Source organism: Canis lupus, chromosome 19, assembly GCF_048164855.1.
Source record: "Canis lupus baileyi chromosome 19, mCanLup2.hap1, whole genome shotgun sequence".
In the NCBI taxonomy this organism is placed as follows: Eukaryota; Metazoa; Chordata; class Mammalia; order Carnivora; family Canidae; genus Canis; species Canis lupus.
Window position 1 is genome coordinate 47,017,337 of NC_132856.1, and position 116,890 is coordinate 47,134,226.

At 56.3% G+C, this 116,890-nt stretch overlaps 12 protein-coding genes and 2 long non-coding RNA genes across 27 annotated transcripts; 7 read left to right on the plus strand and 7 right to left on the minus strand.

Annotated features, from left to right (window-relative positions):
* The first annotated feature begins 307 nt into the window (after positions 1 to 307).
* On the plus strand, positions 308 to 6,057 carry BST2 (bone marrow stromal cell antigen 2). The gene is made up of 5 exons (XM_072786811.1): positions 308 to 760; positions 1,562 to 1,637; positions 1,933 to 1,993; positions 2,292 to 2,434; positions 3,553 to 6,057. Exons 1-4 carry the CDS (start codon positions 455 to 457, stop codon positions 2,413 to 2,415), a joined length of 567 nt encoding a protein of 188 aa, XP_072642912.1. The 5' UTR covers positions 308 to 454; the 3' UTR covers positions 2,416 to 2,434; positions 3,553 to 6,057.
* On the minus strand, positions 2,066 to 10,382 carry LOC140610578 (uncharacterized). The gene is made up of 4 exons (XR_012012175.1): positions 10,171 to 10,382; positions 9,333 to 9,552; positions 3,028 to 6,442; positions 2,066 to 2,467 (listed from the first exon to the last, which is right to left on the minus strand). It is a non-coding gene; the product is annotated as an uncharacterized lncRNA (long non-coding RNA).
* CCDC194 (coiled-coil domain containing 194) lies at positions 7,833 to 14,706 on the plus strand. The gene is made up of 4 exons (XM_072786810.1): positions 7,833 to 8,731; positions 9,850 to 9,946; positions 10,335 to 10,467; positions 10,978 to 14,706. Exons 1-4 carry the CDS (start codon positions 8,051 to 8,053, stop codon positions 11,132 to 11,134), a joined length of 1,068 nt encoding a protein of 355 aa, XP_072642911.1. The 5' UTR covers positions 7,833 to 8,050; the 3' UTR covers positions 11,135 to 14,706.
* Positions 14,707 to 20,968: 6,262 nt separating this feature from the next.
* PLVAP (plasmalemma vesicle associated protein) lies at positions 20,969 to 32,802 on the plus strand. Of its 2 annotated transcripts, XR_012012176.1 has the most exons (7): positions 20,969 to 21,442; positions 25,711 to 25,807; positions 25,907 to 26,619; positions 28,223 to 28,280; positions 28,430 to 28,511; positions 32,067 to 32,132; positions 32,173 to 32,256. XR_012012176.1 is itself a non-coding variant. In XM_072786812.1 (6 exons), exons 1-6 carry the CDS (start codon positions 21,074 to 21,076, stop codon positions 32,071 to 32,073), a joined length of 1,326 nt encoding a protein of 441 aa, XP_072642913.1. In that variant the 5' UTR covers positions 20,969 to 21,073; the 3' UTR covers positions 32,074 to 32,802. The 2 variants fall into 2 exon arrangements, 1 of the variants encoding a protein (XP_072642913.1); XM_072786812.1 differs by having other exon boundaries at positions 32,067 to 32,802.
* Positions 32,803 to 38,361: 5,559 nt separating this feature from the next.
* GTPBP3 (GTP binding protein 3, mitochondrial) lies at positions 38,362 to 43,165 on the minus strand. The gene is made up of 9 exons (XM_072786814.1): positions 42,213 to 43,165; positions 41,562 to 41,815; positions 41,348 to 41,434; positions 41,057 to 41,259; positions 40,821 to 40,893; positions 40,589 to 40,732; positions 40,231 to 40,396; positions 39,480 to 39,758; positions 38,362 to 39,261 (listed from the first exon to the last, which is right to left on the minus strand). Exons 1-9 carry the CDS (start codon positions 42,263 to 42,265, stop codon positions 39,036 to 39,038), a joined length of 1,485 nt encoding a protein of 494 aa, XP_072642915.1. The 5' UTR covers positions 42,266 to 43,165; the 3' UTR covers positions 38,362 to 39,035.
* An 886-nt stretch (positions 43,166 to 44,051) lies between these two features.
* Positions 44,052 to 53,756, plus strand: ANO8 (anoctamin 8). Its single transcript, XM_072786813.1, has 18 exons — positions 44,052 to 44,331; positions 45,069 to 45,179; positions 45,295 to 45,427; positions 45,607 to 45,745; positions 45,826 to 45,922; positions 46,530 to 46,646; positions 46,733 to 46,860; positions 46,958 to 47,119; positions 47,360 to 47,512; positions 47,628 to 47,754; positions 47,875 to 47,930; positions 48,038 to 48,112; positions 48,932 to 49,735; positions 49,954 to 50,145; positions 50,259 to 50,390; positions 50,471 to 50,581; positions 51,557 to 52,223; positions 53,079 to 53,756. The coding sequence occupies exons 1-18, from the start codon at positions 44,226 to 44,228 to the stop codon at positions 53,447 to 53,449; spliced, it is 3,681 nt and encodes a 1,226-aa protein (XP_072642914.1). The 5' UTR covers positions 44,052 to 44,225; the 3' UTR covers positions 53,450 to 53,756.
* A 1,985-nt stretch (positions 53,757 to 55,741) lies between these two features.
* DDA1 (DET1 and DDB1 associated 1) lies at positions 55,742 to 64,213 on the minus strand. Of its 6 annotated transcripts, none has more exons than XM_072786818.1 (5): positions 64,057 to 64,213; positions 59,029 to 59,105; positions 58,740 to 58,791; positions 57,834 to 57,895; positions 55,742 to 56,423 (listed from the first exon to the last, which is right to left on the minus strand). In XM_072786818.1, the coding sequence occupies exons 1-5, from the start codon at positions 64,196 to 64,198 to the stop codon at positions 56,313 to 56,315; spliced, it is 444 nt and encodes a 147-aa protein (XP_072642919.1). In that variant the 5' UTR covers positions 64,199 to 64,213; the 3' UTR covers positions 55,742 to 56,312. The 6 variants fall into 6 exon arrangements, with proteins under 6 accessions (XP_072642919.1, XP_072642924.1, XP_072642923.1 ...); XM_072786823.1 differs by having other exon boundaries at positions 59,029 to 59,109; positions 64,057 to 64,188; XM_072786822.1 differs by lacking the exon at positions 64,057 to 64,213 and adding an exon at positions 63,482 to 63,605 and having other exon boundaries at positions 59,029 to 59,109.
* Positions 64,083 to 75,425, plus strand: ABHD8 (abhydrolase domain containing 8). Of its 3 annotated transcripts, XM_072786815.1 has the most exons (6): positions 68,051 to 68,265; positions 68,934 to 69,042; positions 69,456 to 70,200; positions 72,941 to 73,111; positions 73,246 to 73,462; positions 74,745 to 75,425. In XM_072786815.1, the coding sequence occupies exons 2-6, from the start codon at positions 69,003 to 69,005 to the stop codon at positions 74,913 to 74,915; spliced, it is 1,344 nt and encodes a 447-aa protein (XP_072642916.1). In that variant the 5' UTR covers positions 68,051 to 68,265; positions 68,934 to 69,002; the 3' UTR covers positions 74,916 to 75,425. The 3 variants fall into 3 exon arrangements, with proteins under 3 accessions (XP_072642918.1, XP_072642916.1, XP_072642917.1); XM_072786817.1 differs by lacking the exons at positions 68,051 to 68,265; positions 68,934 to 69,042 and adding an exon at positions 64,083 to 64,262; XM_072786816.1 differs by lacking the exon at positions 68,934 to 69,042 and having other exon boundaries at positions 68,055 to 68,265.
* Positions 65,180 to 66,748, minus strand: MRPL34 (mitochondrial ribosomal protein L34). The gene is made up of 2 exons (XM_072786824.1): positions 66,094 to 66,748; positions 65,180 to 65,875 (listed from the first exon to the last, which is right to left on the minus strand). The coding sequence occupies exons 1-2, from the start codon at positions 66,138 to 66,140 to the stop codon at positions 65,662 to 65,664; spliced, it is 261 nt and encodes an 86-aa protein (XP_072642925.1). The 5' UTR covers positions 66,141 to 66,748; the 3' UTR covers positions 65,180 to 65,661.
* Positions 75,426 to 77,072: 1,647 nt separating the features above from the next.
* Positions 77,073 to 81,271, minus strand: ANKLE1 (ankyrin repeat and LEM domain containing 1). 3 transcript variants are annotated; one of them, XM_072786826.1, is made up of 8 exons: positions 81,006 to 81,251; positions 80,610 to 80,715; positions 80,325 to 80,436; positions 79,276 to 80,088; positions 78,946 to 79,117; positions 78,488 to 78,647; positions 78,253 to 78,382; positions 77,073 to 78,003 (listed from the first exon to the last, which is right to left on the minus strand). In XM_072786826.1, exons 1-8 carry the CDS (start codon positions 81,089 to 81,091, stop codon positions 77,831 to 77,833), a joined length of 1,752 nt encoding a protein of 583 aa, XP_072642927.1. In that variant the 5' UTR covers positions 81,092 to 81,251; the 3' UTR covers positions 77,073 to 77,830. The 3 variants fall into 3 exon arrangements, with proteins under 3 accessions (XP_072642927.1, XP_072642926.1, XP_072642928.1); XM_072786825.1 differs by having other exon boundaries at positions 80,325 to 80,469; positions 81,006 to 81,250; XM_072786827.1 differs by lacking the exon at positions 78,253 to 78,382 and having other exon boundaries at positions 77,850 to 78,003; positions 80,325 to 80,469; positions 81,006 to 81,271.
* Positions 81,272 to 82,694: 1,423 nt separating this feature from the next.
* BABAM1 (BRISC and BRCA1 A complex member 1) lies at positions 82,695 to 90,755 on the minus strand. Of its 2 annotated transcripts, none has more exons than XM_072786828.1 (9): positions 90,661 to 90,755; positions 88,563 to 88,919; positions 87,513 to 87,571; positions 86,742 to 86,862; positions 86,581 to 86,659; positions 85,778 to 85,802; positions 84,029 to 84,158; positions 83,745 to 83,831; positions 82,695 to 83,132 (listed from the first exon to the last, which is right to left on the minus strand). In XM_072786828.1, the coding sequence occupies exons 2-9, from the start codon at positions 88,866 to 88,868 to the stop codon at positions 82,929 to 82,931; spliced, it is 1,011 nt and encodes a 336-aa protein (XP_072642929.1). In that variant the 5' UTR covers positions 88,869 to 88,919; positions 90,661 to 90,755; the 3' UTR covers positions 82,695 to 82,928. The 2 variants fall into 2 exon arrangements, with proteins under 2 accessions (XP_072642929.1, XP_072642930.1); XM_072786829.1 differs by lacking the exon at positions 90,661 to 90,755 and adding an exon at positions 89,307 to 89,341.
* Positions 90,756 to 92,917: 2,162 nt separating this feature from the next.
* Positions 92,918 to 102,197, plus strand: USHBP1 (USH1 protein network component harmonin binding protein 1). 2 transcript variants are annotated; one of them, XM_072786833.1, is made up of 13 exons: positions 92,918 to 93,031; positions 93,371 to 93,498; positions 93,596 to 93,744; positions 93,958 to 94,396; positions 97,238 to 97,363; positions 97,535 to 97,671; positions 97,841 to 97,981; positions 98,479 to 98,652; positions 99,336 to 99,585; positions 100,131 to 100,352; positions 101,266 to 101,372; positions 101,562 to 101,684; positions 101,930 to 102,197. In XM_072786833.1, exons 2-13 carry the CDS (start codon positions 93,445 to 93,447, stop codon positions 102,117 to 102,119), a joined length of 2,112 nt encoding a protein of 703 aa, XP_072642934.1. In that variant the 5' UTR covers positions 92,918 to 93,031; positions 93,371 to 93,444; the 3' UTR covers positions 102,120 to 102,197. The 2 variants fall into 2 exon arrangements, with proteins under 2 accessions (XP_072642934.1, XP_072642933.1); XM_072786832.1 differs by lacking the exon at positions 92,918 to 93,031 and having other exon boundaries at positions 93,302 to 93,498.
* Positions 102,198 to 105,989: 3,792 nt separating this feature from the next.
* Positions 105,990 to 116,165, plus strand: NR2F6 (nuclear receptor subfamily 2 group F member 6). The gene is made up of 4 exons (XM_072786830.1): positions 105,990 to 106,519; positions 110,315 to 110,409; positions 113,613 to 114,200; positions 115,446 to 116,165. Exons 1-4 carry the CDS (start codon positions 106,227 to 106,229, stop codon positions 115,718 to 115,720), a joined length of 1,251 nt encoding a protein of 416 aa, XP_072642931.1. The 5' UTR covers positions 105,990 to 106,226; the 3' UTR covers positions 115,721 to 116,165.
* LOC140610591 (uncharacterized) lies at positions 109,932 to 111,324 on the minus strand. 2 transcript variants are annotated; one of them, XR_012012181.1, is made up of 3 exons: positions 110,878 to 111,324; positions 110,521 to 110,615; positions 109,932 to 110,420 (listed from the first exon to the last, which is right to left on the minus strand). It is a non-coding gene; the product is annotated as an uncharacterized lncRNA (long non-coding RNA). The 2 variants fall into 2 exon arrangements; XR_012012182.1 differs by having other exon boundaries at positions 109,933 to 110,417; positions 110,878 to 111,322.
* Positions 116,166 to 116,890: the final 725 nt, after the last annotated feature.

Consider the following 116,890-nt stretch of genomic DNA (forward strand, 5'->3'; position numbering starts at 1 on the left):
GCCCGGGGCATGGTCCTGGAGTATAAAATTATTTAATTTTATAATAAAACTTTTATTTATTTATTCATGAGAGACACACACAGAGAGAGGCAGAGAGACACAGGCAGAGGGAGAAGCAGGCTTCTCGCGGGGAGCCCCATGCTGGACTCAATCCTGGGACCCCGGATCATGACCTGAGCCAAAGGCAGACCATCAATCACTGACTGAGCCACCCAGACGTCCCAAATCTCAAGGTTTCAATTCAGCACAAGCAACCCACATTTTCCTCTGGGAAATCGAAACTGAAAGCCTAAACTGTTTTCTGCCGGCAGATGCCCCCCTCGAGAGGACTCTCTGGGTCCTTATTATTGGTCAGGATGGCTCCTATGCTAATCAGGGGGTAGCCCCAGCCAAAGGTTTCCAGCGTCCTCCCCTAACTCCCGCCCAAACTCACTACATTAGTGAGCAGATCTACATGGCACCTACGCTTTACCACTACTACTGGCCTGTGCCCATAACTGACGAGTCAGAGTCAATGTCATCAAGTCAGAAGCTGAGCTGGCTGGAGTGGCTGGGCATCTTGGGGATCCCAGTGGTGATGGGTCTGTCTGTGGCTCTGATCATCTTTGTTGTCAAGACCAACAGCAAAGCCTGCGGGGATGGCCTCCTAGTAGAGCAGGAGTGTCACAATGTCACCAGCCTCCTGGAGCGCCAACTAACCCAAACCCGGCAAGCGTTACAGGGGACCATGGACCAGGCTACCACCTGCAACAAGACTGTGGTAAGAGATGGCAACTCTCGGAGAGGGCCCCGTGCCTGCGTGGCCCCCCAGGTCTAGATGGAGACAGAGACGGAGATGGAGATGGAGATAGAAGTTGAAACTGCCCCCAGAGTCCCGCATCGGGAGTTGAGTTTCCCCACTAGGGCTTGGGGGATCTCTAAACTTTCTCAGCAGTGCTGGTGTGGGGCAGGCCCTTCAAACTGCCCAGAGTACCCAAATCCCCGCTAGGATGTGGGAAGAATCTCCAACCTGGTACAGGAGAGCTAGAAACTCCTCTCTGCCCCAGTCTTGGGCAGCAGAAATCCCAGCTAGGGCTTGGGATGGGGACCTCATCACACCGTAAAGAAGGGTGGGACTCTCCATATATCTACTCCCATCTGGGAGAGACTTTGAAACTTTCAAGTGGGTCCTGACCTGGGGGACCTTGAAACTCTCACCAACATCCAACTTGGCCTTGGAAATCCCCCTGTGTTCTGGGTTTGGGTAGGGGGTGTTCTAAATCTTGGGCAATAGCCCACAGGGTCTAGGAGTTTCTCCTAGGGTTTGGGCATGGGGAGGCCTCCAAATTCCCATGTAGGGGAGCCTCCCCTCTTTCGAGGATGGAATCCTGAGGTGCCCTGGGAGAGAGGGAGGTTGTGGTCATTCTTGAAGGTGGGAGACTGGGGTGCAGGGAGGGCTGGAGGGAAACCTGAAAGAGGTTTGGCCCCGGGCCCTTCTGACCCCCTTCTGGGGCCCGGAGCAGCAGCTGCCAGAACCCCAGTCTCTGACACACCCCCACCCCACCCCCACCCCCGCATCCAGGTGACCCTGTCAGCTTCCCTGGTGAAGGAGAAGGCCTGGGGTCAGGAGCAGCTCACCCGAGGAGAGAAACTTCAGGGTGAGAAAGAACAAAGCCAGGGTTCCATGGAGGGGGATTGGGAGGGGTGGGTCAGGCAGTGAAGGGGAGGGGAGAGGGAGGATCCCAGGGTTGGGGTCCCCAGGGAGTGGCTGGAATCCAGTGGAGGAGGGGAAAGGAGTGGCCCAGAATTCCAAGGTGGGATGGCACAATGGTGGGGCTGGAGGGCGTGTCACGTCCCAGGGTAGAGCCAGGTGAAGGATGTGGCCACTTGTCACACCTTGTCCAGGCCACTGCCACTGTGCTGACATGGCCCCCTGATCCTGTCCCACCTTAGGAGAGATCGAGACATTGAAGCAGCAGCTGCAGGCCGCTTTGGAGGAGGTGAAGCAGCTAAGGTCTGAGCCCCGGCCCCTGACCATGCCCCTCTCCTGCGCATTTGTCTTACCCCAAGACCATCCCAACCCCCCCCCCAAGACCCAGGCTTCCCTTTGCTTGGGAAATCCCCATTGCTCAGGACACAAAGTTTGAACCCCAGCCTGGTGCCTCTGGTCGCACGAGCCTTGAGTGACTGCTCCCCACTCTCCTTCCCACTGACTTGGTCGGGGAGGAGGGGGAGACTCTGAGGAGTCACCAGCCCAGACCTGGTAGAACCAGGCCCGGCAGCTGCTTCAGTTCTCCCCACATTTTCTCCAGAGAAGGGAAGGAGGCCTCAAGCAAGGAAAGGGAAACCAGCTCCGTCAGCTCCTTGAAGGCACCCCCCGGCTCCGTGGTGGTCCCCGTGTACCTGCTCCTAGGCCTTAGGGCTCTGCTGGCCTGAGGTCCCAGGAGGCCTGCCGGTAAGAAGGCGGGTGGCCTGGGGTAGAAGAAAGCTGGGGACAGAAGGGGGGAGGGAGTCCGGGATGGGCCAGGGTCTGGGGAGGTGGCCTGCCGACAGGGTAGTGGACAGGACACAGAGAAGACGGGCTCCCGGTGCATGGAGCCTGCTTCTCCCTCTGCCTGTCTCTGCCTCTCTTTCTCTCTCTGTGACTATCATAAATAAATAAAAATTTAAAAAAAAATTAAAAAAAAAAAAAAGGACACAGAGAAGGGTCTCTAGGAGGGGGAGGGCACAGAGTAGGGGGCTGGCCGCCTTCTGTCCCCCTCGCCCTCAGCCCTGAGTCCCTGTAATGGTGTCTCTTAGCCCACAGCTGGGGCTGGTTCCTGTTCTGTTTTCCCCTTCAAGGCTTCCCTGACCAGACCAGTTCTGAGGGGGCCACATGGCAGTACGGTTAGGGGGAGGTGGGCGAGGTAGCAGGGGCAGGGGAGGGGGACGACACGGACAAGGAGCAGGCTGGGGGATGGACAAGCAGGGGGGTTGGCCCAGGGTTGCCTCCCCCCACCGACCCCACCTCCCCCCAGAGCTGGGCAGGGCATGGGGTGGGGGGAGTACCTATTTCTCGATGTCATGGTTTCCAGAAGTTCACTGTCTTCTGAAGTCTTAGAACTCCAAAAAGTAAACACCTCTATTGGGGGGGAAATACCTTACCCTGAAGTTTCTGGAGTGTTTATGTCACCCTCATGCATCTGGGGCCTGTCCTGCAGGTGAGGGTCCACACCCAAGCTTCCCTGCTCCAGAACGTTCCCAGGAACCCTTAGGGTTCCGGCAGGCACCATCCCCCTGCCTCCCTGGAGCTCTTCACTGGGATCAGCTTACAGGACTCTACACCCTCATCAGCACTCCCTGTATGCCGGGCATCCTAGTCATCAACTCTCATCTCCCCTCTTTTCCTCACTGGATCTTCCCTTGATGCCTATTCCAATGGGGAAACCAAGGCTATGGCAGGGGGACATCTTGTCGTAGTGCCCAATCCCATCCCACAGAAAATTCGGGGCCAGGATTCAAGCCTGGATCTGCAGACACACACAGCCCAGGCCTTTGTGACAGGGCCCCTATAAACTCTTATTCCTCCTGCAGTGTCCAGCGCTGGGAACCCCTCCTCCAGAGAGTCTCTCTGCTTCTTCAAAATTGAGAGCTGCTGTCTCCATAGACTCTTCATCTACTTGCATGGATCCTCCCAGGCTCCCTCAGCCCTTCCTCCTCTGTTATCTCCCTTTCTCCAAGTCCTTCTGGAATCCCAACTATTGTCCAGGCGACTTCCTGCCGGTGGCACCGGAGCCAGGCCCTTTGGGTCTGTCAGCACTGCTGGGTTGTGCTCTGTCTGCGGTGGGGGCCGCCCTGGGTGCTGTAGGATCTTGAGCAACATCCCTGGTCTCTACCCACCAGATGCCTGTACCCCTACCTTGTGACAACAACAGAAAATGCCTTCAGACATTGCCAAGCGCCCCCACTGCGGGGGGGGGGGGGGGGTGCAGATTCACTTCCTGTGAGAAACTGCTCTAGAGACGGTTCTCCTCTTCCTCACTTCTGTGTCCCTAGCTTGCTTGAGGTCGCTTTAGGATGACGGAGTCATTTCACCCCCCAGTTAACCGCCCCATCTAACAAACAGGGAAACTGAAATCCAGAAAAATTCCCGGACTTCCTCAGAGCTTCTGAGCTGCTGGGGGGAGTGGGGAAATTGAAACCTCCGATTCCCAGAAGTGAGTCCTTCTCACGTGACCTGCCCCCCCCCCAAACTGTTACAGAAGCCAGAAAGGCAAATATTCCAGAGATGGGTCCTGACTGGAAAGGTACAGGAGCTTTATTCAGGGGGCTGGCCACCTGGGGAGAGGGACTCAGAGCCCAAAAGCCACTCAGAAGTTTCTGCCTGGCCCAGAGATTTTTAAAGGGACTTAGGGGCAGTTAATGGGCTAAGGGAGTGCTGCAGCCTGCGATCTAGATTATGTGCAGTCTTGCCTGTGCCAGCTACAGATGTTACTGTGGTGCTCACAGGTTGGGCAAGGGATTCCGGTTCCTTGGTTCTGGGGGGCCAGGGGTGCAGGAGAGCCTGGTGACAGAGTGTAGAAGTGCTCTGCTCTAAGAAAGAATGCAGGACCTATAAATATACAAAGAAAGGTTTGGTTAATCAGTCACTCGAGCTATGGGTGCTTGCTAAGACTTAGTGACTACTGGACAGGCGGGAGGGGCTGAGTTGGCTTCACATCCACCACCATCCTCCGCCCCCCCCACCCCCATGCCTGGGCTGTTTGTTTCCATGGTGCCCAAGAACAGGTTTGTCCAATATGATGGATTCAAGCCAATCAGTCTCTTCTCCCAAACCCTCCTACATGGCTGAGTATAAACCTCTCCTGGGGACGCCTGGGTGGCTCAGCGGTTGAGCGTCTGCCTTTGGCTCACAGCGTGATCCTGGGTCCGGGGATGGAGTCCCACATGGGGCTCCCTGTGAGTAGCCTGCGTCCCCCTCTGCCTGTGTCTCTGCCTCTCTGTGTCTCTCATAAATAAACAAATCTTTAAAAAAAAAAAAAAAAAAAAAAAAACCTCTCCTTCCTAAAATGCCTTGTAGGGGCCAAGGGCAGACTGCCCAAATGGGCCGCTTTGGCATGAAGAAGACTACTTTGAGTTAAAAAAAGCACGGGATCCCTGGGTGGCGCAGCGGTCTGGCGTCTGCCTTTGGCCCAGGGCGCGATCCTGGAGACCCGGGATCGAATCCCACGTCGGGCTCCCGGTGCATGGAGCCTGCTTCTCCCTCTGCCTGTGTCTCTGCCTCTCTCTCTCTCTCTCTCTCTCTCTCTCTCTCTCTCTGTGTGTGTGTGATGACTATCATAAATAAGTAAAAATTTAAAAAAAAAAAAAAAAGCAATCAAGGGGTGCCCGGCTGGCTCAGTCTGTAGAGCCTGAGACTCTTGATCTCAGGGTTGTGAGTTTGAGCTCCACAAACTTGGGTGTAGAGCCGACTTAAAAAATAAAATAAAATGTTCTGGGGATGCCTGGGTGGTTCAGGGGTTGACCATCTACCATTGACTCAGGGCGAGATCCCAGAATCCCAGGATCCAGTCCCATATTGGGCTTGCTGCATGGAGCCTGCAAGCACTCCCTCTACCTATGCTCTGCCTCTCTGTCTCTCATGAATAAATAAATAAAATCTTAAATAAAATAAATAAAACAAAATAAAATATTCTGATTAAAAAATAAAATAACAAAAAGCAATCAAAACCCAGCATATTCAGCAAAAGCTCATTCCTCCCCCATGATTGCCTAAAAAGGATTTAAACAGAGGAACTGCCCCAGGAAGAGAGTTCTCACCAATAGATAACTACATCATACTGTGAATTGAATATGGTAGACAGGAAGAAACCTCACAAGGCCTATTTGATCAAAATCCTGGGTGTCCCATTCTCTCTGAGTGGCCTAGAATACATTACTAGACATCTTCCTGTGAATTGTATTCCTTCCCTATGAAGTCCCAGACCCTTACTTCCTCCTCTCTGTAGTTTAGAATGATGTATAAACCTGATTTTGCCTGCCTTTGGAAGTTTCCGTGTCTGTTTCCATATGAAATTAAATTTGATTTTTTCTTGTTAACCTGTCTCATGTCAATTTGATTCTTAGTCCAGCTAGAAGGATCTAGAAGGGGACAGGAAATTCTTACTCCCCAACACCCCTTTTCCCTCGCTGGCTGTGACCCAGTGGAGGGTTGACAAGTCAGGTCAGAGGGGTCCTGCAGGTCTGTGGGGGCTCCAGCTCCAGAGGGAATCTGGTAGTGACCAGAGGCTGCTGTGTGACCCTGCCCTGTGACTTGGCCTCTCTGGGCTCTGGTTTCTTCATGTGGAAGAGGGGCACAGGGATGGGGAGGACACGGCTCACATTTACTGCATGACGAATGTGCGGCAGCAGGGAAAGAGGCAGATGCAGGCTTTGCATTCTAGGAGCTCCCCCAGTCTGATGGTGCAGGCAGCTGGGACTCAAACTTGTAAAAGACAAAATTGCAGAAGAGCTCAGAGAGTTAGTCAAAAGGGGCTTGAGTTAGTAGGGAAGGGGAAGGGTTCTAGAGGAGGAGAAACACCAGTCAGGGGTAGGGGTGGGGGGAGCTTGTAAGGAACAGTTAGCTGGGCAAAGAGAGAGGACAGGGTGCTCAGACAGAGCAAAGAGCCAATGCGAAGGCCCTGGGATGCCAAAGTGTTTGCCAGAAGAGGAGGTCTGAAGAGGGTCCACAAGGAGCAAATAAAGACATAGGGGACTTGAAGGTGAAAGGGTACTATCCAAAGCCCCCTCCTTGGGCCACCTGGGTTGCTCAGTGGTTGGGCATCTGTCTTTGGCTCAGGTCATGATCCCAGGGTTCTGGGATTGAGTCCCACGTCGGGCTCCCTGCAGGGAGCCTGCTTCTCTCTCTGTCTGTGTCTCTGCCTCTCTCTGTGTGTCTCTCATAAATAAATCAAAATCTTTAAAAAGAAACAAACAGGGATCCCAGGGTGGCTCAGCGGTTTAGCCCCTGCCTTTGGCCCAGGGTGTGATCCTGGAGTCCCGGGATCGAGTCCCACATTGGGCTCCCTGCGTGGAGCCTGCTTCTCCCTCTGCCTGGGTCTCTGCCTCTCTGTGTATCTCTCATGAATAAATAAATAAAATCTTAAAAAAAGAAAAAGAAACAAACAAAGCCACCTATCAAGCCCACAGATAAAACTCACAGGTGTCTGTACTTGACCCTGACTCTTGGTTTTTCCAGGAAATGGTCCCCTCATTCCCAGAAAATAGACCACAGCTACACAACATAGTCTTCTCTAGCCCAACCACAACCACATCCCAGACAAGCCCGGACAGAGCCCCCACCCTACCCCCGCCCCAAGAAGCATGTCACCTCCTGCTCTACCTGGCCAGGTGTCAACTCCTCCTCACAACTCCCCCCCCCCCCACCGGGTGCAGCTGCCACCTTCTGACACCCTTAAAACCCCTTAAAAGGCCCAGAGTAGCAGAAACTCCCCATCTCTCCTGACGTCTGGCCCCTCTCCTCCCCTGGAGAGTGAATAAATTCTCTGCTGCTTGTTGCTCTACTCTTGGTGCAATTCTTTGCACAGGGCTGGCTGGGAGTCACCCTAGCACAAGGGAAAGAGGAAGAGGAGGGGAAGGGGAGAAGGAAGTGGAGGAGGGGCCAGAGGTGAAAAGAGAAGGAGGGGAAAGGAGGGAAAAGAGGGAGAGGAGGAGGAAGGGAGGAGGGGGAGGAAGGGAGGAGAGAGGAAGAAGAGGAGGAGGGGGAGGAGGAGGAGGAAGGGAGGAGAAAGGAAGAGGAGGGGGGAAGAAGGGAGGACAGGGAGGAAGGGAGGAGAGAGGAAGAAGGGAGGAGGAGGGGCAGGGGAGCTGGGGGAGGAAGGTGAAGCAGAGGAGGAGGGGAAGTTGGGGAGGAGGCTCCTAGACTGGCCTGGATCTGATTCGCGGTGTAAGGTCGCCCCCTGGCGGCCCGATGGGACCGGGCAGGGGGCGGGGGGGGGTGTCCCCCGTGGGTCTACCCCTGACCCTCACAGCCAGCACCGAGGGCGTGGAGCCAGGCGGTAGCCTCCCTCTTGTAGCCTCAGTGTTTCCATGAATGGAATGGGGATCCTTACCGAGTACCCCCAATGCAGATGGGTGCTGGGCACAGGTGCCCTCATGGTACCCACTGGGCCCCGGGGGGCAAGAGCTACGGCCGCTCCCACTTCACGGCGGGGCAGACTCTGAGGCTCAGAGGACAGCACATGGGGTGCAGAGGCGGGACTGGAACCCGGGACCCCCAACCCCGCCCTGGGCTCGGGGAGCCCAGGCTGGCCCCTGGCGGGGGTCCAGCCCCCTCCCTGCGGACTCGGGAAGCCACGGCCGGGAGGGGCGGAACCGTGGGTGTCCCTGGCGCCCCAAGGTGCCAATTAGCTGCTCGAGGCTGTCTGGGGCCAGAGCTGTGGACGGCGGCATGGCCGAGCCGGGGCCGGAGCCGGGCCGCGCCTGGCGGGTGCTGGCCCTGTGCGGGGCCGCGGTGTTCCTGGCGGCCGCGGCGGCCGGGGCGGCCCTGCTGGCCTGGAACCTGGCCTCGGCGGCCTCCCGGGGGCCTCGCTGCCCCGAGCCAGGGGCCAACGCCACGGCGCCCCCCAGGGACCTGGCGCCCGAGGTCGAGGACCTACAGCGGCGGCTGGCCGAGGCTACCCGGCGTGGGGATGCCCTGGCCCGGCGGCTGGACCAGGCCAACCGCGCCCGCGGGGAGCTGGAGGAGGCACTACGGGCCTGCCAGGGCCGCCAGGTAGGTGGGCAGGGTGGTGGGCCAGGGTATCCGGGAAACAGGGGAGAGGGCGCGCACACACAGCCCCGGGGCCGCCCCCCTGTGCAGTAGTTTCCCTAATTCTTCAAATGAGGGAGGCAGACGAGAAGAGCACCGTCGTCCCTTCCAGATCCTACAATACCGGTTCCCCCTGGGGTCTACCTCTGACCAAGGAAGCCCCCAGTTCTCTGCTATCTGCCTAAGAGCTGGTGGTGGCTAGGGAAGCCCCAGACCCTGAGCCCACCTGGGGAGGCCCTGTGCTAACCCTCCCCCTGGGTGCCCACTCAACCTCCCCCAGCCAGTGGCCCAAAAGCCCTATTTCGAGAGAGGGACATTCATGTCACCTGTAATTAGGAGGCTAAAGTTGGCCTCTTGGGGGAGGTACTGGCCAGGTCCTTCCTTTTCCTCTGGCTACCCCTTCCAACTCTTTCTTAACCCTTCTCAGCCCTGGGCCTTGCAAAAGAACCATCCTCAAGGTCCCGATCTTTCATTTACTGACCGCCCTGTGTCTCTGTGTACCAGGCCCAGCAGGAGTTGAGCAGTGTGTGAATTCTAGAAATCAAAACAGACCTCTGTCCTTTACCTGCCTGCCTCAGGGAAGGGCCTGAGGCCACTGAGGTTAAAAGCAGCTGCTCTAGGTTCAAATTCTGACTCTGCCCTCAGTGGGAGATGTGTTGAGGAGGCCGGGCAGGCCAGTTGTTTTGAAGAACGTCTCCCAGAGCTGAAGTAGCATCCTCCAGAAACCCAAACATTGTCAACCACCAAACTGGCTTGTGTTGGGCTGAAACCCCCAGTCAGTGAATCTAGAAGTGGGTAGAATTGAAGAACCCGAGTGTGACCGCAGACCTAAACCGTTTCCACATCTGGTGGTTTGGGGTAGGGGGTTGGTGAACCTGGACAGACCAGCTGTCACACTTCTGGGTTTTACAACCACAGGACTCCCAAAGGACATCCCAAATAAAGCTCAGGGAACACGGTGACCAGTGTCAGTTCAGTCGCCCCCAGAAAGAGGGGAGACTTCACTTCTTCTCTCCGACCACCTCCCGCCCCCCCCTCCCCCCCGGGCCCCCTACTCTCCTCACTTCCCCTCCACTCCTCAGAGCCGGCTTCAGACGCAACTGATGACCCTGAAGACTGAGATTGACGAGGCCAAGGCACAGGGGACCCAGATGGGGGCTGAGAACGGGGCGCTCACAGGTGTGTTGGGGGCACAAGGGGTGGGGTGGGAGGAGCCTAAAGGCTCCTGGTTACGCAAAAGCACGCACAGGTGCAAACGTAATTTAAACGACACGCAAACGCGAATGAAAAGTTAGGAAAGAAATGCACACAACACTCAAAGGCCACGCAAATGTCACAAAAACAACGCAAATGCAACAAAATATGCAAACGCCACGTGCACGACTCCCAAAAGCAATACAAACCATGAAAAGCCCTGCAGGTGACACGCCAAGGTCACGCAAACAGCACACAAATTTAATTCGCACGAGGCAAGGCTGCAAATCGTAGGCAGACCGTAAACTCAAAGGCCGGGGTTGGCCCGGCGGGAGCGAGGGCTCGGACCTAAACCCACTCCCTGCGCCCGCAGAAGCCCTGGCGCGCTGGGAGGCGGCGGCCACGGAGTCTGCGCGGCGGTTGGACGAGGCACAGCAGCGCGCACGCGCGGCCGAGGCCGAAGCCGAAGCTTGCGCGGCCCGGGAGGCGGTGCTGCGCGAACGCGCGTGAGTGAAGGGCGGGGCCCGGGGCGGGATGGGCGCGGTGCGCGGCCAATAGCTGCGCAAGACTTCGTTCTTTCGACCAATCAGCACATGGAGCGTCCCCGGGGATGGAGAAGGGGCGTGGCCGTGCGGGAGGGGCTTCGGGGAGTTGAGTGATGGGAGGGCCCGAGGCGGGTCCTAGAGTCGGAGCCTAGGGGTGGTGAAGGACGTGGGCTCTCTGCGGGCGAGCGTCCCCAGGTTGGGCCGCATTCTGGGGGCGGGAGTCCCTGGGGTCGGGCTTCCCTGGAGGGCCCTGGGGAAGGGCGAGGAGCGGAAGGGAAGGAGGCGAGGGGAGAGGGGACGGGGGATCTGAAGGTGGAGCTCCTGGAAAAGGAGCTGGGAGTCCCTGGGGAGGAGCCCCGGAAACGGCTGGGGGTGGAGAAGGATTAGCGGATCCTGGGGAGTGAGGTTCTCTGGAAGGTCTCGGGGAACGCGGGTCCAGGTGCTGATGGGCCCCTCCCCACTTCCTGTCAGTAAAGCCCTGGAAGCCGAGCTGGGCCCCCAGCGCAGAGTGCCGCGCCCCCGATCCCGCTCCGTGTCCCGACCCCGACCCCGACCCAGCCCCCGCTCGCGCTCTCGCCCGGGACCCTCGGGGGGCTGCCGGCGGCCGGCGCGGCGCGCTCGAGGGTGAGTCGGCCCCCCGCAGGCTGGGGGCTCCAGGCAGGAGGGCACACGCTGCGCGGCCCTGCGGGAACCTGTGTGCAGGTGCCCACGCTGGAGGAGATGGCCGGTCGACAGCCGTCAACGCTCAGCTTTACACCCACTGAATGGACGCTACGGAAAGGAAACTCGACCCTCTCTCCCCAACCATCTTCTGCTTATTTTACAGACAGGGAAACTGAGGCCCGTTTGATAACACAAAGAGATAGTGTTTGGGGGCTTAAGTCCCTTCTAACGACAGTGTTGCTTCATCCCACAGACAAGAAGACTGAGGGTCCAGCCCTGGCTCAGGAGTGACCGGGAAGGGTCACTTCTCCTCTCTGGGCCTCAGTTTACCTTGTCTGTAAATTGAATGTTGGAACCACGTTTAGCGAGCCACCCTACCCTTGACAACAAAAACTAACTGAGATGGCACAATGGGAAAACCACAGACCCCTCTTACTATGCGAAGGGTACGAAACTTCAAAATGGAATATTAGAAAAAAAACTAACGTTTTTAAAATACATCACAACAAAGGGGACTTATCCCTGAGATGCAGGGATGGCTCAATATTCGCAAGTCTGCTAATAAAATTCGCCATACTAATGGATCAAATGAGGAAAGTTCTGAAAAGGCCATCAAAATAAGGGGCAAGGTGAGGATGACCACTGTCAAGTATTTAACATTGTTCTGGAAGTACTAGCAAATGCACTTAGCCAAGGGAAAAAAGGAAGAAGTACGAATATCAGAAAAGCAGTGGGGCGTTTATAGTTTGGATCATATGTAAGCACTGTTTATATAGGGAAAAAAAATAGAAATACCAACAATTTCATGTGGCTCAATTATGTCTTTTACCTTATATTTTACATAACTTCAGATTTACAGAAAAGTTGGAAGATTAGTACAAAGAATTCTTAGATATTCTTCCACCACATTCCACAAATGTTACCACCTTTGTTTTCTTCTTTCTTTCTTTCTTTCTTTCTTTCTTTCTTTCTTTCTTTCTCTCTCTCTCTCTCTCTCTCTCTCTCTCAACTTTTTATGAAAAACTTGCAGAAATGATGTCTCACTACCCATAACACTTCGGTATGCATTTCCTAAAAACAAGGACATTCTCCCACATAATCACAGTACAATTACAAACATCAGGAAGTGGACATTGATAAAACACCATTATCTAATCTACAGACTTTAATCAGACTTTGCCAACTGTTCTCATAATGTCTTTTATAACAAAAGAATATCCTGGCTCACACGTTGTATTTGTGAAGTCTTTCATCTCTTTCAATCTGGAACATTTCTCAATCTGTCTTTGCCTCTCATAAGATTGGCAATTTTTTAAAGACCTGGGTCAGTCACTTTTTGGAGTTCAGTTATTGGAGTCTGTGTTACTTCCGTAAGATTAGTTTCAGGTTGGCATTTTAGGCAGGAAAGCCTCAGAAGCAATTCAACCTAATATTATTATCTGCTGGTGATATGATCTTATATATAGAAAACCCAAAAGAATTAACCAAAACTTTCCTAGATCTATTTCATATACTTATTTATACCCAGGAATAAATTAATTTCCTTATTACATAAAGAACTCTTATAAATTAATTTTTCAAAAAACAGCTCAGTAGAAAAATGGACAAAGAATATAGACAGTCAAAATAATTTTTTAAGATTATATTTATTTATTCATAAGAGACACCGAGAGAAGGCAGAGACATAGGCAGAGGGAGAAGCAGGCTCCATGCAGGGAGCCCCATGTGGGACTCGATCCTGGAACTCTGGGATCATGCCCTGAGCCAAAGACAGATGCTCAATCACTGAGATACCCAGGCGTCCCCATTGCAATAAAAAAATGTTTTTAAAGTACCCAACCTCACTTCTGGAAAAGAAATGCAAAATGAAACAATGTGGTACCACTCTGTACCCATTAGTCTGGCAAAGATAAAAACAAAAACAAATTACAAAATACCTTGGGCTGGCACTGCTGTGGAGAAATAAATAATCCCACATGGTGCTGGTGAGACTGCTTATTGGTACAACCACTTGGAAGGGCAATTTTCTAGAACCTCTCAAAATTAAAAATGCATGAATCTTTTGATCCATCAATTCCCCTTCTAGAAATTTTTTACGACTATATTTACATGTGTACAAAATGATGGACCAGGGACACCTGGCTGCCTTAGTCCAAGGAGTGTGCAACTCTTGATCTCAAGGTTGTGAATTCAAACCCCATGTAGGGCACTGAGGCTACTTAAAAATAAATAAATTTTTATTTATTTATGGGTGGGTGGCTCAGTCCGTTAACCATTCAACTGTTGGTTTCAGCTCAGGTCATGATCTCAGTGTTGTGAGATCTAGCCTCACATGGGGCTCTGCGCTCAGGGCAGAGTCAACTTGTCCCTCTCTCTCTGCTCCCTCTTGTTCTCTCTCTAAAATAAATAAATAAAATCTTGAAAGAAAGAGAGAAAGAAAGAAAGAAAGAAAGAAAGAAAGAAAGAAAGAAAGAAAGAGAAGAGGGATGCCTGGGTGACTCAGTGGTTGGGCGTCTGCCTTTGGCTCAGGGTGTGATCCTGTATTCCCTGGATCAAGTCCCGCATCAGGCTCATTGCATGGAGCCTGCTTCTCCCTCTGCCTGTGTCTGTCTGCCTCTCTTTCTGTGTCTCTCATGAATAAATAAATAAAGTCAGAAAGAAAAAGAAAGAAAGAAAGAAAGAAAGAAAGAAAGAAAGAAAGAAAGAAAGAAAGAAAGAAAGAAAGAAGAAGAAAGAAAGAAAGAAAGAAAGAAAGAAAGAAAGAAAGAAAGAAAGAAAGAAAGAAAGAAAGAAAGAAAGAAAGAAAATAATGGACCAAATACAATGCAGAACCCTGGGTTGGATCCTGCCACAGAAAAACATTTAGTGAGAAGATCCAATAAAATCTAGAATTAGGAAGCCTGAGTGGCTCAGTGGTTTAGCCCCTGCCTTCAACCCAGGGCATGATCCTGAAGTCACCAGATCGAGTCCCACATCGGGCTCCCTGCATGGAGCCTGCTTCTCCTTCTGCCTGTGTCTCTGCCTCTGTGTGTGTGTCTCTCATGAATAAATAAATACAATCTTTTAAAAAATAAAAACTAAAATCTAGAATTAGTTAATTTAATGTCCTACGGTTAGTTTCTTCATTTTGACGAGTGAACCATAGTGTAAAATAGCTTAGCCACGGAAGAAGTTGGGTGTGGGCCATTCAGGGACTCTGTACTATCTTTGTGACTTTTCTGTAAATCTAAAATTATTCCAAAATTAAAAGTTGACTTTCAAAAATGAGACAAAGGTTAAGAGTAGGGAAGAGAATGTGGACATTTATTATCATATCTTGGTAATTACAAAAAATTGGAAACCACCTCAATGTCCTCCAGTTGGTGACTGTTTCCATGAGTGTCCGTCCATCCATGTGGTGGAACACAGATACAATATGTCAAAGGGGCCAAAGCAAATCTCCTCTGACAACATTAATGTAAAAAGCAGTAAAGTGACCATTTGTGTGCATTTGCTAAAATGCAGGGATGGAAGACACCTTTACCCTGGGGCAGGAACTACAGGGGTGAGAGTGGGGTGGGGTGGGTGGGTGCAGTCTCATATTTGTATACCATTTTGTAAAGTTTGCATTTAAAATCATGCACATCTATTACCTTTAAAATAATTAAAATCTGTTTCTAAAAATTCCTAAGAGGCTGGTGTTTGAGGCGGGGTGGAAGCCATTGGAACTCTTTCCCCCCACCTCATCCAGTCTTGCTCATTATCCCTCCCCTACCGGCCTGGGGCTTGGAGGTACCAGATCTGGGTCTTTACCTGGGAGGGGCTCACCTGGAGGGGCAACTGGAAGGTCAACGCTCAAGGAGAAGCGAGGCGGCGGGGTCTAACCGCTTAGTTCTACTAACAGCCACCAGGGGTCGCCCCACCTTGCACACCCCGTTGCTTCCCAAGGGCTCAGAGCTTGAGAGACTAAGGGTGGGACTGAAATCAAACCCCACCACCACCTTCACCCCCACCTCTGGCGTCAATCCTGAAGTGAGCAGGAAGTGGCTTCTTCTGGAGCCAGGCAGAGCTGGAGACCAGGAGAATGACTTTGCTTTGTCTGATTTAACACCCCTTCGCTGTGCAGCTGTGGGATCCCAGGGTCAAAGAGCTGGGCTCAGGGTTGTAAATGGGACCTCACACATTATCATTGTTCTCCACTGACTCGGGTGGCTTCATCTTGGCCATGCCACCGGACCTCTGAAAATCCGTTTCGAGGTTGGAGGGAATAAGGAGCCAAGGCAGGTGTGTGAGCAGGAAGGGGACAGTTAGATCTGGTGTCAGAAAGAACTGGAAAAATAGAGAGGACACAGGCTGAGGGCTTTGAACTCCCAGGGAGGCCATAGGACAGGGAGTGGGTGCAGACTGAGGGTGACTTAGGGAGAAGAAGCCCAGGCGCCCCACCCCCATTTGCTCTGAGGCTCCCTCAGCTGCTCAGGGAAGTAAATAGCGCTCCTTGGTGGGACCTGCCTCCTCACCCCCAGCCTTTGGCAGGCCCTTACTCCATTCTGCCTCCCACTTTAATTACTACTCAAAGTCTCTGTCTCTCTGTCACTGAGTCTCTGTCTCTGTTTATCTGTCTCCACCCCTATCCCCAGCACAACCTCCTAGGCCCCTGCCTTGGTTTCCCCATCCTTGTTACTTTGGACCCCACCCCCCCACCGCGTGGCTGCCCTGACAGTGGGGGGGGGGGGGGGAATAGAAAAGGGAAGCCTGGTGCAGCTGTAGGCAGGGAGCACCCACAGCAGCAGCCTGACCCCACTCACACCCCCAACCCCAAGCAAGAAAGTAGGGAGCTTTTACCAGCCAGTAACATCTCTGACGGGTTCTCTTTGCTTCCTCTGTCACCTCCAAAAGCTCAAAACGTGATTTCATTTGAATTTAACCAAACACATTGATATAAAAATGGATGGTTTTTTGGACTTCGCTGAAATTTTTCTTTCACCGGAAATATCACTTAAGGACTTCCCTAAAGTTCTGTGAGAGTTCTGGTTTGGAGAGGGTTTTTTTTTAAGATTTTATTTATTTGGGGCAACTGGGCCCCAACCCAGTTGGATCACAACCTGGGCCCAAGGCAGACGCTCAACCACTGAGCCACCCAAGTGCCCCTAAATAAAATCTTTAAAAATAAAAAATTTTAAGATTAGGGCAGTCCTGGTAGCTCAGCGGTTTAGCACCGCCTTCAGCCTGGAGTGTGATCCTGAAATCCCAGGATCGAGTCCCACATTGGGCTCCCTGCATGGAGCCTGCTTCTCCCTCTGCCTGTGCCTCTGCCTCTCTCTCTCTCTCTCTCTGTCTCGTGAATAAATAAATAAAATCTTTAAAGAAAAATTTAAGATTGTATTTATTTATTTTAGAGAGAGAGCAAGCATGAGGGAGGGTGGAGGGGAGGGGCCGACTCCCGGCTCAGCAGGGAGCAGAGGTGAGGCTCGATTCCAGGACCCTGAGGTCAGGACCTGAGTCAAAGGCGGACACTTAACTGAAGGTGAACACTCAACCTGCTGAACCACACAGGCACCCCTCTGTGAGAGTTTTTAAAAATCCTGTGTCTCCTTGAGAATTTCAGTGTCAGTTTTAGGTAATGACACGAAGTTGACTTCCTCATAACACTTTTCCCTTCTGTGCCCAAACACATAAAACCAAATTGATTGTTTTTAATTTAGAAAACTAACAGGGACGCCTGGGTGGCTCAGTGGTTGAGTGTCTGCCTTTGGCTCAGATCATGATCCCTGGGTCTTGGGATCTGAGTCCAGCTCCCTGCAGGGAGCCTGCTTCTCCCTCTGCCTGTGACTCTGCCTCTCTCTGTGTCTCTCTCATGAATAAATAAATAAAATCTTAAAAAAATAAATAGATAAAAATAACTTAGAAAACAAACAAACAGAAATTTAAAATCAAAGCCAGATTTTGTGATGACCCTCCAAGGGAATTCAGAGGGGTTCATGCGCAAAATTTCCTGTGAACATGACAAATTGTTTTCAGGAAAAAACCAAATGCTCCCATCAGGACCAATGCATTTAACCTCATAAGAATCCAAAGATCTGTCACTTATTTCCTCCCTCTGGGGTTTTCTGGACAGGGACACAGGCAAATGTGTTCAAAGAGTCTGTTTTTAGAGATTTTAGACACTGCTGGCAGGAATGTCAATGGAAACTACCTCTGGAGGACAAATTGTTGACTAGCTGTCAAAATAGAAGATGTGACTGCTTCGGGACCCAGCAGTTTCATTTGTGGGGATTTGGATATCAAATCTTATTTTGTTCACTGAAACAAAAAACTTAGAAACAATCTAAATTGCCTATTGATAGTTACTATGGTAACGTATGTGATGAAAACCTAAGCCTCAGGCAAAAGCAATCAATAAGTCTTGAAGACATAATGTTGAGCAAAAACAGGAAGTTTCATCATTACTTTTTCCACTTAAAAAGACCTAGCTAATAAAACAAACTATTCTGAAAAGAAACATTGCAAATCAAAGATGTGAGGTCAAATTACCAAAAAAAGATAGAATACTGTTTTTGAGGGGCACCTGGGTGGCTCAGTGGTTGAGCATCTGCCTTGGGCCCAGGTTGTGATCCTGAGTCAAGGGCTTGGCCTCTCTCTGTGTCACTCATGAATAAATAAATAAAATCTTTAAAAAAAAATATTGTCTTTGAGCTTGATACAAATGACATCAGTGCGTATATTTAAAACTCTGTTTCTAGAGCACCTGGATGGCTCAGATGGTTAAACGTCTGACCCTTGATTTTTTTTTTAAGATTTATTTATTTATTCGTGATAGACGGGGGAGAGAGAGAGAGAGAGAGAGAGGCAGAGACACAGGAAGAGGGAGAAGCAGGCTCCATGCTGGGAGCCCAACGCGGCACTCGATCCCGGGACTCCAGGATCGCAACCTGGGCCAAAGGCAGGCACCAAACCGCTGAGCCACCCAGGGATCCCCCTGACTGTTGATTTTGGCTCAGGTCATGATCTCAGGGTCATGAGATTGATCCTCATACATGGAGCCTGCTTAAGATTCTCTCTGTAGGGGATACCTGGGTGGCTCAGTGGTTGAGCATCTGCCTTTGGCTCCATTATGATCCTGGGGTCCTGGGATGGAGTTCCGCATCAGGCTCCCCAAAGTGAGCCTGCTTCTCCCTCTGCTTATGTCTTTGCCCCTCTCACTATATCTCTCATGAATAAATAAATAAAATCTTAAAAAAAAAACAAAAAGAAAAAAGATTCTCTCTGTCTCCCTCTCCCTCTGCCCCTCCACCCCACTCACACAAATAAGCTCACTCTCTCTCTTTCTCAAATTAATTAATTAAGTAATTTAAAAATTAAAAGAACAGGGCCACCTGGGTGGCTTGGTCAGTTGAGCATTTGCCTTTAGCTCAGGCCATGATCTCAGGGTCTTGGAATCAAGCCACATATCATGCTCCCTGCTCTGCAGGGAGTCAGCTTCTCCCTCTATATTCTCTCTCTCTCTCTCTCTCTCTCCCAAATAAATAAGTAAATCTTTTAAGAATAAATAAATAGGGACGCGTGGGTAGCTCAGCAGTTGAGCCTTTGGCTCAGGGCATAATCCCGGAGTCCCAGGATCTAGTCCCACATCGGGCTCCCCTCAGGAAGCCTGCTTCTCCCTCTGCCTATGTCACTGCCTCTCTCTGTGTGTTTCTCATGAATAAATAAAAAAAATCTTTAAATAAATTAATTAATTAATAAAATAATTAAAAAATAAAATTTTCTTACACTGTGACAATTACTCAAAACTGTACCATTGGATCTAGGGTGGCTTTTTAATTTTCTGGGAAATTATGGTTGCCTTTCTTTTTCCTTGACAACAGATATCATGTTCATATACATATATGCAACATTTTCAATATATCACAGAGAATAGATAGGATCTTAATTACACACCAAGACTGTCACACCTACTGGTATTGACCCAGGCACTGCCCCCATGTCTAAGCATCCCCCACAGACCTCAAGGACCACTACTTGGAGGCAGTGTCCCTCCCCTACATATCAATTTCACAACCTGGCATCAGAGGCTGCACATGATCCTGCCTCTCGTGCCTTAAAAATACCCCCATTTATTAAAGTAACCCCATTTATTAAGGGGGTTACTGTCTGTCACAGTGATAGATGCTGTGACAAGTATTTCATGACTGGCCATGTTGCCTCCACTTTAGACGGGAGAAAACTGAGACTTAAGGAAGGAAAATCACTTGTCTGAGGACACATGGTGATAGGTGGCACAGCCAGAACTTAACTCCAGAGCCTAAATTAAAACCACGTAGTCACTCTGCCTACATGGCCCCCATTAGCAAAGATGGAAGATGTCCTCCCCCCTTCCTGCTCAAGGGGACTCTGGGTGGGCCTGGCCAACCCAGAGAAATAGCTGGTTGGGCACCACTTGCAGCCCCCAACCCTCCTCCCCCCTAGCTAGGCTCTGGGAAGGGTCCGGAATCAGGAATCACTGGGTAGCTGCAAAGGCCAAAGGTCAGACTGGGGTTTCCTGCCTACCCCTGGGAACTTCCTCCTTCCCAGCTCAACTCCTGCCTCTTTGATGAACACCATCCTGGAGGACCCCCTCTCTGCTGTCGACTACCCCCCACTCCATTAACCTGGATGATGGGGGGATGGTTCTCCACAAGGCACCCTTCACCCTACTGAGCCCCCCAAAGCAGCGTACAGCAATGGTGTTTTTGTCCAGCATCCTCTCCACACGCTGGCCTCTTTGCCATCAGCCCCCATCCCTCCCTCCTACCAGCCTTGACCCCAAGGAACTAGGGGCTGTGTCCCACTCTGTCTCCCTGAGGGTCCCTTCATCAGGTCTGACGCTGACACCTCAACCAGCATGGAGGGTTTTCCTGGAGTTCCTGGTTCTGGGGGGATAGCCAGGAGGGCACACTCAGAATCCTTTGCTCCTTGGTCCTCAAATCCCCCTCTTGCCCACCCCAAGGGCTGACCCCCAGTGAAGCTCAACCCCCCACCTATCTGGCACTTCCCACTCACTGTCACACAGAGCCCAGAAATAACACTTCCAGGAGGAAATGCTAGTAATAACAAAACAGCAAGCCCTTTCTTAAAACCCCCCTCCCTGGCCCTGTAACCAAGGGATCCCACAGGGATACCCATCTCACAGAAGGGGAAACTGAGAACAGACAGGAGAAGCCCCTCCCTTGAGCTCCCTTGGGCCAAGCCTGCTGTCTCAGCTCCAAGTTCACCGCTGCTTATGCTGCTGTTCGAGGAGTACTTAACACAGCACCTTTTCAAACAGGGCAACGGATGGGCAGACAGCCCAGGGGGCCTCGGCCACTGCCATCCATGCATCCGCCCTCTGTGAAGAGCCCCGCTAATGCACACCTACCGCGTGCCTGGCTCTGGGCCAAGCGCTCCACCTGACTTGGCTCACACGGTGGCCACACATCTGTAGCTAGTCCACCAGGAGGTAAGGCCAGCTCTGCGAACCACCGGTGGGAGACTCACCACAGTCCCTTTGCCTCCCTGTGCCTCAGTTTCCTTCTCCACAAGACAGGGGCCACGACAGGAGATACTATGCAGCCAGTGCCGAGAACTGCACTTGACACAGAGCAAGGGCAGGGGAGAAACTGAGGCTCGGGGTGGCCGAGCAAGCGCTGCCACCCAGCCGGTGCCCCACCCAGTGGCCACCAGAAGGCCAGAAGCACCGCCGCAGCCCTCCCTTCACAGCCAGGGTGGGAGTGTTGTGATAACCCACAGCCCTCATTTCCTCCCGGTCAGGAAGGAGCCAGGCAGAGGAAGTATTAAGAGGAGTAATATAAACACTCCCCCCGTCGGGGCAGGGTGCAGAGGGGCAGCTGCCGCCACCCAGAGCAGGCCGCAGGGCTGAGCAGCGCGGGTGACCAGGCAGCGGTCGGGCGAGATGGGCCTGCCGGTGGAGCACGGAGGAGCCTACGCGCGGGCAGGGGGCAGCCCCCGGGGCTGCTGGTACTACCTGCGCTATTTTTTCCTTTTCGTGTCGCTCATCCAGTTTCTCATCATCCTGGGCCTCGTCCTCTTCATGGTCTACGGCAACGTGCATGTGAGCACAGAATCCAACCTGCAGGCCACCGAGCGCCGGGCCGAGGGCCTGTACAGCCAGGTCGTGGGGCTCACGGCCTCCCAGGCCAACCTGTCCAAGGAGCTCAACCTCACCTCCCGCGCCAAGGAGACCATCATGCAATTGCTGCTGAATGCCCGCCGAGACCTGGACCGGATCAACGCCAGCTTCCGCCAGTGCCAGGCTGACCGGGTAAGGCCTCAGGCCGGACGCTCACCCTGGGAACTCTGGGCTGGTCACATCATCCAACCGAGCTTCGGTTCCCTCGTCCGTGAGCCAGAGACAGTCACAGGCTCTATATTGCATGCGCGGAGCCCATGTGGATAAGCAATGCTTATTGTGATAGTACAAGTATTTCCCACACAATACTGGGGACACATTTACCTTTACTTATTTATTTATTTATTTATTTATTTATTTATTCATGAGCGACACAGAGACTGGCAGAGACGTAGGTAGAGGGAGAAGCAGGCTCCCAGTGGGGAACTTGATGTGGGTCTTGATCCCAGGACCCCGGATCACAACCTGAGCTGAAGGAAGATGCTCAACCACTGAGCCACCCAGGTGCCCTGAGGACGCACTCATCCTAAAATAATTTACTCTTTATTTATCTGGAACTTAAGTTTAACTGACTGTGGATTGGCATCACTGTGGGCCCGTGATTTAATATGCATAACGTGCTCAGAATGTGCCAGCACATACCAGCTATGAATAAGAGCTGGCTAAATAAAAAATCAGTCTTTGGTTCTTACTCAGTAAGAAGGACGAATAGCTCCTATCTGCCTTATGCTGGGTGTGCATTTTAGAAATATCTCATCATTGGGATGCCTGGGTGGCTCAGCGGTTGAGTGCCTGCCTTCAGTTCAGGGTGTGATCCTGGAGTCCGGAGATCGAGTCCCACATCAGGCTCCCTGAATAGAGTCTGCTTCTGTCTCTGCCTGTGTCTCTGTGTCTCTCTCTCTATGTCTCTCATGAATAAATAAATAAAATCTTCCAAAAACAAACAAACAAAAAAGGAGGTCCCAGGCCTCATTCCTTTTTTCACTTCCTCCTACAGGAAGAAAGCCTCTTTCTCATCTCATGTTTGGATCCAACTCATTTTGTTGAAACCTACAGATCTTCCTCTTCTGTGGCTTTTTGAGAACAAAAATCACTAGAACTTCCAGAGCTATTTCTGCCTTCCCCCTAACCCCGGGGTCATGAGCATAGGGCCAGCTTCCAAAGGTATAAGGACAAGGAATGACAGAAAGGCCAACCCACTGCATTCTTCATCGCTTTACTTGCAATATTTCTGCAGAGGATTCTGTTCCACAGTTTGGAAAACACACCTTGTCGAATTGTAAGAACTTCCTTTAGAAATAGCTTTATTGGGACGCCCAGGGAGCTCAGTGGTTTGGCACCCACCTTCAGCCCAGGGCATGATCCTGGAGTCCCGGGATCGAGTCCCACATAGGGCTCCCTGCATGGAGCCTGCTTCTCCCACTGCCTGTCTCTTTGCCTCTATCTCTCTCTCTCTCTCTCTCTCTCGAATATATTTAAAAAATATTTTAAAAATTTAAAAAATTAAAACAGCTTTATTGAGATACAATTCAGATGCTCTACAGCTCATCCATTAAGAGTGTACGGTTCAATCATTTGTAGCACCTTCACAGAGCTGGGTGATCATCACAATTGGTTTTAGAACATTTCATTGCTCTAAAAAAGAAGCCCTGTCTCCATGAGCGGCCATTCCCCATCCTGCGCCCTCCCCCAGCCCCTGGCAACCACTGATTTCTGTCTCTATGAATTTTGTTCTGGATGTTTCATATAAATGGGGTCATAAGGTGTCCTTCTGTGTTCTGGATGTTTTGTATAAATTCCTACAACAGGTGTCCTTTTGGGTCTGGCTTCTATCACTCAGCATGATGTCTGGAAGGCTCACCCATGTTGTAGTGTGTGTCAGGGCTCCCTTCGTTCCTTGTTATGGCTGAGTAATATTCCATTCTGTGGATGGACCACATTTTGTCCGTTCCCCTGTTGATGGATGCTTGGGTTGTTCCCACCTTTGGGTGATTGTGACTAGTGCTGTTATAAACATGCATGTAAAAGTCTTCATGTGGACCTATGCTTCAATTTCTCTTGGGTATATACCCAAGAGTGGAATTGCTGGGTCACATGGTAATTCTTTGTGTGACATTTTGTGGAACTGCCAGACTGTTTTCCAAAATCACTGCCCCATTTTTTAAAAAGATTTATTTATTTAATTATTCATGAGAGAGAGAGAGAGAGAGAGAGAGGCAGAGACACAGGCAGAGGGAGAAGCAGGCTCCATGCAGGGAGCCCGACGTGGGACTCGATCCCGGGACTCCAGGATCACACCCTGGGCCAAAGGCAGGCGCTAAACCGCCGAGCCACCCAGGGATCCCCCACTGCCCCATTTTTATATTCCAACCAGTACTACCTGGAATTTCTCATTTCTCTACAGCCTCACCAATGCGTGTTACTCTCTGTTTTTGTTTTCCATTTCATTTATAACCATCCTCCTGGTTGGAAGACGAATCTCATGGTGGTTTTTGTTTGCATTTCCCTGATGACTAATGATGGTGAATATTCTTTGATGTGCCCGTCAACCACATGTGTATCTTCTTTGAAGGAATATTTCAGATACTTGGCCCATTTTTTCAATTAAGTTATCTTTTTACTATTGATCCATAAGAGTTTACTTTTGTATATTCTAGATACTAATCCTATCATCAGATACATTCTCTGGAAATATTTTCTCCCATCTATGGGTTGTCTTTTCCCTTTCTACCTTTTTTTTAACTGAAGTATAGTTGACACACAACGTTACATCAATTTCAGGTCTACAACACAGTGATTTAACAGTCTTTTCCCTTTCTTGGTAGAATTCTTTAGGTACACCTGGGTGGCTCAGTGGTTGAATGTCTGCCTTTGGCTAGGGTCATGGTCCCAGGGTCCTGGGATTGAGTCCCACATGAGGCTCCCCACTAGGAGCCTGCTTCTCCCTCTGCCTATGTCTCTGCCTTTCTCTGGGTCTCTCATGAATAAATAAATAAAATCTTAAAAAAAAAAGGAAAATTTTAAAGCAAAAAAGTTTTTAATTTTAACAAAGTCCAATTGATTAGTTTTTCTCTTTGTGTTTTTGGTATCACATCTAAGAAACTATTGCCAAATCCAAGGTCATGCAGAGTTAACACCTATGTTTTCTTCTAAAGAGTTCTATGACTTTAGCTCTTACATTTGGGTCGTTGAGCCATTTTGAGTTAATATTTGTATATGGTGTGAGGTAAGGGTCCAAATTCATTGCTTAACATGTGGAGATCCAGCTGTGCCAGCACCATTTGTTGAAAAGACTTTTTCCAAAAAGAAAAAAAAGACTTTTTCCCCCATGGAATGATTTTGCCTAATTTTCTAGGGCTGCCACAAATTGGGTGGTTTGAACAATAGAAATTTGTTTTTGCACACACACGAGGTCAAGATGTGAGTTCCTTTGGAGGGTTAGGAAGGAAGAGTCTGTTCCAGGCCTCCCTCCTTGCCTTGTAGATAGCCACCTTCTCACTGTGTCTTCACATCATCTTCCCTCTGTGCATTTCTGGGTGTCCAAATTCCCTCTTATAAGGACACCAATCATCCTGGATTAGAGCCCCCCTCATGACCTCATGTTAATTTAATCCCATCTTTAAAAGACCCTATCTCTCACATTCTGAGGTCCTGGGGGTCCAGACTTCAACACATGAATGAGGGGGGCACAATTCAGTTCATAACAGCATTGTTGTCAAAAAGTCATTGGCCACAAATGTGAATTAATGTTTTTTGTTTTTGTTTTTTTTTATTTATGATAGTCACAGAGAGAGAGAGAGAGGCAGAGACACAGGCAGAGGGAGAAGCAGGCTCCATGCACCGGGAGCCCGACATGGGATTCGATCCCGGGTCTCCAGGATCACGCCCTGAGCCAAAGGCAGGCGCCAAACCGCTGCGCCACCCAGGGATCCCTGAATTAATGTTTTCAAGGTTCATCCAAGTTGTAGTGTGTATCAGTGCTTTCTTCTTTATCATTGCCAAATAGTATTAACTATAACAACTTTAAAACAATTTTTTTTTTTTAATTTATGAGAGAGAGAGAGAGCATGAGCAGGGAGAGGGGCAGAGGGAGAAGGAGAAGCAGACTCCCCACTGAGCAGGGAGCTCAAGGCAGGACTTGATCCCAGGACCTGGAGATCATGACCTGAGCCAAAGGCAGACACTTAACCAACTGGGCCACCCAGGTGCCCCTAACTGTAACAACTTTTGAAGATCCAGCCAGCATCCCCTATAAAGGAGCATGCCCTTGTGAACTGGGCCAACCCAGGCCACCTGGATGTGGAATCTGAGCCCTCAGCCCAGAGGGTCTGGGCAAACCAGGAGCAAGGGGACCCGCAGGGGGCAGACTGTGAGCTCTGACCTGTGTCCCATCCGGTTAGGTGGTCTACATGAACAACCAGCGGTACATGGTGGCCATCATATTGAGTGAAAAGCAGTGCCAAGAACAACTTAAGGAGACCAACAAGAGCTGTAATGGTGAGTGGTCTGGGTGTTAGGGAGCAAGGGTGGTAGATTCCCCACCCGGTGTCTTGGCTACCCACAACCTTCCTGAGATTTATTATCCTGTACCTGTAGCCCTTTTCCTCATGCTGAACCAGAAGGCCAAGACGCTGGAAATGGAGGTGGCAAAGGAGAAGCAAGTGTGCACTAAAGACAAGGAGGCGCTGGTGCTGAGCAAGCGCGTGGTGGAGGAGCAGCTGGCCGAGTGTGGCAAGGCCCGGGAGCAGCAGCGGCAGGAGCGACAGCTGGCTGAGGATCGCTTGCAAAAGGTGCAGACCCTCTGCCTCCCGCTGGACAAGGACAAGTTTGAGACGGAGCTGCGTAACCTCTGGAGGGACTCCATTATCCCACGCACCCTGGACACCATGAGCTATAATCTGTACCATCCTCTGGGCTCAGAAATAACCTCCATCCGGAGAAGCTGCGACCACATGCCCACCCTCATGAGCACCAAGGTGGAGGAGCTGGCCCGGAGCCTGCGGGCTGGCATAGAGCGTGTGGCCCGCGAGAACGCGGACATCCAGCGCCAGAAGCTGGAGGTTGAGCAGGCCCTGAAGGCAAGTCAGGAGGCCAAGGAGAAGTTGGAGAAGGAGGCCCAGGCCCGGGAGGCCAAGCTCCAGGCTGAATGCGCCCGGCAGACACAGCTAGCGCTGGAGGAGAAGGCAACGCTGCGGAAGGAGAGAGACACCCTGGCGAAGGAGCTGGAGGAGAAGAAGCGGGACGCAGAGCAGCTCAGAATGCAGCTGGCCGTCAGCAACTCCGCCTTGGACACCTGCATCAAGGCCAAGGTGGGCGAGAGGGCCCTGAATTCAGGTTGCATTGGAGTCGGGTCTGGGGGCCATGTTGGTGGTGATGTCTAACTTGGGTTTGAGTTGGGCTTCCCGGTCTAGGTCTGGTGAGTTAACTCACTTGAGAGTTTCACTGACATAGGATTGGGGTGGTTTGGAATGACACTGAGAGAGGATTAAGGATTGAGATTGAGTTTGGGGTGGCTGGTGGGCCTCAAAATTCATTCAGGGTGAGGACTGGTGATTCGTGGAGTATTCGTGTCAGGGTTGGGATGTGTCTGAGTTGAAGGCTTAGGTTGGCAGTTAGACTGAAGATTAAGGCTGGTGTAGAGGAAGGCTTGGTGTGGAGCAGAGTCTGTGTTTGTATCAAGGTGAGTTCTTGGGAATGCTGTGTTCAGAGTCGGTTTGAGTTGGAGTTAGGGCTCCATTGAAGATTACATCAGTCTTAGAACTGGGGTTGTGTTGAGTTTGGATCGTGAGGAAAGCTTGAAAGGTAGATCAGGGGTCACATGCAGGGCGGCCGGTGAGTCTAGCTTTGGGTGTAGGATGTCAGTGGCTCTGCAGTTGGGTTGTGTAGAAGCACCAAAGCTGGAGTCGAAGCTCAGGTGAATGTAGGTGGCTGGTGGGTCTAGAGATGATTAGAAGTTTGGGGCCAAAGGTGAACTTAGAATTTCATGGGCATTAGGATTGGGATTGGTGTTGACCACGGGTCAGCAGTTGAAGTTGGTTTTGGTTTAGGGCAGCTGACTGAGAAATGGATGAAATCGGGCTGACGTCGGGATATATTTGAAATGAAGGATTGGGTGACCCTGAGTTAGGGTAGGGAACCTGGGACAGGGTGAGGGTCAGGGCTGGGTGTTGAGAAGAAACTGTACAGATGCTGATCTTGGAGTGGGGCTGGTTTGGGGTTCCATATGGGGTAGAGGCTAGGGTCTAAGGCTGAGTTGGGATGAGCATGGTGCTGGGAAGGTGTTTATGGGTGGCCATGGTGGAGCCCAGGACTGGGCTGCGGGAAGGAGGATGGGGGTGCACTTTTCATAGCAGCCAGGTCTAAGGAATGCGTTGGGTCAGAGTTAAATATAAAGTTATAGTTAAATCAGGTTTGTCATTAGGATTGGGTTTAGGTCGGAGTTTGATTCTAAGGAAGGTTCTGTTTTCATGTAGGGATTAGATGTCAGGTGATTGAGTTTAGAGCTGGTTTTGGATTTCAGGCACAGGGTTGTGGGAGGGAAGGCAGCTGATTTACAGAGTGGGTCAGCTTCAACCTCGAAGGGGGCTGTGCTGGGTGTTGGGTGGGTGAACTCTGTTAGGGTCAGGAATTGGGACTGGGTTGGAACTAAGACTATAGCGGAGACTGGAGCAGGTCACGGCAGGGTCTCTGGGGGACCTTCCAAGGAAAGCCAGTCCCTGGGGTCCCCAGTCCTTTGTGGGGAGGTGGGTGCAGGTGGTTGTACATCCATTAGTGTGGGTGTCTTTCTCCAGTATCTGCCCTGGAAGGAGCTCAGACTCAGGTATTGAAGGGCATGGAGGAGGGGAGCCTCCCTGGCACTCTGGTACAAGGGTCCCAGCTTCTGCCAACCTCTCTCCATCTTTCCTCCCACAGTCACAGCCGATACCTATACCAAGACCTGCGGGCCCTGCCCCCAACCCCCAGCCCATTGGTGAGTAACAGAAGGCAGGGCCAGGAAGGGGGTCGGGATGGTCCTTTCTACTTCTTACCCCGTCTCAGCCCTGCTATAGGGGCTACCAGCCCATCCCTAGCCCAGGGTTGAGGCAGTTGGTTGGAGCTGACTCGTCCCTCTCGCGGCAGACCCAGCTGGCCTGGAGGAATTCAAGAGAAGGATCCTGGAGTCCCAGAGGCCCCCTGCAGCCAATGCTGTAGCCCCATCCAGGTGAGACACTGGGCAGACTGAGATGGTTCAGTCTCAGGGCTTCAGAGGAGGCTCGGAACAGGACTAAGGGGGGAAGGAGGCTCATCTCCTACTTGCTGCTTCCTTAATTGAGTGCCTGCTGTATACCAGGCCCTATGCTGGGTCCTGGGGACACAGCAGTGACCAAGACCCACACAGATCGGTTCATTAAACTCCCTGAATAGGGGGTGAGAGAAACAATGAAGGAGCCACAAAAAAAGAGAGACCAAGAGCTGCGGCCGAGTGTGGTGCTGAGGTGCTTAACTGTGAGTTCACAGTTGAACTCACTCTGCAAGATTAACTCACCCAATGCTCACAACCCTAATCAGTGGGCGAGCCACTGTTATTGGCGCTTTCCAGACTAAATAAGTGAGGCACGGAGAGGGTGTGCATCGTGGCCCAGATAACCCAGCTGGGGAGTGCAGAGCTGGAGACACAAACCCAGGCTATTGGGGTCCAGGCAGGCAAGAGAGGGCTTTGGTGGGAAGGAGGCCTTTGTGCTGGAGGATGTGGCTGGGGAGGGTGGCTGGAGCAGTGGAAAGGAGGAGGGACAGCGTGCTGAAGACCCTGGGCCTCTCACCCCTCCCCTCTGAGCCTCTCTTTCTACCTCTACAAAAATGGAGGTCTCCGAAATCAAGGGCACAGAAACTCTTTGCTAACTGTAAAGTGCTGTCCACAAATGCCTAAACCAAGGGGCCGGGGGTTGCAGCAGGACGCACCAGGGCACCCGTCGGCGTACACCCAGTTCAGGACTCAGTGCCAGCACCACCAACACCCACCACCACCCCTCCCCCACCACCTCCCAGAGCACGGCATGTGCATCACAGGGAAGGTGACTCAGGCCACCGCCCCAAGAACATCCTGTGCTCCCTCCCAGGTGGTGGCCATGCTCCCGGTTCAGGGGTTCAGGATCACATCGCTGGCCAAGGAGTCTGGGATGAGCACTGCCATTCACAGTTTGGGACTCAGGGCTCAGAGACACCTGGGATTTTAAGTCACATCCCTCCGACCCCAAGCCTGTGCCAAACAGGGCTCTGCCAGCAACGCTATTGTCCCCCTGGTTTATTTTAGCCTTAAATGTAGGCTTCGGGGACAAACAGACTTCCAGAGGTCTGTCTTCAAATCCCAGGGGTCCTCCACCTCCAGCTCCATTTCCCCTCTGCCTCTTCTTACATAGCCCCTCTGACAGGGAAGGGAGCTCACCTCCTTGCGGAACTTGTCCCTTCACTCCGGATGGCTCTTTCTGGGAGAAATCCCTCACCCCCACCCACCCCCCAGCAGCTTGATGAGAGAGAAGCCAGAGGGTGGAGAGAAGACCCTGCTCTAAGCAGTTTTCCTCTCTCTATCTTGGCCCAAAGCCATCATGGCAAGGAAGAAGGTTCTATTCTTATCCCCACTTCTCAGAGGAGGGAACTGAGGCCCCAGGGAAGTGACCAGCCTGGGGTCCTGCGTCACTGAGTCAGGGCCAGAGCCAGGCTCCCAGCCCAGGCCCGTCCCAGCAGAGAAAGGGGAAGCTCTTGAGATTGTTTACCCCAAAAGACATCCCTCTACCGAGAAAACAATGAGTACTTAAGCAGGGCCCCTCCCGCAGCCTCTCTGCAGGGTCTCAGGAAGGGCCTCCTGCTCCCTGGGCTCCAGCCTTGGTTCACCTTCCCGGGAGAAAGGGCCCATCAGCTCTGGCTTGGAGCCCCAGCGAGGCCAGCCACTCGCGGGTTAGCCCACGCCAATCACGTCTCGCTTTTTCGTTGGACATCTTTAAGTCATTTTCTCCTGATGGCAAATGTACTAGTTTTCCTTTTCACCCGGTAAGACTGTGTCCTCTGGCTATGGATTTATTTAAGTTAAACCCAGACACCGACACGGACACACACGGGTGATGTGAAGACACATAGGAAGTACTGGTTTAGGGGCAAAAGGTACAGTGTGGAAGGTTGAGGATGGAGACCAGCCCTGGCTCCCAGCCGAGCCGGGCACACAGCGAGTGTGGCTCAAGTTCATGGCCGTCACTATCCGGTTCCTTTACTCAACCCGTGTGTCTGGAGCAGCTGCTGGGTGAGGAGGACTCGGGAGGAATAGGCACAGAAGCCGCTGCCCTTGTGGGGCTCCCAGTCTAGCTGGGGGGCAATCGGGGGACCAACCAGATGAATGAGCTGCTGTCACAGGGCCCCGTGGCGGCGTGAGGGGCCGGGGAGGCTTCTCTGCACTGCACGAGGGTGAAGTTGGAGCAGAGAACAGGACGAGGTGAGGGAGGAACCACAGGGGTGGGGGGGTCCCCCCGAAGAGTGAACCAGGCAGAGAGAACACAGCCTATGCCAAGGCCCGGAGACAGGACCAGGACCGGCCCGGTGAGGAGGCTGGTGTGGCTGGCGGTGGGGGGGCTGAATAGGAAGGGAGGGGGTGCAGGGGGCTCAGATTGGGCAGGGCCAGTGACAGCAGGGAGAACCTGGGGAGCCCGGGGACAGTGGTGAGCCCAGGAGGACAGGACGGGACCCAGGTGTTCACAGGCACGCTCTGGTCGCTGTTGGGGGGTCGAAGCCCACTGTGCTGTCCAGGCATGTGATGATGGGGCTTAGGAGCCTCAGTCTCTGAGAAATGGCCAGGGCACACCCCCCCCCCCCCCCCCCCCCGCAGGCTGGTGGGCAGGAGCGGGCGAAGAATGTAAGTCAGGGCTGGCCCGGAGCCTGGTGAATCCTGGTCAAGCTGGAGCCAGGGAGGGGGGCCAGAGGCAGCCAAGGAACGTGAGGCGGCTTGGCCCCAGGGAAGAGCCGGGGAAGGAAGGGAGGGGGCCAGCGGAAGCAGCACTTGGCTGAGGCCCCCTCCTCCCAGACCAGGAAACAGCGTCTGAGCCAACCCCTGACCCCTCACGAGAACCTCTGCTAGGCCAAGGAGGGGGAAGGGCATCCCAGACAGCAGGACGGCTCCTGCGAAGGCAGGGGGAGGGGTGAAGTGAAGCCATGCCTCGAGATCTGGGGGGACTTTGGCAGGGTTTGAGTTTCTCATGAAGAGGACTGGTAGGGACAGAGTGGGTGGAGCCTTGAATGCCGGGTAGAAAGGATCTGGCTCGGTCTCCAGGGCACAGGGGAACCAGGGAGAGTGTGTGGAGAGGGGCAGGCCCCTTGGAAAAACCCTCCTGGGAAGGAGTGAGGGGCTGGCCCTGGGGGGTTTCTGCGGAGACAAAGGAGGGAGACCGAGGCCCTGTCTGAGGGGTAGGGGTGTAGACAGGGGCTTTGGGGCAGACTCCCAGGATCCCACCGGCCTTGGGAAGCAAAGGTAAAATGCAGCAGAGGCCGGGCGCCCGGAAGGTGGCCTCTCTGACCCCTGGCTCTTCATCTGTCTAATGAGGAGGCCCACGTCTCAGTCCCGCCCTCCCAGAGAGGTTCAGCAGGTCCGAGTCTCATGGGGAGGCTGAACCCCGAAAGAGCCCAAGAGTCCTTGGTAGCAAGAAGGGGCCTGCGGTGGGAGGAGGTGGGCCCGGGCAAGGTTCGTCCTTCCGTCTGTCTGTCTGACTATTGTGTTACCATCTCCTTCCTGCCCTAGTGGCTGACGAGGCTCTGGCCCCTGAGGACCGAGGTGCGGCCCCGACTGGCCAGTCTGCGGACCCCGCGCAGCGAGACGCCCCGGGCACACGAGCAGCTGGGGCCACCGCACCGACTCCCGCGCACGCCCACGGCCCGGACCCCACACTCGTCCTCCCCTCCACCCCACCGCACCCCCGACACCTTCTCACCGGCCCACACCTGCCCACCTGATCTCTCACCTGAGACAGCGATACCGCAGTGGCGTCACACGAAGATGCAGTGACATCACACAGACCAGGCGATGGCATCACACAAGAACCTGGCAGTGGTGCCACACAGACGCAGGGAGGATGTCACCCACAGATGCAGTGCCGACGTCACACACACGCACATGCACACCTCCGCCCAGCCCTTGCCCGATGTCACACCCTCCCACGCACGCGGGCCCAGGCGACCGCAGCACCATACCCATCTGCCACCTCTGTGCCCTCGCCACACCGCCCTCCAGTTTTCTCCTCTTCTGACTCCTCACCCCCAGGGTGCCAGGCCTAGGGAAGCAGGAACGGGAGACATTAGCCTCCGTCCCCTCAGGGACAGTCTCCTGGCTCCCCTGCCAGGCCGCACTTGAGCCCAGGGCCGATGTCACCCACAGGCCCCATCAGAGCCCCTCCCTCCCTCTCCAGCCACACCTAGCCCGGCCTGTGGCCCGTATAAATGCTAGTGGCACTAAATAAATACTACTGAATCCTTTCAAAGATTCCAGAGTGGTGATTTCTCTTTTTTTTTTTCTTTTTTTAAAGATTTGATTTATTTATTCATGAGAGACACAGAGAGAGGCAGAGACACAGGCAGAGTGAGAGCAGGCTCTATGCAAGGAGCCCAAAGCAGGACTCGATCCCCGGTCTCCAGGATCACACCCTGGGCCAAAGGGGGCACTAAACCACTGAGCCACCCTGGCTACCCTTTGTTTGTTTGTTTGTTTTAAGATTTTATTTATTTATTCATGAGAGACATAGAGAAAGGCAGAGACACAGGCAGAGGGAGAAGCAGGCTCCATGTCGGGAGCCCGATGCAGGACTGGATCCCAGGACCCTGGGGATCATGACCTGAATCAAAGGTAGACATTCAACCACTGACCCTCGTGTCCCCAGAGTGGTGATTTCTGCTTTGAAAAGGTACCACTTAATGATGCTGTGAGAAAAGACTGCAAGCTAGGAGCCCACACCCCACACCCTGACCTCCCAGCCTGTCCCCAGGCCAGAAGAGCCTGCAACCAAGACAATCCTAGGGCGACAGTAGCTTCCCTCAAGGTAGAGGCATCTAGAGGCATCTCTGTACGTGAAGAGAAATGGCAAGAACCCCAGTCAGTGAGGGTTTCACCAAGTGGCTCAAAGTCCCACATTGTGACAACTTTGTTGTCAATCTAGTGTTTCTTCAAAGTAGCGGGCATTTAAAACAAATAAAAATGAAAATAAAATAATAAAATAGCAGATACTTAAAAGCAGTTTCTCAAAAAAAAAAAAAAAAAAAAAAAAACCACAAAAAAACAGGTTATCCATCTGTGGCTTCATCTTCCTAAGATTTGCAAAGATTTCCCCCAGGTACTGACAAGAGTTGCTGAGGCACGACCGTAGGAGGAATTCCTCTCCAAAACGGCTTCAGGAACAGTATCACTACTGGCTCAGGCCATTTGTTTTGTCTTGTTTTGTGGCAAGATGGGATGTCAGAAAGGGCACCAGGGCCCAGTTGGGGAGTGCTTTAACAGATTGACCATTAAATTTGTGGGGAAAACAGGAAAAAGTACATTAGAGGAATACAGGGAAATCCCATGGTACCCACCAGACAGGAGGGAAAAAAAAAAAAAAAAAAAAAAAAAGGTTTAAAAAGCCATAGTACCTACTGCTGGTTAAGATGTAGAGAAAAGGCATTTTCTTACAGGACCCCAAGAAATGTAAATCTCATCACGGCCCTTCTGGAAATTAGTTTGGTGACATTTAATTAAAGTAAAGGTGCACCAACCCTTTGACTCAGCAACCCCATTTCTAGGATTTTATCCCTAAAAAGAAAAACTTCAGGAAACAAAGCAAATGGTCATCAGTAGGAAAGCGGCCTAAAAATTGTGCTCTAGAATCTCAGCTTGTCATTTGCTGCCTCCACCCTCCTGACCTCCCCCCAGCCCCCACCATCCCCACTGCCCCAGCCTTGATTCCCTCCCAGTCCATACCCCCTGGGACCCTAGACAGGGAGGGGGATGAGTCACAAGGAGCCAGGGCTGGCAAAGCCACGCTTAAGGCAGGCTAGTCAGGAGGGACAAAGGAGCGATATTTCCTGGATACGGAAACTCGGGTGAGAGACGCCTGCTGCAGGAAACACTCGGCTGGGGCCCCGCCAAGCCGGGGCAGGGGGGTCAGCCAGGCCAGGCCGCCCAGACGGGCCAGTCTGGAGGCCCCAAGGAAGTGAGGACGTCCCTGACCCTAAGCCTACTGCCTGGGCAGCTGGAGACTGGAGACGATGATGACACCAGCCAGTCACAGCCACCACAGGATGTCTGAGTTTTGGGTTCTGGAGCCAGACATCCCTGGATTTAAATCTTGACTCAGTTGGTCTCAGCCTCCATTTTCTCATCTGAGAAATAATCGTTCTAAACTTTCTGGACACATGGGCACGGGCCTGATTTTTCGTTCTCTCCCATCCAGAGCATCCCAGGATATCGTCCCTCCAGCTGGTCCCCACGCCCAGCCCTGCTGGTCCAGGGGTCCAGGGACACCTTTCCATCATGGGATCTGACCATGTCCCTCTATCCTCTGTGGCTCCCCATTATCCTGGGAACAAAGTCCGGTTCCTCAGCTCTCTTGTGTCCCTGTCCCCAACCCCCACTCCCACTTCCAGGGAAGTTCTTGACTCCAGCAGCCCTGGATCTTTTTTTTTTTTTTAACGATTTTACTTATTTATTCATGAAAGACAGAGAGAGAGAGAGGCAGAGACACAGGCAGAGGGAGAAGCAGGCTCCATGCAGGGAGCCCGACATGGGACTCGATCCCAGGTCTCCAGGATCATGCCTTGGGCTGAAGGTGGTGCTAAATCACTGAGCCACCTGGGCTGCCCCGAGCATCTCCCTTCGGCTCAGGGCATGATTCTGGAGTTCCAGGATCGAGTCCCACATCGGGCTCTCTGCAAGGAGCCTGTTTCTCCCTCTGCCTGTCTCTGCCTTCTCTCTGTGTCTCTCATGAATAAATAAATAAAAATTTTTAAAAAAGATTTTATTTATTTGAGAGAGAGAGAGAGAGAGAGAGAGAGAGAAGGAGCAGAGGGAAGGGCAGACAGAGAAGGAGAAATAGACTCCCTTCTGATCAGGGAGCCAGATGATCTGATGACATGGGGCTCATCCCAGGACTCTAGGATCATGACCTGAGCCAAAGGCAGATGCTTAACCGACTTAGCCACCTAGGCGCCCCTGCCCTGGACCTTTAATTCTAAAGATTATCTCTTAATTTGTGCTCTCAGACTAAAATGCCTTGTTCTTCTTCCTCCAAGGCCCTCCCTCAGAGGTCCCACCTCCAGGCAGCCCTCCTGATTGCCCCAAGTATAGCCCTTCCTCCCCCTGGGGGAATCCCCAGCTCCATCCCTCCCTTCCTACAGACCTACCATGTAACTCTGACTCCCCCAAGTTGGTGGCTCCCCTAGGAGCAGGGCAGCAGGGAATGAATACCTGTCAGGGAGCAATCCACAGACCCCCTCCCTGACCCTGTGGTCCAGCCAGCCGATGAGGTTGTGACTCTTTAGGGATTTCCTGTGACCTCTATAAATAACCCCTATGGCTGCTTCCCACAAACCACCTCACCCTTCTTGGAAAAAAGGGACTGTAGCCAAGGACCTCAGTCCAGCTGTGTGCCAGGGCCTGGGAGAGGGGGGTGGGGCCCAGGCATCCTGCCCCAAGAACTTCTCTCTCCCAACCCAGACCCCACTTACCCCTCCTGGGAGCCCTCTGGTCCCTCCCAGCGTGGAGGACATCTGGACACCCTCCTATGGCATTGTTTCTCTTGTCTGGGTATCGTTTGTAGTCCCGAAAAATAGACATAATAACAATATTCATGGACTCAGCCCACGAGTGATCCTTTCCCTCCTTGAGCCCCCCACACTCCGGCAGCCCTAGGTGCTGAACAAGAAAACAAACCAATAGTGACAGATTGCCATGAAGTCCGTGAAGACACGGGGGGGGGGGGGGGGGGGGAGGATTCCAGATGCTTCCTGAAAACTCTCTTCATATTCTTCATCGGCCCTGGATACCTCCCAGCCTTTGCTCAGGTGTTCCCTAAAACCTGAGAGCTTCTATCTTCCATCACCTGAGATAGGACTCTTTCTGATTCTGGAAGGGATCCTGAATCTATTTAAGACTGTTTCTACCCGTGGCAAGGAAAGTTAAACATTTACCTGCTGCCACGTGGTGTGGAAACCTGTCTCCCAGGGTCCTTAGAAGGCCAGAGCTTTGATGGGTGGGCGCCCCCCCAACCCCTGCCTGGACCTCCTTTTGTTGGAGCAAGGCGCCCTCTGCTGGTGCGCCACCAACATAGCAGGCCCCTGTGAGTCTCAGAATCCAAGACCTCAGCACTAATTCAAAGGGACATATGCACCCCCACATTCGCAGCAGTATTATCTACAATAGCCAAATCATGGAAGCAGCCCAAGTGTCCATTAACAGATGAATGGATAAATAAGATGTTACATATATACAATGGAATGTTATTCAGCCACAAAAAAGAATGAAATCTTGCCATTTGCAAAAACAACACGGTTGGAGCTATAGAGTATAATGCTAAGCGAATTTGTCAGAGAAAGACAAATACCACACGATTTCACTCAAATGTGGAATTTAAGAAACAAAACAAACAGGCAAAGGGAAAAGAGAGAGAGAGAGAGCAAGAAACAGAGAACTCCAGAGAACACATTGCTGGTTACCAGAGGGGAGGTGGGTGGGCAGGTGATGGGTAAAATAGGGATGGGAATTAAGAGGTGCACTTGTCATGATGAGCACTGCATACGGTATAGAAGTGTTGAGTCGGGGCACCCGGGTGGCTCAGTGGTTGAGCATCTGCCTTTGGCTGAGGTCGTGATCCCAGGGTCCTGGGGTCGAGTCCCACATTGGGCTCCCCCCTCTGCCTGTCCCTGTCTCTCTCTCTGTGCGTCTCTCATCAATAAATAAATAAAATCTTTAAAGAAAAAAAAAAAGAAGTGTTGAATCACTACATTGTATACCTGAAACTAATATAACACAGTATGTTAACTATACTGGAATTAAAATTTTAAAAACTTAATAAAAGAAAGGATGAAGGGATCCCTGGGTGGTGCAGCGGTTTAGCGCCTGCCTTTGGCCCAAGGCATGATCCTGGAGACCCGGGATCGAATCCCACGTTGGGCTCCCGGTGCATGGAGCCTGTTTCTCCCTCTGCCTGTGTTTCTGCCTCTCTCTCTCTCTCTCTCTCTCTCTCTCTCTGTGACTATCATAAATAAAAATTAAAAAAAAAAGAAAGGATTAAAAAAAATCAAAGACCTATCAATCAGATGCTCCCTCTCTTCCTCCACTCATCTCCCTCCTCTCTCCCCCTCACTCACTACTTCAGCCATACTGGCCACCTCACTGTTCCTTGAACACACTATGAGGCTCCCACCTCAGGACCTTTGCACATGCTGTGCCCTCTGCCTGGGATACTGTCATCAATGTCCTCCATCTGGTTTCCTTCTCACCATTCGGCTGACAGTACCAATGGCACCTCTGCAAGGCAGCTTGCCCTCATGTACCTGAGCAGGGAGGTCTCCTCATCAGAAGCTCACATGGCAGCCATCAGATCTCACCATAAGGAAACAGGTTTCTAACATGGGCAGGGGCAGCATCTGTGACAATCTGTGTCCCTCTGTGTCCCCAGCATCCTGCACTCAACCTGTTGCACAGAAGGCCTGCAGCAAACTCAAATCGGAAGTCCAAACAAACCTATGTGCAAATCCCAAAGGTGGGGATGTCCAGCAAGTAACTAAGTCTCTGAGCATTAGTTTCCCCATCTGTAAAACTAAAAGAAAATACTCTTTGTGTTGTGCTGTTATGAAAACCCAATAAAATCATGCATGTAATTCTAGCACACAGCAGGTGCTTGATAGTTACGGAGGGAATGAATGCATAAGCTTGGACGGCATTGGGACCCAGGATCTTGCAAGGCTCTTTTAAATATTAAAAGGCAAAGCTTCAAGATTAATACTAAAAAGAATGACAACTTGCAGAGCAAATACACAACTTATGTACAAAATATAAGACAAAACATATATATATTTTAAGATTTTATTTATTTATTCATGAGAGACATCCAGAGAGAGGCAGAGATACAGGCAGAGGGACAAGCAGGCTCCCTGCAGGGAGCCTGATACAGAACTCGATCCCAGGACCCGGGGATCACGACCTGAGCCCAAGGCAGATGCTCAATCACTGAGCCATCCAGGTGCCTGACAAAACATATTTTATAGGTGTGTCCACAAGTATGTAAAAGAGCAGAGAAAATCCTGGAAGTACACAAGTTAAGCCGTGATCCCCAAGGGATGGGAGGGAGATTGCCATGTTTAGGCATTTCTGAATCACCTGAATTTTGTCTGTTCCTTTGGTATTTGCAAAATAAATTAAGAACTACAAAACAAAGACCCCTGAGGCCCTCCCAAAGACCCCACCCCCATCCAACCATCCACTCCTACTCCCTCCAGCATCGGACACCCAAAGGGACCTCCGTTCAGTTCCATCCAAGGCTTGAACCCCTAGCATTTCCCCACAAGGGAATGTGGCTGGCTGTAGCTTACTTACTGCCAGCAACAGGGAGCTCACCATTTCTGAGGCAGCTGGTTTGCTCATTATTCTGGGGACAAGGTCTTTCCCCATGGGATGAAATTCTCACTTGGCCTAAGCTGTGCCCACATGCCTCAGGGCTTCTGGCTGAGAGCTTCAGTGGTCCTCTCACTTGCCCACACAGAAGTCCCGGAAGATGATGTCCAGGATCTCCTCAGTGTCCCCTCCACCGGTGATGCGGGCCAGGTGGCCACGGGCGAGTCTCAGCGCCTCAGCAGCCAGGGCTAGGTCTTTTGTCTGCTTGTAGTGGCTGAGAGCATCCAGGCAGCCCTGGAGATGATGCTGGTGCCTTGCCCGCGTCAGAAGTGGTGGGCCTGTAGACGGGTCCCCACACCTGCAAGGGACAAACCATGCAGTCTTTCTCACCTTTCACAACTACCACTGGAAGGGGGATGCTCACTTGCGCTCTGTAGGTACAGAAAACGAGCCTGGGGGCAGATAGGCATCCAAGGCCAGTGGCTCAGCCCTGACTTGAAGGCAGGCTGAGGCAGGCTGCGGGGCAGGGACAGGCGGAGGGATGGGCGGAGGGGCGCGGGGTGGAGGGTGGCTCACACTTCAGCCAGCTCCTTCCTCAGCGCCTCCAGGAGGCCGTCCAATCCCTCTCCGGTCAAGCAGGACAGCAGCAGATGCGGAGGCAGGTGGGGACTGAGGTCTGGGCCCCCTCGAGGCAGTAAGTCCGATTTGTTCAGCACCAGCAGGAGGCGCTGGCTGTTCTCACTGGGGCTCCCAGCTCCCGCGGGGACGACAACGGTGTCCAGGAAGCTGCGGCTGGACGGAGAGGCCAGGTCCGTAGCATCTAGCACGGCCAGAATGAGATCAGCCTGCTCCAGCCTGGGGGAACAGGGAGAACCAACCGGGCATTGACCCCAGAGTTGAGTAATTAAGGGCATGAAGATTAAGGAGGGCGGAAGGGCCGGGTAGGTGAAGGCGGGGCGGGGTGTAGTATGTGGGGCGGGGCAAGAGGGGAGGGGCAGGAGCAGAGGCTGAATTTCATTTTATTTATTCACGAGAGACACCCAGAGAGAGGCAGAGACACCGGCAGAGGGAGAAGTAGACCCCTGGCCCGATGCGGGACTCCCCGGACTCCTGGATCACGACCTGAGCCAAAGGCAGAGGCTCAACCGCTGAGCCACTCAGGCGTCCCAGAGGCTTAATTTTAACTGTTGTTCTCCCCATATCAGAGTCCCCGCTCGAGGGAGCTTAGCAGCCTTTCGTGATTTGAGAAGGACCCAAAATAAATGCAGCAAGGAGAAACGGGAACGGAAGGGCTCTGTCTCCCCATCCCACCACCCTGCAGGCCTACCTCTGGCGGGCGCGCCGCACGCCCTCCTGCTCCACCGGCCCCGCGCCCTCCCGCAACCCCGCCGTGTCGCTCAGCAGCGCGGGGAACCCAGCCAGGTCCACGGGGGTCTCCAGCACGTCGCGGGTGGTCCCCGGCTCCGGCGACACTATGGACACAGGCTTCCGGCCTAGGATGGAGTGGGGAGTAAGGGTTATCACCAAGGGGGCGGGGCAGAGGCGACGGCGCCCCTCCCCCAGGCTCCACCTCCCGGCTAGACTGCGCGGCCATCCTCGAGGCCCCTCCCTCATACCTGAGCAGCACCCCAGTTCCCTGCCCCGCCCCCGACACTAGGCCCCGCCTCCGCCCGCCTCCCACGCACTGAGTAGGTTCACCAGGCTGCTCTTGCCGGCGTTGGGGGGGCCTGTGACCACTATGTGCGCTCCTGAACGAAGCCTCTGCCCGCGCCTGGCATCTCGAAGATGTGCGCTCAGCGCCAGCTCCAGCTCCCGCACTTGGCTGTTGGCTGTGGATGGAAGAAAGCAGAGGGGAAAGGATGTGGGAGCTTCATAGGGCTAAGATGCCAGGTGTCCCCAACCCTTAGGAGGACTCACCTCGCTCGAGGACACCCTCCTCCAGGTTGTCATCCTCACCAAAATCGATATAGGCCTCCACATGAGCCAGAGCCTGGGGGAGGGGGGGTAGGTAGGGAGGTGGAGGTGTGGTCGTTCAAGAACCCAGGTCCAGCCTGACCTAAGGGACCAGACTGGAGGCTCAGGCACAGGAAGTTCTCACACACAGAATGGCAGGTGGGGTCTCTAAGAGGAGAATGGGTGCAGAGGGGGCTTGCCTTGGTGAGAGTCTTGGCCCAGCCATGGCAGAGGTGGCCCAGTTCCCCATCCAGCTGCCTCAGTGCCTGCCGCCGCTGCGCCTCGGTTTCTGCATGAATTAGATCCGCCAGCCCCTCCACCTCGGTCAGGCTCAGCTTTCCGTGAGCGAATGCCCGCCTGGTGAACTCACCGGCCTCGGCGGGCCGCAGCCCTGGCACACTGCCTGCGGGAAGGTACTGGGTCCTGAGCTCCCTGGCCCCCACGGGGTCCCCTGGCAGAGCCAGACTTCGAGCCCAAGGCTGCAGACTCACCCAGGGCCTGCAGGACGCCACTCACCACCGCCGAGCCTCCATGCACGTGGAATTCCGCGCAGTCCTCACCCGTGAAACTTTGGGGACCTGGTGTGGCGAGATGGGAGTCGAGGAGTGCGGCTAGGCAAACGCCGGGCAGGTGTGTGTGTGTGTGTGTGTGTGTGTAAACTGGGTCAGGAGAGCTACAGCAGGTTCGGGATCTGGAGCCCCTCACCTGGGAACCAGAGCACCAGCGCGCGGTCCAACGGCTCCCTGGAATGGGGATGGCTGAGCAGGCGCAGGCAGGCGCTGCGAGCCGGGGGCAAGTCCCGGGGCGCCGTGAGGCTCCGGAGGGCGTGGCCGCTGGCGGGGCCGCTGGTCCGGATCACCGCGATGCCGCAGCGGCCTTGCCCGGAGCTCAGCGCGAAGATGGTGGCCCCGGCCCCGGGGACCGGGGCGCCGCTGCCCTGGCGCGTGCACGACCTGGGACTGCAGAGGAGGGGATCAGTGCCTCTGGGAGGCTCTTTGGCAGAGAGAAGGTGGACAGGGAGTGGGGAGATGCCCCGGGGGAGGCTCTGCGGCTGGGGGATGGGCAGAGTGGGGCGCCTGAGGCCAGAGGGTGACCCAGATGTGGGCCTCCGACAGGGAGATGGATACATTGTGAGGGGGCGGAGGCTGGTCTTAGAATGTGACCCGAACGGGTACTCTGAGGTCAACAGGTGACCCAGATGTCGGCTCTGCGGCAGGGGGATGAACGGATTGGGGCTTGGAAAAATGCGAAAGGTGATCCTGCCGCAGGGAACTGGGCCCACAGACCCCAGGGAAAGGGTTCGGAGCCCAAGCAGGCACCCCCACGCTGTCACGCCCGTTTCCTGTATCGCCCCACCTGCGAGGCCCACGTGCGCCCCGGGCTACTAGGCTCCACAACCCCCGCCACATGGATTCACAACCAGCGACCCGCCTACCCGCTCTGCCTGGGTGGCTTCTAGTCCTGGCAGGAGGACCCGCCCACTCCGCGGCGTGACTGGTGGAGCGCGGAGACGCTCGATCGTCATTGGGCCCCTCAGGAGGCGTACGGCCCACCCACGGAAGATCTCCGTTCCTATTGGCTGGCGACAGGGAAAGAGGAGGGCGGAGGCCACACGCGGGGGTGTCGCGAAATGGCGTTCCCCCGGCAACATTAGACCGAATTTTTAGGACCCAAGGAAGCGCGGGTATCCCAGACACCGGAAATGGAGGGTGGGAGGAAGGACCGGGCTTGGCCCAGGGCCGTGGGAATCACACGGAGGCGAGGGTGCGAGCCCCGTATTTAACATCCGGCCACTCCGCAGCTTTAGGCGGAGCAAGAACAACTCAGGGGCGGAGAGGGACGAGTTCCGGGGAGCCCACGCCCCGGCCCCGGCCAAACCTTGTCCAAATTCCTGGGAAGATGCCTACCTGTGTGCCCAGAACTCCGTTTCTCCCCTACCCCATCCGTGCCTCCCGCCGTTCCCTCCTCGGAGTCCCTTCATCGGACCAACTCGTCCTCGGGCCCCAGCTCTAGGGCCCCCCCTCCCCCGACAGGACGCCTTTCTGGAACCCCCCCGCACCACGCTCTCTGCCCCGTTGGGCTTTCCTGGCCCGGGCCTGCCCCGCGGAGCCGAGTGTCCGGTCCTCCGGGCCGGGCTCCCCGAAGGCCAGAAAGGGGAGTCTCAAGGATTCCTCTCAGGTTAACCCAGGACAGCGCTGGCGAGCGGGATAAAGCGCTGAGGGTGGAATTCTAGGCGCTGGGCTGGGTCTCCGCCGGCCGCGGTCGCACGGACGGTTCTCTGGTTCTCGGACGGAGCGGGCGGGCGACGCACTTGCATTTGGGGAAGAATCTGTCGGTCCGACCCGCTGGAGTTCGGATCCCTGCCTCGACCCGCTCGACTTTTTCATTTGTCAAAGAGTGACGAACGCGGACACTCGCCTTCCCCGAGTTGTTCCCTCTGTCACAAGTACACATCAGGTGCCTGCTGTGTGCGCTACGAACCTGGAGGGGCCCCTGCCCTCGCTGGGCCCCCGGCCTACCCGAAGTGCCTGCGCAGGACAGTCAGGGGTCTGGGTGCAGATGAACCTATACAGGACGTCCAGTTCAATGTGAATTTCAGATAAACAATGAATAAGGTTTTGGCATAACTACATCCCACTAAACGTGTATTCGTTTGTTGAAATTCATTCACGTTTAACTGGGAGGACTGTACTTTTATTTGCTAAAATTGGCAGCTCTCTCGGGTCCTCTCTGAGGACGTTTCGTCCTGAGAGGTGGACGGAGAAGGTGCGACGAGTGCCCTAAGGAGCTGACCGGCACATGCTAAGGCCCTGAGGGCAGGACTTGCTGTGACTATTAATTCGTATTCTAGCTGCGGTGAAGTTACTGCTGCCTGGAATCTCCTCGGCCCGGGCCCACCCCTTCCCAAGTCCTAACGTTGTCAAAATCAGGCCCAACTCAAGATTCCAAACCGCACCCGTGCAGATGGGGAAACTAAGGCTCCGAGGGGGTGAATCTGGGGCCTGGGGCGGGCGGCGACGAGACCCAGAATTAGACCGCGGGCGGGGACACGGAGGAGAATGCATCTTTGGTGCGGGCGGAGACGGGCACCAGAAAACGAAGTGGGCGGGCGAGAATGAAATCCAGAAAACAACACGGGCGGAGTCGAGAACCCAAGAGCGACGTGCGCGGGGACGCGAAGGAGAATCGAGGTTCCGCGCGGGCGGAGACGACAAGCAGCGCTCGGGCACGCGGGGACGGCGGCCGGCGCGGGCGGGCGCGGCCTTTGTCTCCACCTCCAGCGCGCTCCGCCGGCTGCACCGGCCCGATGAGCCCGCGGCCCCCCGGCGCTCGGGCCGCCCGCAGCCCCTGACCTGACCTGCCCTCGCCATGGCCGAAGCCACCTCCAGCGCCGGGGGCACGTCCCTGGAGGGCGAGCGTGGCAAGAGGCCCCCGCCTGAGGGCGAGCCTGCAGCCCCGGCGTCTGGAGTTCTGGGTATGTGTGCGGCGGCCGGATCTGACAGCGCTGCAGGTGCCTGTGGTGCGCGGCGGCCGGACGGGGAGTGGGATTGGGGTCAGCCGTCCCGGGCCTAGAGTCCTGTCGAGGGGCCGGCTTCTCCCGGCACTGCGGCTGCGGCGAGGCCGGCGCGGCTGGGACGGCGCAGGGGGCAGGGGTCCCCGCGCAGAGACGCGGACACGCCCCTCCGAGAACCCTGGCCTGGGGCTGAGCTCAGTCACCCCCTGGGCTATCAGATCGCAGCCCGGCAGGGATGCGCTTGAGAGAGCCTCTCCGCAGAGGATACAGAATCCTACGGTCCTGGGTTCGAATCCCAGCTCGCCTGTGTGACCTTGGGTGCGTGACTTAAACGCCCAGGTCCTCAGTTTCCTCACCTGTGAAATGGGGGTAAGAACCGCGCCCAGCTATGAGGACGCGCTGACATGATATGGTGAAGTGCTCAGGGCTGCTAGTGAGCGCCCCATCGATTGTGGTTTTGGAGGCGGAGCTGGGCCTCAAGAATGAGTAAGATTTGTAAGGGAGGACCTGGGGGAAGGGCGTTCCTGGCTGGTTGCAAGGACGAGGGGGGAAGGAAACAAGCCAAGGCCAAAGCTTGCAGGTCCTTGAACGCCAGACCGAGTGTGTGAGCAGGGGCTAGGGCGGGAATGACTGAACTGGAGGCTGGGGTCCTGGTCTGGGAGTGGCCTGACCTGGGTCCTGCCCCGCCTGCCCCCTAGATAAGCTTTTTGGGAAGCGGCTCCTGCAGGCTGGTCGCTATCTGGTGTCACACAAGGCGTGGATGAAGACGGTGCCTACGGAGAACTGCGACGTGCTGATGACCTTTCCAGGTACCTGCCCGCTGCCCAGATGTGCTCCCCTGAGCTGGGCTCCCCTGAGTAGGAGTCTGTAAGAGGCCTCGGACCCCTTGTGGCAAGAGCCATCAGTCCCTGTGCCCCTTGGCAGACACGACTGATGACCACACGCTGCTATGGCTGCTGAACCACATCCGCGTGGGCATCCCCGAGCTCATCGTGCAAGTCCGCCACCACCGCCACACGCGTGCCTATGCCTTCTTCGTCACCGCCACATATGAGAGGCGAGTCTCTGTCCCTGGCCTCTCGCTGACCCTGCTACCCAGCTCCCCGCCCTTCAAGAACCAACTGCAAGGTCTAGCGCCCTGCATTTGTCCCAGGTGGCCGCCAGGTACACCAACCCTAGCTCCAGGACGTGAGCCAGGGGTCTCCCCGTGACCCCAGCTCCGTGTCTTCCCGGCAGCCTACTTCGAGGAGCCGACGAGCTGGGTCTGCGCAAAGCAGTGAAGGCCGAGTTTGGCGGGGGCACCCGCGGCTTCTCCTGCGAGGAGGACTTCATCTACGAGAACGTGGAGAGTGAGCTGCGCTTCTTCACCTCCCAGGTGCGGCCAGCTCTGGCTCCCAGTGCGCATCCCTAGTCCTTGGGCTGCTGCGCCCTGTGCTCAAGCCCTGTCCCCCGCAGGAACGCCAGAGCATCATCCGCTTCTGGCTACAGAACCTACGCGCAAAGCAGGGCGAGGCGCTGCACAACGTGCGCTTCCTGGAGGACCAGCCAATCAGTAAGTGGGCGGGACCAGCCTCCAATCACGCGTGGGGAGCTGGGTGGGGCTTAGGGTGCAGCCTATCGGGAGCGAGGGGGCGGGGCCTAGAGACAACCGCCCAAAGGCTAGTGAAGAATTGGGTGGGGTCCGGAGACATCAATCAATGCGGTGAGGGGGTGTGGCCTTAGTGTAGGGGTGTGGCTTAGCTCCCGGGAGGCGTGTCCAAGAGAAACCTTTCTCTGGGTCTGGGGTAAGGCAGGGGCAGGACCATGGACAGCACTCCATGCCTTGTGAGGTGTGGCCCTGGGCCTCAGTTTCCTCTCCCAGAAAGCAGCTGCTGCAAGTTCACCTTCTGATGCCAATTTAGCACCATTCCTCAGACGTTCGCAGCAGTGAACTGAGGCCGATGGCTTTATTTAAATACAAGGTTCCACCCTAGGACCTCACCCTCCAGGTGGATTCCTGCACCCCCTCCTGCCTGCCTCTGCACCTCCCAATTCTGAAGGAGAACCAGACATCCTGCCCACTCAGAACTCCTCCCCTGGGAAGAGCTTCTGAAGATTTAGAGGCAGGGAAAAACTGTGACTTGGGTTTCGACCAAGGTCCTGCTCTTATCGCTCCACAGTCCCTGAGCTGGCAGCCCGTGGGATCATCCAGCAGGTGTTCCCGGTCCATGAGCAGCGCATCCTGAACCGCCTCATGAAGTCATGGGTGCAAGCTGTGTGTGAAAACCAGCCTTTAGGTGTGGCTCCAGGTGGTGTGGGGGGGTGCGGGAGTTTCAGGAAGCGGGCAGGGCTGACCAGGACCCCCTGACTGTGCCCCTGGCAGATGAGATCTGTGACTACTTTGGAGTGAAGATTGCCATGTACTTTGCCTGGCTGGGTTTCTACACATCAGCGATGGTATACCCAGCTGTTTTTGGCTCCGTCCTGTACACATTTACGGAGGCTGATCAGGTGCTGGGAATGGGCTGGGCAGGGGCTGGGGTACCTGAGACACCTCCCTCCTCCCTGGGCCAGCTTGGCCAACAGCTCAGCCTTCTGCCGTCCCCAGACAAGCCGGGATGTTTCGTGTGTGGTTTTTGCCCTCTTCAACGTGGTCTGGTCGACCCTGTTCTTGGAGGAGTGGAAACGGAGGGGGGCAGAGCTGGCCTACAAATGGGGGACGCTGGACTCACCTGGAGAAGCTGTGGAGGAGCCACGACCCCAGTTCAGGGTCAGTCGGGGGTATCTGAGTCCACGGACTCCAAGAGTGAGAGGTGGAGGTGGGGGGCACTGCAGGGCAGAGATTGTGTGAAATTGCATTTGAGGGACTGGAAAAGGTGTACTAGGTGTGGGCACCACAGAAGCAAAGGCGTGGTGGGAGGAAATTGAATTCAGAGGACTGGGAAGGTGGGGGAGGGGCAGGGGCAGCCCCTCTGGCCTCCTGCTGAGCCCCACCCCCACCCTCTGCCAGGGCATCCGGCGCATCAGCCCTGTGACTCGGGCTGAGGAGTTCTACTACCCACCCTGGAAGCGGCTCCTTTTCCAGCTGCTTGTGAGTCTCCCGTTATGCCTCACCTGCCTGGCCTGCGTGTTTCTGCTCATGCTGGGCTGCTTCCAGCTGCAGGTGACCTCCAGCCCCCAGCCCTGGCCTTGGTCCTTGACCTGGCAGCCACCTGCCCAGGTCCACTCCGAGCTAAGCCCGGATGCCAGGGTGACCTGTGAACCCCCTGCCCCTGCAGGAGCTGGTGCTGAGCGTGAAGGGGCTGCCCCGTCTTGCCCGTTTCCTGCCCAAGGTTGTGCTGGCTCTGCTGGTCAGCGCAAGTGCTGAGGGCTATAAGAAGCTCGCCATCTGGCTCAACGACATGGGTACGCCCTGCCAGGGGAGGTCCCGCTGCCCTGGGGAGGGAGGCCCCTACTGCCCTGCAGGGCCCCCTGCTGCTTTCAGGGGGCTTGGGCCACCTCCTCACTCACCCCTTCGGCCCCCAGAAAATTACCGGCTGGAGAGCGCCTACGAGAAGCACCTCATCATCAAAGTCGTCCTGGTGAGCGGTGGCCAGCAGGCAGGCAGCAGGGAGGCTGCAGGGGGCGTGCGAGGGGCTCCTGGGGACAGGGCAGCAGAGCGATTGCCCACCTTACTTACTTCCCACAGTTCCAGTTTGTTAACTCCTACCTGAGCCTCTTCTACATTGGCTTCTACCTCAAGGACATGGAGCGCTTGAAAGAGGTGAGATCCCCAGCCCAAGGCAGTGCCCCCCAGTGGCGGCCAGTGGGGGGTCGGACTTGGCCCAAGGGGTCCACGGGCTCTCCAGCCCCTCCCCCGCACCCTCCATCCTTCTCTCTCTGTCCGTCCGTCCGTGTGTCCTCTCTCTGCCTGTCGTCCCCCATCTGTCCGTCCACCTGTCCGTCGGTCCCTCCACAGCTCCTGCTCGTCCTGTCCCTGTCCCAGAGCCTCGAGCGGCAGCTTCGGGCGGTGCTGGTCCCGCTCGCGGCCCTGCGGTTCCACCTGCTCCTCCTCTCCCTCCGGGGCCTCCTGCTCATGGCCCGGGCCAAAGTATGGGCAGACGGCAGGCCTGCAGGCCTCGCCAGGGCGGGCAGTGTGGCTGTGCTTGGGGCCTCACGCTGCCTGAGCCTCGGGTGCATGTTCCAAGGCGCCGGGGCCCTGCTGATGGGGTGCAGATGGCAGGGGCCTCTCGAGGCCCTGGGTACCAGCTGAGCTCCTGGGCAGGGCTGCAAGCAGGGGGACCCCACAGCAGGCCTCCCTGCAACATGCGCTGCAACTGCAGGAGGTTGGCTAGGAACGCTGTGGCCCACTGGGCTATGGTTTGTGGCAGATGAATGGTGGTAGAGGCTGCCGGGGCTGAGTGCTGGGGCCTCCACGTCCGTCCAGGGACATCTAAAGGGCTGGAGTTAGCTACTGGCTTCAGGGCATGTGTCTGGAAACTTGCTCCCGGAGGGCGGGTGCCCAGTCCCAGCAGCCCGCCCCGGTGCCCCGGGCCCCGCCCGCGCCCCACGTGGCCTCTCTCCTCCCCCTTCCTGCCCCCAGATGCTGGCCACTCTGCTGATCACCCGCCAGTTCCTGCAGAATGTGCGCGAGGTCCTGCAGCCTCACCTGTACCGCCGGCTGGGCCGAGGCGAGCTCGGCCTGCAGGCAGCCTGGGAGCTGGCCCGTGCCCTGCTTGGCCTGCTGAGCCTCCAGCGCCCCGTGCCCCGCCGCCTGGAACCCCAGGCTGAAGAGGGTGGTGGTGGTGGTGGCAGCGGGGGCCGCAGGTGTCTCAGTGGGGGCTGCGGGGCACCTGAGGAGGAGGAGGAGGCCACAGTGGAGCGGCGGCCTGCAGGGGAAGGTGGGGAGGTGGGGGATGGCCCTCGAGGGGGCAAGGAGGAAGAGGAAGAGGAGGAGGAGGAGGAGGAGGAGGAGGAAGATGACGAGGAGGAGGGTGAGGAGAGTGGCCTCCTGGACTGTGGGCTCAGGCTGAAGAAAGTCAGCTTTGCTGAACGAGGGGCTGGGCGGCGGCGGCCTGGCCCGGAGGCCCTCCTGGAGGAGGGGAGCCCCACGATGGTGGAGAAGGGGCTGGAGCCGGGAGTGTTCACACTGGCCGAAGACGACGATGAGGCCGAAGGGGCTCCCAGCAGTCCTGAGCGGGAGCCTCCGGCCATCCTGCTCCGCCGGGCTGGGGGCGAGGGCCGTGACCAGGGGCCAGATGGGGGCCCAGACCCAGAGCCGGGCTCGGGAGACTCGGGCCGGAGGCAGCGGCGGCAGAATCGGTCATCTTGGATTGATCCGCCCGAGGAGGACCACTCTCCGCAGCTCACCCAGGCCGAGCTTGAGAGCTGTATGAAGAAGTACGAGGTGAGGATGGCATCTGAGGATCAAGGCCCGGCCCTCTGAGGGCAGGGCAGGCAGTCTGAGGGTGGGGCTAGGGGGCTGGAAGCTTGCTGGAGGGGGCAGCTCTGGGTCCATTCAGCATAATCAGAGGGAGGTGGGCTTGAGAGAAGAAGGTAGTCTAAGGAAGGAGGCATCCTGGTCCAAGGGAGGGCCCAAGGCCACACCCAGGCACCCGCCTGCAGGACACGTTCCAGGACTATCAGGAGATGTTCGTGCAGTTCGGCTATGTTGTGCTCTTCTCGTCTGCCTTCCCCCTGGCTGCTCTGTGCGCCCTGGTCAACAACCTCATCGAGATCCGGAGCGACGCCCTCAAGCTGTGCACGGGGCTGCAGCGGCCCTTCGGGCAGCGGGTCGAGAGCATCGGCCAGTGGCAGGTGTGGGGACGGCCGAGGCCCAAAGGGAGTCAGGGTGTGCCGGGGAGGGGCGGGAGGCCCAGGAAGGGGGGCCGGACCCCACCTGAGCGCCCCACCCCCGTGTTCCCCTGCAGAAGGTGATGGAGGCCATGGGCGTCCTGGCGATCGTGGTCAACTGCTACCTGATCGGCCAGTGTGGGCAGCTGCAGCGCCTCTTCCCCTGGCTCAGCCCCGAGGCGGCCATCGTGTCCGTGGTGGTGCTCGAGGTGGGGCCGGTGGCTGGGTGGAGGAGCTGGGGCGCGGCAGGGCGTCCCCGAGCCTGCAGCCTCCTCCTCTGTCACCTCAGCACTTCGCGCTGCTCCTCAAGTACCTCATCCACGTGGCCATCCCCGACATCCCAGGCTGGGTGGCCGAGGAGATGGCCAAGCTGGAGTACCAGCGCCGGGAGGCCTTCAAGGTACGCTGGCGGGGGCTGGGCTCGGTTCACGCCTTCCCTCGGTGGGGCTCCTCCGGCCTGCCTGGCTGGCAGCCCGCTTCCCAGCAGCAGGGAGGAGGTGCAGAGCCCAGTGTAATAATTAGCACTCCGAACAGGCCGGTCCCTCCCGGAATCCCTGGTGGCATCCAGCACCAGGCTGGCACTTGTGGGCCTTTAGTCATCGCCAGCTCACCGGCGGTGTCCTGTTTGGGGCCAGGGACACAGCTGATGCTTCCTAGAAGCCCAGCTTCTGCCACATTCCTCGGAAAGCTGCGGAGTGGGCCAAGGAGCTCAGCAGCGCCAGGCGGCGCTCTCCACGATGACGGAATGTGTCTCTGCGCTGCTCGCGTGGCCCCTCACTACAGGTGGCTGGCGGGCGCTTGACATGGGCTTCGTACAACTGCGAAATGCAATTCTTATTTTATTTTAATGATTTAAATCAACACCGACAAAGCCACATGTGGCTCCTGGACTGGCCAGCATGGACTCTGGTCTGTGTCAGTCGTGATTCTATCGCTGGGTCTCCAGAACGCAGAGAACTGTTGAGGCCCGATACGTGTTTACTGCTCACCCAGGTGTTAAGACAGTGTCTGGCACATGGTGGGGGACAGAGTTGGTGGCCAGTAATGTTCGCTTTCTAAATTCTCAGAAAGCACTGGCACAGATCCAGGAATGCAGTCGGTGCCTAATAAGTGGTTAGATCTCTCCCTGCTTCCTTGGAGAGCCCCAGGGCAGTTCCAGGGATGCACATGGGACCCAGTAAGTGGTTAGATCCCTCACCACTTCCACAGAGAGCCCCAGTGTGGGTCAGGAATGCAGCTGGTGCCCAAAAGGTGTTTGGATCTCTCCTCCCTGCTACAGAGAGCACCAGCAGGGGTGTGGGGGCCCCAGCTGGCACCTGCTCAGCTCACACGCATTTTCTGCCCGGTCCCTGTGATGGCTCTGTTCTGCCCACAGAGACACGAACGCCAGGCCCAGCACCGCTACCAGCAGCAGCAGCGGCGGCGGCGGGAGGAGGAGGAGCGCCAGCGCCACGCGGAGCACCATGCCCGGCGAGAGCGCGATGCCAGTGGCCGGGAGGAGGCTCGGGCCGAAGGCTCAGGGCTGGACCCCGCTGCCCCCGAGAAGGCCTCCACCAAGGCCAAGGGCGGTGGGGCAGGTAGCCATGGGCAGGAGCGGCCCAAGCGCCCGGGGTCCTTGCTGGCACCCAACAACGTCATGAAGCTGAAGCAGATCATCCCGCTGCAGGGCAAGTTCCTGTCGTCGGGGGCTACGTCCTCACTGGCCAGTGCGGGGGCCGGCCCTGCCGCCCGGCCACCCCCTGCCCAGTCACCCACGGGTAGCGACACCCGCCTGCCAGCCTTCCTCAGCTTCAAGTTCCTCAAGTCGCCTGAGACCCGGCGGGACCCAGAGCGCAGCCACTCACCACCCAAGGCCTTCCACGCCAGCAAGCTCTTCCCTTTCGGCGGGGCCCGGGCTGACACCGGGTCCAACGGGGCAGGCGGGCAGGCCCGGCTGGACGGGACCCCCGGCGGTGGAGGAGGCCGAGCCCAGCGGAGTGGGCCGGTGGACGAGGCTGCGGTTGAGGAGCCGGACGCCCCCCGGCCTGAAGAGGAAGGCTCAGGTCACAAGCTTTAACTCGGGGGTGGGGACTCTGGGCCCGGCTCTGTGGGAAGGGGTGGGGTGGCCAGGCCTGGGGAGAGGGGCTGCAGGGGACAGAGGAGGCCCGGTCTCTGGTACCGGTTGGGAACCTGGGTATGTGGTATGTGGAGCCTCTCAGTCCAAGCCTGCCCAGTGTCTCCAGGACCCCTGAGAGCCAAAGCCCCCTGTCCCAGTGCCTCTCCCAGGGCACCCTGCCCACCCTGCTCTGGGGCCAGGAGAGATGAAGGAGGCTTCTTCATTCACCACCTGGCCCAGCCTCTCCTGTTCCTATAAGACCCCACACCCAGCTCACTCTGGGGGGACTGGACCCCCCAGGCCTCTATGCAAGTCCCTACCTGCAGCCCAGCTGTTTGAGGAGGCCTTCCTTGGAGGTCGGGGCTGGAGCTGCCCACTCCCGGAGCTCGCGGAGCTCGGGGTGCTTGGCCACAGGCCACACCCACATCTGTGCTCAGCAGAGGTGCCAGTCTCATGCTCCTCCCCACCCCCACCCCTACCTTGCCAGTCCCAACCCCAGCCCCACCCAGCCCCAGGCTCCAGCAACTAACTCCCCTGGGAGCCCGAGGTGGCTGCTGCAGCACCAGGGACACAGGTCAGATATCAGAGGGACTTCCTCAGACCGTCCTTCTCCCCATGACGGGGAGGGGCCCAGTGCCCAGAGGCAGGGGACGCACCAGAAGACGCCCACCCCTTGTCACTGATCAGAAGCAATAAGGCCCTCGATGTGCCTGGAAGCCCGGGAGGGGGCGCGGGCAGGGTCCGAGCGGGGTCCGGCGGCGGGGGCGGCACCCCCCCGGAACGGCCCCTCTCGCCTCCGCAGGGACAGCGCTGGCCCCCGTGGGCGCCCCTGCCCTCCGCAACCGCCGCAGCCGGAGCCCCGCGCCGCCGCCGCCGCCGCCAACGCCGCTGCCCCGGCCCCCGACGCCGCCCGCAGGCTGCTGGCAGTGGGACGGGCCCTGGGGCTGCGGGGGCGAGGGCGCCGCCCCCCGCCAGGCCCCCGCCCCCGCCGCCGCCGAGTGCCCGCCCTGCGCCCTCGCCGGGCCCCCGCCCGCCCCGCAGCCCCTGCCGGGGGACGCCAGCTTCTACAGCCTCCCCCCGCCGCCCACCTCCGAGTCCCCGGAGCCCCCGGCGCCCTCGCCCAGCCCCAGCCCCAGCCCCCAGGCCGTGTGCTGGCCCAGCGGCTGGCACTAGCTCCGCCTTCCTGTTCTCATATGCAATACCAGTCCGGGGACGGGGCGGCGGCCGCCACCCAGAAAACGCGCTGCGCTTCGGCCCGACGGCCCCCCAGTGTTGGCTGCCCCCTCCTGGGGCGGGGCCGGGGGCCGGGCCTCCCCTATCTGCCGTTTTCCTTCCAACCGGGATGGGGGAAACGAAAGGAATCCCCCCCAAAAAAACCAACAGAAAACACAGAATAGGCGATTATTTATTTGTTTTTAATTTATTTTGTCATATTTTTGTAAAACGGCAGAAATGCAATAAAAAGTATATTTCAACAGTGCCCGAGGACAGAGCAGTGGAAGGGGGATCAGGGGGCCCAGTGACCTGTAGTTGGTGCTGGCTTTCCAGGGACCTAGCAGGCCTAGGGTGGGTGCCCCTCCCATCCCATGACCCTTGGGGGCCTCCTCCTAAGAACTGGGTCTTGAGGCCACAGATGGAAAACTCCAGACTGCACCAACTCCAAGTCGGCCCAGATTTGGGGGCCCTGGGAGGAGCTGCAGAGCCTCAGGCCCTGGCTTCAGCCTCCCAGACAAAGGAAGAAATCTCAGTGTTGAACAGACTCAGCAGTTTGGGTGCTAGGCCTGGGTCCTGAGTTGGCCTTGGCCCTGTAGGGGGACAGGGGTGATACAGTCCTGTTGGCCCCATTTTCTGGCATAACTGCTTCCCCGGCTGCCATGAGGAGCCACATGCGGTGGAAAGAACTTGGGGTATATGAAAATCAGAAGGCACCTGGCACCCGCGTCTGGATGTTGAGGGGATGGCACTTGCAGGGATGGCATTGGGGAGCGGCCGCGACACCCTACCGCAGGGGTTGCTGTCAGACCCAGTTGCTGGGACTCTACTTCTACCTCGTGTGGTCAGGGGGGGTGTGCAGCCCCTCCCACCCTCAAGCGTGTCCACAGCCAAAGGCTCCGAGTCTAGTGGGCCCTGCCGAGTGGCTGGGGGGTCCTGGGGGAGCCAGTGTGAGGAAGGGGCACTTTGGAGGGTTATGAAAGAGAAACCAGGGTTCACCAGAAGCAGGAGAGCAGCCTGTGCAAAGGCACAGAGGTGTGGGAAGGCAGAGTTTGGTGTCTGAAGGAGCAGAGGAATAAGGGGCGGTCCCAAAGGCAGGAAAAGTGGGCAAAGGCTGGCTGAGGAGCCCACACTCAGGAGACCTCGGTGGTCCCTGGCTCTGGGACCCCTGCCTGAGCCACGGATTATGCTGACAGGAGACGAACCCAGTCTCTCGGGGAACCAGGGCAAGAGGCAAGGGCAGCAGTGACACCTGTTCCCACTGTCCTGTGGCCTTTGAAGCTAATAATTAGCAACACCACATGCCTGCCTAGCATCAGACCAAGCCCTGGGGCTGGAGATTCCAAGGCATCTGAGCACCTCTGGGGACTCAGCCCACCAGAGCACCACCCAGGTCAGCTTGCATCTGTGACTGAAAGGACTCAACACAGGTATAAAAGCCACCCAGAGCTAGGAGGAAAAGCTCCTTGGCCCCAGGGCACACCTAGGTGGTGAACCCTAGAACCTTCCACCTGGGAGGCAATGGGTGGCCCATTCCGGAGCAGTCTGGCTCAGTCAGGGCCCTCCACAGTGATAATCTGGGGTGGGTTCCCCCTAAGGCCTGGTATTCCTTCCAGCTCCATAGCCCAACCATTCATCTCCCCAAAAAGCCACAGCACTCAGTTCCCAGACATGGCCCCCACTTGAGACTGGTGCAGAGGGAGAAACAGAGCTCCCCCTAGCCCCAGGCCCAGTGTTCGAAGCCTCAAACCTTCTGCCTAGAGCCTGAACGCCCCCTAGGTCTCCAAGCTCAGGCCCAACTCAGCCTAGCTGACAGCCCACGAGTGGCTGTGGAACTCCGCTGACTGACACAGCCCCTGGGCTGGGTGTTCCTTGCAGCTCCGTGCACCTCATCTCTGAATCAGGCGCACTTGAGGCCAGGCCACCTGGGCTGTCTCCACAGTGGCTGGTGGGCATGCCACCCTGACCCAAGGCATCCAGGGCGCGGGTTGACCACAGTTATGTCCTTGGCGACATGGACCATCTCTCAGGGGTGTCCTGGTCCTTTGGGACACCTTGTCAGGTGAGGCATGGGGGTGGGTCCAGACAGGTCTTGGCTCTGAGCGAGGTGGCCATGGCAGGCCCATGAGAGAATCCAGTGGGTCCCAGGGCCCTGGCACGTGGGGGCCCCTCTTGGCTCCTCTTGGTGATGACGAGTCGACTCTCAGTGGCTCCGTCCTCTGGGGCTGAGGCACACGGAGCAAAGACGCGAGGTCGAGTAGGAAAGATCCTTTTATTGGGGTGGACACGGAGCACGCACTAGTCCATGATAAAATGACTTAAGAGAAAGATCCGGAAATGCCGACTTCTCCCCCTGGCACACATTCAGAGCAAAGCCTGGGCACAGAATAGGTCCCAGCCAAGTCTTTAAGGCCCGGACTGGAGAGCAGGAGCAGGGAGAAAGGCTCCCACCCATGCTGCTGGGCCACAGCAGGGCCCTGGCTCTAGACCCTTGCAGACAAGCTCTGGTTTTTCCGGAGGAGAATTGGAGGGGGGTGGGGGAGTAAAAGGGGGTTCTGGGTAGTGGGGTTTGTGAATAACAATGTTTTTTAAAAAGCATCTACCAACATCACACTACTGGGTCTGACGTCCCCTTTAACCATCGCTTGGTACATTTTACAGCATAAATAAAAACTCAAGGAAAATAAATACATCGGCTCCTATGAGGTTGGAAGTGGTATGGTCAGGTGTGGTGGGCCGGTAGGGGCAGGGCAGGGGGCGCTTACACAAGGCGGGCGGGCGAGGAGCAGACAAGACAGGAGGCGCCTGTGGGGGAGTGAGAGTCTTAAGTGTCCTCATGCATGTCCGGGCTATCGGTCCGTGCGACCTTGCGGGGGGGTGCAGAGCTCTCACCCTCAAGGTCCACTTGCTCCTGGTCTCTCTTCTTTGCGGCATTCTGAGAGGCACGGGAAAGGAGAGGGGTTGTTAAGTCTTCACTGGGGTGAGCTCCTGAAATCCTGTGTCTGGGCCTGGAGCAGGGCAGTCAATCCAGGGTCCCTCCTGCCCGCCAGACCTCCCTGCACAGCCACAGTCTGAGGGGCCGCCAGCCTGGGACTGCCAGGCACTTCCTGGGCACTGTGAGAAGTCACCACCGCTGGCAATGACCCACACCCCATCCAAAACACCTAGGGAAGCAAGCCGCCCAGCCAGGACGGGCAGAAAGAACTCAGGAGCCACCCAGGGGAGACGTGCATTGCTGCAGAATAGGAAAGCGGGCCTGGGTGGGGAACTCTCCTTTCCAAGGTGGGAAGTAAGGTCTGTGGGGTAGGAGGACTGGGTGGGCTAAGTAGCTTCAGATTTTCTGAGCAGTCACTTCGTCATGCGGTCCCCCTCCAGCCTGGCCCAGGGCAGGTCTCTGTCTCACGTTCAATGTTAGGCAAAAGAATCCCCAAACCGACTATGATGCAGAACAACACATTAACATCTTCATTCAAGAAAAAGAAAAATTGGGGGCTCCTGGGTAGCTAAGTCGGTTAAGTGTCTGCTTTCGGCTCAGGTCATGATCTGAAGATCCTGGGATAGAGCCCCACATCGGGGCTCAGCAGGGAGCCTGCTTCTCCCTCTCCCTCTGCCCCTCCCCCTCCACTGGTGCTCTGTCTCTCACATGCTCTCTCAAATAAATAAAATCTTTTTTATTTATTTATTTATTTATTTATTTATTTATTTATTTATTTATTTAACTTTTTTATTTATTTATGATAGTCACACAGAGAGAGAGAGAGAGGCAGAGACATAGGCAGAGGGAGAAGCAGGCTCCATGCACCGGGAGCCTGACGTGGGATTTGATCCCGGGTCTACCAGGATCGCGCCCTGGGCCAAAGGCAGGCGCCAAACCGCTGCGCCGCCCAGGGATCCCTAAAATCTTTTTTAAAAAAAGTCCTGTGTCAGAAAGGAAGCCTCAGGGGAGTGGGGGTGCAGCTTCTCACTGTAACTATGCCTGCTTGTATCCCCTAAAGTTTTAACCATGTGTACGTTTCAGCACTGAACAGTGACTCTAGGTAATAATGCAGTCTATCTGCTGCCAGGGCTGCTCTGGCAGGCTGTGGGGAGCCAGGCCTCCGTGGTACCCAGACCTTGGCACCCCCTGACAAGCCCCTGCCTGTCCCTGAGCACCAGAACCCTACAGCCTCCATGCAGCCATCCACTCCTCTGAAATGCTCTTCCCTCCCCTGGCTGGCCTGGCAAACTCTGATTCAGCTACCAGACACCTGGTCCTCCAGCCACCTGTGTCCTTCCCCCACTTAAACCCCCGCTGCTGGCCATTACCGTCCCCATGAGCTCTAGCACCTGACCCCATGTGCCTTACCTTTTTGTCCCATTGCTGATGTAGGTAGCGCAAAAGGATGTTTGTCTTTTCTGTCACGATGACTGAGGAGAAAAGGCAGAGAAAGTTGCAGGCAGAGGCTGCAGGTGACCCAGCCCCCACCCTGGCCTGCACTGCTCCTACCAGGACAGGTGCTCACCCCTCCCAGGTCTCCTGCCCACCTCTGCTCTGGGTGGCCTTGCTGGGACCCCAAGTCTGCATCCCACAAACACAGGTTTTTGGGAAGCCTAGTGTTTTTGCTCCCAAATACATAGCTACTACCAGGGAACCGAGCCGGCTACTCCACCTGGGTCCCTGCTTTCTAGGGAGAGATCGAACCTTCTGCCACAAGTGGGATGCCACCCCTGGGTAGGGAAATGAGCCCCAGCACATAGGTCCAGGCAGACCAGGAACACAGATCTGTACAGCCGGGCCCCAGGGACCACAGAACCCACCATGCAGGGTTCAGGTAGATTCTTCTTCGCAATTAAATAAAACACAACCACAATAACCTTAATTAAGCTTCTCCTGCGCTGCAGGCTCTGGGCCTTTCTCTGCAGGTCCCTCTACCTGGTCGCCTCTACTTCCCTGAGCTGCCTGCCCCAGTCTGGGTGGGATCCCTCCCACAGTACCCATCTCGGGGTCTGTGATGTGGTGCTGGTAGGGGACACCCAAACTTATGGGAGAGGAAGGGGAAAGGGCTGGTGAGCAGCAGATAAGGGCTAATGAGGGCCCTCTCGGGGGCTGGACGTGGATCCCAGCATGTGGAGATTAGGACGGTCCCAGAGAAAGCCAGGCTTCCCACTACTCCCCGGAGCTGGGAGCTGAGTGGCATCCCATAGGTCACCACCTGTGCTGCCCTGCGGCTCTTCCCCTCAGCAGCCAGGATGAGACAGACAGGCCACTTACTCTGTTCAGATGGGTACTCCCGGGTGGGCAGGTAGACTGAAGGACGCCGGTTCTGCAGGAGAGTTGAGGAGACATGGGTTAGGAGAGCACGCAGGCTGACTGGGGCCCCTTCACCCTTCAACTGGGCACCCACCCTCCAATGAAGATAGAACAATGTGCAAAGAAGTTGGGCGGCACCTAGCTTAACGACCAGTCTCTGCTCCCCGCGAGACCCCAATGGGCTGTGCCCATCACCCCTTTCCCTCTGGCAGCTCCCCAACCGCTTCCAGTGCCCGGAGCACGAACTCACCGAAGCTTTGCACACAGAGTCAGCATGAAATCGACTAAAATTGCTTTTGTTGTAGACAGGCAGTCCTTTCAAAAAATCTGCCTAGAAGACAGGGAAGATGGTAAGTGAGACCAGGCACAGTTCAGGTCACCCCTGGAGTACTCATGAGACTGGGCTTCTGGGTGACTTCCAGTTTCCATCTTAGTGTTCTTCTGTTAAGTTTTCCAGAATGCTACCCTTAAGCTGGCTACCTGATGTGCATGCTGTGGTGACCAGAAAAAAGTTAGGGGGCCCTGGGAGAATTGAGCATTCTCTTTTGGGGTCCTTCCAACAGCCCTGTAACCAGGCGAGAGGCGGGAAAACTGAGGCTCAGAGAGGACAGACCATTTGTTCAAAGTCAGGAACAAGCAGCAGGGTGGGAAGCTGGACCTGGACCCAGCCTCTATGCCTGCTGAATATTAAACTCCTGGTTTCAGGGATCCCTGGGTGGCGCAGCAGTTTGGCGCCTGCCTTTGGCCCAGGGCGCGATCCTGGAGACCCGGGATCGAATCCCACGTCAGGCTCCCGGTGCATGGAGCCTGCTTCTCCCTCTGCCTATGTCTCTGCCTCTCTCTCTCTCTCTCTCTCTGTGACTATCATAAATAAATAAAAATTAAAAAAAAAAAAATAATAAAAAAAATAAACTCCTGATTTCAGGCGGCCCGGGTGGCTCAGCGGTTTAGCACCGCCTTCAGCTAAAGTGTGATCCTGGAGACCCAGTATCAAGTCCCGCGTCGGGCTCCCTGCGTGGAGCCTGCTTCTCCCTCTGCCTGCGTCTCTGCCTCTCTCTGTGTGTCTCTCATTAATAAATAAAATCTAAAATAAAATAAAATAAAATAAAATAAATAAAATAAAATAATAAAATAAAATAAAATAAAATAAAAAAATAAAATAAAATAAAATAAAATAAAATAAAATAAAAAAATAAAATAAAATAACATAAAACTCCTGGTTTCTTTTCCATTTATCCACCTTGGCCTGGATCTGGAATGGGAAAAACTCATCTATCCTTAAAAACCCTGTGAGCCAGAGTGATGAATTAACAGAGAGCAGGGCCTTGGGTAAAGGGGAGAGAGTGGCCAGTACACAGGCTGCGGCTCTACAGTAACCGTAGTCCAGGGTCAACTGAACTCCCAAGTCGTAAGAAAACTCAGAAATCCAAGTCTTAATGTGCCGTCACCAGGTTGTTCAAGTTGGCTGGGCTTTTTATAAAATGCTGTGTAGACCAAAGCAAACAGGTCTGTGAACAGGGGTCAGCTCAGGGGCTGCTCCTGGGGCACATGACCCAGAGGCCACTCCATGAAGGGGAGCGTGCCCTGTCCACGTGCGGAGCCTGGCCTCTCACGGGGAAGGCCAGATTCTGCAGATCCACAAGGCTGCCGGGAGCCAGCAACTGACTTTATTCACAGCCCTGACTCGTCAAAAGTCCTTTTGCACTGATACTCCGGCATGAGCTGGGCAAAAAAGGGTGAGGATTCTGGAGGGGAAAGGCTCCGACTCTGCATAGGATGGGACTCTCAGCCATAAGATAGGGGCAATAAGGTCCATGAGGGATCCCTGGGTGGTGCAGCGGTTTAGCGCCTGCCTTTGGCCCAGGGCGCGATCCTGGAGACCCGGGATCGAATCCCACGTCGGGCTCCCGGTGCATGGAGCCTGCTTCTCCCTCTGCCTGTGTCTCTGCCTCTCTCTCTCTCTCTCTCTCTCTCTCTCTCTGTGTGACTCATAAATAAATAAAAATTAAAAAAAATAATAAAAAATCTAAAAAAAAAAATAATAATAAGGTCAAATAGAGCTATGTCCACCTCAAGAGACTGAGGCACTAGAGCATGAGGATGCTCAGAGAGGAATGATGGCTGAGAGCCTGGGATAGGGAGTGACTTCTCAGCAGAACAGGAGGGCAACGCTGTCATCAGGCCTGGAGTGGGGCAGCTAGGGAGGGGTTCCCCAAATGGCCCGCCAAGGGCTGAAGTCACCGCATAATAAAGATGAGGAAATTGAGGCCTTAGAAGGGTCACATGGTACTTGTCTGAGGTCACTCGGCCCCAACAAGAAAACAAGGAAGTAGACGGACCCAAGTTCACCCAACCTCAAGAAGCCAAGCTCTTTGTGTTACATGCCATGCCAGTGCCTCAGTTTCCCTGCCTGAAAACCAAGGGCCCAGAGCCCCTGCAGGCTACATTAACCCTGCTCTGGGAGACCCATCCCCATACCTGAGCCCAAGCTAGGCAACCTCAGGGAAGCAGCTGTTCAGATGATCCCTCCCACCAGCCTCTAGGGCAAGCAGAAGCAGGTGTCCTCACCTCTGCAGGGCCCAGCCCTCGAAGAAGACCTACAGACCTACCACTCTGGAGCCAGCTCAAAGCCCCTCTAACTTGCCTCCTCCATCCCAGGACCCTTGCCCCAACTCCACCCCAGACTATGGGGCCAGCTTCATCCAGCCCGCAAGGTTTTCCTCAGGCTCCAACTACGTGTCAGGCCTGGCACCAGCCACAACAGAGTGGCTCTTGGCCCTGGGAAGCATCTAGTACACAAGGACACAGGTGCTCATTAAAGAGCCGTGCAGTGACTACAGAGTGGCTATGAAGACAGGGTGCCGTGAGGTGATGTGTGAGACCCAGGACAGCACTGGGGAAAGATGTGGCTGATTTGGAGGGTCAGGAAGGGCTGCCCAGAGGCAGTGATGCAGGCACTGAGCCCTGAATGGTGAAGAGAGGCCCCCGTCCCTGTCAACGCCCTCCACAGGTCTGGCTCAACTTGGCCTATGCTGTCCTCCTGCCACAAACCCCCTATCTCTGCTGGTGCTGTGCCTTCCTCCCAGAATGCCCCTCCTCTCCCCATGTGGGAAACACCCACCAGCCGCTCCATCCAGCTCAAAATCCCCCTCTGCCTCTTTCCTCTCTCCACACCTTGGGGACCTCTGCCAGAGCCAAGATCACACCCCAGCGAGGTCATCTGTTGACACATCCACCTCCCTTGCTGGACTGACTCCTCCCTGAGGGCAGGGCAGGGCTGTCTCAATGCTGGACCCCTGGCAGGGCTCACATGGAGTGAGAGGTATGGAAGCCCCAAGCCCACACTCAATCCTGGCCGGGCCCCTCACTGGCTGTATGACCTGGGGGAAGTGGCCTCCCAGCCTGGAAAGAGCTTCTCAGAGAGCTCCCTGGAAGGCCAGCTGTTACATCAATGTGTTTGTGCTGAATAAATGAATGAAGACAGTATGACTAGTACTTCCTGTCAGCTAAGCAGGAAAACAAGGCCTTGGACACAGGGAAGGAATCCTCACTCAAGCCAGACAAATCCTAGCCACAGCTAGGCCTAGAAGCTGTCCACAGCCTCAGCAAACACTCACTGAACATGTGTGTGCCATCCCTGGGGCAGACAGCCCATAAGCGATCCAATCAAAGGGAGATGAAAAGAAAAGGTGTGTCAAGAGAGGAGACACAAAGGGCCTCCTGAAGTCAGGAGGGGATCCTCCGAGAAGGTGATGTTCACAGGAAGAACATTCCAGGCAGAAGAAGCAGCAGGTGCAAAGGGCCTGCGGTGGAAGGGACTTAGCAGTGTGAGGACATGAAAACAAGGCCCGTATGGCTAAAGCTTGGAGAGGGAGGAGTGAAGAGTAGAGATGAGGTCACAAAGGTAGACAGGGGTCTTGGGGACTGAGGGGGAAGCTGGGGTTTCATCTGGGTTACAAGAAGCCCTTAGAGTATCTTATATGCTAGAAAGTTGTATAATGAGATTTATATTTTAAATTACAAGCTCCCTCTCGTTCCAGGTGAATTACAGACTGCCAACAGGGCAGGATGGAAGTGAGGAGATCAGGAGGTGGCTGGGAGAGGCATCCAAGCAGAAGGTGGCAGTGCCTGGAGCAGGGCACACAACTGTGGATGAATTCACAATGCATTCCAGAGACAAAGCCATTAGAACTTCTTATAGACTGGACATGGGGGATGAAGTTGCAGCAACGAATCAAGGACAACACCCAGGTCTGGGGACCCCCATGCTCAGAACCCACTTTCCTATCTCCTTCTTTTGCCTATCCCCCACCACATCCCATGAGCTCTGGGTTGTGGGCTGGGACTCTGGGTCCAGCGCCAATGGCGTTTTGACCTGCCCTGACAAAAGCTTGCATCACCCGTCAGTCCTGGGGATGCCAAGTAGTGGGGGATGGGGGGGGGGCCTTGGGCACAAGTCTGATGTCCCACACTTTACAGGTTGGGGGACAGAACCCCAAAGAATCATTAGAGACAAACCCCAGGATGAGTAAATGGCCCAAACGGCTGGCATTATTCCCACTTCAAGATAGGAAGCCAGATGGGAGAAGATGCCCCAGGCCCCAAGTCACCCAGCTCATCTGTTGAGCGTTCACTGTCCTAAGCCCTTTATGACATCAGTTCTCTGAATTGTCACAACCCTATGAGGTCTGGACTGCTGCTACCTCCATTTAACAGGGAAGAGGGCTGGGGACCCGAGAGATGAAGTTACTCCGTCCTCGGGGCAGGTCAGGGCCGGGAATGCTGGGGGTGGGATCAGGGCTCTGGGGGACCTGGGCAGTCTGTGATGTCGCACTTCCTTTGGCGACAAAGCCCCACATGTCACAATGTCAAGCCCCCCTCCCCCGCCCCAACGCCCAGACCCGGCTCCCAAACCCTCCTGAACTGGAGAGACCCAGGCCGGGTAAGCCAAGGGCTAGGCCTGAAACGGGGGTCTCGGGGGACCCCGTCCCCACCCCCACCGATTTCCGGGGTACCAGCGACCCGGAAATGAATGGATTGTCAGGGCCTGGAAGCCTAGATGGGGTCAGGGGTCGGAGAGAGGAGCCGGGGCGCGGTCAGCAGGAAGCTCACAGCAGGGTCCCAAGGTTGAAGGTTATAGGGCAGAGCGAGGGGCGGGGCGGGGCCTGAGGGGGCCGGGCAGGGAGGTGAGGGGCTTCAGGGATTACTAGAGGTGGGTGGGCCCGCGGCGCCATTTTGTCGAAGGGAGGGGAAGTACGGGCCCGGCAGCCTCTCTCACCATCTTCTGTTTCCTCCGTCGCTGCCTCAGCCACCGCCTCAGCCGCCGCAGCCGCCACCACAGCCGCCTTCTTAGCCGCCGCCGCACAGTAACTTCCAGCCACGGCACAGCGCACACTGATGGCGCCGCCGCCCCCCCTCATTGGCCTGCCTTCTAGCCCCGCCTCCAAAGTAGCGGCCTCTGCGCACTCCCATTGGCCAGATCCCGTAAGTCACGCGTCCATTGGCTACCCCACCTCCTCCCTTTGTGGTCAAGTTCGGTTGAGGAAGCAAAACCCCGCCCGGGAATTGGAAGCGAAGGCAGCAAATTCCGGAAGTGGGCGGAGGCCCTGTCCCCGAGGCCTCTTGGGACTTGTAGTCCACAACTCCGGGAGTTCCGCAGGTCTCTTCTTTTTCTAGTGTTTACTTCACTTTTTAATATGGTGTGTCATGCAATTTGCACAGCAGCCCCGGAAGAGAGGGACCTACCGCAACACTCCCAGCATCCTCCGCAGAATCCAAACTCTAGGTTTCGGCATATCTAAACTGCTCCGTACTTGCTGCTTCCTCTTTGAATTGACAGCTCAGATTCTCTTGTTCATATGCCCCTGTGGCTCCCCAGCCACCCAAGGACCCAGTCTCATTCCTTTGGCCCCGAATTTTGGGACCCTCCGGGGGGTATCCTTTTATCCTGACCCCTGGATCTAATCCTTTCTCCCTTTGGGCCCTCCCAGGTCCTGCTAACCGCTTCCAGGAAGCCCTCTGTAACTACGTTCTTCCAAATCCAAGCCAAGCAAAACTTCCTCTGGGCTCCCATGGCCCTCACAATCCTCCTCTCAGCCCTGACTACTTTGTCTCCAAACTGCCTTTAAGTTTGAAGGCAGCAAGGTTAGACAAGGACCCAGCACCCAGTACATAGGAAGCGCTCAAAAGTTCTAAGTGGAAGCTACTGAGTATTATTATTCCAACAATGCGGCCAAGGGGAAATAAGCACCTCATTTCATAGGAGCCAAATGAGCCTCAGAGGGCCAAGGGCTTGCTCAAGGTCACACAACCCATCCCCAAGGAGCAGGGGGATTCACACCCCAACTCCCCACAAGACCCCCCAGACCTGTTAAAAGTAATGACGTAAATAAGAAAAAATGGAAATTTCAACATTTATTAGGCAATGATATTAAGGAATTCTTAACCACTTTTTTTAGGTGTGTAAAGTTTTGTGATTATGTCTTTAAGAGCCCTTTTCTTGGAGAGATGCATTCTGAAATACTTAAGAAATAACCCAATGTCTGAGATCTGCTCTCAAATAACACAGGAGGGCGCAGGTGGGTTGTGGGTAACTGGTGGTGAGAGCCGTGAACAGAATCCACGGGGTTCACTGGTGACCACTACTGTATGTCCGGAATTCTTCCTAATTCAGTATCGTAGAAAGAGACTCGGCAAGGTCTGAGCTCCTGCTTCTACTTTCGGTACAACCCTAGACTTCCCCCCAGTTCGAGGAGCGCTCATGTCTGAGTTGTCCCAGCTCCCCACAAAAACAAGAGCAGGAGCGGTTCCAGGAAGGGGAAATGCTCCAATGGGGCGGGGCCGTGGGGGGCGGGGTAGGGTCCCGCCGGCAGCTTCGCGCTCCTCAGTGGCTCAGCGACTTGCGGCCTTTGAGCATGCGGCGAAGGATGACCTGGACGCCGGCTGGCGTGCTCAGGCGCCGGATCCAGCCGTGTTTGTGCTTGCGTTTGATGTTGCTCGGCTGATACTCGTTGCCACGCGCCTTACCCCGGTTCTGCTGTGTGGCGAGGAGTCCCCAAGCGTGGGGAAGCCCGGGCCTGGCCCGGGTCTGGAGCCACCTGCGGGGACGGGGGCAGGGCGGAGAGACGGCGAGAAAGGTCAGAGGGGGCGCTGCGTCCCTAACCCTAACCTCTTGGAGCCTCGGCGCCCCCACCCGTGCCGGGACGGAGCAAAGGCGCGAGGCGTTGGCAAGTCGTGTTGTCGGTCAACAGCAGACACCAGCCCCCGACACCGCCCTTGTTCCCGGATTTGGGGAAGGGTCCCCGTGGGGACTCACCCGACGCGACCCAACTGGCGACCTACGGATCCCATCAGGAGAGCCATGTCCGGCCGCCGGGCGCGCCGTCCTCGCGCCAGCTACTCCAAAGTGAATAGGCTCCGAAGCTGCGTTAACGAAAACCCCTGGGAAATGTAGTTTGTCCTACGCGGAGCCCGCGTGGCCGCCGGGTCCTCCAGGAGTGGTCGTTCTGCGCCTGCGTCCCATCGGCGGGAGCGTCCTTCTCCGCAAGGGCGTGTAGGTCCTCACGCCGGCCAGCAGGTGGCAGGCGAACGACACCCTTTAGGCATGCGCGTGCGTAGAAGACGTTGTGTCCCGAGGTCCGCTGGGAACTGTGGTTCCTTCTCCTGCCGACCGGCAGAGGGTGCCCGGAGGTGACCGTGGCGCAGCTGGTGGCAGCCTCAGGAAACGGCTGGTCGAGCCTCCTTCCCCCAGCAGGCGGCAGGCAGATGGCACACAGCTGGCTGGCAGCTCTTCTCTGGGCCCAGCCAAGTCTCTGCTCCTTGGCGGGGAGCCCAGGAGACCTAAGTCGGGGTTGCCTGGATGTCCTTGGGGTGGTCCCTGCTTCTCTCGGGGATTCGGTTTCTCAATCTAAACCTCATGTGCTGCAAGCTTGCCCTTGGTGGTACCTCCACTCGAGCTCTAGAAAAATTTTTCTAATACTCAGAGCCCCTTCCCCCCTCTCACCGCCTCTACAGCTCCTCGTTGCCCCAGGGAAGATATTCAGCTCCTCTGGCAAGCATATGAAGCCCTCTATACACACACACACTAAATTTCAGCCACACCCTCCTATGCCTGATTCTTTATTCATCTTTTAAAATCCTCAGATTTTTTTCCTCTCCCCAAGCCCCATCTCTCCCTATGACCCAACCCTACGATTCTCCCCAGACTCCCCCAAAAGTCTAGGGGGCCCTCAGGGGGGCCAGGCTTGTGGCTGAGTCTCTGCAGGGGCCCCAGAATCTCCCAACTTGGAGGGCGGGGGGTGGGGGGGTGGTTTCTGCATGAATCAACTGTAGTCTTCCTGGAGCACCCTGAGTGGGCAAGAGTGGGAGGTGGGACCTAATCCAGCTCTGGCAGCAAATTCCAGGAGTTGGGAGTGGGCAAGGAACGGTTAACCCCTTGTCCTCTGAAGCCCATCCTACCTGCACCATCACTTAGCAAACCCAGTACAGCATTATACCACTAAACCAGTACGGGAACGCCGATGATGTATTGAGCACTTATTGCGCTGGGTGTTTTTACCTGCATAGCAAATTCACGAAGGGATCAATTTCACAGAGAAATAAGTGGAGTCTCGGAGAAGGGGTTTGGCCAAGGTCACTATCAGCGAAGGGCAGAAGCTGGATTTGAACCTTGGGATCTCTGACTCCGGCTGACACCACAGAGTCACCGGTTAGATTGGCCGATCTGGGAAACTCCAGTTCCCTAATTACTCATAGCTTCAAGTCGTCTGTTTAAAGGTTTAACGAGTAACGACTTCCAGGACTTGATACCACAGAGCCGTGGTTTTAAGTTCCGCCTCTGCCCCGCAGCCCCCCAACCCCGCCCCCGCCCCGACCTTGCCTTGTGACCTTGTGGTCTTTATGAGCCTCAGTTTCCCCACCCGAAATTGGAAAGATCTGGGAGTCTCTAGAACGGAAAGGTCAGCACCGACAGGATTATGGGGTCCCGGTTTGGAGGGCACAAAGCAGGTCGGAGGCAGGGGCTAGATGAGGGGGATCCCATTCGCAGTAAGGGGCTCCGGCTGCTCTCCCCCCAGGGCTCCGCAGACCCGTCCGGGACCCCTTCTGGGCCCTGGGCCAGGCCCAATCCCTCCCTCCACCTCGGTAAGCCTCTGAAGGGGGTGGGGCCGTTGTCCCCTGAGCCCGCCTCCATCCCGGAGCTCCCGCCTAGGATTTGCAGTCTAACTAGGCCAGGACACTTCACGGCTTTGATTGGTCTAGACGCCCATCCGTCGGCATACGACCCCTCCCCCCGGGGAGACACTTAAAGGGCCGGCTCTCTCGGCGGCCGCGGGATGCCCCCGCGCTGACCGCCTTGGGCCCGAGCCTGCCCGCGTAGACGCGGCTGGTTCGACCCCGTGCCACCATGTAAAACGGCGCCGCAGGCGGACGCTGGCTTCCCCGCCCGGGACCCCTCCGCCCTGCCCCGGGCTACGGGGCCCTCGATGAGGTGAGCGGGGAGTGGGCTCCGGCGGGGGGCATCGAGGTCCCTGGGGCTTCCACTTGGGAAGGGGGTGTGCACAAAGCCAGGGCTCCGGCTCTTAGGAAGCCGCGGAGCCCCAGTGGCTGCGACCCCGCCGCAAGGCTTCCTAGCACCGGAGAGGCAGGGATCTGGCTCTGGGGAGGGGACCTGGCGTGGCGCATCTGCGTCCCCCTCCGCAATCCGGGGCTGGGATTCCACTGGAGTGGGGGGCGCGACCTGCCTCCCCTGTATCACCGAGTACGGGCCTGGCCGTGCCTTCGGCGTGTCTCATCCCCGCGGCGCCCAGGATGGGGACGGGGGAGGGGTCGGTCCCATCTCCAGGCCCTAGACAATGGGGGTGCGCTGCACGGGTATCCCCCTTGAGTTATGTAACTGCCTGTGGTTGCCATGGACACGGGGGGGGGGTGGCCCAGGGAGCAGGATAGAGGCCTGGAGGGGCCCCCAAGGGGGGCTTTACCTTCTCCATCCTCATCTCCACCTTTGGGGATTGTGTGTCAGACCCCCGGAAGTCAGGGTACCGACATGGGTACAGATAGTCTGGGCTTCCGCTTGTCCCTCTGTGTTATTGATCCAGTCTGGGTCTTGCGGAGCTGGACAAGGCCTTCTGGAACTCAGTCCCTAACCCCCTTGCCCAGGGCCTCACCTTTCAGGAGCCAGGTTCCCAGACCTGGGATGGGGGCTCATTGGAATCTACACCTTCCCAGATGCCTTCAGAGGCAGTCAGAATGTGCCCATTTGGTGAAAGTAAGTTAATGAGAATGTGCATGAATGGATGGATGGATGAATGAATACGTGGGTTACAAAAGCCATCGCTGCTATAACCTGGAACTGGAGGGGGTTCTCATATGCCACAATGTCTCCTCCTCCAAGAAGCAGTGCTTGACTATACCACCTTCCCCATGGACACCTCTTGGGGTCTGCCATAGCCAGGTCCTTCTCTCTAGGATAAGCTAGGAGGGTGGCCGACCAGCATGCAGGCACTGGCTAGACAAAATACCTCCGTGCTTGGCTGGCTCTGGCCCTCCAAAAACTTGGAGCCCAGAAGGCGCCCCCCTGGTGCAGCTCACCTGACCCAGGTGCAGGTTTTGGGTGCTGTGGGGATGGAGGGCTCCTCATTTATTAGATGGCCCCTGAGATGGCTGTGGCACTACTTGCAGGACACACCATGCTGACTGGGGTGACCGACGGGATCTTCTGCTGCCTGCTAGGCACACCACCCAACGCTGTGGGGCCGCTGGAGAGCGTCGAGTCCAGTGATGGCTACACCTTTGTGGAGGTCAAGCCTGGCCGTGTGCTGCGGGTGAAGCATGCTGGGCCTGCTCCGTCGCCTAATCCACCACCACTTCCAGATGCTGCCCATGGGGACCGGTCTGGCCTGGTCCGCTGCCAGCGCCGAATTACCGTGTACCGCAACGGGCGGTTACTGGTGGAGAACCTGGGCCGGGCACCTCGAGCTGACCTCCTGCATGGGCAGAATGGCTCTGGCGAGCCACCGGCCGCCCTAGAGGTGGAGCTGGCCGACCCAGCGGGCAGCGATGGCCGCTCAGGCTCAGGCAGTGCTGGAAGTGGCAGTGGTGGCCGGCGGCGGCGAGCCCGGCGCCCCAAGCGCACCATCCACATTGACTGTGAGAAGCGCATCACGAGCTGTAAAGGTGCCCAGGCCGACGTGGTGCTCTTTTTCATCCACGGCGTCGGCGGCTCCCTGGCCATCTGGAAGGAGCAGCTGGACTTCTTTGTGCGCCTGGGCTATGAGGTGGTGGCACCCGATCTGGCCGGTCACGGGGCCAGCTCGGCACCCCAGGTGGCCGCAGCCTACACCTTCTATGCGCTGGCAGAGGACATGCGTGCCATCTTCAAGCGTTATGCCAAGAAGCGAAACGTGCTCATTGGGCATTCCTACGGGTAAGCCAATGCTGGGGTGGGGGTGAGGGTGAGGGGTGGCAGGTGGCAGGGACTGGACACCCACTTGCCATCACTGATTTCTCTCTTTAAACACTCTCATTAACATCTGTAACAAGATAGGGATTCCCGCCACCTCTGCTATTGTTTCATACCATTTTAAAGCAGTGTTTCTCAGCCCCGACACTACTGAAATTTTGGGTTAGGTCATTCCTCTCTGTGAGGGGCTTTCCTGTGCACTCTAGGATGTTGAGCAGCATCCCTAGCCTCTACCCACCGGTTGCTGCTGGCACAATGACCTAGTGATGGTCACAATAATCAAAAGTATTCTCAAAAAAAAAAAAAAAGAGAGAGAGAGAGAAAAGTATCTTCAGATACTGCTCTAGGTTCCCTGGAGAGAGAGAGAGAGAGAGAGAGAGGGAGAGAAGTATCTTCAGATATTGCTCTAGGTTCCCTGGCAGTCAGAATCATACCTGGCTGAGAACCACTGTCTTTTAAGTTCAAAAATCACTTGTTCTGGAGATACCAATGCCTCCAAGGAAGGGCTAATTAGAATCCCATAAAGTCTTTTTACAAGGGCACTGGTTGCTCTAATTCACTCCCCCTTAAAGGGGTGATAGATAATACCATTTAGCATTTAGGTGAGTGCCCACTGCTTTTAAGACTCTGTGCCTGGGTGCCTGACCATTGCCAACTGGTACCATTCTCTCTCTTACCCAGGAAGAAAGGCAGGATCTGATCAGTCAGCTACTTTTTTTTTAATGCTTTATTTTTAAATATTTTTTAAATATTTATTTATTCATGAGAGACACAGAGAGAGAGAGGCAGAGACATAGGCAGAGGGAGAAGCAGGCTCCCTGCAGGAAGCCTGATGTGGGACTCAATTCTAGGACTCCAGGATCATGCCCTGGGCCAAAAACAGACACTCAACCACTGAGCCAAATCAGGTGTCCCTGAGCCAGCTACTTTGAGAACCACTGTTTTAGCAGTGTAGCCCATGCAATTAGACAAGAGAAAGAAATGTTACATATGTTTCTGAAAGGAAGCCAGGCTGGGTACTAACATAGCTCCTCTTTGTTCATATGAGAACACCCCCAAAAGTAGATGCTTATGCTAAATGTTTCCTTCAAATTTTTTTTTTGTTTTTGTTTCCTTCAATTAAATGAGCACCTATCTGTGGTAGTTCCTGTGACCCCATAACAATGCTATGAGGACAGCCCAGTTACCATTTCACAGATGTGGAGACGGAAGTGCAGGGAGGTTAAGCAATCTGTCCAAGGGCACCTAGGGAGTCACTGGTACAGTTAAGTCCACCTGACTCCTGCTTGTATCCTGTCCCTCTTTACAGCCAGGGTTGGCAAATTTTTTCTTTTTTACAAATGCATTTTTTTAAAAGATTCTATTTATTTATTTATTTATTTATTTATTTATTTATTTATTTAATTTTTACTTATTTATGATAGTCACACAGAGAGAGGCAGAGACATAGGCAGAGGGAGAAGCAGGCTCCATGCACCGGGAGCCCGACGTGGGATTCGATCCCGGGTCTCCAGGATCATGCCCTGGGCCAAAGGCAGGCGCCAAACCGCTGCGCCACCCAGGGATCCCAAAAGATTCTATTTATTTATTCATGAGAGACACAAAGAGGGAGAGAGAGAGAGAGGCAGAGACACAGGCAGAGGGAGGCAGGCCCATGTAGGGAGCCTGATGTGGGACTTGATTCCCGGGTCTTCAGGATCACGCCCTGGGCTGAAGGCAGGCGCTAAACTGCTGAGCCACCCGGGCTGCCTGGCAAATTTTTTCTTAATGGGCCAGGTAGTAAATATTTGAGGTTTCTAGGACATATGGTCGTCTCTGTTGGAGCTTCACAACTCTACTGTCATAGCAAAAAAGCAGCCATAATTGTAAACAAATGGGTGTGGCTGTCTTCCAATAAAACTTTATTTACTAAATAATTTACAAATTTACAAAATGATAAACTTAGTTTAGGTAAACCAAATGGCTAGCAGCACCGGCCGTTTGCCAAATGAACCCGGCTTTAGAGGGACTGAGGAGCTGGACCCTGGGGGCTCTTCAGTCTGTACCTTTCTGCCCTGCATAAGGCAGGCTGGTGTGCCATGCCCAGAGGCCAGAGACAGAGAGAGGATCCTTATGGGCAAGGGATGCGTAGGAAATAAGGACGTTCTCTGAGAAACCAGAGTCACAGTGTGATTGGATTGCTTTCTTAACAATGACAATAAGTGGGCAGCCCCAGTGGTGCAGCGGTTTGGCGCCGCCTGCAGCCTGGGGTGTGATCCTGGAGACCCGGGATCGGGTCCCACATCGGGCTCCCTGCATGGAGCCTGCTTCTCCCTCTGTCTGTGTCTCTGCCTCTCTCTCTCTCTCTCTGTCTATGAATAAATAAATAAAATCTTAAAAAAAAAAAACAATGACAATAAGTAATTCTTAACCCCTTTGGGGGTCATAGCAGCTTTGAGGATCTGATGAAAGTTCTGGATTTGGATCTTCTCTCCAAAAAGAAGGAAAAAAATTCACTCTCAACATATACAGTCTTATATTTGGGGGCACTCAAGATGCTCCACCCATCCCTCACTCCCATCTGGTGCCTGTTCTGGCTCCAGGGGAAGGATATTGGCTCTCAAGGACCTGTCTCTGGGTGAGGGGAGGGCATTAACTCCCTCACTGCCTGTATCCTGCTGACCACCACCCTTCAACCCTCCCGTCACCCACTACCCACCGGCAGTGTCTCCTTCTGCACGTTCCTGGCACATGAGTACCCAGACCTGGTGCACAAGGTAATCATGATCAACGGCGGGGGCCCCACGGCATTGGAGCCCAGCTTCTGTTCCATCTTCAACATGCCCACATGTGTCCTGCACTGCCTATCACCTTGCCTGGCTTGGAGCTTTCTCAAGTGAGTCACCCCAGCCCTGGCATCTCCCTGAGTTGGGTGGGAGGGGAGGCTGTATTGCTGCTGGGATGGGCATTGGGGGCACCCCTGGTGGCCAAGCTGGCACGAGGGCTCCAGGAGTGCCTCCCCACCACCAGGGCTGGCTTCGCCCGCCAAGGAGCCAAAGAGAAGCAGCTGCTGAAGGAAGGCAATGCGTTCAACGTGTCATCCTTCGTTCTGCGAGCCATGATGAGTGGCCAGTACTGGCCTGAAGGTGACGAGGTCTACCATGCTGAGCTCACTGTGCCCGTCCTGCTCGTTCATGGCATGCACGACAAGTTTGTGCCCGTGGAGGAAGACCAGCGCATGGCCGAGGTAGGGCCTTGGCACCACACCCCCCAAGTCCCCTGCTCATGCACCCCTGGAGGATTTTGCTGGTGCTCCAGCCCCAGGGAAAGGAAAGCTTAGATTGAGAGTGGCATCCAGAATGTGGGGCTGCCCTGAACGGGTATTAGGATTCTGTGTCCCCATGGTATATCAAAGGTGCTCTTCACAGCTGGGATTTGTGTAAGTGACCAGGGACACTACATAATTCTGGGAGAGGGTGGGTCAGAGGATCTTTATTTTTTATTTTTTTTTTAAATATATATATATATATTTAAACTTTTTTTTTTTTAATTTTTATTTATTTATGATAGTCACAGAGAGAGAGAGAGAGAGAGAGGCAGAGACACAGGCAGAGGGAGAAGCAGGCTCCATGCACCGGGAGCCCGATGTGGGATTCGATCCCGGGTCTCCAGGATCGCGCCCTGGGCCAAAGGCAGGCGCCAAACCGCTGCGCCACCCAGGGATCCCCTCAGAGGATCTTTAGATCAGAGACTACCAAGTCTTGGGATCCACAGCACTTGGAATAGCTCTGGACCAGCAGTTCTTAACCAGCAGGGATTCTAACCCCCAGGGGACATTGGAAATATCTGCAGACTTTTTTGGTTTTCACGAATGGGGAGGAGGGGCTTCTGGTATATAGTGGGTGGATGCCAGGGATGCCGTTCAACATCCTTTAATGAACAGAATGGCTCCACAGCAAAGGATGTTCCCACTCCAAGTGTCAGCAATGCCAAGGTCGAAAACCCTGGCATGAGAGACCTTGTCTTCCTCTCTCAGTGGTTCTCACTCAGCGGTGAATTTGCTCCCTAGGGATATCCAGCAAGGTCTGAAGACATTTTAAGTTATCACACTGTGTGGTGGGGGGGCATGGGACACTGCTACTGGCATCTAGTGGGTCAAGGCCAGGGGTGCTGCTCAACATCCACAGTACAACGGGCAATGCACCCCCCGCCCCCCCCCCCCCCCCAATGATGATCCTGCCCTATATGTCAGTAGGTTGAGAAATCCTGCTCTGGATATATTGTAGTCACGTCATAAATGTTGAATGAATATTGAGTTGAGCTCCACTGGGGCAACAGGCTGTCCTCCAGCTCCCCCTTGGGTGGAAGTAGAGGGATGAAGGGTAGACCACAGGAGGGACTTCCTAAGGCTGCAGGTCTGGTGTGGATGGGCTTGGGTATCCCAGGGCAGCCTGGCCCCCCACAGCACCATTCTGCCTTTGCCACCCTAAACCTGTGCCTTCCCATCCGCCCTCCCCGCTCCCCTCCAGATCCTGCTCCTGGCCTTCCTGAAGCTCATTGATGAAGGCAGCCACATGGTGATGCTGGAGTGTCCGGAGACGGTCAACACGCTGCTCCACGAATTCCTGCTCTGGGAGCCCGAGCCCTCGCCCAAGGCCCTGCCCGAGCCCCTGCCCGCGCCCCTGGAAGAGAAGAAGTAGCCGCTGGGCCGGCCGGGCATCGCTTGGTGAGCCGAGGAGCAGCAGGAGGAAGCCAGGAGCCGCCCCACGGCCGCAGCGCGGACCACCCGGGCGGGCTGTTCGCTCCGGTGGGCGGAGTCAGGCCAGGGGGACGCCCCCAGGCCAGCTGGGTAGGGCATGGCATTCTCGGGAGCCCAGTGGATACACACCGCTCTCCGCTTCCATCCTGCCGGACCCATCGGTGTGTTGGGGCCGGGGCCGGAACCCCCGTGGAGGATGACCTTGTACAGAAGCCCCTGCCTCTCAACGCCACGGCCGAGGCAGGCCCCCCCACCCCGCTCTGTCTTCCGTGTCAGCCGTGCTTGATCCTGGGACCCTAGCGGCCCCGCCTCATTGCCCGAGCCCCTCCCCACCCCCCAGTTCTTGGCGCTGGGAGCTATTGTTGCCCAAGGGGGGGAGGGATAGGGGGGCTGGCGCCACCGAACCTGCACATCTCAACTTGTAACTCAATAAAAAGAAGTGACAATCTGAGTCTCCGCACCTGTGCTGGGTGACCGCAGGGCGGGGCCGTCGTGAGCCTGTTTCCCCACCTGCAGCCCGGGCTGATGCGGGCGCCACCCCCTCAGGGCTGACTCGCCAAGTGAGGGCGTTGGCCGGCCAGGCTCGCTTCCGAGTTCTCGCTCCCTCCCTCAGAACACAGGGGCTGCTTGGGCAGGATTCCCGGAGCAGAGGCAGATGGTGAGCTCCTGTCCCTGGAAGGCAGGAAGCCGTCCAACTGAGGTTCATACAGCGGTTAAGATGAGGATCAGTAGATGTTGCATGGGTTGGAGAGGCTATAATTGAGTGCCACCTGTATACGAAGCCCTGTGCCTGGCACCATCGGGTCATTGAATCCCTTCTATCCCATGCCACTCAGCAAGTTGGTACCTCTTACTATCCCATTTTATCTTTCAACTTGGTTGAAGATCGATTTTGTCATGAAGACTGGTGGGTGGTGGTTGTTGTTGTTTTTGGCTCTTTTTTTTAAGCCAACAAATCAGTCTTTTCATGTTCTGCAGAAGGATTTTCTGCCCTGCAGCCATGCTCCTTCTCCTGTATATTTTTTAAGGTATGTATCTCGAGGTACACCTGTGGCTGTGTGAACAGTGGGAAGGGAGCATACTCTCTTTAGTTACTGCATCTTTGGTCGTTTCCCCACTGGTTTGTAAGCCCACCTTTAGTTTAGACTTGAGTTCTCTGGGGGCGCTGTTTTCCACTAGCAAATTCCAGAGACTTTTTTTAAATTGCCTCAGCCGGGGGTAGGGGTGGGGGTAAGTGAGTGGAGTCCACTGGCACCTAGCAGGTGGAGCACCAGGGATGCTGCCCTCATACCTTACAATGCACAGGATGGGCCCTACCGCAAAGAATAATTTGGCCTCAAAAGTCAGTAGGGTGCACACTGGGAATCCTATTAGATGAATTTCATCTCTTTTGGGTCTTTGGAGGCGGGGGTGTCTCTGGATTCTCTACCAGTGACTTGTGAATTCCTGGGCATATGGCACACTTCTAAATTGCTATCACTTTATCAAGAGACTTGGTGTCTGGGAAGCCTTCCGGTCTTATACATGAGGAAAGGGAAGTCCAGAGAAGTTTCTTCAGTTGGGTTAAATGGTAGAGCCCAGGGGCACCCGGGTGGATCAGCTGGTTAAGTGACGGACTCTTCATTTCTGCTCAGGTCATGATCTCAGGGCCATGGGTTCAAGCCCTGTGCTGGCTCCGCTCAGCAGTCCTCTTGAGATCCTCTCTCCCTCTGCCACTCCCAACCCCCACACCTGAGCTGTCTCTAAATAAATAAATATATTTTTTAAAAAAATAAATAAAAGCCCAGATGCACTCCAGAGGCCTGCCCCCTAATTACCATACCTGCTAGTCCACAAGAGTAGCCAGGGGCTCAACCTGGAGGAACTGAGGCAGGGGGAACCTTTGCCCAGGTCACATCCCACCCCCCACAGGACCTGGTTCGCTGAGCTACGATGATGGGCAGGTGGTCAACCCAATGAGGCGACATACCCTCCCAACTCTAAATACACTAAAGGCTTTGAAGAAGCAACTTCCAGAAAATAAAATGATCCCATCAACACTTCACCAGGATGGCAGCTTGGCATTTACTAAAGTTCTTAACATATGTGAAGTCTGAAATTGCATAGCATCACCAGGAAGTCACTGTTATTTATTGCATTTTATAGCGGAAGAAACAGTTTCAGAGAAGCAACAGAGACCCGAGTTGCATTGCTATCCTGAGGAGGGCTCGCCCACACCCCAGCCGACCTCCCCGGTTCTGCCCACACGTCACCACACACAGTTGGCCTCTCAACAGCATCACGGCACCTCCCTTTCCCCAGAGACTTTCCACCTGCAGGGCTCTGAGCCACACAATGTATTTCACAGCTTCATTTATCCCCATCTCCACAATGACCCGCTGAGGTAGGACTTGTCGCTGTCTCCATTGTACGAAAAAGGAAACTGAGCCTCAGAGAGACAAGTTATTGGTCTGAGGTCCCAGAGCTGGGAAGCAGAGAAATCTGGCTCTTGAGTTTGGCTGATTCCCCCAGCCCATCCCACATGTGAGTCCCCTGTGTCTGGGAGATAAAAGTAGACTCCACAGACAGGACCAAGCTGCCAAAGCACTAGCATGTTCTGAAGCACTGGAATGTTCCAAAGATCCTCTGGTTCCCTACTTGTTCACTCATGACAGGAAGCTCCAACAGTTCTATCTGTAACAAAGTCCTCCCACAGCTTCAGGGGAAGATCCACCCTGCTACCCGCCTCCCCGTCACCCCCACAGCCCACTGCCCCTGGCAGCCTTCTGGAGATGGGTGGCTGCTGTCAGCATGGGGTGGCTGAAACATTCAAACACCCTGATCTCTACCTAGGCTGGATGGCCAACTCCCCAGTACTCAGCCACGTGCCTGGATGTCCTGGGGCCGCAGCTCTCGTTCACCCTCAGCCAAGAAGACAAGGAGGGCACGGTGCAACAGATGCACCCCCAAGCGGCGGCGCCGGGTGGCTGGCCAGTTCGCCACTACTCCATAGTAATGTCCTTGTTTCTGGTTGGTCAGCATCTGGATCCCTGGAGAGATTAAGAGTCAGACATCCTTGGAAACCCCTGGCAGATGTGACTGTAAACCCACTGCATATTGCTCTTAAGCAGGGACAAACCAATAGAGCAGAATATGTACGTGTGCAGGTACATAGTTGGTGCTCAATGATTGTTCATTGGACGAATAAATAAACAGCTCTGAGAGGAAAGGGGTGAGGTAATCAGTAGATGAAGTGCCCCACATGTGACCCCACCCCACCCCACGAGCCAGGCATTTACCTAGAGCCTCCACAAGACACGCCTCTCGAGTATAAGCCTCCACAGCAATCACGTGTTGGAAGCAATGCAGGGAGACAACACCACGACCACTGGCCCAAATCTCCAAGATCTGACGCACTTTGGGGCAGGCCTAGGTGGCCAGGGTGGGGTTAGGGGCCTGCCCTCTGATCCCTTCTTCTTTCACCTCCCCATGGCCCAGGTGCCCCTGTCATGACCCTGATCCTTAACCTCACACCTGCTTTCCTGGCCGCCGATGGAGCCTGAGGGCCTCCCTGAGGTGGAAATCTGGCCGGGCCCGTGTCCCTTTCCCCACGTAGAAGATGGCACGAACAAAGGCCCGAAGGCATTCAGCCTGGGTCAGTGAGAAGGCTCGAGCTGGCAGGTCCTGAGTCTCCCTGGATGAAGGGAATTGCTCAGAGAGGAAGAAGTGATGAGAGTTGCCTGGGAGACAGTTTCTAAGTTCCCAGAGCAACTTGAATCTATGTCCAGTGATCCCCATTTGGTAAGGTGGAGAGAGTGGTGGGTGCTTCCCAAGGACTCAGCTTGAACTAGGTCTAAACAACCTTTTATAGATATAGATAAAGAAGCTGATGACCAGATAGGGCCAGTCCCCCTTTTAAAGATACAAAGCAAATAAGAACCAATCCCAGAATTTTCCAGCTCCCACCTCCAGGTCATCCCAGCCCCAAGTACCTCGGGTCCATCAGTAGATACGTGAAACTGGACTTTATGAGCCCCTCCCGCCACCTTCTCTTGGGATCTGGACGCTCAAACTGCTGGGTAAGCATATCCTCATCTGCCTGGGCATCTGGGATACAGCCTGTCCGCAGGGCTTCGGCCAGCTCTGGGCTGTGCCCTGAAAAGTCTGAGCCCAGGGTTGGGGCGGGGGGTGCAGTGAGGACTGAGTCAAGGCAGACAGAAGGGGCTGTCCCCAGAGACAAATAGAGCAGGTAGGACTAAGAGACAGAAGTCCCAGGAATTCCTGGAGGCTCCTTAGACGTGGGATGCCCTGAACAGACTAACCAGGAGCAGCTTCTTGGTGGGCTTCTTCCAGCCGTCGGAGGTGGTATGGCCGAGTGAAGGGTGTGATGGGGCCCAAGCTCTCACCAAGTGCTTGGAGCCCTCGCAACAGCTCCAGGTCAGACATGGCAGGGACCAGAGGGCACCAGCAAGAGGGGACAGAGTCCCTGTCACCTGTGGAGCTTACTTCATCCTCCGTCAGCCAGAGAGCAGCCACATCACTGTCAAGGGACACCTCTTCATCTTTTAGGGAGGGGGAGTCAGGGAGTCCAGGCAGTGGTTCCAGAGGAGGGCTTTGGGCAGGGCTTCCAACAGGGACAGATACGGGGGTTGGGGAGGCATCTGAAGAGGTCAGAGTCAAAGACCGCAGACGGGTATTTAGTTCTGCCTCCCTGTCTGCCATGGCAGCTCGATGCACTGGCTGTGGGGTACCTGGAGACCTTGGCATCCTCTGGGAAGATTGAATATCAGGCAGGAGTCCCTGCTCGGCCCTGGGTAATGACCCAGCCCCCGAGGCGGTGTCCAGGGCTGGGTCTTCAGTTCCAGAGGCTTCAATCGCGGTGACAAAGGACGTATCTGAGCTGCAGTCCCATTGGCCTGGGGGGGACTCCAAGCCGCTATCACTGTCAGCAATCTCAGGCTGGACAAGGAGGCTGTCCAGCAATCTCAGGCTGGACAATCTCAGGCTGGACAGTCTGGGGCTGGCCTCCAGGCACATGTCCCTGCCATCACTTCTGCCCACTGCTGTGGAGCCTGGTGTCACACAGGGAGGTGCAGAGCGGCTGGTGTCCAGTCCCTTTCCCCAGGGGTCTGGGCCTGAAGTAAGGGATGAGAGTGAGGGTCAGACAGGAGGGGTGAAGAGAGCCAGAGCCAGAGATGGCGGTTGGATCAGACAGGAGGAGGCAGCTGGAGTCGCAGGGAGGAGGGAAAGTCAGAGACAGACAGCTTGCAGGAGACATCGTATGTGAGACAGAACCAGAGAGTGGACATCAGAGGGACGCGCAACAGTGGATGAGAGGTTGAGTCCCCGAGGACGCGCAGGTCCCCCTCACCGTCGGGCTCGGGCTCAGGCTCCTCCCTCTCTACCCCGGTCGGGGTCGAGGTCCTGGTCCGCCTCTGCCTCTGGAACTCGCGAAGGACGTGCACGCAATCCCGGTGTCCCTGCTGCTCGGCCAGGTCCAGCGGCCGCAGTCCGTCCTGCGGCGGCGCGGTCAGCAGGGGGCCCCCGAGGCCCTCCTCCCTCCTTTCCTCCTTGCCGCCCTCCCTCCCTCGCTCGCTCGCTCTCCCCCCTTCCTCCCTCCGGGTCTGCCGGGCCCCTGCCCGCGGTGGGCTCCCACCTGGTCGCGCAGCGCGGGGTCGGCTCCATGGCCCAGCAGTAGCTCCAGGCCACGGCGGCAGCCCCAGGCGGCAGCCACGTGCAGCGGCGTCAGCGCCTCGACCGATCTGGGGCCGGAGGGCAGGAGCGGCCAGCGTTGGAGGGAATGTGCGCTCTGCCTCCGCGCCCCGGAACCCATCGCCATCCCCCAGCCGGGTACCCCAACCTTGGATCCTAGGCTCTGCGCCCCCTGGCAGGCCGGGAACCGCCCCCGAGATCCCCAAGCCCCAGCCTTGGGCCCCGCGTCTCCGCCCCCGGGCTGTGGGACGCCCTGTCCCAGCCTCCCAGGCCTCGCCCTCGGGCTCGGGCGCCCCCTCCCCCGCGCGGCTCACCGCCCCGGGCCCGGGCCCAGCCTCACCGAGCGTTGGCGTCCCCGCCGCGGCGCAGCAGGGCTTCGAGGCAGCGCAGGCCGCGCGGGTGCCGGGCTCCGGCGGCGAGGTGCATGGCCGCCGCGCCATCCGCGAGCAGCCGGTTGGGGTCGGCGCCGCGGCTCAGCAGCTCCTCCACGGCCCTGCGGACGGGGACGTCAGAGGGGGCCCCGGGCCTCGGCCCGCCCCCGCCCGGTGGGCGCCCTCACCGCGGCTCGTCCTCCCGCAGCGCTGCCCGAAGCCGCTGCGCCAGGCCGGCCCCCGCGTCCATGCCGGGCCCCGCAGCCCCGCGGCCTCGCCCGCCCGCTTCCAACTTCCCGCCGCGCCCTGGTGCGCACGCGCCGCCCCTCCCCTGCCTCGGGTCTGCGCGGGCCGGCGCCGCGCGGGGTCCGCCGAGCCGACCTCCGCCGCAGGGGCGTCCGCTGCGGGGCCGGGAGCTCCGGGGCCTCCGGGGCCCGTGACGCCGAGTGGCGCTCAAGCCGGGCCTGCGGCCGCCGATAAACACGGGGCGGGTGGAGGCCGCCGGGCGTGCCGTTATCTCGTGTCAAAGCGGGAAACGCGAACTCCCCTGATGGGCGGGGTGGAGCCGCGTCCTGGGTCCGGAGGTGCGCATCGGGCAGCAGGTCTCCCGGAACGTCCCGCCCAGGCCGCCTCCCTGGCTATGTAAGGCTCCAGTGAACGGCTCTCGTCTCCATCCCTGTGTTGCTGATTATCTATCACTCCCGGGGAAACGGGGGCTCATTACTTTGGAGCGCTGGGCCGCTGGGGGCCTTCATTTTCCCATCTGCACGATGGGAGGATAGACCCAGGCTGATGTGAAATTGAACGAGTTTCACCACAGGGGCCTGGCACGTAGGTGCCCAACAAATGTTCATAGGGAGGAAAAGCTGTTGCTCCACAAAAGCTGTTCCTGTTGTACGAGAACCTAGCCGCTAAACTTGTTTTCACAATCGCTCATTATCCAGGAAGATAGTAGAGTGGTAGACCTGTTGTATCTGTCTCTGGTCTCCTCTCCTCTGGGGCAAACCCATACGATTTCCTGAAAGACCAATAGTCCCTTTCCAGAAGAGAGGCTTGATCGAGTCCTGGCCAATTAGAGCATCCCACAGCTCTAGCCCGGGATTGGGCCAATAAGGTTACCCCACCCAGGCAAGGCCAGTTGGGAGGAGATGTTGGGAGCCCTCTCTTCACCTGGGCTGTAGTCTGGGGAGGGGTCACAGACCTTTCCGTGGTCTAGGAGAAAAGCAGGGCACATTGAACACCAATCATGCAAGATATTTCAGCCCACCCCAACGGCATTATTGTCTGAACAACTGAATATAGCCAACCCTAAAAACTTCACTTTTTTTTTTTAAATTTATTTATAATTTTTTATTTTATGTATTTATTCATGAGAGACACACACACACAGAGAGGCAGGGACACAGGCAGAGTTGAGAAGCAGGCTCCATGCAGGGAGCCCAATGTGGGACTTGATCCCGGGACTCCAGGATCACACCCTGGGCGGAAGGCAGGCGCTAAACCGCTGAGCCACCACTCAGGGAAACCCCACTTCACTTTTTATCACTTTTTTTGGTTTCACAAAAACCAAAGGATTCTCTTTTCTGTTCAGTGGGTAAGTTTATCACTTGTAACCAAAAAGATCCAAATTAACACAATGTAACTGTTGTGGACCTGGGTTAGGGATTCTCAGATTTTTATTTTGATGACAAAAGTCACACAGGGGAGAATAAAACTTACAGTGGACAAACTGCTAGTGGGAGGAGGGCTGGAAAACATGGGGAATGAGTGCCCAGAGTCCCCAGGAGCCTCCTGGAACCCTCCCTACCAAGGTGCCACACAGCCTACTTTGAGACCCATTCTCCAAGCCCAGGGCTTCACCGCATGGGAAGGCAGAGACGCACAGGGATGGTTCAGACGGTGGCTTCAACCTCAGTGGCTTCATCATCCTCTTCCAGCAGGCTGTAGGAGGCATGACTCTGGCAGGGCCGCTGCAGTGGGTGAGCCAGCAGCTTGGCCATACAGTTGTGCAGCTCAAGGGCTGGCCCGGCTAGCGCCACCTCATACTTGTAGCTGGTACCCTTGGTATCCAGGCTGCCCATGAAGGCAAACATGTCCTGTGGGGCCAGGGAGGGGCTATCAGGATTCCCCTGATAGATCCCTCTCTGCCCCTGTAAGGGTTCCCAGAGGAGGGGGCATCAGGGATGGGTTCTGAAGCCTGGAGAGGAGTTTCCCAGAAAGAAAACATTCCCACACTCAGCACATATTCCTTGCCACCCACCTGGTGTTAGACCCAACAGGTCTCAGTTCTGGAGACCCTAGTTTGGAGAGACAGTTAGAGGCTGACTTCCCCCAGCTCCCATGCTAGTGATCCCCAAGGAGCAGAGCCTTTTGGTTTGGGTGCTGAAGTATGAGTAGGAGCCCATTTCAACTCCCCCTCTTCACAGTAGACTGAGGCTCAGAGGTAAGTGGCCTAATCAAGGTCAGGGCTAGGATGTGAAGGACCAATAGGGCCTGGGGAGGCAGGGAGGGAAGCATGCTGCAAGGGCAAAGGCAGATGGAGAGAAGCCCCTACCAGCTCACAGCAGACAGGTGGAAATGGTTGTTGAGTGACCTATGGACCATGATCCAGCAAGGCCAGGGCACCGGGCATTGCATGCAGCACGGAGATGCATTCAGAGACACCCCACCTATACTCCCTGCCACCCACACCCACAGCAGCCTCTGACCTTCCAGCTCATTTCCTCTTCCTTCTCGTCAGCGCCATTGTGGATGTAAACAACATCGAAGAAGAAGTAGGGGCACTGGAACATTTTCTGTGGGGGGAAGAACACCAGCCTTTGGGGATCAAATCACCCCATACCCCCATGCCCGTGATTCCCTGGCATCTGATTTGGGACTATGGGAACCCATCCATAGGCACCCCAGTTCTTGTAATTGGGAAGTTCCTCCTGGTGTCTAACCATGATGCTGCTGGCTGCAGATATCCCTCCCTTTCTTGGGCCTCACTCACCTTCATGGGCTCCGTCAGGGAGAACTGGGGCTGGCAGGGTGGACGGCTATAGACAAGGATGGTGCGGACCACGTATGGGGGTGGAATTGTCTGCACATTCTCAGTGACTGGCAGCTCAGTCTTCTGCTGGCTGCGTAGCAAAGGTGGGGGACAGGTCAGAGCACACTCCTGAGATCTGCCTCTCATCACCCTCGGAGAGCTCGGACCCTCCTTGGGCATCCAAAGCCCCAAGTTCACTGCTGCCTCTGAGCCTCCCCGCATGCTGATCCCTCTGCCCTGAGTCCCTCCGCAGCCTCACCCTTCCGCCTGACCTCTCCTGCTCTGTCAGGGAGACTTTGCTGACTCCAAAGCTGGAGTCCACTCTGACCACCCCCTTCATCCTGAACATCCCCCAATCATTGACCTGAGCTGGACCTGTCCCACCAGGCCGGAACAGTCTACCCAATCCTATCTGCTAAGTTAGCACCCAGGTCCCTAAGTGGCCACGGCTGGATCTCACACCGGCAGAGGGTATTAGGCAGACAGAGCACTAGAGTCTTTAATATATGAAAAGTAAATCTGATCATCAGTAAGAAAAAAGCTGACACCTCGCTAGAAAAATAAGCAAACGGGACAAATGGACAAATCAATGCCGGAATACTGAGTGGCTTACAAGTCAAAGACTCAAAGAAAGCACGGTGACAGTACCAGGGCCCGCTTGCCACGCTCAGACAGGAGGAACCTTCAGCAGTGGGAAGGGCCCCAGTGTCGGTGGGGAGTACACAGTTAGTTTCCTTGGAAAGTGCTCTGGTAAACTCAGGCAGATCAAAAATATGCACCCCTTTGATCCAGCATGTCTTCCATTGGGAATTTACAGGATGCATTCACTTGCAAACTTTGCCAGGACACTTGTTCCAGGTTAACCACGATGGAAAAGGCAACACAAGATCCACATCCACCATGAGGAGGCAGGTCAAAACAGGGGTTTTTGGACTATTAAGGGTCTGTAAGCTCAGGATGGTTTTTATATTTTTAAAATGGCTGGGGAGAAAAAATCAAAAGAACAGTTTTGTGACTTGTGGAAATGACATGAAATTAGAATTTCAGTGTTCATGACATTCATTACGTTTTATTGAGACACGACCACGCACGTGGGTAGGCTTTGGGACTGCTTTCAGACCACTTGGGCAGAATCCAGTCATCGTGACCCAGACCAGGTGGCCTGCAGAGCTGAAAATATTTACTGTCCGGCCCTTCACAGAAAACAGGTGCTGGGATCCCTGGGTGGCGCAGCAGTTTGGCGCCTGCCTTTGGCCCAGGGCGCGATCCTGGAGACCCAGGATCGAATCCCACGTCGGGCTCCCGGTGCATGGAGCCTGCTTCTCCCTCTGCCTGTGTCTCTGCCTCTCTCTCTCTCTCTGTGTGACTATCATAAATAATAAATAAAAATTAAAAAAAAAAAGAAGAAGAAAACATGTGCTGCCCTGTGGGTTAAAAGCATAGAGTGGGGCAACCCTGGTGGCCCAGCGGTTTAGTGCCACCTTCAGCCCAGGGTGTGATCCTGGAAACCCAGGATTGAGTTCCACGTTGGGCTCTCTGCATGGAGCCTGCTTCTTCCTCTGCCTGTGCCTGTGCATCTGTCTCTCTGTGTCTCTCATGAATAAATAAATAAAATCTTAAAAAAAAAAAAAAGAAAAACATGGAATGGGGGACCTCAGGGCCACCATGGGACTAACATGGAAGGCGAAGTGCGGGGAAGGCAGTACTTACATGAGGCTGAAGAGACCTTCCAGATCTGGCAGGGATGCTAAGGAGAAGGCTGGTGGCAGAGCATGGGTGGGAAGCAGAGGGTGGTTTCCCTCATCCTGATGTCAGGAGGGCCTGGGCGCCCTCATGCCTAGTGCCGGGTACCACTGTGCAGGAGATGTGCTGGGTGATGCTGGCCCAGTTGCTTGCCCTGTCTGAGCCTGTGCTCCCTCAGCACAAATCAGAAAACAGGATGCCGGCACCGGATGCCCTGAAAACTCTTCCTGACTCACAACCAGGGCAGCTATCCTCACAATGGAAGAGCCACGGTGTCCCCGTCTCCTGCCTCCTGACACTCAGCCTTGTTTCCTAATGCACAAGGATCACTTTCTAAGTTTTGGGCTTTACATGAGCCTTTTGTGCTCAAACTAGCATAAAATGTGCTGTGCCCAGGTTACAGGGGCTGTAGAAGTGACTGTGACTTTCTAGTCACGTATCACCATTTATTGAACACAAATTGTATACTTGGCCCTGTATAGAAAGCTCCCCATGTGTGTGGTTTTGCCATCTAGGGTCCAATCAGTTGGTTTGGCTTTTATATTGACTTTATCTTAACAGCAACCCCCTGAGGAAAGAGGTTTCATGCCTCTCCTTTTACAGATGAAGAAACAGGTTCAAAGAGGTGACTTGCCTAAGCTTGTCACAGCAGAACTGCGATCTGGACCTGAGCCAGTCTCAGCCAGCCCCCCATGGCTCAGGCTTCTGGGGTTCCAAGACCAGAAGAACAGCCCAGTCCCCTCTAAGGGCACCCCTGCCTGAAAGGATACTGAAGGTGGAGCAGGAAGCCGTCTCTAGGTCATAGAGGCAGCTGCAGAGCTCCCGGGGATCAGAGGTCAGGCCGGACAGCTGCAGGGAAGCACAAATCTCAGCAAGGTGCCTTCCTGCCCCTAGGGAGCCCCGAGGCACCCAAGCCCTGCCCCAACCTCACCCAGGCGATGTCATCATTCACCACCACCAGCGCAAACTCATGGCTCTTGTCGATCTTGTGTTTTGTCCGCACAAACATCTCAATCATCTTCTGGGAGACATTGAGGGCATTGGTTTTGGAGCTGGGGAGGCACAGAAGAAGGGGGTGGTTAAGGCAAGGCCTCCCAGTCTGGAGGCCGTCTCCTCAGCTGCCAATTCTGGGGAGCCCTCCACTAGGCACTGGAGGCCCAGGCCATGCAGCGGGCAGGTGGCAGAGTCCAGCCACCTCTCTCCAGCCTCTGGCCTCTCCAAGTGGGTTTCTCTGGCCAGCCTGGGTCTCCCCCAGGCCTTCACAGAGCCACAGATGGCTAGGGGTGGCAGCAAGGGGAAGACAGGCTTGTCCTCGGCATCCCCTTGGACCCTATCCAAGCCTGGTCACCAACCCCAGAATCCCAGCAGCTCAGGGCAGGGGCTTCAGGGTCAGCTAGGCCTGGGTCTGAGTCCCCACTCTGAGACCTTGGGGAAGTCACTTCACTTCTTAGGAGTTTCTGAGTCATTGCTGTGCCACGGGTGCCACATGGCAGCTCTCAAAGGCTTGGAACAGAGCCCTGGGGGGTTACAGCTGTATTATGCTCGGTTGCCATCACTACTCTCTGACAGCACCAGGCCCCAGGCCAGGCCAAGCTGCTATGAGTCTCAGAAAGAGGGACAGCCCTGAGTTGTTTGAGCTGCCTTCCTCCCACCCACCCCAAGCCGTGGCTGCATTATTCAAGCCCCCAGATGTATCTCTTACCCATTGAATGACTCCAGCTTTGAAAGGGACATTTCCTCTGACAGGTCCAGGCAGATGATCTGCAAGAAGGTTGGAGGGAGGCGAGGGCACTGTGAGTGGAAGAACCTAGCGACTGGACATCAACACCAGCCCCTGCTGCGCTCTGGCAGCCCTTCTCCCAGCACTTCTGCCTGAAAAGGTGGTGGGATGACCCCCACTTCCCAGCCAAGCAACCTACTTTCGAAGACAGCGGTTCAGGGAAAAGAACACTAGACATGGAGTCCAGGTTTATGAGAGAATAAAGGAACCAGAGGATGTCGGACACAGAACAAGAAAAAGGTGGAGTGAGTTGAACTATGCCCCAGCCCCCACCCAGATATGCTCACCCAGAACCTCAGAATGTGCCTTCTTTTCGAATCAGGGTATTTGCTCATGGAACTAAGATACAGATCTTGAGATAAGATAAAGATCCTGATCCAGGGGTATCTGGGTGGCTGGGATGACAGGAGCATCTGACTCTTGATTTCAGCTCGGGTCATGGTCTCAGGGTCATGAGATCCAGCCCTCCATCGGGCTCCCCTATCAGCGGGGAGTCTGCCTAATATTCTTTCTCCCTATCTCTGCCCTTCCCCTTACCCACACTCTTTCTCTTGATCTCAAATAAATGATTTGAGATCTGATTCAATGGCAAGTGTCCTTATAAGAGAAAGAAGATTCAGAGACACAGATGGGAAGGCCGTGTGAAGAGGAGGCAGAAACTGGGGTGATGCGGCTGCAAGCCAAAGAATGCATGGAGCCCCCAAGGGCTGGAAGGGGTGAGGAAGGATCTCTCCCTATAGCCTTCAGAAGGACAATGGTCCTGCCCATACCTTGATTTCAGACTACTGGCCTCCGGAACAGTGAGAGAATCAATTTCTGTTGTTCTAAGCCACTCAGTTTGTGGTAATTTGTGGTGGTAACCCCAGAAAACGCATAGGAAGTGACTGCAGGGTGAATCCCAAAAAAAGCAAGAGTTTTAAACTTTAAGGTTCTCTAACACCTTCACAGTCACAGGCCAAGCCCCTCACTTACCACCTTCTCTGGACAGTTGACCCTTGGTGTCCGCACCTGGACTTCGGGGGCTGTTGGGGGCACCTGCCAGGGCTTGGGGCCAGCTCCTGGAGGGTTGGGGGTCCCATCATCAGCACTGGCCGCCTCACCCTCACCCTCGCTGCGGCTGCCCACGCTGGCCTGGGCCCCCAGTGCCCGGTCCTCAGCCCCCTCAGGGTTGGAACGTGTGCGGGGCCTGGGCTCAGCTGACTGCTCCTCTTCCTCTTCCTCCTCCTCCTCCTCCTCCTCCTCTTCCTCGGTGGGGCTGTTGGGCTCCGCCACCTCCATGGCCCCTAAGTGGCTGGATGGAGCAGGGTTGGGAGAAGCCAGGATCCTCCCCTTAAGGGTTTTAAAAACATTTGGTTACTGTGCAGGACAGTGCATGAACTGCGTAATGGTTGTAAAAATCAATCCTTTCCAGGCCTCAGTTTCCTCATCTGCAGAACGGGTGCCTGGCACCCCCTCTGACTTAAAGTCTCCCGTTTTTTCTATAGAGCTACCCTCCCCCTTTCCTTGGCCAATGAACAAAACTGGCCACCAGGACTGGCTCAGACATGGGGCATGACCCAATACAGGTCAGTGAGGGGCAGCTGTGGGGCTTCCAATAGCGCTGTTAGGGAAGAGGGACTCGTTAGAGTTGCAGAGCTGGGAGGATGGAAGTCGGCAGCTGCCAGGAGCCTTTTGCCTCCAAGACGGGAAAGAATACCTACTTGAAGTGATGCTCACTCAGAAAACAGCAGCTAGACCTCTGTGCACCTGGATCCAGCTATGCCCGTAGGAAACTGAATAAAGGACACCTCATTTAAAATGGAGGAGGGAAAAAAATAAAAAAAATAAAATAATAAAATAAAATGGAGGAGGGAGGGCAGCCTGGGTGGCTCAGCGGTTTAGTGCTGCCTTCAGTCCAGGGCATGTTCCCGGAAATCCGGGTCAAGTCTCATGTTGGGCTCCCTGCATGGAGCCTGCTTCTCCCTCTGCTTGTGTCTCTGCCTCTCTCTCTCTCTCTCTGTGTCTCTCACGAATAAATAAATAAAATTTTAAAATAAAATTAAAAATGGAGGAAGCAGGCCAAAAGGGGAAGCTCTCACCTCCTACCACAACCGCAGACCCCCACGGGAAGATAGATCTTGCATTCCCAACAGAAAAATACTATAGGGCAGCCCGGGTCGCTCAGCGGTTTAGCGCTGCCTTCAGCCCAGGACCTGATCCTGGAGACCCAGGATCGAGTCCCACATCAGGCTCCCTGCATGGAGCCTGCTTCTCTCTCTGCCTGTGTCTCTGCCACGTGCTCTCTTTCTCTGTGTCTCTCATGAATAAATAAATAAAATCTTAAAAAAAAAGAAAAAGAAAAAGAAAGAAAGAAGACTATACTAACCTAGCAAGAAAAGGAAAGAGTTTCTCCTTGCCTGGCAACAGCGCAGCCAATGACAGTCACAGCTCAACCAGTGGAAAGCCACTAAACTTCAAATTCCCAAAGTATTCCAATAGACTTTAGGTTTATGCCCCTCCCAACTCCCCTCCTTTGTTCAGGACTTGCCTAATGCTTTGCTACAGCTTGTGTGTCCTAAATTGTAGTTCTCTACTATTCCCAAACCAACCTGCCTTTGCGGGTAAAGTAACTGACAGTTTTAGTGTGAAGGTTAACAGAGTAATTGGCCGGGGTGCCTGGCTGGCTCAGTCGGTAGAGCGTACCACTCTTGCTTTTGGGGTTGTGAGTTCGAGCCCCTCCTCGGGTGCACAGATTGCTTAAAAAACAAAATAAGACTAATTAGCTCTAGGATTCCCCGCAGCGGGCACTGGGTTGCCCAGGGGTTGTCTGCGCAGGAGGGCACGAATCTAGCTGTTAAAAGTCCCATTGAGGAAAGATGGGACGCCCACAGTGTTCCTCTCGGGGATTGGGTGTGGGCTGCGGAGGATGGTCTGAGTGGCTTGCAATCCCCTCGATCTCTAAGGAAGACCATGTTTCAAGAGGGATGGAGGTTAGCCTGCAGGAGAAACCAGAGCTGAAAGCGGAAGACTCCGGGAAGGCTAGGGGCTGGACCTCTAGGGACAGGACCGCAACCACCCAACCACCTCTCACCGTAGGCTGAGCCTCCCTCCAACTCAGCGGAGAACTGACTAGGAAGCCGCCATCTTTCGCAGCCCGGAAGTGGTGCGGCGCGGCCGCGACGCCTCCTGGGAAATGTAGTTCAGCAAGTCGTAAGGCAGGCGGACAACTGAACGGGGCGGGGGAAAAGGCTGGAGAGCCTTGGAAGCTGATAGGCTGGGACAGCGCTAGGGGGTGGGGTTTGGAATGTGATTGGTTAAAGCAAGACGTGCCAGGGCTTTGATGTTTCTGGCCAAATGAGGGTTCGGTGGTCAGCGCTTCTGCCCTGATAGGCTGGGACGAGGCCTAGTGGAGTGGACTTTTCTATGGACTAGGCTCAAAGGGATGGAGAAGGCCTCACTTGCAATGTGATAAACTGAATGCGAGTGACTTGGGCGGGATTTAGACGAAGAGGTAGGGCTAATTGATGATTGGTGGAGCCGACCTGGCCCTCGGCGAGGGGCGGGTTTTTGTGCGCTGAGGTGGGAGTGGCCCACGCCCCAGGCCCTGCCCAGTTATTTAATTCTGCCCCTTATTTTGCATATATTTGCAAACCCCCCAAAATACCAAGCCCAAACTATTTAAAACCACCTTTTCTTCTTCACGCGCACTTCTTCTCTTACCCCCTAACCATTTAAAACCTACTCTGAAAAAATAAAAAATAATAAAAAAAAATAAAACCCACTCTGAGCCGCCTCAGTTTCTTTATGTGTAAAAGGATCAATTAAACCAGCCCTCAGGAGCCAGGTTCTTGGTCACCGACAGCCAGGAGGAGCTATGCAAGCTAAGTCTACAAGAATGGAGAACTTGCTAGAAAAACAATATGAAAGGCATTCCAGAAAGAAGGAATCGCCTTGGCAAAGGTCCTGAGACTTGCAAGAGCCTTGGAGCGATGGAACCTTTAAGAGGTTAATATGGCTGGAGCAGGGGCGCCTGGGTGGCTCAGTGGTTGAGCATCTGCCTTCAGCTCAGGTGGTGGTCCCAGGATGCTGGGATCAAGTTTCACATCAGGCTCTCCGCGGGGAGCCTACTTCTCCCTCCGCCTTGTTTCTGCCTCTGTGTCTCTCATGAATAAATAAATAAAATCTTTTTTTAAAAAAATGGCTGGAGCAGAGGCTAAGAGTGTAGATTTCAATGTGCCTGGGTGCCCCCAAGTCAGAGAATTGCAACTTATTTCCTTACCAGTTTTGGGGACGCAGAAGCAGGAAGACTCAGCCTCCTCTGTCTGTCAGCGGAATGAGGAAGATTCAGGCTACTCCAGGCTCTGCGCAGTTTAAACCAAGTGTAGGGGCACCTGGGAGGTTCAGTGGTTGAGCGGCTGCCTTCAGCTCAGGTCCTGATCCCGAGGGATCCTGGGATTGAGTCCTGCATCGGGCTCCCGGCAGGGAGCCTGCTTCTCCCTCTGCCTATGTCTCTGCCTCTCTCTGTGTCTCTCATGAATAAATAAAATCTTTAAAAAATAATAAATAAAAAATAAGCCAAGTGCAGAAACAAGGAAAGGGTTACAGCATAACCAAAGGCCCTGGGATGTGAGAATTGTGAACCTTCACCTGTTCACAGAGGGGTCATCATGGCTAAAGCATGGAGTATACATGGGTGCAGACAGCAGGCATTATTTTTAAGGGCCTCGAATGCCGGGTAGAAGAGCTTGAAATGTTTCCCAAGGGCAATGGGGAGTCATGGAGGGTGTGTGAGCAGAAGAGGTGAACAATGAGGTCTCTGTCTCTGGGGCCTGGGAGGGGAAGGGAGTCAAGGGGTGGGTGGCTGTAGAGTCCACGGAGAGAGAGGGGCTGGCATCCCGGTAGAGGGGAGAGGGTTGGGCTGTTATGGAGGGAGATGACGAGGCCCTTTAGAGATGGATGCAGGAAAAATGGGCAGGATGTAGGGGCGATCTGTGCCCTGAGGAATCCAGGAGAAGCAGCAGCTGGCAGAGGAAGCAGAGATGGGAGGGCCGGAGAGGCAGCGAACAAGAGTGGTGTGTTACAATTCAGTTCTTGGATGGTGCTCAGTCATGTGCAAGTTGCTTGTTAAAATTCCCATGACACTGTAGACAGATCCTATAATTAAAGCCCCCCCCCCATTTTACAGATAAGGAAACTGAGGCTCAGAGGCGGAAGAGACATGAGATTGGAGGCTGGGGCAAGGAAGGACCGACAGGTCAGGAGCTGGACATGTGTGTCCCACCGGGACTGGAGGAAGCTGATGTCCTTGAGGAGGAAATAGCACAATAACAAGTCACATGACCAGGGGAGGGGGCTTCCTGTTTCCCGGCCTCTCCCAAGCCAGCCTTGGCCAGCCCGGGGCCTAAGCAAGCAGTGGCCAGAGCTACCCCAAGAGTGTCCAGGGATTTGGGCTGCTGACCAAGGTATTCCTAGAGGTACAGAGGAGTAGCATTAGAGCAGGCTGAGGGGACCCAACCCCAAGATTGGGGCCTCCGACTCAAGAGGACCCTGGGGAGGAGAGGTGATTCCTGAAGTCCTCGAGCCAGGTCCAGATTGGGGACCGAGGGGAGCACAGAGGTAGTGAAAGATAAAGGAGGCAAAAGACAAGGGGAGGTGGGAACAAACTTGTGAGGTAGTGAGCTGCCTGTCAGGAGGGGTATTCAAATGTGCCAGCTCAACACTGATAATTCAAGATCCCTCCCAGCGGGAGGAGATCGATGCTCATTTCATAGAAGAAGGTATTAAGGCTGTCATTTGCCCAGACCAACAAAGACAAGAGCCGAGATCAGGCTGCGGCTTTCGGAAAAAGAATCAGAGGACTGAATTCTGGACAGAAATGAGTGCCCGGGCCACGCGACCCCGAAGCCGGCGAGGGAGGCACGCGCCACCTGTAAGTGCCCCCTTCCCTGCCGCATCCAGCTCTTTGGGGTCACTCACCCCCTCGCCCCCGGCCTGGCTCGGAGCTTGGCCCTGTGGGTCATTTTCAGGGGGAGCTGGATCCCGTGGCAGAGAGTTCAGAGGAGGCTGAGGCAGCCAGCGGGAGCTCTGAGCTGGGCCTTGTGCCATCTCAGGAGAGCTGCGAGCCGAGGCTGCAGGGGCCAGAGGCAGAGGCCAGTGGGCAGGGCCTTGGGAACAGGTAAGGTCCCCTCCGTCTGGGCTCCCACTCCGGCCCTGGTGTGTCTTTCCTCCCCACAGATCTACCTGTGTTCCTCCCTTGCTCACACACACGCCGTAGCTTCCCACTGCCCTCCTTGCCCAACTTTCAAGGCCCCGGATAATGCACCCTCTGTGAGCCAGCCACCCCAGATGACCCCATTTCCAGAACCTTCTGTCTCTCACTTCACCACAGGACCAACAAAGAGGCTGAGGGGGACTCTAGCAGAGGACTGGCCCCATCTCCCGAGGGACCCCGCAAGCCTGCAGAGGAAGGCCACCAGGCCAGAGATGTAGCTCCACAGGATGGGGAGACTGTCCCCCCCAGGCCTGAAGCCTCTGACGTGTTTCAGGTTCTCCAGCATGCTCTGAGCTCCCTGGAGGCGGCGGCGGCTGCCTGGCGCCGCCGGCCCCCCAGCTGTCCTGGGCCCGGGGAGGCAGAGGACAGAAGTGAGGTGGGATCAAGGCCCTGCTTGGAGCAGGAGGGGGCAAGTGGTTGCCAGAGGGAGGCAGCCAGCCTGGCAGAGAGGAATGACTGGCTACGATTGGCCTTGGGCAGCCGAGAGGAGGAGCTGATTCGCACGCAGGCCTCCCTGCAGGCCATCCAGGGGGAGAAGGAGATGCTGCAGAGAGAGGTGAGGGTCTCGACGTATTGTGCTCTACCTCTGAGGGTTCTCTGTCTAAGGGGGAGGCGGGCCTGGCATAGGCAACCTTCCATTGTTTGTTCATTAGAAAAACTCTTACGGAGGGACGCCTGGGTGGCTCAGTGGTTGACTTGAGTTGAGCCTTTGACTCAGGTCATGATCCCAGGGTCCTGAGATCGAGTCCCACATCAGGTTCCCCACAGGGAGCCTGCCTCTCTCTCTGTGTCTCCTCTGAATAAATAAATAAAATCTAAAAAAAGAAAGAGAAAAACTTTTATGGAGCGTTGACTGCTGCAGAGCCCTGAACAAAGGTGCCTTGCCTTCTTAGATAAGGTGGTCAGAGATGCCCCTTGAGGAGGTGACACTTGAGCCAGGAGGTAAGGGAGGAGCCATGCAAGGATCTGGGGAAAGAGCATGCCAGGCGGAGAAGGAGCTCCCTTCCAGAGGTGGGAGTGTGAGTCAGGGAACAGTGAGCAAGCCAGTGTGGGGGTGAGGGGAGGGCAGGTTAGTGATGGGGGCAGATTTACACGGTCTGTGGGCTTCTGGGAGTTGGGCTTTGGCCCTGAGCCTGGTGGGCTCCTGGGGGGTTCCCCCTCGCCCCCCCACCCTCGCCCCCCCGCGGCAGAAAGGGGCGGGACCTGGTGCCGCGGTCACAGGCGCCCTCTGGTAGGCATGGGAGGAACAGCCGGCGGATCCACGAGGCACTGGTCCAGACACCAGATGGTGGAAACTGTGGAGGTGGCACAAAGTGGGCAGATTCTGGGTGGTGTCGAAGGTGGAGCTGGCAGGTTTGGGTGTGAAAGCCAGAGAAGGGTTGAGGACAAGTCCTGGTTTGGGGGCCTGCGGGACTGGGAGCCAGAAATGCAGGACCAGGAGCTGTTGGGACCCTAATGAGTTCAAGAAACCCCTGAGCCACCCATGTAGGACCATCAAAGACACAGTTGTGGGGTCAGAATCCAGAGCTCAGGGGAGATGTCAGGACAAGAGAAACACATCCCGACCTCTTTAACATGTGGATGGAATCTAAAGCCATGTGGCTGAAGGAGATGGGGGAACAGGCCCTCATCTTGGGCAGGCCAAGGTGGCAAGATATGGGGCCACCAGAGCCCAGCCTAAGGGGTGGGGCCCACTTCCTGGCTGGGAAAGATGATCCCCGCTCCACATTCCTCTCCTCACCCCCACCCACATTCCTCTCCTCACCCCCACTGCCTCTGGCACCCACCACTCTGTTCTCTATAACTGTGAGTTCAATTTTTCGTTTTGTTTTATCTTAGATCCCAAATATAAGTGAGGTCATGGTGTGCTTGCTTTTCTCTGACTTATTTTGCTTAGCACAATGCCCTCAAGGTTTATCCATGTTATTACAAATGGCAGGATTTCCTTCTCTCTCTTTTTTTAAGAGATTTTATTTTTTATTTTATTTTTTAATTTTTTAAAATTTTTTTTATCTATTTATGATAGTCACAGAGAGAGAGAGAGGCAGAGACACAGGCAGAGGAAGAAGCAGGCTCCATGCACCGGGAGCCCGACGTGGGATTCAATCCCGGGTCTCCAGGATTGCGTCCTGGGCCAAAGGCAGGCGCTAAACTGCTGCGCCACCCAGGGATCACAAGAGATTTTATTTTTAAGTAGTCTGTACACAATGTGAGACTCGAACTCATCACCCTGAGATTAAACGTCAGAGGCTCCACCGACTAAGCCAGCTAGGTGTCCCTCCTTACTTTTTTTTTTTAATTTATTTTTTATTATTTTTTTCTCCTTTTTTAAGGCCAAATAACATTCCATTGTCTATACACCAGATCTTCTTTCCCAATTCATCCACTGATGATCACTTAGGTTGCTTCCTAAGTGTCTTGGCTATTGCAAGTAATGCCGCAGTGAACATAGGGGTGCGGATATCTTTTCGAGCTACTTTTTTTTTCATTTCCTTCGCGTAAATACCCAGAAGTGGAATAGCTGAATCGTGTGATGGTTCTATTCTCAAGTTTTGAGGACGCACTATGTGGTTTTGCATAAATGGCTGCACCAATTTACAATCCCGCCAACGATGCATGAGGGTTTACTCTTCTCCACATCCTCCCCAACACTTGTGCCTTTTTTTTTTTTAAGATTTATTTATTTTAGAGAGAGAGAGAGAGACCAAGCACATGTGCCCATGAGTGGGGGGAGGGGCAGAGGGAGAGAATCTTCAAGCAGACTCCTCACTGAGCACAATGTTTGATCCCATAACCCATGAGGTCATGACCTGAGCTAAAAACAAGAGTTAGATGCTTAACCAACTGAGCCACCCAGGCACCCCAACATCTTTTTGACAGTAGCTATTCTAATAGGTATAAGATGATACTCATTGTGTTTGTGACTTGCATTTCCCTGATGATTAGTGATGTTGAGCACCTTTTCCTGTACCAACTGGCCATTTATATGTTTAAAGATAGAAGATGGGGATCCCTGGGTGGCTCAGCGGTTTAGCACCTGTCTTCCACCCAGGGCGTGATCCTGGAGACTCAGGATCGAGCCCCACATCAGGCTCCCAGCAGGGAGCCTGCCTCTCCCTCTGACTGTGTCTCTGTCTCTCTCTCTCTGTGTCTCTCATGAATAAATAAATAAAATCTTTAAAAATAAATAAATAAAGATAGAAGATTCTTAAGTGGCTAAGTGAATTGCCCAAGGCTGGATAGTGAGGAGTTCGGAGGGGGGCGGGCAGTAGCTGGGTTCCTGCTTTCCAGCCGGGGCCTTGTGACTATCTCAGGAGCAGTTCTGAAGGAGGGTTGGTGGGTGGTTGGAGCTCCCAGGCCTGACCTACTCCATCTTCCTTCCCCACCCCCACCCCAGGTCCAGGAGCTGCAGGATTCGCTGCTGAGGCTGGAATCTTTCCCACCTCCCTCCCCTGGCCAAGCAGGTGGCTCAGGCAGTGGCTCCAGCAGTTCTGGGGTAGATGAGGAGCCCTGGGGAACTCAGGTGAGTACAGGAAGCTTAAAAACCACGATCTTGAGATTTAGGATTCTGGGTGATGAGACTCAAATCCTGGTCCTACAGTCCGGTAGCTTCAGGGATTGGAAGAGGTTTAAACCCATGACACTAGGCTCTTCAGTGACAATCTGGGCAAATCAAGTCACCTTTTTCTGGCAGGACCCCTTCTCTCTGGCTCATCCCCTGCTCCGACGCCTCCGGAGTGATTCCAGCACTCAGATGCTTGGACCTCTCCCCACTCAACCCCCCGCCCCAGGGATACACGTCATGGAAGCCCAGATGGAACAGCTCCAGGCGTAAGAGCCATAAATGCTGAGCTCGTAAGGGCACTGGTGCCTCCCCCTGCTGGGCTCTAAACCTGAGAGTCTGGAGCTGGAGTGGAGTGGGGAGGAGGGTGGAAGTCAGCTGGGTCCCACCTACCCTACGGTGCCTCTCATTTTCCCTCTTCCCGAACTTCTGAGGCAGGAGCATCGAGAAACTCAAATGTTTCAACCGTCTGCTCTCAGCCGTGCTGCAGGGGTACAAGGGCCGGTGTGAAGGCCTCAGCATGCAGCTGGGCCAGCGGGAGGCTGAAGCCACAGCACTGCGTCTGGCTTTGCAATACAGGTGAGTGCATCCCACCCGTGACATCGCCAGCTAGGAAGGGAATGAGTACTCCGAGGATGTGCCAGCTCAGAGGATGATCCACGGCGAGAGTCAGGGCCCTTGCAGGAAAGCCCTTTCCAACCAGAGAAATTATTATTATTTTTTTTTGAGAAACTATTTTTTTAAAGATTATTTATTTATTCATGAGAGACACAGAGAGAGGCAGAGACATAGGCAGAGGGAGAAACAGGCTCCTCAAGGGAAGCCTGATGCAGGACTCAATCCCAGGACCCTGGGATCATGCCCTGAGCTGAAGGCAGACACTCAACCACTGAGCCACCCAGGCATCTCCAGAGAAATTCTTTTAAGGCAGTTTTAGCTCAAGGGTGCTGAAGTTTACAAGCTCCCACGGGTGGAGGTGGGGGAGGAACTGAAGGATCGCAGAACAAGTGGGTATGTCACCCACACCATGAGATGGAGCTGGGTGTCCCAGAGCACTCAGAATCGGTGTCTCACAGTGAGCACTGTGAGGAGGCATACGGAGTCCTGCTCACTCTCCTGGAGGCAGACTCGGGAGCAAGAGAGAAAGCCCCTACCGGTGACCTGGAGGCAGCTGAGAAGGAAGCTCAGAGGTTGTTGGCACAAGAGGAGGCTGCCATGGATGGAGAGACACCACGGGATACACAGCCAAGGTACTCTGGGAAGCTTGAGAACTGGGAGGGCCAGTGAGTGGGGTCCTTGTTAGAGAATGGGGCTCCCACGCCTCCACATTGGGGTTTGGCATGGCTGAGCCCAGCAGGGTTGGAGTAGGATGCTCCATGGTTCGTGGGCATGAGGCCTGACTAGAATTGTCTGGCTGCTGCTCAACAAAGTTGACATGGTGGCTGAGAGCCACTGCAATTGGTATAGTATCCACCAGGGTTGGCATGAAGATGGATGATGGTGCCCACTGATTAGAACTGGCGTGATGGTGTTTAATGGGGTTGGCCTGATGTTGGTACACATTGAGTTAGCATGATGTTGCCAAACAGGGTTGGCCAGCTGAGCAGTGGTGCCCATCGTGTGGTGGCACCCACTGTGTTGCCATAAGTGATAGCACCTACTGAGTTGGTGTGATGGCTTCCACCATGACGGCGTGAGCAACAGCAAGCGTTGATGTGTTGGTGTTCACTATGTTGTCTTGATGAATGATGGTGCCCAATGGGGTGTATATTATGGAGTCCACCATGTTGGTATGATAGCACTCACCACAGATGGCATAGAATCCATCATGGTCAGTAAGATGGAAGTTGATAAAGCCTACCAGAGTTGGCATGAGGTTAACACGACTATGGCCACCAGTGTTGACATTAGACCCCTCTTCTGTTTCCTGTAGCCCTGAGGGCAGTAGTGTGGATCGGCCCACACCACAGGAGGTGGCTACCCAGCTCTGGGGCTATATCCAGCGTCTCCGGGAGCGCTGTGCTCTGGTGAAGATTCCCCCAAAACCGGGCCCAACTTTGGCACCCATGCCCACTGTGCCCCATGCAGAAGCTTTGGTGCAGGCCATTCTGGGGACCCAGCCTGGCCCAGCCCTACCCCGGTTGGAGAAAATGCAGATCCAGCGAGACTTGGCAGCCACACGGGTACATGTGGGCAGTGGTCACTGTGTTAGTCTTTCTGGTGGGACAAAACCCTTTGCTGAGGTTGAGAGGGATGTGTTTGGGCGACTGAGTAACAAAGGAGAGTTCTACTTGGCTGGGGGCAGACTTCCTGGAGGGAGGAGAATTGGAACTGGGATTTTGAGGGTTGAAGAGGAATTTGTCTTCCGGAATTCAATTTCTCATAAGATTCTGAATCTGGCTTTCCAAAATTTCCTGCCTGTGGAAAGGAGATGGAGACAGGGGACATAATCTGAGGTTTATACCCTGGCATGAAAGACCTGAGGTTCTAGAGCTGGAGAAACTCCAGACCCTTCCACTGAGATGTTACTTGATCTTGTCTAAGATATTAGTACTCTCTGAACTGCCATTTCTAAAGCTGTCATTTTTAGGACGATAATTCTCATCATACAAGATCATGGTGAAGGTTTGGGTTCTTGCCTGACCAGTCGTCACTAGGTACCTCCTGGGGCCTCAGTTTCCCCAGATCCTAGAGGCCCAAATTCTCTGCCCACTCCTTGGTCTCTCAGGAGACTCTGGCTGACCTGATGCTGCGGCTCCAGTTGGTGCGGCGGGAGAAGCGGGGTCTGGAGCTTCGAGAGGCTGCCCTCCGAGCCCAGGGCCCAGCCCACGTGCTCCTGCTAGAGCAGCTGCGGTGGGAGCGGGCACAGCTCCGGACGGGTGGGGCCAACAGTAGCAGTGGGGACAGCAGTGGAGGCAGGAGCAGTGGAGACGAAGAGGAGTTGTCTCAGGTGAGTGGCCCTTCCTGGGCCTGGTGGGGCTAGCAGTATACTAGTAGGTCTGTGGCCCTGGTCAGTCACAGCCCCTTTGGAGCCACAGTTGGCATTTCTGCATGAAGAAATGAGTTTGGGGCACCTGGGTGGCTCAGTGGTTGAGTGTCTGCCTTTGGCTCAGGGCGTGATCCCGGGGTCCTGGGATCGAGTCCTGCATTGGGCTCACTGCAGGGAACCTGCTTCTCCCTCTGCCTACGTCTCTGCCTCTCTCTGTGTGTCTCTCATGAATAAATAAACAAAATCTTAAAAAAAAAACAAACCCCACAAAGAAATGAGTTGAATGTTAAACTGCCTGTCAAAGTTCATACCTGTACTTTGGTTTTTTTCTCTGAGTGTATCAAGCCCAGTAAGCCCCAAGGAGTTTTAGTGTCTTCCACTCAAACCTGTGACTCCTCCTTAGTCCCACTCCAGCATCTCCTCCCCAATAGCCCAAGCCCAGGCTTCATCTCTTCCTAAATTTTGGCTCAAGCATTCTCCCTGAGGCCTTCCCTTTTGCCTTTTCCTATCTCATCAAGACTGCCCTCTGCTTAAAGCCTTCAGCAGCTTCTGGAACCCTCCTCTAAATCATCTCTCCCACCTTCACACCTTTGTAGATGCTGTGCCCCTCCCAAGAACACTGGTCACTTACCTCTTTGTCTGATTAAGCCCATGATCTCTTGCAAGCCATTGCCTGCCTCCAGATGAGATCCCCTGTTATTTATTTCTCTGGTTTGGGAATCATTTTACCTTTCTTGGGGTATCTCACCAGACTGGGGGCTCTGTGAGGGGAGGGGCTGTGGCCGCCACCGTCTGGGTGACTTCCATGTCCAGCTGGGCTGAGTCCACACTCCACCTAGGCCAATGTCACTTCCCTCCCTTCTGCCTCCCACAGGGCCCTCCTGCTCTCCGCAGGGGTGGCAGGGGCGTTGATGGAGACCAGGTGGGCAAAGTGCAGGGCCCGGAGACTCTAGCCCAGGAACTGGCAGCGTCACTTAACCGGTGTGTGTCTCGGCCCTGGGCTGGGGGATGGATGGGCGGGGCGGGGGGTATACGTGAGAATCCATGGGGGCACTGTGTGCAGTGGAGGGTTGGCTGCACTTCTGTGTACAGGTGTGTTCACATGGCGTTGCGGGAGGTGGGAAGGATTGGCTACGGCCACAAGCTCCTCTCTCCCCACCCCTGCACCAGGGCCCTGGGCCTTCGGGAGCAGCTGCGGTCTCTGCGGGAGGAACTAGAACACGTGGCTCAGAAGGGGCGAGCCAGATGTGCTCAGAGTGCTGAGCTGAACAGGGACTTATGCAAGGCTCACAGGTGGGTCCCCCTTTTCTGGTGACTTCAGAAGTGAGTGTACTGGCTTTCTCTGAGCCTCAGCCTCCCCCCTACCACTGTAAGGTGGGTGGCAAGTTCAATCCATCCCATACTGCCCCTTTCCCGGATGGAACCCCAGGAAGATTCAAAGAGTTCCTGTCTGGGGCTGGGAATACATAGCTCCTGACGTAGGTGGGATGGGGGGCTGTTTCCCGGCTCAGCCCCATCCCCCCTCCACCCTCCTCCAGTGCCCTGGTCCTGGCCTTCCGAGGTGCCCACCGGAAGCAGGAAGAGCAACAGAGGAAGCTGGAGCAGCAGGTGGCATTAATGGAGGCTCGACAGGCAGAGGAGCTGGAGGTGCTAGAAGCCACCGCAAGGGCACTGGGGAGGCCCAGACCACCCCACCGGCCTCCCCGGCTGGGAGAGACCTTTCTGTAGGCCCCATCCTGGCTGTTTCTGGATGTGCCGGACAGTTTTATGGCGGACCACATCATAAATCGTCCTGGAGTGATGTTATATCATGTGTGACCTTGAATGTTGGGACCTGTTGGGTGGGATGGGGGCTGTTGCATCTGGGTGTCTGGGAGCTGATGGAGGGGTGGCTGGGCATTTGAGACAGGCTTCCTGTCTCCGGCCTGGCACCATGTGGCATGTGACTGTGATATGTCAGCGGGATCGTGCCAGAGCTCATGCCAAATCTAGGGCTGGCTGAAGGATTTGGGGTCAGTGAGGTTATTTGGCCAGAACCGAAATTCCAACACTCATCTGCCTCCCGAGGCCCTGGAAGGGGTCCAGAGGGATAGGACACACCTTCCCTTGCCCATCCCCGTCACAGGGAGCTGCTGGATTTGGCCTGGTAGCTGCTCCCAACAGGAAAATACCCATATACCAGGAGGAAAACTGAAGGCCTAATGGTTCAGGGTGTGGAAAATTAGCTGGAAAAGCAATCTGCAATCGCTCCCCAGCTGGAGGTGGAGGAGAGGAGGCATCAGAGGCCTTTGTAACTTGCATTCAAAGAATATGGAGCTAAGGTCAAGGACGCTGGGTGGGTGGGGAAGCAAAGGTAAGAACCTGCAAGTGGTGACTCCGGGGCAATGAGCAACTAATAGATCGCGCTCACGGGCAGGGAGGCCCATTGGGGCCTGAGGGTCTGGACCTGACCGGGCTAAATTCCAGCTTTTCCTGGCTGGGCGTCCGAGCCGAGCCGAGCCGTTAGTTAGTGTTAGGTTAATAGCAGGCAACTGATTAGCATGTCATTTGTGTAAGCCACACCTTCAGGAAAGGGGGACCGGGTGGGACCCGGTTGGCGCTTGCCTCTTGGGTGATGGCTGAAATCCAAGACGGGGATTAGAAAGGTTTTCATCCCCAGCCTGGTGGTGGTGGTGCGGGGTGGTTTCCAGCCCACACCTGTGCAGGTGTGCGCGATGGCTGCCTGCTGCAGGGCGGGCCCCAGGACTCGACCTGGTCCTACTGACGCACAACTCCTTAGAGATCGCGGGGGCTGGTGACCTTCGGTCGGTGCAATCTCGCTGGACAAAGGCCAGCTTTGAAGAAAGCAGAGAAACTGAGGAGGGCAAGGTGCTGAGGAGGGTCAGGGGAGCTGACCTTATCTCCTCTTGCCAAGAATGCAAGAGTGACTTCAGGCCCCCCCAGTCCCACAGTCTCCCCAGTCCGCAGAAGGAGACAAGGTCACCTGCGGAAGGGTGGGGAACGAGTTTGCGCTGCCGGAGGGGGGCAGGGGCCGCTTCCCAGGCCGCCGGGAGCGGGGTCTGGTCGTTCCCACGGGTGCCCCCTCGGCAGATGGGCCCAGGGCTCTTTGTCCCCGGTCTGCAGCCGCCGCAAGGTCAAATGTCACCGCGGGGCCGCGGGCAGGGGTCAAGGGGGCGGGGCCGGACTTCGACCCCCACCCCCCCAGCCCAGGAGGGCCCCAGGGGGCTCGGGGCCTTGGCGCTTGGGGAAGGGGGCAGGGCCGCCCTCGAGGGGTGGGACCTACCGGAGGTTCTAGGATATTCCCCCTTGCCTCCAAACCGGCCCTAGTACCCCGCAACTGGTGTCCCTCAAGCTCCAGGTCCCTGCCCCTCCACTCTCAGGTCCCCTTGACTCCCTTCCCTGAACCTGGTCTCCCAAGATGCCTTCCTTCTCCCCTGCCCAAGAATGCTGGAAAGTGCAGACCAGAGACCTGGGACCCCTGTCCTCAACCCCAAATAACCAGCCAGCACCTCCAGAACATTTCCAGGCAATCCCAGAACAAAATGGTCCTCTCTAACCATCCAGACCCCCATCTCCAGCAGGGCTTACAGGGCCGGGAATTCCACTCTAGTCAGTCCGACAGAAAGTCCTCCCTCATGTCTAACCACAGTCTTTTGGCTTCCTGCACTTGCTAAAGATTCCTCCAACTTGCACCCAGCCAGACTTTCCCTGGGGGCCCCAGAGGCCCAGGCTGGGTGCATTGTGCCTGGCTTTTACGTTACCTTGGTAGCCTTTTAAATGTTGCATGATCTCCAAGATTTCCCAGATCTCCCAGCTCCCCCCCACCGAAGCCAAGGTATATCTGCCCCCTCAGATGTAATCTGGAGGACATGCCTTTTCCCAAGGCCTCTTTCTGCAAGGGGAGGGCCTGTGGGGGCAGAGGGCACTGTTTTTCCTGCTGGCAGCTCTCAGAGGCCCAGCCACGTGCCCTGGTGTCCAGTTCTGGGCCCGGGGCCTAGGGCAGGGCAGGAGATAAGGCCCAACACCGGACCTGCGGGACTCCAAGGTGAAAGGTCACCATAGGAAGGGCTTTTCCAGCTGGTTAAACGTTAACAGGCCCAGAGCTAGAAGCTCAGGCTTGCCCAGCCCAGCGCTGCCTGGGCGGGAGATGTGTGTGTGTGTGTGTGTGTGTGTGGGGGGGGTGACAAACAAATGTCACTTAATAAATGCTGGTCGTCCCCAGTGAGTGAGGGGGGCAGGGGAAGCTGTAAGCCAGCGGCAACTGAGAGGCTCCTGGGAGCCTGGAAGAGACATCTGCAGTCCAGCCGGTGGCCTGGCCAAGCCCTTTATGTGAAGCACAGAAAGAAAAGGAAATGAGAGAGGAAAGGGGGGCAGGCCCCAGTAGGGATGGTGGGCATTCCTGCTGCCTCGAGCCTAGCTGGGCGGGTGGGTGCCCTGCCCCCAGAGGCCTAAAATTCTGGCGAGGGGGCCCCTGACCTCGCACCCCCGCCGGCCACAGACCACAACATCCCTTGGCCCTGGAGATTCCCAGCACCAGGTGTTAGCCCGAGCTGAGAAAGGGTGGGGTGAGGGTCGGACGCGGCGACTTTCTGGAAGAGGAAGCAAACACAATCCATCATGCAACTGTGCAAAGAAATGCCCCAGGGTGTGTGTGTGTGTGTGTGTGTGTGTGTGTGTACTGCGCAGGGGCGTGCCCCCCGGGTGCAACCGGCCCCCATTATTGCTTTTGCAGGGAATGCAGGGGTAGGGTTCCGAGGTGCGCCTCGAGGGCGGTTGAGCGAGGCATCGTCCAAGGCCGGAGGCGGAGGGGAGGGCCTCGGAGAGACATCTTGTGCAGGCTGCGGAAGGGCAGAGGGCAGCGGCGGCCCGGGCTCCCGCCGCGGCCCGGCAGGGGTTAAGGCTGGAGTCGGGCGAGGGCGGGGGCAGTGGGGGGATGGAGGGGGGAGGGTCAGGCCGAGCGGCCCCGTGCTCCGCCCTCGCCCCTCCCGCCGGCCCGGGCGCCGGGCGCCGAGCGAGGCCACCCATGCCCTTATAAGGGTGGCCGTCGCCGGGGCAACGAGCGCCCGCCCCCAGCCCGCGGCGCGCGCCCCTGCCCCCGCCCCCGCCCCCCGCCCGCCCCGCGAATGGAACGTTGTGTGTCAAACCGGCCGCAGCGCGAGGCCGGCGCGCGGGGTCGGCGGCGGCGGCGAGAGCGAGGCTCGGGCCCAGGCGCAGGCCCAGGCCGGGCAGGCGCGGCCGCAGAGGGGGCGGCAGCTCGGGAAGCGCCGGCCCGCAGCCTCGCAGGCCCCGAGCGGCCGCCTGGGGGCCCGGGGGAGCCGGGGGGCGCGGCGACCGGCCCCGGCGCGCGCCCGCCGCCCCTCCCCCGCGCCGCGGGCGGCCGCGTAACTTGCGGCCAAACTTTCCCCCCGGCCTCCCGCGCTCGGATGGCGGCCCGCTAAGTTGGCCGCAGCCCCCGGCCCCGCGGCGGCCAGGCCAGAGGGCGCCCCCTGCGCAGCCTGGGCCGGGCCATGGCCCGCGCGCCCCCGCCGGGGCCCCAGGGCGGCGGGGCGCGAGTCCCCGGGGCCCCCGGCTCGCGCCTCTAGCGCGCCCCCCCTCCCGCCCCCAGGCCCGGCCCCGCGCACGCGTGGGAAAGTTGGCCTGGAACCGGCCCGACCAGTTCTGCCCGGGCGCGCGGACCGGCCGCAGGAAGTTGCTGCAAAACTTTTTTGGGGGGTGCAGCCGGTGCCCCCCGCGCGCCGGGCCCGGATGCGCGCCGGGTAGGGTCCCCCCGGGCCGAGAGGGGTGCCCGGAGGGAGGAGCGCGGAGGGGGCGCCCCGGCCCCGCTGCCCTGGGGCTATGGCCATGGTGACCGGCGGCTGGGGCGGCCCCGGCGGCGGCGGCGGTGGCGGCGACACGAACGGCGTGGACAAGGCTGGCGGCTACCCGCGCGCGGCCGAGGAAGACTCGGCCTCACCCCCCGGCGCCGCCAGCGACGCCGAGCCGGGCGACGAGGAGCGGCCGGGGCTGCAGGTGGACTGCGTGGTGTGCGGGGACAAGTCGAGCGGCAAGCACTACGGCGTCTTCACCTGCGAGGGCTGCAAGAGCTTCTTCAAGCGGAGCATCCGCCGCAACCTCAGCTACACCTGCCGGTGAGCCCCCTACCCGCGCACCGCCGCCGTGCACCGGGCCCGCCTTGGGCCGGGCCTCTGACCTGCTCGGTCACCTTGGGCCTGGCGCTGACCTTCCCCAGGCCTCCACTCCCCGCTCCGAGATAGGGGCACAGCTCCCCTCCGCCCCCCTCCCTTGCACTCCTGGGATTGTGTATACAGTCGGCGCTGTATCGGTGCAGGTCCCCCCGGCAGGTGGTCCCTGGCGGCTTCCGCCCCAGTTCCTTGCTCCTTCTCCCTCCCTTCCTTTTCTCCCGAGAGGGGTCATCTCCGCGCAGGGAGGGGTTGGGGGTGCTGTCAGGGGTGGGGCCCTAACCTCAGGGCATCCCTTCTCCTGGGGATCTCGGAGCGCAGGGGACCCTGCGGGAATCGAACGTGGAACTTGGACTGCGAGGCTCGCAGCGTCCAGGGGCCATTGTCTGCGGCCGCGCGGATCGATACGGCGCGCCCTTGGGGTCAAATATCACTTCCAAAGTCGCCCTGGCCACCGAGGCGGCGGCGGCGGCGGGAGCGAGGCAGGGGTGGCACTGGGCGGCCTCCGGCCTCTTTCGCATGGGTAGCCCTGCTGTGGGGGGAGCCGGGCTTGCCCATCAGCGGGGAGCTGCCCCCCTCCCCCCCAACCCTGGGCTCACCCTGGGCCTTGGGTCACTGGAAACCGCCGTTGGGAGGGCTGGGAGGGCGCCTGGATTTGACCACACCTCGGCTGCTCCAACCCTGCCCCCATCAGGAGTGGGCGCAGACCTAGGGCTCCTGGAAAATCCCTGAAACTTCGGTTGGCCCCCTCGGGGTGGGGGGTGAATGTTTCCAAAGAAGGAGCCCCGGGCCCTCCTGGGTTGGAGGCCTTGCTAGTTTTCTCTGGTTGATGCTGGGCTGGGGTGTCTAGCCCCGGGCCCCCTTTCCCACCAGTCCTCCGCGAGTGTCCTTTTGCTTCCTTGCCAAGCTCCTGCCCTGCACCCCAACATGAACGTGTACAGGCTCTGCAGAGCCAGTCTGGAGAGTCCCATTTTCCGGATAGGAAAAACTGAGGCCTAGAGAGGTCCTGGCAAGGCCCCGGGGCCCCCAGAGAGAGACCCTGGCCCAGTTGGGGCTTAGCAAGGGGAACTGGGGTTGGGAAGAGGGGAGCGGCTGAGTCCTGGTTCAGGGTGTCCCCGGGGAGAGGGCAGCTGATGGCGGGCTTGTTGGTGAGGCCACAGGGCGGGGCACCGGGCACCAGAGGCTGGAGTTTGGCCCCGGGTCTGCGGTCAGGGCCTGGTCTGGGGTAGCTGTGTGTGTGTGGGAGAGCTGGCCTGCTCCCTCCTCCAGTGGTAACTGGGCCACCAGACTTTGGCCTCATTCTTGTTGCTGGAATAGCTGCCTGCTCTCTGGCCGGGTCTTTGGGGAGGGCAAGGGAGGAGCTTAGGTGGTTCTGGGGTCTCAGGGGCCTCTGAAGGGAGCAGGAAGCTACAAGACAGGAGAGGGGGCTGCTGTTTGGGGCCGGCAGGTCCTTCGCCGCAGAAGCTCTGCACCGTGGGACCTGGTGAAATCACTGCCCCTTCTGAGCCTCAGATTGGTTCCGCAAAGTCCCCACAGGGCCTAGCCGGGCAGGTTTGATGCCAGCCCCCCCCCCCCCCCCCGGAGAGACCCCAGTCCAATCCCGGCGCCCTCCCAGTCTGGAGGAGACACAGTGAGACACAGATGCTGCCTGCCTGTGGAGTCTGGGCTGTGCCCGAGGGAAGGATGGGTCCGGAGTCCCCGGGGAGAGTGGGGCTGGCTCTGCGCGAGGTTCAGGGAGGGCTGCCTGGAGGAGGTCCATGGGAAGTAGGCCTTGAAGCAGGAGGGGTTTGGCAGGTAGAGGAGGTGAAGGGCACTCCTGTAGAGAGCGTGGCCCAGGCATAGGCTCAGTGGCAGGTTAGGGGAGCAGTGTGGTAAGATGAGACCACCCAGGCCTGGGAGGACTTGGAACCGAGTGGATCTGAAGTCCTGGACTGAGGATGACAGGGAGCTGAGGAGGCTACGTGAGCAAGGGAGGGCAAGTGATCAAATTGGACCAGAGGCCAGAAGCCCAGGGAGGAGGCTGCGTTGGACCATAGGGTTGGGCAAAGCATGTGCTCTTTAGGTGGGATAACAGGTGGAACTTACTGTTTCCCCATCTGGAGGGACAGGAGATCTGTTCCCAAATCCACAGCTGGGGAAGTCGAGGCAGAAGGTTCTGGGAACCCCCCCCCGCCCCCTGCCCCAGGTCAGGGGCCCGGAGCTGGGCCCCTGCCTGCCTGCCTGCCCGCCCCAGGCCTGGCTCTTTCCACCCGGCTGCCCAGGACCCTCCCACTGCCTGCCTGCTGGGCTTTGTTCTGGTTCTGCCTGAACTCCCTCCACCCTAGCGGGGCCTCTTCCTGGGGGCTCGGGCCGGGCAGGGGACAGAGGCCTGGGCTGCGAGGCTGGCGCTGTGGGACCTGGGCCCTTGGAGATCCCCAGGGCCTCCGCTGTCCTGAGCCTGCCGTTGAGACTCCCGCCCCCAGCTTGGGCTTGGGTCCTGCTGCCCTCCCCGAAAACCCCTCAGGTCCCCCCAGGCCCAGTGCATCCCATAGAGAGCCGGCATCTGGCCTCCCCTTTCCAGATGCGGAAACTGAGTCTCGGTGGAGAAGTTGCCACCGTAGGGCTGGGGCTGAGTGTCTGCGGCTGAGCGGTGTTGAGATTTTAACTGCATCGAGTGTTTTATGCTGACTGTCTCTGGGTACCCTCTTGGTGGCCCAGGTGGGACGCCGGGGGTGTCTCTCTGTCCCCGGAGCCGGGCCTCGGAGAGCTTCGAGGCTGGGGTGGAGGGACACCGAGGGAGCACAGGGGCAGGGGCAGGGGCCGGGGGGAAGGAGCACTGGAGAAATGTGAAGCACGAGGGCCTGAACCTGCCGGCTGGGGGCTGCCCCTGGATGGGGAGCTCCGTGTCCTGCAGGGCGGGGCGCCCTGTCCCATCCCTGCAAGAGGCAGTGATCCCTGAGGGCCACTCAGGGGAAGCTTCTTTGGCTCAGTTAGGAGTCTGGAAGGTCTTCCTGGAGGAGGGGACATGGGTCTGAGGTCTTAAAGGGGGCACAGGGGTTTGTTCATTCATTCGTTCATTCGTGGTGGTCCTGTGTGGGGTGATAATACCCCGGCCCTACTGTGCCCGTAGAGGATGGGCCCTGGCCTGGCCCCAAGCCTCTTAGGTAACTCCCGAAGCCCAGCTCAGAAGCCCAGCTCCCTGAGCGTGTACCTTTGCTGTTCTCACATTGCCCTTGGGACAAAGACCTCACCCTCGGCCCAGCAATGACCAAGTAAAATGAGACCGTTGAGGCTTTCATATTTGCACGTTTCCAACTTTACAGCTCACCTCGTGCTCTCTGCGTGGAATTGCCTCTCTGTTCTGGGCAACTTTTTTTTTTTTAAGATTTTATTTATTTAATTGACAGAGCGTGACCTCCCCACAGGTGCAGGGAGGAGGGGGAGGAAAGGGGAGAGGGAGAAGCGGACTACCCACTGAGTAGGGAGCTGTTCTGAACTTCTGTTCATCCTTCAAAACCCAGTCCCAACATACCCTCCCTGGCGTGCTAATGTACTCTGCCGCAGACTCCATTCGTCCCCACCGTCCATTGTCCTCTTCCCCTTTGCAGACCTGCAGGCTTAGCCCCTGTGCCCCTTGGGGAGGGTACCTGCCCAGCCCGGGGTAGGGGGCATGGATGTTTCTCAGGTGCGGCCTTCAAAGGTGACTTATAGGGTGGCTCAGGGGGCAGGATGTGGGTGTCACGGTGACCCCTTGCGTGCCTGTAGGTCCAACCGTGACTGCCAGATCGACCAGCATCACCGGAACCAGTGCCAATACTGCCGCCTGAAGAAGTGCTTCCGGGTGGGCATGAGGAAGGAGGGTGAGTACCTGCTGGCGTGGGGCAGGCACAGGGTGAGCAAACAGCCCTCGCCTTCACTCCCTTTCTCGGGGGTCTGGGAGCCGAGGAGGGTGGGGCCTGGCGCCTGCTAACCTCGTTACCACCGATCCCACAATCTCGTGGGCCTCAGTCTGGCCCCAGGCTGGAGGAATCCAATTATCCATAGTCACCTGGTGGCTGCGGTGGAGCTGGGGATGCAGGGGACACCCTGATTCAGGCCCACGTCAGGACTCTTCTGCCCCTCAGCCCCTCCCTGCCAGGGCCCCTGGCCTCAGAGTCAGGTTCCTTGGCCCTGACACCTCAGTGACCCCTGTGCCCCTTAGCCTGGCCAACACTGAACAAGGATGGTTTTTTTTTTTTTTTTTTTGATTGGTTTCTTCCATCCTCCACCCCCTGCTTTGTGTTTGTCCAAGGCAGGAACTCGCCCGATTAAGGCAAAGGGCAGCTTACCCTTCCGCCTGACCCTGGGCACTGGGAGCCAGAGGGAGGCCCAGCCCCTTGTTTCTGCCCTGGGGACTTGAGTGGACACGTGCCGGGCAGCTGGGCCTAGAGCTCTACCAAGCTCTAGAATTCACTCTTAGAATTCAGTTGGAACCCAGAGACTTCCACGTGGAGCCCGGTGGGCTTGGGAGCAGGACCTGGCTCACTGGCTAAGAGCCCCATGCTGGGCTCCTGTCTCTGCCGGCCTCCCCAGGAGCAGGTTGGCAGTTCTTCCCTGCATCTTAGGTCTCTCCTGCTCTAAAGTTAGTTTCCTCTCTGCTGGCCTCTGTGAAAGAAGCTGGCAGTGGCTGCTCGGTCTCTCTCTTAAAACTGCCCGACTACACTCTTGTCCTTTCAAGTTCAGGGATGACTCGCCCTCCACAACCTTTGCTTCTGCTTGTCCATGACCTGAAGTCCTGATGTACTTCAGCTCTCCAAAGTGTCAGGAGTGGGAAATAATCACAGCTCATGCCCCAAGCACAGTCCTACCTCAGGGCCTTTGCACAGACTGTTCCCTCTTCTTGGAACACTCTTACCTCATACCTGCATGGCTTCCTTACCTTTTTTTTTTTTTTTTTTTTTTTAAGAGGTGGAGGGAGGGACTGCAGGGGAGGGGGAGAGAATCTTAAGCAGGCTTCATGCCCAGCGTGGAGACCAACACAGGACTCAATCACACAACATTGAGATCATAATCTGAGCTGAAATCAAGAGTTAGATGCTTAACCAACTGAGCCACCCAGGCGTCCCTTACCTCCTTTAAGGTTTGTTCAAAGAACACCTCCTCAGAGAAGCCCTCCTGATTACTCTTCACCATCCCCCTTTATTTTGCACTATCTACTTGCTCCCCCACCAGGATGTCCACTCCCTGGGGGAAGGGACTTGCGTTAGTCTTGTTTTCTTTTTTTTTTTTTTAATTTTTATTTATTTATGATAGTCACAGAGAGAGAGAGAGAGAGAGAGAGAGAGAGGCAGAGACACAGGCAGAGGGAAAAGCAGGCTCCATGCACCGGGAGCCCGATGTGGGATTCGATCCCGGGTCTCCAGGATCGCGCCCTGGGCCAAAGGCAGGTGCCAAACCGCTGCGCCACCCAGGGATCCCTGTCTTGTTTTCTGACACATACCCAGTGACTAGTCCAGGGCCTAGAACATAGAAGGTGCTTAATACATGTTCTTGGCTTGAATTACTACCCATTGAGCCCTTCCTATATGCCTAGTGCTGTTCTAAGTAAGTTAGATTCTCATTAATTTAGTGATTGGTGTCATCACTGTCATTACTACCTGCATCTTACAGATGAGGACATTGAGCACAGAATGCAGAGGTGAAGCCATTTGCCAGGGTCAGAGAGCACTAGAGTTGGGACTTGAACCCACACAGTTTGGGCTGGATAAAGAGGAAGAGCTGGGGGAGGGGATCTCAGGAAGCAGGAACAGTGAGTGCAAAGGCACTGAGGTAGGAACATGGCTGGGTGATGGATGAATGGTGGGGATAGGGTTTAGGACTGAGTGAACAAAAGCGGAAGGAATAGGTCTTCCACCCAACCCTGGCGGGGCTGGGGCCGGGGCGTTGAGCTGGGATCTGATCTTTGACAGTTGGTTCTGAGACAAGAATCCTCGAACCTAAAGCCCCCACTAACCTGCTCAGGCCCTGACTTCCACCCACATTCTGTTCCCCATTCATTCTGTGGCCTGTTGGCTAGGAGTTCATGAAGATGAGACGGGGCATGCCAATTCATTAAAGATCATTAGTTAGTTTCTGTCTGGCCCTCAGCCCAACCACCCTGGCACAGGTCAGGTAAACCTGTGGCTACCCCTCCTCCTCTCTGTGCCTCAGTTTCCTTCTTCCTATTCACCTGAATCCTGGGAAGCCAGCAGTGGGTGCTCTCCTTTAACAGGCAAGGCTACTGATGGCAGTTAATGTTTATTGAGCACCTATTATAGGCTGGGACTCCACTCCCAGCTCTGGGGTCCCCCTGGAGCCGTGATCTGGGGGTGGGATGAGGCTGGGAGCTAGAGAAAAGATCCCATTGCTGTAGGAGAGATCACTAGCTTCAAGGCTAGGCTGGCCAGGGCCGCCCTCCACCCCAGCAGAATGAAAGTGACCCCTCCCTGGCCCTATGGTCAGCTCTGAGATCCCCATGATGGGCAGATGGGGGCATGATTGACAGGTCAGGCCTCCATGGCTGCTGAGTGGAGCTCACATCGTCCAGAGGGAGGGGGCCAGGTGCGAATTAGATTAGTCTTCACCCAAGGGCCCCATCCCACCCCCTATGCTCCTCTGCAAGAAGCGGGGTGGGACTGGTGGCTGGAAATGGCCTTCCGCTGGGGCACAGGGCAGAGCAGGGTGGGGCCTGCAGGTCCTTCTGTGCACGCATGGGGGGGATTGGGGGACCAGGGAAAGGCTGGGTGTGGGGAGCCTTTGGGGGAGGGGCTGAGTGACCCTGTGATGACTTTATCTTCCCCCCTTTTCTTCCCTCCACCTGCCCCCCCCCCACGCCTACCCACTTTCCCCCTTGTTCCGTCCCTCCCTCTCCCTGCCACCTCCCTCGCTCCTCTCTGGTGTCTCTCCCCGTGTCCCTCAATCCCTGTCCCGCACCCCGTGTTCGTCACCCGCCTGCCCCCTCCCCGCCCGCCTCCCCGCGGCTGCGGGCTGCGGGGACCGGCTCCCCCCTTCCCCGCCCCCTCCGCGTCCCCCTTCCGCCCCCCAGCGGTGCAGCGCGGCCGCATCCCGCACTCGCTGCCGGGCGCCGTGGCCGCGTCCTCGGGCAGCCCCCCGGGCTCGGCGCTGGCGGCGGCGGCGGGCGGAGACCTCTTCCCGGGGCAGCCGGTGTCGGAGCTGATCGCGCAGCTGCTGCGCGCCGAGCCCTACCCCGCGGCGGCCGGGCGCTTCGGGGCGGGCGCGGCGGGCGCGTTCGGCGCGGGGGGCGGCGCGGCGGGCGCGGTGCTGGGCATCGACAACGTGTGCGAGCTGGCGGCGCGGCTGCTCTTCAGCACCGTGGAGTGGGCGCGCCACGCGCCCTTCTTCCCCGAGCTGCCGGTGGCCGACCAGGTGGCGCTGCTGCGCCTCAGCTGGAGCGAGCTCTTCGTGCTGAACGCGGCGCAGGCGGCGCTGCCCCTGCACACGGCGCCGCTGCTGGCCGCCGCCGGGCTGCACGCCGCGCCCATGGCCGCCGAGCGCGCCGTGGCCTTCATGGACCAGGTGCGCGCCTTCCAGGAGCAGGTGGACAAGCTGGGCCGCCTGCAGGTCGACTCGGCCGAGTACGGCTGCCTCAAGGCCATCGCGCTCTTCACGCCCGGTGAGATGCGCCGCGCGTCTGTGTGTCTGTGTGTGTGTCTGTCTCCCAGGACGGGTGGCGGTGGGGGGCGACCTGGACCCTGACCCCGGCCCCCAGAGGACCCCCCTCCCTGACCCTCAGCCTGCCGGCCTGGCGCCGCTGGGGGGCCAGTGGAGGAGAGACAGGCGGTGTGACACCCTGATGCCCCCAACGCCTGATCCCAGGGCTCCCTAAGAGCCCTGAGCCCTGCTCTCCAGACCCACAGCTGGGCCTGGACGCGTGGCTCAGGTCACCCAACAGCCTCTCTCCCGGATTCCCAGGCTCCCTGAGACCCCAGCCTCTACCCCCTCATCAGGGTGCTCTTGGTGCTCAGTGAGCAGATCCAGAGGCGGAGGATGAGGGAGGGGAGGTCCCTGACACCTGGTCCCCGATCTTCGTCCTCCCCAACACCCCTGACCCTCCTCTGCCGACTCGGGCCTTCCTGCTTACTGCGCAGTTACAGACGCCTGCCAGGCGGGGATACCCTGACACCTGGTTCTGGCCTCCCTTGAGCTTTCCACTCCCTGATTCCTGGGCCCCCAGACTTTTGACCCAGGGCTCCCCAAACGCCCCCTAGTTAGCCTCCTGGCAGCTGTGCCGCGTGGGACGGGGCAGGGGCGGGTCTTGGAGTCCCTCCCGCTGTGGGCGGGGCCGGCCAGGACCTTCCTAGTCTTTAGTTAACCACCTAGCCACTGAATGCCCTACCTCACTCCAGAGACTGGTGGCGCAGCTGGTTCTGCATCTGGAAGGTTCCAGATCCCACTAGGGGTCTTCTTGGGGCCAGGGATGCAGGAATGAGACGCAGGCCACTCTGAGAGGTGGCTTTCACTTGATAAATGCGGCTTTGCGCCTCTTGCCCCCAGAAGATTCTTCCTCTGCCCCACCCTTCATGGGTCTCCCACTCCAGGCCACTCTGGCTGAACACCCCCTCTGGCTTTGCCTTCCTTCTCGAGTCCCCTCCCTAGTTCCTCTTCCCCTTGAGCTTGATTAGAACTTGTCACCTTGCCCAAGGCCTCAGCTGGGGCTCCCCTGTCCTGGAGACACCAGTGTCCACACTCTTGTGTCACTGTCCTCAGTTGAGGCCACCTCAGTCTCTCGAGGACTGACACTGCCTGAGGACCCCATTTGTCCCTCAGGACTCCATTTCCCAGCACCCGGAGCCCTGAGTGGGGGGCTTGGTGTCCTCCCACCTCTCCCCACCCTCCTGACCCTGCCCTGTCTCCCCAGATGCCTGCGGCCTCTCGGACCCAGCACATGTGGAAAGCCTGCAGGAAAAGGCACAGGTGGCCCTTACTGAGTACGTGCGGGCTCAGTACCCGTCCCAGCCCCAGCGTTTCGGTCGCCTGCTGCTGCGACTCCCCGCCCTGCGCGCGGTCCCTGCCTCCCTCATCTCCCAGCTGTTCTTCATGCGCCTAGTGGGCAAGACGCCCATTGAGACGCTGATCCGAGACATGCTGCTGTCGGGAAGTACCTTCAACTGGCCCTATGGCTCAGGCCAGTGACCCCACGGGACCTGGATGTGTCGGCCTCACGGGGGGCCCCCCGAGTGGAGGACCTTGGCTTCTTTCACCAGACTCCTACTATTTTTTAAAGACTGTGAAATGTTTGTCTTCTCTGTTTTTTAAATGATCACGAAACCAAAAAGAGAGTGCTTGTCCAGACTCCAGCCTCGGCCTCCCCAGGACTTCTGGCCAGAATAGAGGGGGAGGGACCGAGGGTCCAGTTCATTTCTGGGGCAGCCTGGAGCCGGGCACCCCAAGCATAAGCTCTTGGGATGGTGAGGTTGGCTTCCCGTGTGTGATGGACAAAGGCCTGGTGTCTGGGCTCGAGGGGCAGCTGCAGCCCGGCAGGGGTAGTATTTGCCAGGCAGATCCTCTGGACATGTAATCCATGGACACTACATGAGGAATGAATCAAGGCCAATAATAAAGACGTTTCCTACCTGCACAGCCCCCATCATCTTTGTGAGGGGAGGGCAGGATGGGGGGGCACCCTACCATGGCTGCCCACCCCCAGCCATCTGGAACACCCACAACCTCACAACAGCCTGCCTTGCTGCTTTTGTGGGGAAACGGCTGGGGGCAGGGAGAGGGCCCTGCAGTCAGCTAGTGAGTCTGCAGGGGTGGGTGGCATCCTGCAGATGGCTCAGGTTCAGGTTCAAGCTCTGGGCTGTGACGGTGAGCCTCATAGATGCACACGTGCCCCGGACCAAATACCCTATTCCCTTTGGTCAGCCCTTGATCATGGTGTCCGGGCCCCAGTGTCCTCTGGAGAAACATTCCGTGTAGTTCTTGCCACATGATCTCACCCCAGACAGAGCCCTCCATTCCCTTGGCCACAGGGATGGGTTCAGGGAAGGCACGCAGCCCGGAGCTGGCCACTCGATGGCGGGATCTGGAACTAGGAGGATGGAGCTGAAAACAGCCAAGGGGTGCCTGGCTGGCTCAGCTGACTGAGCATCTGGCTTTGGCTTGGGTCATGATCCCAGGGTCCTGGGATGGAGTCTGGCATGGGGTTCCTTGCTCAGGTGGGAGCCTGCTTCTCCCTTTCCCTCTGCCTGCCGCTACCCGCCCCCCCCCCCCCCGCTTGTGTGTGTGCTCACTCGCTCTCTGACAGATAAATAAAATTAAAAAAAAAGGAGCCAAAATAGGTAGACCAACTTCCCAGGATAC

What these genes read in the sequence shown, in the direction of transcription:
- ANO8 (XM_072786813.1), top strand. Translation starts at nt 44,226, where the DNA reads ATGGCCGAAGCCACCTCCAGCGCCGGGGGCACGTCCCTGGAGGGCGAG. An exon ending in CCCGGCGTCTGGAGTTCTGG is followed by an intron (nt 44,332 to 45,068) that starts GTATGTGTGCGG and finishes CCTGCCCCCTAG; the next exon opens with ATAAGCTTTTTGGGAAGCGG. An exon ending in TCATCATCAAAGTCGTCCTG is followed by an intron (nt 47,931 to 48,037) that starts GTGAGCGGTGGC and finishes TACTTCCCACAG; the next exon opens with TTCCAGTTTGTTAACTCCTA.
- CCDC194 (XM_072786810.1), top strand. Translation starts at nt 8,051, where the DNA reads ATGGAATGGGGATCCTTACCGAGTACCCCCAATGCAGATGGGTGCTGG. An exon ending in GGGCCTGCCAGGGCCGCCAG is followed by an intron (nt 8,732 to 9,849) that starts GTAGGTGGGCAG and finishes TCCACTCCTCAG; the next exon opens with AGCCGGCTTCAGACGCAACT. An exon ending in GCGGTGCTGCGCGAACGCGC is followed by an intron (nt 10,468 to 10,977) that starts GTGAGTGAAGGG and finishes ACTTCCTGTCAG; the next exon opens with TAAAGCCCTGGAAGCCGAGC.
- GTPBP3 (XM_072786814.1), bottom strand. Translation starts at nt 42,265, where the DNA reads ATGTGGCGGGGGTTGTGGAGCCTAGTAGCCCGGGGCGCACGTGGGCCT. An exon ending in CAGCCTGGTGAACCTACTCA is followed by an intron (nt 40,397 to 40,588) that starts GTGCGTGGGAGG and finishes ACTCCATCCTAG; the next exon opens with GCCGGAAGCCTGTGTCCATA. An exon ending in AGGAAGGAGCTGGCTGAAGT is followed by an intron (nt 39,262 to 39,479) that starts GTGAGCCACCCT and finishes TGTCCCTTGCAG; the next exon opens with GTGTGGGGACCCGTCTACAG.
- USHBP1 (XM_072786833.1), top strand. Translation starts at nt 93,445, where the DNA reads ATGAGTGCCCGGGCCACGCGACCCCGAAGCCGGCGAGGGAGGCACGCG. An exon ending in CGTCTGGCTTTGCAATACAG is followed by an intron (nt 97,982 to 98,478) that starts GTGAGTGCATCC and finishes GGTGTCTCACAG; the next exon opens with TGAGCACTGTGAGGAGGCAT. An exon ending in CTGGCAGCGTCACTTAACCG is followed by an intron (nt 101,373 to 101,561) that starts GTGTGTGTCTCG and finishes CCCCTGCACCAG; the next exon opens with GGCCCTGGGCCTTCGGGAGC.
- PLVAP (XM_072786812.1), top strand. Translation starts at nt 21,074, where the DNA reads ATGGGCCTGCCGGTGGAGCACGGAGGAGCCTACGCGCGGGCAGGGGGC. An exon ending in GCCAGTGCCAGGCTGACCGG is followed by an intron (nt 21,443 to 25,710) that starts GTAAGGCCTCAG and finishes CCATCCGGTTAG; the next exon opens with GTGGTCTACATGAACAACCA. An exon ending in CCCCAACCCCCAGCCCATTG is followed by an intron (nt 28,281 to 28,429) that starts GTGAGTAACAGA and finishes CTCTCGCGGCAG; the next exon opens with ACCCAGCTGGCCTGGAGGAA.
- MRPL34 (XM_072786824.1), bottom strand. Translation starts at nt 66,140, where the DNA reads ATGGCTCTCCTGATGGGATCCGTAGGTCGCCAGTTGGGTCGCGTCGG. An exon ending in CGCCAGTTGGGTCGCGTCGG is followed by an intron (nt 65,876 to 66,093) that starts GTGAGTCCCCAC and finishes CCGTCCCCGCAG; the next exon opens with GTGGCTCCAGACCCGGGCCA.
- BST2 (XM_072786811.1), top strand. Translation starts at nt 455, where the DNA reads ATGGCACCTACGCTTTACCACTACTACTGGCCTGTGCCCATAACTGAC. An exon ending in CCACCTGCAACAAGACTGTG is followed by an intron (nt 761 to 1,561) that starts GTAAGAGATGGC and finishes CCCCGCATCCAG; the next exon opens with GTGACCCTGTCAGCTTCCCT. An exon ending in GAGGAGGTGAAGCAGCTAAG is followed by an intron (nt 1,994 to 2,291) that starts GTCTGAGCCCCG and finishes CATTTTCTCCAG; the next exon opens with AGAAGGGAAGGAGGCCTCAA.
- ABHD8 (XM_072786815.1), top strand. Translation starts at nt 69,003, where the DNA reads ATGCCTTCAGAGGCAGTCAGAATGTGCCCATTTGGTGAAA. An exon ending in CTGGCTTGGAGCTTTCTCAA is followed by an intron (nt 73,112 to 73,245) that starts GTGAGTCACCCC and finishes CCCCACCACCAG; the next exon opens with GGCTGGCTTCGCCCGCCAAG. An exon ending in AAGACCAGCGCATGGCCGAG is followed by an intron (nt 73,463 to 74,744) that starts GTAGGGCCTTGG and finishes GCTCCCCTCCAG; the next exon opens with ATCCTGCTCCTGGCCTTCCT.
- DDA1 (XM_072786818.1), bottom strand. Translation starts at nt 64,198, where the DNA reads ATGAGGGGGGGCGGCGGCGCCATCAGTGTGCGCTGTGCCGTGGCTGGA. An exon ending in ACTCTGTGTGCAAAGCTTCG is followed by an intron (nt 58,792 to 59,028) that starts GTGAGTTCGTGC and finishes ACTCTCCTGCAG; the next exon opens with AACCGGCGTCCTTCAGTCTA. An exon ending in GGAGTACCCATCTGAACAGA is followed by an intron (nt 57,896 to 58,739) that starts GTAAGTGGCCTG and finishes TTTTCTCCTCAG; the next exon opens with TCATCGTGACAGAAAAGACA.
- BABAM1 (XM_072786828.1), bottom strand. Translation starts at nt 88,868, where the DNA reads ATGGAGGTGGCGGAGCCCAACAGCCCCACCGAGGAAGAGGAGGAGGAG. An exon ending in AAGCTGGAGTCATTCAATGG is followed by an intron (nt 86,863 to 87,512) that starts GTAAGAGATACA and finishes GTGCCTCCCCAG; the next exon opens with CTCCAAAACCAATGCCCTCA. An exon ending in GGCTTCCTGCTCCACCTTCA is followed by an intron (nt 85,803 to 86,580) that starts GTATCCTTTCAG and finishes CATCCCTGCCAG; the next exon opens with ATCTGGAAGGTCTCTTCAGC.
- NR2F6 (XM_072786830.1), top strand. Translation starts at nt 106,227, where the DNA reads ATGGCCATGGTGACCGGCGGCTGGGGCGGCCCCGGCGGCGGCGGCGGT. An exon ending in GGTGGGCATGAGGAAGGAGG is followed by an intron (nt 110,410 to 113,612) that starts GTGAGTACCTGC and finishes TCCGCCCCCCAG; the next exon opens with CGGTGCAGCGCGGCCGCATC. An exon ending in CATCGCGCTCTTCACGCCCG is followed by an intron (nt 114,201 to 115,445) that starts GTGAGATGCGCC and finishes CTGTCTCCCCAG; the next exon opens with ATGCCTGCGGCCTCTCGGAC.
- ANKLE1 (XM_072786825.1), bottom strand. Translation starts at nt 81,091, where the DNA reads ATGCACCTCGCCGCCGGAGCCCGGCACCCGCGCGGCCTGCGCTGCCTC. An exon ending in GCCTGAGCCCGAGCCCGACG is followed by an intron (nt 80,089 to 80,324) that starts GTGAGGGGGACC and finishes CCCTTACTTCAG; the next exon opens with GCCCAGACCCCTGGGGAAAG. An exon ending in TATCTACTGATGGACCCGAG is followed by an intron (nt 78,648 to 78,945) that starts GTACTTGGGGCT and finishes CCCTTCATCCAG; the next exon opens with GGAGACTCAGGACCTGCCAG.